The 144,179-nt window shown below is 44.8% G+C and overlaps 2 protein-coding genes, 5 pseudogenes and 5 gene segments (V, D, J or C); 7 read left to right on the top strand and 5 right to left on the bottom strand.

The window, feature by feature from the left end:
* The first annotated feature begins 3,409 nt into the window (after nt 1–3,409).
* LOC119567937 (olfactory receptor 6M1-like) lies at nt 3,410–42,826 on the top strand. 8 transcript variants are annotated; one of them, XM_043527233.1, is made up of 4 exons: nt 3,410–3,609; nt 8,071–8,230; nt 23,464–23,676; nt 27,055–28,207. In XM_043527233.1, exon 4 carries the CDS (start codon nt 27,064–27,066, stop codon nt 28,045–28,047), a length of 984 nt encoding a protein of 327 aa, XP_043383168.1. In that variant the 5' UTR covers nt 3,410–3,609; nt 8,071–8,230; nt 23,464–23,676; nt 27,055–27,063; the 3' UTR covers nt 28,048–28,207. The 8 variants fall into 8 exon arrangements, 6 of the variants coding, with proteins under 6 accessions (XP_043383168.1, XP_037771762.1, XP_043383169.1 ...); XM_037915834.2 differs by having other exon boundaries at nt 23,535–23,676; XM_043527234.1 differs by having other exon boundaries at nt 23,535–23,657.
* LOC102947946 (olfactory receptor 49-like) lies at nt 19,573–20,656 on the top strand. The gene has a single exon (XM_037915825.2). It carries the CDS (start codon nt 19,769–19,771, stop codon nt 20,555–20,557), a length of 789 nt encoding a protein of 262 aa, XP_037771753.1. The 5' UTR covers nt 19,573–19,768; the 3' UTR covers nt 20,558–20,656.
* Nucleotides 42,827–47,821: 4,995 nt separating the features above from the next.
* On the top strand, nt 47,822–49,223 carry LOC102947727 (annotated as a pseudogene).
* A 2,442-nt stretch (nt 49,224–51,665) lies between these two features.
* LOC102946831 lies at nt 51,666–57,243 on the bottom strand. The segment is given in 2 exon segments: nt 51,666–51,991; nt 57,130–57,243. Coding segments are annotated over 2 exon segments (342 nt in total).
* Nucleotides 57,244–68,243: 11,000 nt separating this feature from the next.
* On the bottom strand, nt 68,244–68,838 carry LOC122462762. The segment is given in 2 exon segments: nt 68,244–68,623; nt 68,722–68,838. Coding segments are annotated over 2 exon segments (396 nt in total).
* Nucleotides 68,839–70,724: 1,886 nt separating this feature from the next.
* LOC102946152 lies at nt 70,725–71,679 on the top strand (annotated as a pseudogene).
* Nucleotides 71,680–78,477: 6,798 nt separating this feature from the next.
* On the top strand, nt 78,478–79,365 carry LOC102945925 (annotated as a pseudogene).
* A 5,116-nt stretch (nt 79,366–84,481) lies between these two features.
* On the top strand, nt 84,482–85,990 carry LOC102945696 (annotated as a pseudogene).
* An 11,364-nt stretch (nt 85,991–97,354) lies between these two features.
* Nucleotides 97,355–98,025, bottom strand: LOC119563620. The segment is given in 2 exon segments: nt 97,355–97,698; nt 97,925–98,025. Coding segments are annotated over 2 exon segments (393 nt in total).
* Nucleotides 98,026–106,488: 8,463 nt separating this feature from the next.
* Nucleotides 106,489–107,163, bottom strand: LOC119563619. The segment is given in 2 exon segments: nt 106,489–106,832; nt 107,059–107,163. Coding segments are annotated over 2 exon segments (393 nt in total).
* A 5,809-nt stretch (nt 107,164–112,972) lies between these two features.
* LOC119563618 lies at nt 112,973–114,061 on the bottom strand. The segment is given in 2 exon segments: nt 112,973–113,711; nt 113,894–114,061. Coding segments are annotated over 2 exon segments (411 nt in total).
* Nucleotides 114,062–128,028: 13,967 nt separating this feature from the next.
* LOC122462763 lies at nt 128,029–128,651 on the top strand (annotated as a pseudogene).
* Nucleotides 128,652–144,179: the final 15,528 nt, after the last annotated feature.

The raw sequence follows: 144,179 nt of genomic DNA on the forward strand, positions 1-144,179 counted from the left end.
GAGGTCCCTTCCTGTCATGCGTTCCGGTGAGTTTCCCAAGATCACACAGCCCATTCACGGCAGAAACAAGAATAGACGCCAATTCTCCTGTCTCCTAGTCACGTTTGGAAGTATTAGACTCTATCAGTAAATGTTGATTTCACTGTACACACACAGACCAAAAAAATTTCCATTGATAATAGCTGAAATTTACAGATAGGCAAAGAAAATGCTGCTTGTGAACTGAGTTTGATTTAAGAATATTTACACAGTATATTTTGACATGATGTTGACCATTTGTGTTTAACACTTTAACTTTGAATCTCAATATCTACCAGTATTTAATGTGTCCAATCCCCAACTGTGAACATTTAGATAAAAATAAAAAGAAATCTTAAAAATAAGTATTAATATCTGAAATCAGAGCAAAATAAAAATTGAACTCTGCCAAGCCAACTCATATTCCCGAACCCTATTCACTGGATCAATTTTATGAATGGTAAGAGACTGCTGATGCTTCAGGCTAAGTACATTCATGGGGAGAAAATATCAGGAACTAAAGAGATCTTTTATGTTCTGGATAAAGACATAAGAACCAATGACTGGAATTTAAAGCCAGACGTTCCAACTAGAAATCCAAATTTTTGACAGGAAGGATGATTAACTTTTGCAACAAGCAAATGGCAGACTCTCCATCTCTCAAGGTCTTCAGATCAAGAGAGGATGCCTTTCTGGAAGATACTTTAGTCAAACACAAATACTGGGCTCAATCCAGAGGCAACTGGATGAAATTCTTTGGGCCAGGTTATGGAGATCAGACTGGATGAACTAATGGTTCCTTCTGGCCTGAAAAATCTATGAACATAATGGATCTGAGTCAAGGACCAATGAAGTCAATAGACTCCCATTGACTCAGCGTTCCTTGGGCCGGGCTTACAGCTGAATAATAGAAGCTCCTGCTTCTAATGCTGAGGATGCTGCTGTGGATTGAGTGACATTCGCCTCTGGGTTATTGTACTAGCCTGCGATGCAGTGGGCAGCACAATAATACGTTGCACTGTCATCCGCCTGCAAGTTCCTCATTTCCAAGTGAACCACGTTGTTGGTGTTATCCCTCGTGATACTGAACCGCGGCCGAAGAGACTGCGGCACGTTCGTTGATACCCCATTTGTGCTGACCTCTCCGATCCAGGTCAGTCCAATCTCATGGGCTTGCCGGACCCATTGCATCCAATATTTGGAAACTGAAGCCAGAAAACTTGCAAGGCAGCTTCAGGGACTCTCCCGGCCTTTTAACTTCTGCAATTGGTTGAATCAGGACACTTGGCTCTGGACAAGTAAAGATATAAAGATATGTTTTGTAGGTAGTCAGATACTGCAGAAGCAATGATATTAGCAAGATAGATATTTTAGAAGATTTCAGAGAGAGACTGCAGAAGGATGGATGGATGGATAACTTGTTCATGTGAATATGTGGCTAGAAAAAAGCCAGAAAAAAAGTTTCCTTAAAGAAAATCCAGTAAGGGTCGATCTACACAGCATCTTGGAGTGAGCTTCCCAACCCAGTTCTACAGACTAGGACTAGCCAGGTTCACACTCGCGCTGTAAAAATAGCTATATAAACAGCACTTTGTAGGTGCAGCTTGGGCCGGAGCTGAGTCTTTGAAGCCCATTCCTCCACAGACTGTTTGTCAATCCGGGCTGGAAGGGTTACTCCAAAATGCTGTGTAGACGTACCTTTGAAGACCCTAGTGGAGCTCAAGGTGCTGTCACCACTTGGGTGTTGTAGTTCATAAATCATTTATATCATTCAAATCATTTGCCAGGAAGAGACTTTTCTCTAGGTTCCAGACAACTCTACCTACCTGCAGAGCAGCTCAGCAGTATGGAGAGACAAATGAAGGTACACATGGTGGTGTATATGAACAACAGCAAAATATTTGGCAGAGGGAGAAGGCAATAGAAATGGGTAGCCCTCTTCAGAAAGAAATTGTTCCAGACAGTCTTTAATAGAGAAAAAGGAACTCACATTTGCATTAGGATGACTACAAAATAACTCAGTCAGCCCCATCCCCATGACATTCTGCCGTCTCTCGGTTCATCATATGCTCTAACTCAGCCACAAGTTACGGGTTTGCCTTGGGAATCGCTGGGTGAGGTTCTCTGGCCTGTGCTGACTTTTCAGCTTGGAAAGAGATGACTAAGGGGGGATTTGATAAAGGTCTCTAAAATCATGACTGCTGTGGAGAAAGTAAATAAGGAAGTGTTATTTATTCCTTCTCATAACACAAGAACTAGGGGTCACCCATTAATTAATAATAAGCAGCAGGTTTAAAACTAACAAAAGGCATATTTCTTCACACAACCGCTCCGTCAACCCGTGGAGCTCTGCCAGAGGACGTTGTGAAGGCCAAGACTATAAGAGGGTTCAAAAAAGAACTAGATAAGTTTATGGAGGACAGGTCCATCAATGGCTATTAGCCTGGATGAACAGGAACGGTGTCCCTGTCCTCTGTTTGCCAGAGCTGGGAATGGGTGACAGGGGATGGATCATTTGATGATTCCCTTGTTCTCTTCATTCCCTCTAGGGCACCTGGCATTGGCCACTGTTGGATGACAGGATACTGGGCTAGGTGGACCTTTGGTCTGATCCAGAATGGCTGTTCTTATGTTCTTATGCTATGCAGAAAGTCAGACTAGATTATTTTAAAGGTCCCTTCTGGCTTTGAAATCTAGAAATCTCAGAATTCAGTTTTCAACTGTCCAGGTTGGCTTCAGAGGGTGGCATTTTCAAAGTGCTGGAAGGGATTGAGACACTCAGTATGCAAAGTTAGGCATCTCCCACCCTTAGGCTCCTCTGGAAATTAAAGCTCAAGTTTCCAGGGCTTTATTTCTGGACTAAGTCAAGGGCTGCTGACTTCTCCTCCCTTCCAGAAAGCGAAGAGGCAAGGCACCACCGTGAGAATTGACATAGCCCTCCTGGCATCTTTCACAGCCTTCCTATAGCTCCCAATCCCCCATGGGCTCTCCAAATGTTTCCCACAAATATTTCTATCTTTTCGTCCTCGATAATTCCTGCCCCACTGCTGCCAGATGTGGAATAGCCATCACATTTTTCCGTCTCAGCCCTCTGCTGCCATCATATGGCACTTCACCTGGTCAGAGATTTTTTTAGAAAAAGGCATCTACCTCTGTGACGTTTAAAAATGAGTTGAACTTATTTTTCCCTTTCCAGTGAAAACAGGATTTGTTCTCTGCTCAGTGACTTCTTTTTCCTGCCACAATCCTATCAAAAACCTCTCAGCTTCTTCAGTATTTCTGCTCCACCTCCCTTCCCTTTGCCAAACACATGCTTGATGTGCTCTTGCAAGGACAATAACCTGTTTTTCCTCACTGTGTGTCTGGAACAGTAATACATGGCAGTGTCTTCAGGTTTCAGGCTGTCCGTCTGAAAGAACACCAGGCTGTTGGAATTGTCCCTGGAGATGGTGAACCTCCCAAGAATAGCCGGGGTGGTAGGCTTGGCTGCCATCACTGGTAACTGTGGACACCCACTCCAGTCCCTTCGCAGGAGCCTGGTGGACCCAATTCATCCAGTAGCTGCTGAAGGTGAACCCAGAGGCTTGGCAGGTGAGGCGGAGAGAGTCTCCGGGCTTCTTCACACCCCCTCCAGACTCTGCTAGTTGTACGTCTGCCTTGACCCCTGTAAAGAGAATTATGGTAGTTAATATTATTTTAAAAGTAGCCAAGTTATTCATTTCTGGGGACTGGGCATGTCAAATTTCCAGAGAGTTGGGTGCCCATATCCCATCGAAAATCAACAGGATTTTGGCATCTAACTCCCTTGGGGGTCTCTGGAAATCCTAACTTTGGCCGTAAAGTTAATTTCCAACAGCACTTAAAAGACTCAGAAGCCTAAATCCCATTGGCTTTCATTGGGACTTGTGCATCTAACTCACTTAAGCACTTTTCAAACTTTTTACTCTAGCCTCCTTAAGAACCCGAATATTTAAAGGTCTTTATGGGGCTAAAGATGCAGTTAGAGACCTAGTGGGGTTTCCACCAAGGTGTCTAACTCCCATTGAAATAAGTGAGGGCCAGGGGTTAGGGGCCTAGTGTGATTTTTCAAAGGTGTCTATCTGCACATTTAGGTGCCTAAATAGATTTTAAAATCTGCCCCTAAATTCACATTGGGCATCTAAATAAGCAAATGTCTTCAGAATTGCTTGAGCACAAAACGATTCTTGTGTAAATCCACAGAAGCTGGTGGAGTCAATTATACGTCTAAATGAAGATTTGGCACCTGGATGTTCAAAGTGCTGTAAGGCATTTAGGCACCTAATTCTCACTGACTTTCAGTGGGACTTAGGTGCATAAGTCCCCTAGGCTCCTTTAGAAAAATATCAGCCCTAGGGTGTGATTTTTTCAAAGCTGCATATGGTGATAATTGATCAAGCACCTCTAATTAATTTTAATGGCAATTGTGCTTCCAAATTAAGTCAAAATCTTAATTCTTGGCACCAACATCTGAAGTCCTTGCCAGAATATCCTGGTTTTGCATAAAACTAAACTTAAAAAAAAGGAAGAAAAATGCTGACCTGAAAAGATTTCTGAAAGGGAAAACCAGAGAATAATTGAATTATATTGCAGATTTGGGATATACTCCTTTAACAGCTCAGATACACCTTTGTGGAGAATGATTTGGGTACCAGTTTTCTCAGTGAATATTTCTGTTTGCTTGCCTTTTAATAGGCTGGCTTGTTACTGGATTTGCATAGACCACTTCAATTAAGTATCAAGCACCCTCCGAACTATAAATACAAGCCAGTAAGGACTGTCAGTGTAGGAGTAAAAAGAATCCAGTGAACACGGAAAGTAAGGGGGCGAATGGGATTCATTATCAAACTCTAGGCTTGTGGGGTGGTCAAAAACCCGTTGACTTCAGGAGCGGTCTGTCTGCTGTGGGAAGACTGCAGGGCTAGGAGAGGAAGTGGTCAATGCGAGGGGGTTTCCTTGGTGTGAATTCTGCCGCAGAACAAAAAGCAGGTGTGAATTGTATTGGTGTGAAATAGAGCAGCCCTATCCTCTTTTCTAGTCCTTTGCCTCCCTCTGGTGTCCATTTACAGCCAGCAGAAATGTCAATGGATATGTAAAGGTTCACACATGCTCCTTTCGTATCTCTCTGCTGCAGAGAGGGGGAAAAAAATAGCTTAATAACAAGCTATGTACGGGGATACTGTGATTGAGCTTTGAATTCAGATGAATCCTGTCTTGGTTTGGGATCTACCCTAGGGCTTGGGAGATGGGGAATGTGTTCCCTGTTCAACCCCCAACTCTGTGACCATGGGGCTCTGTGCCGCAGTTTCCCCATTTATAAAATGGGGATAGTAGAATTGCCCTACTTCCCAGGGTGTTGAGAAGCTAAATGCATTAACGGCTGTGCCGTGCTCAGACACTACAGTGATGCAGGACAGATAAATATCCCAGACTGCAAAAGCCCCTTAGAACAGTAACTCTCTATAGTGTCAGGTTTCAGAGCGGTAGCCGTGTTAGTGTGTATCCGCAAAAACAATGAGGAGTCCTTGTGGCACCTTAGAGACTAACACATTTATTTGGGAATAAGCTTTTGTGAGCTAGAACCCACTTCATCAGATGCATGAAGTGAAAAATACAGGAGCAGGTATAAATACATGAAAGGATGGAGGTTGCTTTACCAAGTGTGAGGTCAGTCTAATGAGATAAATCAATTAACAGCAGGATACCAAGGGAGGAAAAATAACTTTTGAAGTGGTAAGAGAGTGGCCCATTACAGAGAGTTGACAAGAAGGTGTGAGTAACAGTAGGGGGAAATTAGTATTGGGGAAATTAAGTTTAGGTTTTGTAATGACCCAACCACTCCCAGTCTTTATTCAGGCCTAATCTGACGGTATCCAGTTTGCAAATTAATTCCAGTTCTGCAGCTTCATGTTGGAGTCTGTTTCTGATTTTTTTGTTGAAGAATTGCTACTTTCAGGTCTGTTATTGAGTGACCAGCAATGCCAGCGATGCCCCTCTGCCATGTACATTGGCCAAACCGGACAGTCTGTACGCAAAAGAAAAATCTGACATCAGGAATCATAACATTCAAAACCATTCAAAAACCAGGAGGAGAACACTTCAATCTCTCTGGTCACTCAATAACAGGTGCTTTAAGGTAGTGCAGTTTGCTCTTTGACTCCCTGACAAATCCCAACCTCTGCACTCCTCTTTCTACTACTTCTAGATCTTCTCCCTTTTGGGCTCTTCCTCTGATGTCACCTACCACCACCAGGCTCCATGGTCCAGGCTCCCCACTTCCTGGCTTCTTGCCCCAGTCTCTTAGCCCAGCCAGTCCCAGTTTACTCCCTGAACCCCAGATTCTCATCAGAGGTGTTTTCCCTCCTCACCGAACACTATCCCCATTCCCCACTGGCTCCCAGTCCCAGACTCTTTGTCCAGTCAGTCCCAGACCCCCACATCCCTATAGTGATAGGAGCCATGCAGAGTAGGAAACTGAGGGACAGAGACATGCAAATAACTTATCACACAGCAAGTCAGGCAGAGCTGAGAAGAGAAACCAGGTATCTTGGTCTCCATTCCATTGGGTCCTACATGCTCACCAGCTCTACCTGTGGTAACTGCGTGGAGATGATAAAGGTCCCATGACAAGGCTTTGAGATGCTGAGATGTTGGGCATTTTTTCCTGTTTCGGACAGAACAAATAGCTACATATGGGAAAACTTTGCTTCTGATTTTGAGAGGCATAGAGAGAGTCAAAACCCCAGAAAGGCTCTTCCATCCCAAACACAAAATCTTTATTGTAAGTGAAGAAAGAAATGAGGCCCCTCTGTTTTTATGGGTTCTGCTGTGCCCTGAACAGCAGGCAGTCTGTGGGCACTGATTGAGGGGCATCTTCAGGTCTATGGGGAAGGGGAAGCACTGGGCTGGGATAGCAAAAGGGGTCAGGAGACAAAGGCTTCGGTAGAGATGTGTGTGATGTGGGAGCCCAGGGCTGCAATGAGAGTGAGGCTTCGGGAGAGAAAAGGTGGATGAGGTCGTATCTTTTATTCCACCAACTTCTGTTGGTGAGAGAGACAAGCTTTCAAGCCATAAGGACCTCTTGTTCAGCTCTCTGGAAGGGTGGTCGTGGGTCTGTAATGAGGGGCATCAGCAGAGCTGGGTTTGTGTGAGGTCAGGATTTGAACAGAAGGGGGCTGCTGATCAGGACTGAGGAGCATCAGGAATTGGGGATGGTGGAGAATCCCTGAGGATTCAACAGAACTGTTTGGTTTGTGAGCCTAGGATTTGACTAGGTGGAGCCTGAGGGGTTGAAGGGTAACAGCGGAGGGGAGGCTGGAGAACGGTGTCCAGCGCTGGAATAGGAAGGGGGCTGTGGTGATGGTTCATGACTGAGAGATATTAACAGAGCTCTGTGTGGGGAAGCAAGTGCTTGTGCCAATGGAGCAGAAAGGCATCTTCAGCTGGGGCAAACTTTACCTGTTTCAAAGACAGTTTACTCTGTTTTTCCTTGAGAGAGCCAAGACCAGACTTCTGCAACCTAAATAGTTTCTGCAAGTTCATCCCAGGTGATATTCTTAAGCTAATTAATTGTGTCCCAAGGGAAAGCAAAGCTTGAAATAAGCAGTGAAGAAATTGTTATGTTTATAATGCAAGAAGAAACATGAAAGGTACAGAAGGAAGGGTGGGGTAGAGGTCTAGAAGTAGCGAATCAGAATTCCTAAATTTAAGTTGTGTGCTTGACTCGAGTCCATAGAAAGAATATTTAAAAAGGTAGATGTTACTATTCCACAAATGCTGGCTGTATCAACATAGAATAGGGAAGTTCAGACTAGAGCTCTGTATATCTATCTTCTTCTGTTTGTACATCTCACATCCTCAACTCTATCTCTCTGTCTCCACCCGGCTTGTCTGCCTTTCTATGCTCATGAAGAAAGTGTTTTGTATTTTCTGCAGAAGTTAATAAGTACTACTTGTTTCTCATCATCAGTTATCAATCAACTTAATATACAAAGTAATGATCTAAATAAACTTCATATTGTTCTTTGTTTGAAGGTAGGTGCCTTATCCGCCTCCGGGCAACTTCAAATTTAGAATTCAAATGTTGGCTCTAACTCAGCGCCCTGATATTTTCAATGAAACCAGCTGGAAAATGGAATTTCTCAGACCTTCTTAAAGAGGAAAAATTGGTGTAATCTCTACATGGATTCACTGTGTGAGTATATCTGACCTGCTATGATTGGTTTTCAGATCTTATGATGGTGTCGCCTGCTTTTGAAATCAAAGGGGATCTATCTAGTGATTCCAATGGAGTCTGCCCACTAATAACTACAGACCTGACATCAGATGTGTCATGAGCTATCCAAATATGAACAATTTCATATTGTGCTCTGTTGGCCTGATTTACTAATGTATCGGTCCAGCTTTCCACTCGTGTGAGCACATTAACATAGAAGGTTGGCATTTATTTTTATCTTTTGGATAAGTTTATTCACACACAAAAAAATGTCAAACAAGTTTTTGTGAATTTGGGTCAAATATCAAAAGTCGTTTGGGACAAAAAAAATTAAAAAATCAAAATGGTTCATTCTGATATTTCCAAAATAAGATGTTTTGACATTTAGTTTGAAATGATGTTTCCTTTTGAAATTAAGCAAGATTTGTTTTCAGCAAATTAAAAAGTGTAAAAAGCACCCAAAAAGTGTCACAAAATGAAATCAAAAGAAGATGATAAAGAAAAATCATTTGGGGTCAAGGAAATTGTTCAACTTGAAAAGATTATTTTTTTTGTGGGAGAAACTCTCCTTGCTCCCTGAATAACACAAACAATTTGGTTCACCCAAAACTTTATTTAACTAAGACTTTTTTGTCTCAGCCAATGAAGTAATAAAATTCAAAATTTGTGGAGGTCTACATTGAAATCAAATTCATATGAATCTGAAAATGGAGCAACTCACTGGTGAATCAGACTTTCCATTTGATTATGTATTTTCTGCTGTTCTATTTCAAGAAGCAGTTTATTTGTAAAGTCCATGTTCTCAAAATGTTACATAATACACTTCACCACCACCAGTAAGAAAACATACATGTAATATATACATCTACATATACATATTGAGAGAGAGAGAGAACCTGCTACTTAAGAGAATTTAAGAAAGAAACTTAAGAGAAACCTGAACCTGCAAATGTTAGTCAGGTGATTTTCATGTATATGCTGCTCAGCTAGTTCTGAGCACCCACACATCTTTCCTGGCCTGTTTTTTGAGTGTTCGTAACAATCCAACATGAAAATATCCCATGGGATGAAACTTCTGAACTGTATTTTTTGTTTAAAAAACTTTTTCATAGGATGTGGGAATTTGAGGAAATTCCATTTTCAAAAGAATTAAGAGTTAAGAAAGCTGGCAGTGATTAAAAAGTCAAGAGCTCAATTCCTAGCTGAGAGGCGGATTTGGTAAATCATTCATTTATTTGTGTGCATGTGAGTAACTAAAAATGTGTTTGTGTGTGGTTGACGTCCACAGATTAAAGACGTCATGAGCTGAAATTGCAGCTAACGAGATTTTGGTTGGACAGGAGGAAACGCTTCCCAATGTTAGGGTAGTTAAGCACTAGAACAAATGACCGAACAAGGCGGTGGAATCTCTGTCTTTGCAGGTGTCTATGAACAGGTTACACAAGCACCTGTCATTGATGATCTGCGTAGCACTTAGTCCCACAGCAGTGCAGGGGACTGGACTAGCTGACCTACTGAGGTCCCTGCCCCGCCTAGATTTCTATCATTCTATATCTTTGTGAAGGTTTTTTCCCTAGATCTTCAATCATTTTTGAGATTTAAAGCTGAGACTTACAAAGCCACATTTCAGATCCAGACAAACAGTTCCATTAATTTTAATTTTATTTATAAAATGAATTTCCCCCTAGACATGTTATTTCAACTACCTGAAATGATTTTCTCTAGGTCCCATCACCTTTCATATCCATCCTCCCACAGGACCTACACTGCTCATGAATCCTCTCAATCAAACTGTGGGGTCAGCGTTCATTCTGCTGGCTTTTCCGGTCACCTCAGAACTGCAGATATTCCTCTTTGTGTCCTGCTGCTGCTTTTCCTGCTCACCCTCGTGGGGAATATGCTCATCATTTCCGTCATGTGGTTCCATCATCGCCTGCACACTGCCATGTATTTCTTCCTCAGCAACTTGTCCTTCCTGGACATCTTGTTCACCATCGGTCATTTCCCCTACAATGCTGGTCAGCCCCCTTTCAGAGAGGAAGATCATCTCCATCACTGCTTGTCTGGCCCAAACCTTCTTCTTCTTCTTCTTCCTGAGCACAGTGGAGTTTGTCCTACTATAGATACAGTATACTAGATAGACCTCTATCATATCCCCCCCTTAGTCTCCTCTTTTCCAAGCTGAAGAGGCTAGGACTTTTCAGCTTGGAAAAGAGGAGACTAAGGGGGGATATGATAGAGGTCTATAAAATCATGAGTGGTGTGAGAAAGTGAATAAGGAAAAGTTATTTACTTGTTCCCATAATATAAGAACTAGGGGCCACCAAATGAAATTAATGGGGAGCAGGTTTAAAACAAATAAAAGGAAGTTCTTCTTCACTCAGTGCACAGTCAACCTGGGGAACTCCTTGTCTGAGGAGGTTGTGAAGGCTAGGCCTATAACGGTTTAAAAGGGATAAATTCATGGAGGTTAAGTCCATTAATGACTATTAGCCAGGATGGGTAAGGAATGGTGTCCCTAGCCTGTGTTTGTCAGAGGGTGGAGACGGATGGCAGGAGAGAAATCATTTGATACCTCTTAGGTTCACTCCCTCTGGGGCACCTGGCATTGGCCACTGTTGGCGGACAGGATACCGGGCTCGATGGACCTTTGGTCTGACCCAGTATAGCCGTTCTTATGTTCTTACTGAAGGTGATGTCCTTCAAAAGATATGTAGCCATCTTCAAGCCCTTATGCTACACAGTCATTATGAATGGCAGGGTGTGCTCCAGGCTTCTCCTTAGCTGTTGGATGGTAGCTTCTCTATCCATGCTTGGTCCAACCATAGTGTACACCAGGCTACCTTTCTGCAGCCAAGAACTAGACCATTTATTTGGTCTTATCAACCCTCTGCGAAAAGCTGCCTGTGTCGACACCAGCTACCCTCGAAATGCTAGACTTCGTTCTCATCCTCCATTGTATCACGGAGCTCCTTAACGTTGACCATAGTGTCCTACACCCACATCATAGCCACTATCCTCAGGATCCCCTCCGTCCAAGGGCGCAAAAAAGCTTTTTTCCACTTGTGTCTCTCACCTCACCATAGTAACCCTTGCCTACGGGAGTTCCGTTTTTGTGCATGTCCGACCGCAGCACAACCAATCCTTGGCTTCTGAAAAAGGAGCTTCTCTGCTCACTGAGGTGGTGATACCCCTGTTGAACCCTTTCATCTACAGCCTCAGGAACGATAGAGTTAAGGAGGTCTTGAGAGATGCTGTAGTGAGGCTTATGGGTTGCTCAAAGAAGGTCAGTCCTTGAAACTATTCATTTTAAAAAGAGATAAAATGGTATATAAAGTCCAGGTAGGTCTGAATTAAATTGCCTTGTTTTCAAGCATGACCCAGGCCCTTGCAAGAAAAGCTACAAAGGAATTTAGGGGCTAGATAACATGAGATTTAGGCACCTAAGTCCAATATTTAGGCCCCAAAGAGCTGCTCAAAACCTCTACTCCACTGCCACCTAAACCTGGACTCACCTGAATTCCCTGGGTGCCTAAATTCCTGATGATGAAGTCTCCACGGTGTTTAAGTTTCCGTCCATGGGCATGTGCAAAACTGCCTACCTTCTGTTGTAGCTACACTGCTCACTGCCTAAACCCCAGTGAGGTTCTCAGGGCGTGTCTACATTACCTGCTGGATCGAGGGGCAGCGATCGATCCAGCAGGGGTCAATTTATCGTGTCTCGTCTAGACAGGATAAATTGACCACCGAGCACTCTCCCGTTGACTCCGATACTCCACCAGGGCGAGAGGCACAGGCGGAGTTGATGGGAGAGCGTCAGCCATCGACTTACCGCAGTGAAGACACTGTGGTGAGTAGATCTAAGTAAGTTGACTTCAGCTATGTTATTCACGTAGCTGAAGTTGCGTAACTTAGATCGATTTCCCCCCCCCCCCCGCCCGAGTGTAGACCTCAAACTAGTTGCCTTTCATAATTCCTCTTCATGCCTTCCTACATCTTCAGGTGCCTAAATACCATTGAAAATCTGGCCCTAAGTCTCCTTTTGCCTCAGTTCCCCATCTGTACAAAGAGAAGAGTCCTTCCTTACTTCATAGTGACCATAAATACATTACACATTGAGAGAGGCTGAGATTCTGCGGTAGTGGGGGGTCAGATAAGTACCTTGGATAGGTTCTCAGCTAGGGACCACCCTATCACCTAATCTGAACTCCTGCATTTCTAGACTTGGCAGAATTGGAATTTTTTAATCTTTTTATAATTTCAGTGGTTTATATCAATGTTCTTGTCACTTTTTAAAACTTTGACTTTTAAAATTTTCACAGTTGGGGGAAATGATAGTGTGGGGGGGGTCAGAGAATATTTTCTTTAAGGATTGTAGACTTTAAGATTCAAAAACTTGAAGCTTGTTAAGCATTAAAGCACAAATTGTCCACATCTCGTGTCAAAATGTACAAAGCAAATATCTTGACATCAAAATCTGTTCTCAAACAGCATTTTTCTTACTGTGCTTATCTGTAATGTGGATTATTAGTGATGGAAATTTTTTTTTCATTTATATAGTGAAATTCACATTCATTTACATTTATCCATAAAACTTAAATCTCTCCAAATCTATGTATATTACAGGCCACCACAACCACCCAGTGCCCATGCACTAAACTCAGCACCCAGAACTAAACCAAAGTAGTACAGATCAGAGGAGGCTGGACTGTTACTTGTCACAGGAAGAGAAAAGGAGAGGCTGAGGTGCACCAATGCTTCTCAAATGGCTGGGGACTGATAAAATGAGACTTACCTCGGTGATCTTGGCAAGTGATCCATACCCCTTGTTGCAAAGGAAGGAGAAAACCCCCACGATCTCTGCCAATCTAATTGGGGTGAACATTCCTTCCCCATGCCGCATACGACTCCACTGTGCCCATAAAGATAGAAAAAAAGCAGGGTCATGGCTGTGAGGGCTGCGTGGAAATAGGTGAATCCTCCTACCTGGCGTGACGTTCCTACCTCCCTTGGAAATCTCACCATTAGCCACCTTTGAAAACGACCCTTATTCACGTCGGTGTCTCGGTTCCACATTTTAAATGCTGGGATAATGATACTTTCCAACCTCAGGGAGATACTGTTAGGACCAGCTCATGGGTTTGGCGCTCTGATACATTGTGATGCAGGCTATAGGAACAGTATTGCCGACACTTGGGCAGGTCCTGTGTTATCTCTGTTTCAGAATGTTTCATTTTGTTATTTTTGCATTTGCAGTTGGTGTGTAAACATCTGGCATTGGGGTTCCTTTGTCTCCTGTCCGGTTGTAGAGCACATTGAGTACGTTGTCAGCACCTTTGTGCTGTACCCGTGGTGTGAGTGCCACTTGAAGAAATCACATGCTTCTCCTGGGAGGCAGGTAATTTCTCACGGGGGTGGCTAAGCTCTGTAGAGTCTATGAACAATCCAGCAATCGCTTTGCAGGTGGTGTGTGGTTTGACCACTGCTTTCCATGATGACCAGATTTGTCTCGTGGTTACCTGGGAAATCAGTCTCCCTCCCGCTTCTCATCCTTAATAAATAAATGATTGTATCATGCTGATCAAAATTGTTTGTGTTACCATCTGCTTCCCCTGTCTGTGAGGACTGGAAGGGACCTCGATAGGCCATCTAGTCCAGTCCCCTGCACTGAAGCAGGACTATACATTATTTAGACACTCCCTGACAAGTGTTTGTCTAATATGTTATTGAAAACCTCCAGTGCCAGAGAATCCACAAGCTCCCAAGGTAACTTGTTCCATTGCTTAACTACCCTGACAGTGAGGAAGATTTTCCTAATGCCCAACCGAAACCTGTCTTTTTAAAATTTAACCACACTACTTCATTTCCTGTCCTCAGTGCTTAAAGAGAAGAATTTAGCACCTTCCTCTTTATAACCTTTTACATACTTGAAGACTATTATCATGTTCCCTCTAAGACTACCCTTCTCCGCACTAAACAAACCCAACTTTTAAAATCTTTCCTCATAGGTCAGGCTTTATAGACTTTTAATGGAATTATAGAACTGGAAGGGACCTCTAGACGTTATCTACTCCAGTTCCCTGCACTCAAGGCGGGACTATGTATTATCTAGATCATTCCTGACAGGTGTTTGTCTAACCTGCTTTTAAAAATCTCCAGTGATGGAGATTCCACAACCTCCCTCGGCAATTTATTCCAGTGCTTAACCACCCTGACAGTTAGGAATTTTTTCCTAATGTGCTACCTAAACTGCCCTTGCTGCAATTTAAGCCCATTGTTTTTTGTCCTATCCTTAGAGGTTAAGAACAATTCTTCTCCCTACTCCTTGTATCAACCTTTTATGTACTTGAAAACTGTTATCATGTCCCCTCTCAGTCTTCTCTTTTCCAGACTAAACAAACCCAGTTTTTTCAATCTTCCCTCCTAGGTCATGTTTTCTAGACCTTTAATCATTTGTGTCACTCTTTTCTGAATTCTCTCCAATTTGTCCACGTCCTTCCTGAAACGTAGCACCCAGAACTGGACACAATACTTTAGTTGAGGCCTAATCAGCACAGAGTAAAGGGGAAAAATTACTTCTCGTCTCTTGCTTACCACACTCCTGCTAATACATCCCAGAAGGAGGTTTGCTTTTTTTGCAACAGCGTTACACTGTTAACTCATATTTAGCTTGTGGTCCACTATGACCCCCAGATCCCTTTCGGCAGTACTCCTTCCTAGGCCATCATTTCCTATTTTGTATGTGTGCAACTGATTGTTCCTTCCTAAGTGGAATACTTTGCATTTGTCTTTATTGAATTTCATCCTATTTACTTCAGTCCATTTCTCCAGTTTGTCCAGATCATTTTGAATTTTAATCCTATCCTCCAAAGCACTTGCAACCCCTCCAGCTTGGTATCGTTCGCAAATTTTACAAGTGTGTTCTCTATGCCATTATCTAAATCATTGATGAAGATATTGACCAGAACCAGACCCTGAACTGATCCCTGCGGGACCCCACCTGTTATGCCCTTCCAGCATGACTGTGAACCACAGATAACTGCTCTCTGGGAACGATTTTCCAACCAGTTTTGCACCCACCTTCTAGTAGCTCCATCTAGGTTGCATTTCCCTAATCTTTTTGTTGTTGTTGCTCTCTTCTGGACTTTCTCCAATTTGTTCACATCTTTCCCAAAGTGCAGTGCCCAGAACTGGACACGCTACGCCACGGGACCTCTGATTTGAGGATCCACTGATTGGTCCAACTACGCCATTTAAGCCAGGAGGAGGAAGAGAAAGTTTGTCCAAGCAATGAGGTGGTTTCCTGTTGTGGTTGCATTGGACCTTGCTGGTGCCTGCACCCAGCCCTGCTCCTGATTCCTGCTCCTCCCTTACCCCCACATTCCTTCCTGTTCCCAGCCTGCTTCTGCTCAGTGCTTGATCCCTGTCTCTCCTCCTGCCCGTACGCCTCGCCTCCATTCCTCGGTGACCAGACCTGGCCTCTGACTTCCGACCCTGTCTCCAGCGTCACCCTTGGCTCTGGCATTGGGCAGCTGACCTCAGCTCTGACCCTCATTTCCATTCCTGATTCTGCATCTATCTTGACCCCTGGTTCAGGTAATTGGCAGTTAACCCTGCTACTGATCCTTGGCTTCATTCCTCACCTTGGATGCCAGCTCTGCCCCCTACACCTGACTCCTGTTTTGACTATGAGGCCAGGCTGCCTACATGCCGGTCCATAACACCTGACTTTTTTGGAATTTAATGGAACTTAAGTGCTTAAGATGCTTAGATGCCTTCATAATCCCACTTGGTGCCTTCGTACATCTTTAGGTGCCTAAATATCTTTAACAATCTGGCACTCAGCTCCCTTGTGCCCCAGCTCCCTGTTTGTAAAATGGGTAGGCGGTATTGTGAGGATAAGAACATTAGCCGTGGCGAGGTGGTCAGATACTGTGGTGCGGGTGAGGGGAGAGAGAAACCCTCTGGACAGACCCTCCACTAGTGTGTACTGATTAACACCTGCAGGAGTTCTGTGCTGTAAATCCCCAGCAAGCGGAGCCCCAGGGAATTACTCAGTGCTTCTACTGAGGCGTCCCAGGGCAAAGAGGCACTGAAAAGGGGATGCCACGCTACTGAGAGTCACTTAGAACTGAGGACAGAGACAGCCACTGAAATTCCAGGTGAGGGAGAGCAATTCTGAGACCGAGACTACAAGTAAACAGTCAGCGTTGACATAGTCCCTGGTTGCAAAAACCCTGGCCTTGCGAACTCTCTCTCTCTTTGATTTAAAGGCAGGAAGAGTCACTGGACATTTCAACACTTCAAGCAAATCCGAAGATCACTCATCCGATGGAGAAGGGATTGTAGAACTGTCTTGAAAGTAGGAAGTTAGCTGTCAGGAGCCGGGAGTAGAAGAGGAGTGAGGTGTAATGTTAGAGAGAGACAGACCTGCCAGGGAGATATCAGTTCATCTGATATTTCGACTGTACCGATTGTCTCAGAATTCCAGACCTGGATTGACAGTGGGTAACTCTCGTGCGTTCCTGTGTCAAAGAGGGAAGAGTTACTAATGCCAGGTCATAACATTTACCTGACAGAACCTTGGCAGTGTGAGTGAATTTGTAACTGTTGTATTTTGTTAGCTCAGTTTATAACTTTACTCTGTTTTATTTAAAACAGTGAATTTATGGATCTGAGTGGAGCTAAATTCACATCAGCTGAGGAAACGACCTGTAGCAATTAATACTCAGATCTATCAAAAGATGATTCAAAAGCATGTGCAAATTCATCCCTCTGTATTTCAAGAGAAGTAAATACCAAAATTACTTACAATGTCTGAAACACTAATAAAGGAAATTCTGATTAGGATCCTATTTAATATCACAAGCAGCCGTGTCGTACAGTCCCACTCATCCATTAAGCCAGCTCTCTCTTAATTAGTTTTAAGACTTTAAGTGTAACTGAGAGAGCAGGACAAATTTATGAGGGGTTTGTATGATGGGGTTGGTTGTGATGGTGGGGGAGCAGGGCTAAGTAGCCCTGTGGGTCCCTTCCCATTTATGTATTGAGTTCATGGTCATGCTTCAGGATTTCAGCTGGTCACTTGTGGGGGGTCAGGAAGGGATTACTCTCCACCTCACCCCACAATGTATTCTGTTTTATGTTTGTTTTTCTTTGATGCCTTGCATACCACAGTTCAGAGAATTTCATATTCTGGCTACTGCAGTGGATGGGAACATTTTTCCCCTCTGATATGTAAGTCAGACCAATTCCTTGAAATACAGCATATCTCTTAGGTAGCATATCTCAGAGGCAGATTTTAAAGGAAGTTAGCCACCTAGTGGGATTTTTGAAAGCAAGACATGCCAAACTGGCACTGATTTCATCTTTTGGTGCCCAAATAGCTTTAACAATCAGACCCTGAGTGTCAATTTAGACATTTCAAGTAATGCCAAATTTGAGTGTTGTAAAAGGTTTAAAAGTGTGTGTGTGTGTGTGTGTAGGATGGTAGGGTTATATAAAGAATAGGGAGCATCAATAAGGGACAGTTGGTTATTTATATTTTCTTTAGCACAGCGGTCAGGATCAATATGTTGACTCAGAACCACAGCTGGAGTAAATTGCAAAAGCTCAGTTGAACTCAGTGGGGCTACACCAATGTACCCCAGATAAGAATCAGGCTAATTACTCGTCTTTTTTTGCTGTGCGTGTGTGGGGCCTATGGGCCTTGCATTCCATATATACCTAAACCTCCCCGGGTGATCTTGGGAAAGTCACTTGGCCTCAGCTGTTCCCATCTGTAAAATTCAGATAATACCTCACACGGGTGCTGTAAGAATCCACCAGTATTTGCAAGGATCTCTGATACAAGAGTAATAAGGCCCATGTGATTCTTATGTAGCAAACGTGGTCAATTTTTTTTGTCAAGGTCAAAGTTCCTTGGTCAAGGTATAGTTAAGGTTCGCATCCCATAGGAAAAAAAAAACCAAAATAACAATAATGATAATCAGTAAATAAAAAGCTTTTGGGGTGCATTCAAGAGTGTCTCGTGGTCTAGATTTGGCCCACAGTCCACCTATTGGCTGTATAGTGTCTAGAAAACAGGGTAACAGTTCTGTAAATAGCTGGTCAGCTCTCTAGTTGTGCTCGCTGTGTTCTAAGAAAGCAGTGGGAGGAAGTGTACGTATATAGCCTGGCTTTGCTTGTTTGGGAATATCAAACCAAGACAATTATTTGGGGACCAGCTCTTTCTTCAGGTTTCATTTGTTATATAATCAGCAATAGACACGTCAAACTAGTTTGGCAGAGAACATGGTTTCCCAGGCTATCTCAGAAATTCTCTATTTCCTTCATTAGCTTGTGAGCTTACAATACCTTGAGTGCACATCTTGTCTGTCTCATAGGCCTCCAGAACATTGTGGTTGAATGTGGTATAACCTGCTGGTTAGGCACTAGCCTAAAATGGGAGGCACCCGGTTAAAATGCTGGCTCCAAGTAAGGCAGAGCAGGGATTTTAATCTTGTCCTCACATGTTCTAGCACTGTACCCTACACACTGGGCTCTAGGTTGGAAAAGAGTGCTCTCTACAACTGCCCAGAAATGCTAGCCTGGACCAGTTCATCTGTTTCACAGTTTCAAGAGAATGATGCAGAATGAAAACAAACATTGAAGCCCTAAAATGAAATTGTTTTCTAGCCGGCATCTCACTTTCTTCCCCTACCCTGGTACCAGATTGCATACGTGTTTCAGACACTATTTTTTACTGCGCCTCCCTCACACACAAATTCCCTGTGTGATCTTCGGAAAGTAACTTCGTCTAAGCTGTTCCCATCTGTAAAATTCAGATAATACCTCACACGGCTGCTGTAAGAATCCACCAATATTTGCGAGGTTCTCCAATACGAGAGTGACAAAGGCCCCATGTAATTCCTGTGGACTTTGTAGAAACAGGGTAAGATCTCTTTAAATAGTTGGTGAGCTCTCTCTACTTGTGCTCGCTATGGTCTGAGATTTAGAAGGCACCAGAAAGCACTGAGAGGAGCTGTATGTGTATAGCCAGGTGTTGCTTGTTTGTGAATACTGAGCAAAGACAATTATTTGGAAACCAGCTCTTTCCTCAGGTTTAATTTGTTATATAAAATACAGTAGACATATCACCTTAGTTATCCTGGGAACTCATGTTCTCTGTCAATCTCACTAATTCTGTCTCCTTCCTTAGTGTGTGATCTCGAGTGTTCAGCTTTTCTGTCTCACAACCCTCCAGAACATTGCTGTTGAATCCATACATGTGATAGATAAAGGTTCATGCTCTTATTTTTTTATTGTTGCTCTTTCTACAGGGGAAACTGAAATCGGAAATGGAGGAAGCAAATGAAACCACAGTGGCTGAATTCAGGCTCTTGGGGTTTTCCGGAGTTCATGACAAACTCCAGATGTTTCTCTTCTTTGTTCTTTTACTGACCTACTTGGTCACACTAACCGGGAACTCATTAATCATTTTCATAGTGTGGGTGGATCACCGACTCCATACCCCCCATGTACTTTTTCATCAGCAATCTGTCCTTCTTGGAGATCTGGTTCACCTCGGTCACAAACCCCAAGATGCTGTTGAACTTTCTCTCAGACAGCAAAACCATCTCATTCCTTGCCTGCATGGCCCAATCCTACTTCTATTTCACCCTGGGAGCTATGGAGTTCATCCTTCTTATGGTCATGTCCTTTGACCGCTATGTTGCCATCTGCCACCTGTTGCGATATGCTGCCATCATGAAACAGAGACTCTGCATTCAACTAGTTTTTGTTTCTTGGGTGGGAGGTTTCCTGGTTATAAGTTTACGGATGGTCCTGGTGTACCAGCTGAGATTCTGTGACCCGAATGTGATCAACCATTTCTTTTGTGACAGCACCCCCCTTTTCCAACTCTCCTGCACCAATACCCAACTAATTAAGAGGGTAGATTCCATTTTGCAGCCATCCATAGTGTTGACTTCATTATGTTTAACCATGATCTCATATGCTTCCATCTTCTACTCTATCCTGAGAATCCCATCTGCCACTGGGAGGCAGAAAGCCTTTGCCACCTGCGCTTCCCCTCTAACTGTTGTAGCGATGGCCTATGGAAGCTGCTTTGTTTTGTATGGCAGGCCCACAGGGTACTTATCTCTGGAAATCAACAAAGGGGTGGCTCTGTTGAACACTGTAGGGTACCCATTCCTCAACTCCTTCATCTGTAGCCTCAGAAGCAAGAGTGTTAAACTTCCCCTAGGAGTTGCTTTCAGTCATAACAGGACAAAGTTGTTCCCCAAGTTGTGTTGTGCTTCTTGATGGAGGCAAGACATGTAATACTAATAATTAGGAAAGCATAAATCAGTGTTGCAACATGTAGCCAAATTCTGTGCAATAGCCTCTTCTACATCTGCTTTTTTTTTAAAAAAAAGTTTGGTCAAGTCTATTGTTTGGGGAATTAATTCAAATTCTTTGTTTCATTCTTTTCAAAAGTGCTGGACTAGGAAACACTGGATACCCAGGTGTGTGGCTCCACAGAACAGACACAACATTGACAGAAGCAAGTTACACCACTAAGGGCCTCATAATCATTGATGGGTTTTATCTTCACAATCTCACCCCCCAGCTTCTATAGATGGGAAAATGAGGCACAGAATAGACTAAGTGCCTTGCCCAAATTTACCCGTGAAATAGTTAATTTGGTCTGCAATTTTCAAATGAGTGTTTATTTTGGATTCAAGGGTAGTGTGGTGCCTTACTCAGGCTTCTTTGAACAGCTCAGCCTAGTTTCTTATCTCTCCATCTTACTTCTGGTCGGAAAGTTTTTAATTAAGGCCCAGATCCTTCTCAATAGTTCTAACACTTAGTGCTATTTTGTCCATTTTGTAGTTGTGCAATTGTTTTTTCCTCCTTCCTAAGTGTACTGACTTGTAATCGTCTCTCTTGAATTTCCTCTTGTTGATTTCAGACCAATCCTCTAATTTGTCAAGACAATTCTGAATTCTAGTACTGTCCTCCAAAGTGTTTGCAACCCCTTGCAGCTCGGTGTCATCCATAAATTGTATAAGCACTTGTGACAGAGTCGGGCCAAATGGCTACAGGAGAGTAATAGAAGGCAGATATATTAGCCCCAGGTTAAGTAGGTCCCTTTTCCCTGGGTAAGGTAACAGGGAAGGTTCCAGAACAATCAGGAAACTTCTAGAGACAATTAAGACAGACAGGCTGATTAGAACACCTGCAACCAATCAAGAAGCTTCTAGAATCAATTAAGGCAGGCTAATCAGGGCACCTGGATTTAAAAAGGAGTTCACTTCAGTTTGTGGTGTGCGTGTGAGGAGCTGGGAGCAAGAGGCACTGGGAGCTGAGGGTGAGAATGCAGACTGTTGGAGGACTGAGGTGTACAAGCATTATTAGACACCAGGAGGAAGGTCCTGTGGTGAGGATAAAGAAGGTGTTGGGAGGAGGCCATGGGGAAATAGCCCCGGGAGTTGTAGCTGTCGCACAGCTGTTCCAGGAGGCACTCTAGACAGCTGCATGCCACAGGGCCATGGGCTGGGACCCGGAGTAGAGGGCGGGCCCGGGTTCCCCCCAAACCTCCCAACTCCTGGTCAGACACAGGAGGAGTTGACCTGGACTGTGGGTTCATGAAAACAGCCAAACTGACGGCTGCTGTGAAGCTCAAAGGTGAGCAAATCCATCAATAAGTGCAAGACCCACCAAGGTAGAGGAGGAACTTTGTCACAAACTCCGTTATCCAAGGCATTAATTAAAATATTGAGTAGTAGTGGACCGAGGACTGATGCCTATGGGACCCCCACTAGATATGAACCATTCATATCTACTCTCTGCGTATGGTCTTTAAACCAGTTTTGTACCCAGCTGATGATAATTTCATCTAGACCACATTTCCCTAGCTTGCATATGAGACTGCCATGTGGGATTGTGTCAAAGGCATTGCAATCTAGATAAATCACCTCTACAGCCTCCCCCCATTCATTAAGCCAGTAACCCTCTCAAAGAAGGCAATTAGGTTGGTTTGGCATGATTTGTTCTTGACAAATTCATGCTGGCTATTCTTTATAATCCTACTGTCCTCTAGGTGCTTACAAATTGATTGTTTAATAATTTGTTCCAGTGTCTTTCCAGGTATTTAAGTTAGGTTCCCTGGGTCCACCTTGTTTCCCTTTATAAAGTTTTTACTATGTTTACCCTTCTCCAGTCCTCCGGCAGACTGCAGAATCAGGAGTCCAGATCTCCATAGTGGCTTGGAAAGTCTCAGCAACAGGGCCCAATATATATACCTGAGATTTCATCACTCAGAGAAAAATTGTAGAACCCTGTAATCTTCCTAGATTATAGCTATTGGTATGTAATGACTGTTCAGGCAAGCATGTCCTGCCGTAAGTCTCTGATGCCATATAAACTTTAATTATTACTGCAATAATACAGTTGTCCTGACTTGGTGTTGCTTATCTTTGGATAGAAGTCTATTCTCTCGTCTTCTTTAGTAGTGGCCTCCAAGATAATACGGCTCTCAATCCTCTACTGGAACAATAATCTAACCTTTCCATTTGATTTGGTAAAGAGAATGTCATTCTGGCCCATCTCAATATCAAGAAATTCACACCGAAACATGGTATAACACACGTACAGATGCTCACCTCTTTTTGACCGAAAATACGGATTTAGCAACACTGACAGGGTCTGGAAGTTTCATGCTGGTTTCACTGAATTGGGTCAGCCACATTTTCACTGCAGCATTTTCCACCTGAAATGTTTCAGTTTTTCTGAGCAAAACAATGTCTCAAAATTTTCTTACTTTTATTTTAAAAAAACAGAAACATTTTCAATGGTCAGAACGGAAACGAGGCGTTTCAGCTCTGTCATGGGGCACGCGAGGATTTGGGGGGGGTTACTTTTGCATTCACCAAAAAAAGAAAAAAAAATTGGTTCAACCTCAAAACACTTTTATTTGTTTTAATTGCAAGTCACATTATTCACTCAGCTACACCCACAAACACACCCTGATTTCCTTAGGATTTTCAAAGATTCCTAAGGGATTTGAGCACCTGAATCCCCTGGGAGCGCTGTGCATAACTTCCTTAGGCTCTTCTGAAAATTGGAGCCATTAAAAAGATGACAATTTTTGTGTTCAATTTGATCACATATCTCAAGGTGTCCTATGAGATTTCTTGCCTCTGGTAATTTCCCACTGGCGCTGCCAGAGCTCAGGTGAAGTCACGGCACTTTCAAAACCTTATTTGAAGAGTGGCTGAAGGCAAAGTTTATTTCCCAGATGGACAGAGGCAACATGCTGGGAAGAGCCACAGAGACGGAGAAAGCAATTCCTCGAAAGAGAGAGAGAGGTGGTTATTTCATTTCTAAATGACAGCATCCGTTCCTCAACCAGTCTGAAAAGGTAAAGAAATGTAACGAAGGTACGCTATTCCTATTTTCTGATGTTCCACAGTTCATAAATTCGTAGATTAGAAGGCCAGAAGGGACCATTTTGATCATCTTGTCTGAAATCCTGTGTAACACAGGCCAAGGACTTCACAGGAAAAACTCCTGGAACAGAACTTTTAGGGAAAAAAAAATCCAATCTTCATTTTAAAATGGTCAGTTATCAAGAATCCACCACAACCCTTGGTAAATTGTTACATGGTTGATTATCCTCACCGTTAAAATTTACACCTTATTTCCAGTTTGAATTTGTCTTGTTTCAACTTCCTTCCAGTGGCTCATGATATGTGTTTCTCTGCTACATAGAAGAGTCCATTTGCTCCTCATGTCCGTACTTTGGACTCTAACCAAGTCACCAGGCTCTTAAACTTCCCTTTGCTAAGCTGAATAGATTGAGTTTCCTTGAGTCTATCACTAGAAGGTCTATATAAGTGGGACTTTAGCTACTGCATTTATGCCACTGCTCTACAAAAGGGGTATAAAAAGAATTTAGCAAAGAATACAGAGTGGTGGAGCAACAGAATATAGTAGTGAAATTCAGTCTATGTTTAGATTATTGAAGAAAAGGTTCAGAGATGACTTTGTGGTGTACAAACGCCTACATGGGGAAAAGATTTCTGATAGTAGAAGATTCCTTAATCTAGCAGAAAAAAATATCCCATGGTTGGAAGCTGAAGTTAGACACATTCAAACAAGAAGTAAGGTGCACATTTTTAAGGGTGAGAGCTATTAAGTATTGGGGCAATTTACCTAGAGATGTGGTGGATATTCCATCACGTGAAGTCTTTACACTGAGTTTGGATGTCTTTCTAGAAGATATCCTCTACTTCAACCACAAGTTGTGGGCTAAATGGTGAAATTATTAGATACAATCAAATGGTTTATGGGATGTTGAGGGCAGATTAGATCTTTGTTTGGCAACTGATGAGTTGTGTGCTCTGGGAGGCAACTGGGGGTAAATTTGAGGCACTGAGTTTTTTATTATAATTCTGATGCAAAGAAAATAAAATTTCCTGATTAAATTAGAGGTCATTAAAAGCTTAAAAGTTTCTGAGCTCAAATGTAGCAGTTGTATTAAACAGGCTTATCATCGTTATCACTGATAAATATTTTACTCTTTACAGTAAATATACTGGGGTTTATAGTAAATATAATAGTGTTGTGAACATTTTTTATTTTAAGAGTTCACCAACTTGAAACGTTAAAAATATTACTCCAGGTCAAGCATAAGTGTGGGGATGGGACTATAATAACTTGAACTTGCATTGTGTGAGATGTTATAGGATAAGTCTTAAGGAAAATCATCTTTGAAAAAGACTCAAGGGTCGTGGTGAAAAATCACCGGAACATGAGCTCCCAGTTTGGACCTGTGACCAAAAAGTCTAATGCCATTCTTGGGTGTAAAATCAGGGGGATACTTAAAAGGAGAAGAGATGTTATTTTTTCTCTGTATTTGGCACTGGTGCGACCACTGGTAGAGTCCTGTGTCCTGTTTTGGAGTGCGCAGTTGAAGAAGGATGTTGACAAAGTGGGGAATGTTCAGAGATGAGCCACAAGAATGACTGCAGCTTTGGGAAAGATTACTTATAGTAACGGACTCAAGGAACTCTAGGTCACTGGATCACAGCCATGGGGGACAAATAGGCCAGTCGAGCAGACAAAAGTAGAAGTAGATCGAATGGCTGAGAGCTGAAGCTCAAAAAATTGAGGCTGCAGCTCGGGTGCACATTTTTTAATCATGAGGGGAATTAACCAGTTGAATAAGTCACGAAGCGTTGTGGCTGATTCTCCATCCCTGGTAACGTTTAAACCAAGACTGGATGGTTTTCCTCGTTTCTAGTTCAGAAGGAATTATTTGGAGAAAGTTCAATGGCAGAAGTTATACAAGAGGTCAGACAAGATGATCATTCGTGATTTTATAGGTCTCTACCTACCCCTCCATAGTCCTCTGTTCCCCAAGATGAAGAGTTCCAGTCTTTTAATCTCTCCTCATTTGGAAACTGTTCCCTACACCTAATTATTTTCATTACCCTTCTTTGTACCTTTCCCATGCCTAATATATATATTTGGGATTTGGGCAAACTATGGATTTATTTGGATTTATATGGTGGCATCATGATTTTACTGTCTTATTATCTGTTCCTAACATTCTGCTAGCTTTTTTGACTGCTGGTGCACAAAGATGGAAAAGTTTGCAGATGAGACAAAGTTACAGAAGATAGTTAAATGCAAAGGAGAGTTACAAAAGGATCTCACAAAACAGGGTGATTGGGAAACAAAAAGGCAGATGAAATTCAATGTTGAGAAATGCAAAGTAATGCACATTGGAAAGCATAATCCCAACTATACATATAAAATGATGGGGTCTAAATTAGCTGTTCCCACTGAAGAAAGAGATCTTGGAGTCAGTGTGGATAGTTCTCTGAAAACATCTACTCAATATGCAGCAGCAGTCAAAAAAGCAAACAATGTTAGGAAACATTAGCAAAAGGATAGATAATACGATAGCAAAAAACATAATGCAACAAAATAAATACATACTATGCCCACACGTAGAACACTGTGGGCAGTTCTGGTCACCCCATATAAGAAAAGATGTATTAGAAATGGAAAAGTTACAGAGAAAGGTAACAAAAATGATGACGTGTATGGAACAACTTCCATATGAGGGGAGATTAATAAGACTGGGACTCTTCAGCTTGGAAAAGAGATGACTATGGGGGGATATGAGAGAGGTCTAGAAAATCATGACTGGTGTGGAGACAGTGAATAAGGAAGTGATATTTACCCCTTCTCAGAACACAAGAACTAAGGGCCACCTGATAAAACTGATAGGCAACAGGTTTAAAACAAACAGAAGGAAATACTTCTTCACACAACGCACAGTCAACCTGTGGAACTCATTGCCAGGGGACGCTGTGAAGGCCAAATGTATAACTGTGTTCAAAAAGAATTAGCTAAGTTCATGGAGGATAGCTCAATCAAGGGTTATTAATGCAGATAGTCAGGGATACAACGCCATGCTTTGGCTGTCTGCGCCTCTGATTGCCAGATGCTGGGAGTGGACAACAGGGGATGGATCACCTGATAATTGCCCTGCTTTGTTCATTTCCTCTGGGGCACCTGGCACTGTCCACTGTCATAAGACAGGATACTGGGCTAGATGGACTATTGGTCTTACCCAGTTAGGCTGTTCTTATGACAACAAGTTAGGGAAGGAATGGAGTTACTAGATAAAATCCTATGTTTTGTGCGAAGTGGGGCTAGAAGATCACCAGGGTTCCATCTGGCTTTAAAATGTATGAATCTGTGAAAATGGCATTCACTTATTTTCACAGTTACTCTTTCCACAGCCAAGGCTGATGTCGGACATGCAGGAAAGGAATGAAACGGCTGGGTCTGTGTTCATCCTACTGGGATTTTCCAGTCTTGGTGAGAAACTGAAGATTTTCCTCTTCCTGGTTCTTCTCCTCATTTACCTGATCACAATAACGGGGAATGTGGTCATCATTTTCATAGTGTGGGTGGATCGCCGACTCCACTCTCCCATGTACTTTTTCATCACCAATTTGTCCTTCTTGGAAATCTGGTTCACCTCGGTCACGAGCCCTAAGCTAATGCTGAACTTTCTGTCAGTCAGCAAAACCATTTCATTCCATGGCTGCATGGCTCAGAACTTCTTCAATTTCGCCTTGGGTGCAACAGAGTTCTGTCTCCTAGTGGTCATGTCCTTTGATCGCTATGTTGCCATCTGCCGCCCTTTGCAATATGCCACCATCATGAAGCAGAGACTTTGCTTCCAACTGGTTCTTGGTTCATGGGTGGGAAGTTTCACGGTTATAAGTTTACGGATGCTCCTGATTTCAAAGCTGAGATTCTGTGGGCCAAATGTGATCAACCATTTCTTCTGTGACAATTCTCCCCTTTTCCAGCTCTCCTGCACTGACACCCGTGTGGTTAAGAGGGTGGACTCCATTTTGATGTCAACTTTAGTACTGACTTTGTTATGTTTAACAATGTTGTCTTACATGAGCATCTTCTTCTCTATTCTACAAATGCCAGTGGCCACAGGCAGACAGAAAGCTTTTGGTACCTGTGGCTCCCATCTCACAGCTTTGACAATTGCCTACGGAAACTGCATTGTGTTGTATGCCAGGCCTTCAGGAAGTTCCTCCTTGGATGTCAAAAAAGGGGTGGCTCTGTTGAACACCGTACTGTACCCTTTCCTCGACCCCTTTATCTACAGCCTCAGAAACAAGACCGTGAAGCTCGCCCTGAGAGAAACCTTTAGTTGTAGTACTGTAATGTTGTTCCCCAATCTGTGCCACAGTTCTGGACAGATATAAGTAAAGCAAAAGAAAAAAAAACTCACCAGAATAATGAAAGAACCAATCTGTTATGATTAGCAAAATTATGTGTAATAGTCCTTTCTCCATCTGCATTTTTTAAAATAAAAGTTTTGTCAATTCTTCTTTACAAGGAAATAATTAGAATTATTCAGTCTCTCTTGAAAGTGCTGATCCGTCACACGCTTGAGAGAAATGGGTGATTATCCACAGATCAGACACATCACTCATAGTAGCAGGTCAAGCTTCTTTCACAAATTTCAGCCAGACACATGCTAAGCACTTATTTATTCTTTCTGCCTCTGGTCTCTGGGCATTCACAGCACCCTGGTGGAAGAGGAAAGCATTGTCCTGGTATTCAACAAATAGAAAACTGAGGCTCTGAGGGTATAAGAAATGAATTGCCCAATATATGACAAAAGGTCTGTGGCTGTGCTTGGATTTGGAGTCTGGCTCCTGAGTACAGGGTCTTACCAATTCAACGGGCCAATAGCCCGTCCCGCACAGGTAAATACTCAGAACCCAGATACAGCCTAGCTCCAGTTTCAGACTCTCGTTATTTCTATCATTACATGTGGAGTGTTAGTCACAGTATGGAGGTTTCTAAAATACAGAATGAATTACTAGGGAGAGGTTCTTCAACTATTGAGCCTGGTGGTTAGGCTACATGCATGGGATGTGAAAGACCAGTTCAACTCCCAGCTTCAAATCAGGCCATCGAGTGATTGGAACCCACATCTCCCGTGTACCAGACGTGACCCAAGCTGTTGGGCAGTAGGGACAGAGCTGAGCTCTCTAGGGTGACCAATATTACCGCACTGGAGGAGAGGAACCGTTTCACACACATGTCAAAACTCTCGGTTTCATTCTGATGCAGAAGGAAAACGCACTTTGAAATCATAAAATGGAATTCAAAAGTTCCGACTAGAATCTCTCTCCTTCCCCCACCTTCCCTTTCATTGCCATGGTACAAGATAAATACCGGAGAGGGAGAGGAATTATTTAAGCTCAGTACCAATGTGGACACAAGAACAAATGGATATAAACTGGTCGTTAGGAAGTTTAGACTTGAAATTAGACGAAGGTTTCTAACCATCAGAGGAGTGAAGTTTTGGAATAGCCTTCCAAGGGAAGCAGTGGGGGCAAAAGACCTATCTGGCTTTAAGATTAAACTCGATAAATTTATGGAGGAGATGGTGTGATGGGATAACATGATTTTGGCAATTAATTGATCTTTAAATATTCATGGTAAATAGGCCCAATGGCCTTTGATGGGATGTTAGATGGGGTGGGATCTGAGTTACTACAGAGAATTCTTTCCTGGGTATCTGGCTGGTGAATCTTGCCCACATGCTCAGGGTTCAGCTGATCGCCATATTTGGGGTCAGGAAGGAATTTTCCTCCAGGGCAGATTGGAAGAGGCCCTGGAGGTTTTTCGCCTTCCTCTGTAGCATGGGGCACGGGTCACTTGCTGGAGGATTCTCTGCTCCTTGAAGTCTTTAAACTATGATTTGAGGACTTCAATAGCTCAGACATAGGTGAGAGGTTTATCGCAGGAGTGGGTGGGTGAGATTCTGTGGCCTGAATTGTGCAGGAGGTCAGACTAGATGATCATAATGGTCCCTTCTGACCTTAATATCTATGAATCTAAGATCAACGAAGCATTCAGACGCACCAGTTTTTACAGTGCTTTTCTGTTTCACCTCTAGTTATAAGTGTTGAAAAAAAAATCACTTGGAAAGATGGAACGCAAATAATTAATCCCAAGAAAGAATGTGCTGAAATAGACTTTGCTTTTACTGTTTAAAACTAAATATCCCCCCCAACCTCCCATTCCCACAGTGTATCAGAAAACATTTTAACTGATTCATCATCCTGAAAACATTTTCTCTGGTGTGGCGAAAAGGCCCCTGCGGCAGCTCAGCACTTCTAGCACCACACGGGGCACTGGCCTCAACCTTGACTCAAAGGAAAGAGCAGCCTGTTCTGAGCCACGCGCACGGCGGCCTGACGCACGTCGTCCCATCGTGATGTCCGTGGGATCGGTGCTGACTCAGAGAGGAAATCCGCCCCCCGTTTCTGGCAGCACAGTGCAACCTAGCACTTTGCCCTAACTTTCCTAGTCCCCCAGAAATGTCGGGCTGTGTAGCCCATAGGGCTAGCTTAGCCTTTATTACCTTCAACTGTAATGCAAGGAACCGACAGGCCTGTATCCGGTAAGACATTAGCTTCAGCAAGTTAGCATCAGTGTAGTGACTTGTAATAGGCCGGTAACCTTTGGCAAAGACCGGTGGTCTGACAGGTACCCTCCGATCGGGGGGGATTTGGGCTAGCTTGCTCAATGGCAGGAGTTGGAACTCAACGGTAGATGGCAACAGCAGGAACATGCAAGTAACAACTGTAAACTGGTGAAACAAGAAGTGACAGGTACCATAATGGGCTAAACTGGCATTAATCTGTATGAATATGTTCACCTGTAGAATAAGTACACCTCAGTGTTATGTGGCTGAGGAAGTTAGTTTTGGGCATAGACGCTTGAGCATTAGCATGAATATTCACAATGGTGCCCAGGCCTTACAATAGGGCAGACCACCGTGGGGAGAGTTCGTTTTCTGGGCATAGCCACCATTTGACCCTTCAGCTCTAGTGTTATCTACCATCAGTCTTCAGCACTGAGGAACCTGGGCCATCGGACTCATTTGGCACGCCAGAGACAGGGCTGGTCCTTCATCTCTCATCACCAAGCATAGGCGTCGACCCCGTGGGTGCTCCGGGGCTGAAGCACCCACCAGCAGCTTCCCGCCCACCCACTCCAGCTCACATCTGCCTTCGCCTCCTCCCCTGAGCATGCCGCGTGCCCGCTTTTCCCCCTAGCTCCCAGCACTTGTGCCGAGAAACAGCTATTTTGCGCGGCAAGCGCTGGGAGGAGGGGGAACGCAGTGCAGTCGGGGAAGAGGCGGGGCCAGGATTTGGGGAAGGGGTGCAATAGCGGCAGGGAAGAGGCAGAGTTGGGGTGGGGACTTTGGGGGAGGGGTTGGAATGGGGGCAGGGCAGGGGTGGGGAAAGGGTGGAGTCGGGGCGGTGCCAGGGGCAGGGGCAGGGTTGCGGGGGCGCGAGCACCCACCGGTGCCGGGGAATGTTGGTGACTATGTGACACCAGGTCCTCAACAAAGGGTGTAAGTAGGCAGATTTAAGAGCTCGTGCCAAGAATGATACCGCAGATATCCCCAATCCGGTGCTACTTCTATCTTTTTATGTGGCTCGGAGCTTTTCTGGCTTTGTTCATTATTCTAATAAAGAGCTATTATCTTTACCATACGCCCCAAGGCTCCCAACAAGATATTGAACTTGTTGGGTTTAATTCTATGTAGCCTGATTCTTGGGACAAGAACCTTATGACCTTCTGATCAACTGCCAAATAATACAAATATGATTAATCTTTAAAAGAGTCAGGCAACAGCTGCAAGGGGCCTAGATAGCTCACCTAATCCAGCCCCCTGTACTGAGGCAGGCCCAAATAAACATCGCCCATCCCTCACCAATGTTTGTCCAACCAGTTCTTAAAATCTCCAGTGGTGGGGGTTCCACATCCCCCCTTGGAAACTATTCTAATGCTTAACTGTCCTTATAGTTCGGTTAGAAATTAGGGAAATCGTTCTAAATCTCCCTTACTGCAGACTGAGCCCATTACTTCTTACCCTACCTTCCGTGGCCACGGAGAACAGATCATTATTCTCTTTATATCAGCCCTTAACACATTTGCAGACTATTAACAGGTCCCCCTTGCTCTTCTGTTCTCAAGACTAAACATGCCCCACTTTTTAACCTTTTCTCATAGGTCAGGTTTTCTAAACCTTGTTTTCATTTTTGTTGCTCTCCTCTGGCCTCTCTCCAATTGGTTTCAGAGTAGCAGCCGTGTTAGTCTGTATTCGCAAAAAGAAAAGGAGGACTTGTGGCACCTTAGAGACTAACCAATTTATTTGAGCATAAGCTTTCGTGAGCTACAGCTCACTTCATCGGATTGAGCTGTAGCTCATGAAAGCTTATGCTCAAATAAATTGGTTAGTCTCTAAGGTGCCACAAGTCCTCCTGTTCTCCAATTTGTGCACCTCTCTCCTAACATGTGGTGGCCAGAACTGTACACAGTGCTCCAGCTGAGGCCTCACCAGTGCCAAAGAGAGTGGGACAAATGTCTCCTGTGTCTTGGGTGCAACACTCCTGCTGTTCCCCCCTCTGAATGATATTAACCTTTTTAGCAACTGCCTCGCAGTGTTGACTCTCCTTCAAATTGTGATCCACTATAACCCCCAGATTCTTGTCAGCAGGACTTCCACCTAGCCTGAGATTCCCCATTTTGTTGTTGTGCATTTGATTTGTCCTTCCTAGGTGTAGTACCTCTGTAATTGTCTTTCTTGAGTTTCATCTTGTCAGTTTCAGATCAATTCTCTTATTTGTCAAGGGTGTTCTGATTACTAATTCTGTCCTCCAAAGTGTTTGCATATCCTCTTAGCTTCGTGTCATCTGCAAATTTTATAAGCACTCCATTAAAGTTATTAATGAAAATATTGGTAGTCCCAAAGCCGATTGACCCCTTCAGGACCGCATGAAATAGACTCTCCTGGTTTGACAGAGAACCATTGGTAACTATTCTTTGAGTATGGGCTTTCACCGGTTGTGCACCCAATTTATGATAATTTAATCTAGACTGCATCTCCCTGGCTTGCTTATGAGAATGTCATGTGAGACTATACCAACAGTCTTAGTGCAATCTAGATATATCCTGTCTACTACTCCCATATCCACAGTAAACATAGAAGAGAAGGACCTTAGGTTGGTTTGGCAACATTTGTTCTTGATAAATCCATGGTGGCTATTCCATGTATCCATGTATTTTTCTCAAGGTGCTTACACATTGATTGTTTAACAATTTGTTCCACTGTGTTCCAGGCATTGAAGTTAGGTTTTGTTGTCTAAAATTCCCTGCCTCCTCTTTCTTTCTCTTTTAAAGATAGGCACTATGATTGCTCTTCTCCAGTCGTCTGGGAGACTGGGGAATTAGGTGCCCAAAGATCTTAAGTAGCTTGGAAAAATCTAAGCCACAGTGTGGATAGGGCCTAATAGATGTACCTAGGATTTCATTACTCAGAACAAAATTGTAGAACCCCGTCATTTTTCCAGATTATTGCTCTGTGTGAGTGATGAATGTTCAGGTAAGCCCATCTCATACCGAAGCTCCTACACCACATCAAATGCAATAAAACCACTACAATAAAATCTACAATAATGCTACTATGTAGCAAAAATGCTACAATAAAATCACTAGTCTTGACTAGTGATGCCTATCTTTGGATGGAAGTCTAGTCTCTGTCCTTCCTTAACCTTGGCCCCTAAAATGATACTGTTAGCAATCTTGTGTTAGAAAACGAGTCTAACTTTCCCATTTCATCTGTTAAGTGGAACATTATTGTGGCACATCTTAACATCAAGGGCGTCTCACCAAAACCTGGTGTAAAACATACAAATGTTCATAAATTGGAGGAAAGGGAAATTTTTCTGTTGAACCTCTTTTTGGTCGAAAATGCTGATCGACAACACTGAAACATTTTGCAAGTTTATGTCGGTTTCGCTGAGTTGTGTCGACCGTTTTTTACAAAAATCAAACCGTTTTACTGCAGCACTTTGACAATGCGAATGCCGTGGGGGCTTTTTAGTGCAAGACAACTTTTTTTGTTTGAAAATTTCCTTTGCTTTTGTTTGTTTGGAAAACCTTTTAAAATGGCCCAACCTGAAACAATTACATGTCAATGTATTCATTTGACCCAACACAAATTTACTGTTTCTGTTTAACTTTTTCATTCGCGGCAAATTCTTTAAAAATTATTTAACCAGAAACAGTGTTCCATTTTTTAAATGGCGAGCTTACTGAAATAGCTTTTATTCACACAGCCCTACTAAGAAAACCCACATTAATTTGCCAATCTGTCGGGTTAAGAACATAATCATTAGCCGTGTTTGGAAAAGGGTCAATAATTTTGGGAATGTTTGAGGGAGATGTTCTTGTTTCTTTTCAGAGCATGATTACAAATTCTGATTAAAAATAATAAAAAAACAAAATTTTGAACATTCAAAAAAAGATGAATTCATCTTCCTATTCTGCCTTAAAATTTTGGGGTAGGATTTTTAAAGATTCCTAAGTGTTTGGCACCAGAATCCCATGGAAAGATAATGGGAGCTCTGCACCTAACTACTGTAGACTTCTTGAAAATCTTAGCCTTAAAGAAGATGACTATTTTAGGGTTCAATTTGATCAGGTAACTCAGGATGTCCTATGAGAGTTCTTGCCTCTGGTAATTTCCTATTGGTGTTGCCATGGCTCAGATTAAATGATTGCACTTTCAAAACCTTATTTAATGAGTGGGTGAAAGCGAGACTTTCCCGCAGATGGACAGAGGAGGAGAGATGGCGAGAGAGCAATGGCTACGGAGAGAGAGATTCAGAGAACAGAGCTGTTTTTTTTATTTTTCTAAATGACAGCAGCCGTTCCTCCACTAGTCTGAAAAGGTAAATATATAAAACTATAATACGGCTATTCATATGCTTTGGTGTTCCATAGTTCATTTATTTGTAGAATAGGAGGGACCATTGTGATAATCTAATATGATTTTCTTCGTAACACCGGCCAGAGGACATCTCAGGAAAAAGTTCCCAGAGTATAGACAAAAGTATAACAAGATCTAATGGCTGGGAGTTGAAGATAGACAAAGTCAGACTGGACGTAGTGTCTATTTTTAACAGTAAGGAGAATTGCCCATTGGAATAACTTAGCAAGGGTGATGTGATGGATTCTCCCATCCCTGGTCATTTTGAAATCAAGATTGGATGTTTTCCTAAAAGGCAGGCTCTCGTTCAAAAGGAATTCTTTTGAGGAAGTTCTGTGGCCGGAGTTAGACAGGAGGTCAGACTAGATGATCACAGTGGTCCCTTCTCACCTTGGAATCTATGAATCTATTATGGTGGGTGTTGTGGGACGAACACCGAAAAGAACATATGCTGCTGGGTGCTCAGAGACAGAAGTTTAGACCCTGGAGGGAGGCTCCACCTAAATGGCTTATTCGGATTTTTTTTTTCAATGAGAATGGTCATCGGTTTTCTCCAGAGAGGAGAGGGAGCAGAACCACAGAGAGGATGTGGGAGCTGGACCCTGACCAGGAATGACGCATGGCCATGCTTTGATAAGATCAGGGTCTCCCTAGAGATGCAGGAAGTGGAAGGGTCACTGAATGCTATATTTATGTTTATGTTTAGCCTGGTTAAATAAAAGTATAATGGTTTTTCAAACCCAGAAATCAGAGGAGTAGTATCGATAGGCTTGGAAGAGACCTGTAAGGTCCTTGAAATAGAGGAAGGAAAACAGCCTGGATCACGGAATATTTACCGGCGAGTGTCTGGAGAGCAATATCAAAGGAGTATAAGGCCAGCAGTACCAAACTTGAGACGCTGGTGTTGAATCAGGGAGGGGCAGCTCATGACAAGTGAGAGGATTCATGGAGGAGTTTCAAGGTAAAATGCTATGATGTCTGTTAGTCAAGAAATCTGACTAGAAAATCAAAAGGGTCTCATCTGAATTTAAAATATATGAATCTGTGAAAATGGCATGCTCTTATTTTCACTGTCTATTTGGGCATAAGCTTTTGTGGGCTATAACACACTTTGTCAGATGCATCTGATGAAATGGGTTATAGCCCATGAAAGTTTATGCCCAAATAGATTTGTTAGTCTCTAAGGTGCCACAAGGACTCCTCATTGGTTTTGCTCATACACACTAGAACGGCGACCACTCTGAAACTTATTTTCACTGTAACTCTTTCCACAGCCAAGGCTGACATTGGACATGGCGGAAAGAAACGAAACAGCTGTGTCTGAGTTCATCCTAGTGGGATTTTCCAGTCTTGGTGAGAAACTGAAGATTTTCCTCTTCCTGGTTCTTCTCCTCATCTACCTGATCACAATAACAGGGAACGTGGTCATCATTTTCGTAGTGTGGGTGAATCCCCGACTCCACTCTGCCATGTACTTTTTCATCGCCAATTTGTCCTTCTTGGAAACGTGGTTCACCTCGGTCACAAGCCCTAAGCTGATGCTGAACTTTCTCTCAATCAGCCGAACCATTTCGTTCCATGGCTGCATGGCCCAGTCCTTCTTCTATTTTGCTTTGGGTGGTACAGAGTTAGCCTTCCTAGTGGTCATGTCCTTTGATCGCTATGTTGCCATCTGCCGCCCTTTGCAATACGCCACCGTCATGGAGCAGAGATTCTGCATCCAGCTAGTTCTTGGTACATGGGTGGGAGGTTTTATGCTTATGAGTTTACGGATGCTCCTGTTTTCGAAGTTGAGTTTCTGTGGGCCGAATGTGATCAACCATTTCTTCTGTGACAACACACCCCTTTTCCTACTGTCCTGCTCTGACACCAGTAGGGTTAGAAGGGTGGATTCTATTTTGATCTCAATTTTAGTGCTGAGCTCATTAGGCCTAACAATGTTGTCATATGTGAGCATCTTATTTTCTATTCTCCGAATCCCAACGGCCACAGGCAGACAGAAAGCTTTTGCTACCTGTGGCTCCCATCTCACCTCTTTGGCAATTGCCTACGGAAGCTGCATTGTGTTGTATGCCAGGCCTTCAGGAAGTTCCTCCTTGGATGTCAACAAAGGGGTGGCTCTGCTGAACACCGTACTGTACCCTTTCCTCAACCCCTTTATCTACAGCCTCAGAAACAAGACTGTGAAACTCGCCCTGAGAGAAATGTTTAGGCTGGGTACTGAAAAGTTGCTCCCCGATCTGTGACATGCTTCCAAATAGATACAAGAAAAGCAACAGAAAGATAATGGAAGGGCATGAATCGATCCACTAATCTGAAGTCCAATTTTGTGTAATACTCCTTCCTTCACATGTATTTTCTATAAATAAATGTTCAGTTAATTCTATTATTCAAGAAAATAATTAGAATAAATAAACCTTCCTTTAAAGTGCTGAACTGTCGCCCACTTGAGATCAATGTGCAATTATCCACAGAACAAACACCGCACGGATAGTAGCAGAGCAAGTTTCCTTCAGGCCACACCACTTTCAATAGGACTTGGGTACCAAATATCTGTTAGGCACTTTTTTCTCTTCATGACTATGGTTTCTGAGGACTTCACAGCACCCTTGCATGGTAGGAAAACATTATCTTTAATTTTTATTGATAGGGAACTTAGCCAATGGTTAGAATAAATGAATTGCCCAAGGTCAGACAAGAAATCTGTGGCTGTGCTAGGATTTAAAGTCAGGTTTCCTGAGTCCAAGATTGCTCAAAAATCCAATGGACTAAGACCACAGGATGTATGGAGAAATATTCAGCAGCCTCATATCTCGAATGTCAGATTTCAGACCTTCATCATTTCTATCAGTAGCTGTAGAAGGTTAGTCACAGTATGGAGGTTTCTTAGATACAGAATGAATTGCCAGAGAGAGATTCTTCAGCTGCAGTTCCTGCTGGTTTGCAGACATTCCTGCGATATGAAAGACACCGGGTCAACTCCCAGCTTCAAATCAGGCCATATAGTGTTTGGAATCTGTATCTCCCATGTTCCAAGACATTATCCAAACCATAGGCCTCTAGGGTCAGAGCTGGTTTGTCTCTAGAATTGACTAATAACACTACCCTGAACAGAGAAACTCTTTCATAATTCATGTCCAAATGTCTAGGATTTATTCTGATGCAGAATGAGAACACATTTCCCACCATCTCCCCTCCCACCTTTTCATTGCCATTGTACCAGATTAACTAAACATTTCAGACTCAAAATTTTACATTGCTTTTCAGATTCACCAGTAGTAATAAATTCTGCTAGAAAAAAATATTTTCACCCTTACATTTGAAAGATAAAACACAAATAATTAATCCCCAAAAAGGAAGCACTGAAATAAAAACACCTTAAGCATTGGCTTGGTTTTGCTGCTTAAAATTAAATGTTCTCCCCTCACTCCTACAGGACACATTTTGGCTGATGAATCTTGTGGAAATCCTTCTTTCTTGTTCGGGGGGAAATGTCCCTCTTCAGCCCCCACTGCCTCCTAGAGTCACACTAGGCATGGGGGTCAGAATTCACTGACAGAAAATAATATCCTCTACTGAGTGAAACACACAGCTCCCTGAAGCAAATTGCCCCCAGTGATGTTCTTGGGATTGGGATCTGTGCTGAATCGGAGAGGGAAGCAACCTGTCCTGAGTCCTCCTCCCTGTTCTTTGCAGCACAGCACAACCTACAACTATCCCCTGACACTTGTACAATCCTAGAAGTGTAGGCCTGGAAGGGACCTTGAGAGGTCGACTAGTCCAGCTCCCAGCGCTGAGGCAGAGCCACATAAACCTAGGCCATCCGTCACAGGCGTTGGTCCAACTGTTCTTTAAAACCTCCAGTGACAGGGATTCCAGACCCACCCTTGGAAGCCAATTCTAGAATTTAACTACCATTGTAATTGAAATGTTTTTCCTAATACCTCACCTGTATCACCCTTTCTGAAAATTAAGCCCATTACTTCTTGTCCTACCTTTAGGAGACATAGAGAAGAATTCATCATAGTCCTTTTCATAACAGCCCTTAACAGATTGGAAGACTGTTATAAGGTGCACCCCACTCTCCTTTTCTCAAGACAAAGCATATCCGTTTTAAAATGTCTCCCCTCATAGGTTAGGATTTCTCAACCTTTTATCACTTTTGTTGCTCTCCTCTGGACTGTTTCCATTTTATCCACCTCTCTCCTAACATGTGGTGGCCAGAACTGGACACAGTACTCCAGCTGAGGCCTCACCAGTGCAAGTAGAGTGGGACAATTACCTCCCATTTCTTAGATACAACATTCCCATTATTACACCCTAGAATGATGATATCCTTTTTAGCAACTGCATCACATTATTGACTCATATCCAGTTTGTGATTCACTATTAGCCCCAGATACTTTTTAACACTTCTATCCCCTAGCCAGTTATTCCCCATTTTGTAATTGTGCATTTGATTTTTCCTTCCTAAAGGAAGTACTTTGCACTAGTCTTCATTGAATTTCATCTTGTTGAATTCAGACCAATTTTCTCATTTGTCAAGGTCATTTTGAATTCTAATCCTGTCCTCCAAAGTACTTGCAAAACATCAAAGCTTGGTGTCATCTGCAAATTTTACAGACACACTTTCTACTCCATTATACAAGTCAGTGAAATTAATTAACTGTGCCAGCCCCAGGGCTGACCCCTTCAGGACTCCCTAGGTACTCCCTCCCTGTCTGTCAGTGAATCATGGATAACTACTCCTTTTTGTATAAGGTCATTCAACCACTTCTGCACGTATCTTACAATAATTTCATCTCGACCCCATTTCCTTAGTTTGCTTATGATAATGTCATATGGGGCTGTGTCAAAAGCCTTACTACAATCTAGAGATTTCCTGTCTACTGCTTCTCCTCTATCTACAGGACCACTAAACCTGTCAGAGAAGGAAATTAAGTTGGTTTGACAAGATATGTTCTTGATAAATCCATGTTGGTTATTTCTTTTCACACTAGTGTCATCTCGGTGTACGCATCAAAGTTAGGCTGACTGGTCTACAATTCTATGGGTTTGCTTCATTCCCTTTTTTAAAGAAATGTGATAGTTGCCCTTTTCCAGTACTCTGGGAGACTGCACCTAACATCCTTAGTCTTTTTGAGCATGTTTGGATGAAAATCTATTCTCTGTTCTTGGCCTCTAAACTAATACTGGTAGCAGTCCTTAATTAGAACAATATTCTAACTTGCCGTTTGATTTGCTAAAGTGTATGTCATTCTGGCCCATCTCAATACCAAGAGAGTCATGCTGGAAATTATGTAACACAAATACAGAAGCTCATAAATAGAAGTGGATGACTTTTGTGGCTGAAACTCTTTTTGGTCTAAAACGGTGATTTAGCAACATGTTCAGGTTTTGCAAATTCATGCTGGTTTCAGTGAAGTGTAATAGCCGTGTAGTTTTTTTTGAAAAAAAGAAACACAAAAGGTTTTATTGCAGCATTTTCCACATGAAATGTTTGTTTTTCAGTGCAAGGCAACCTTTTCCCTTTCAAAATTCCCTTTTCTTTTGTTTAAAAAAAATAGAAAACATTTTAATAGGGTCAATATTAAAAGTTAAACATTTCAATTTTATCATTTCACCCAAAATAAATGTGTGGGGTTTTTATCTTTTGTATTCACCAAACTGTTTATTCATTAGTTTCAAATTGAAACATTTGATTTGATTTTTTTTTCAATTGGCAGCTGTCTGAAAAAGTCATTATTCACACAATTACACTCCCAAATAAACACTACGTTGCCATTCCACCTACACTCTGTTTATTTTAGAACATGATCAATAGAAAGATTTTCAAAAAGGGCAAAGAACTTCACACGTGTTGAAGAGTAATATTTTTCAGTTTCCTTTCACAGCATGATTCCAAACTTTGATGGAAATAATCATGAAAAAAGTGAAAAGCTGGGAAATTCCAAAAAGCTGAATTCATCACCCAGTTCTGCCTTGACAGTTCATAGTATGATTTTCAGAGATTCCTAAGGGACGTGAGCACCTAAATCCCATGGAAAGATCATGGGAGCTCTGCATCTAAGTGCTTTAGTCTTCTTAAAAATCTTAGTGTTAAAGATGACCATTTTTGTGTTCAATTTGATCACGCATGTCAGGTTGTCCTGGGAGATTGCTTGCCTCTGGTAATTTCCCACTGTTGTTGCAAGACCTCAGATGAAAACATCGCACTTTCAAAACCTTATGTATAGAGTGGATGAAGGCAAAGACTTTCTCCAGCTGCACAGAGAAGGAGAGATTCTAAGAGAGCAACAGAGACAGAGAGAGAGATTTTCAGAGAAAGAGAGAGAGGTGTTTTCTTTTGCTTTTCTAAATGACAGCATCCATTGCTCAGCCAGTCTGGAAAGGTAAAGATATGAAACCATGGTATGGCTGTTCCTATGCTTGTCCCATGGTTCGTAAATTCATAGATTAAAGGCTAGAAGAGAACATTGTGATCATCTAGGCTGGTCTCCTTTAGAACACAGGCCATAGAAATTCCTGGTAAAATTCCCTAGAGCAGATATTTTAGATAAACACATTCAATCTTGATTTAAAAATGGTCAGTGATGGAGACTCCACCATAACCCAGGGCCAGAAGAGACCACTGTGATGAGTATGTTGTAAAAAAAAAAAAAATCTCCAAAAGAATCTAAACTGCTGCATGCTCAGACTCAGAGGCTTGGGCTCCTGGTTGCCTGGCTTGGAATTTTTTTGTTTATTTAAAGGGTCATCAGTTGTCTCCAGAGGACAGGGGCAGCTGGATCAAAGAAATTATTCAGGGAGCTGGACCCTGGATCAAGAAGGGAATCTCTGCCAGACGCTGGTAAAATCTGACTTCACTAGTGGTGTGAAAATAGAAGGTGACCGAATTCTATGTCTAGATTTCTGTTTGATCAGGTTAAATACAAGTTTACCAGTTTTTCAAACACAGAACTCAGAGACACAGTTTGTCAGTGGGATTTGAAATGACCTGCAGGGAACTTGAAATGGAATTATGAAAAACCCACATCCTTTATTTACCTGCAAGGGTCAGGAGAGGAACAGCAAGGTGTAAAAGGGCTGTGGTACCAAATCTGGGACGCTGGTGTTGAAAAAGGGTGTTCCCAGGGAGGAGCAGGTTGTGGCAACAAGTTAGGAGATTAACGGAAGAGTTATTAGTCAAAATCCTATGTCATATGCTAGGGACAGAGTCAGAAGATTACAAGCTTCCATCAAGTTTTAATATCCAAGAATCTGTGAAAATGGCATGCTATTATTTTCAGTGTTAGTTTTTCCACAGACAAGGCTGACGCTGGACGTGGAGGAAAGGAATGAAATCGCTGTGTCTGTGTTCATCCTACTGGGATTTTCAGGCCTTGGTGAGAAACTGAAAATTTTCCTCTTCCTGGTTCTTCTCCTCACCTACCTGATCACAGTAATGGGGAACGTGGTCATCATTTTCATAGTGTGGGTGGATCGCTGACTCCGCTCTCCCATGTACTTTTTCATCGCCAATTTGTCCTTCTTGGAAATCTGGTTCACCTCAGTCACGAGCCCTAAGATGATACTGAACCTTCTGTCAGTCAGCAAAACCATTTCATTCCACGGCTGCATGGCCCAGACCTTCTTCTGTTTCGCCTTGGGTGCAACAGAGTTCTGTCTCCTACTGGTCATGTCCTTTTTTTGATCTCAAGCGGAGTCCTGAGTTCATTATGTTTAACCATGCTGTCTTATGTAACCATCTTCTTCTCTATTCCGCGACTCCCAACGGCCACAGACAGACAGAAAGGTTTTGCAACCCGTGCCTCTCATCTCACAGCTTTAGCAGTTGTCTGTGGAAGCTGCATTGTTTTGTACACCCTTCATTCAGGCAATTCCTCTTTGGATCTTAACAAAGGGGTGGCTCTGCTGAACACTGTACTGTGCCCTTTCCTCAACCCCTGCGTCTACAGGCTCAGAAACAAGACCGTGAGGCTCGCCCTGAGAGAAGCCTTTAGTCAGAGATCAGCAAAGTTGTTCCCCAAACTATGACATGCTTCTGGATAGACACAATCAAAGCAACCAAAAGATAATGAATGGGCATGAGTCAATCTGCTAATGTTTAGCCCAATTATGTGTAATGATTCTTTCTCCATCTGTATGCTCTCTAAATAAACGATCAGTGCATTCTGTTTTTCATGGAAATAATTAGAATAATTAAGTCTTTCTTCAAAGTGCTAAGCTGTCTGACAATTGAGATCAATGCACATCATAGCACAAACACATCATTGATAGTAGCAGAGCGAGCTTCCTTCAGGACTCGGGTACCATATCTATGTCAGGCTCGAATGTTGTCTGCGTCACTGTAGTTTCTGAGCCCTTCACAAGATCCTAGAAAAGCATTGTCCATATGTTTTCACACAGCTAGAGAACTGAGGCAAAGGATAGATGTAACAAATGGCCCAAGGTCTGAAAAAAAGCCGGTAGATGAGCTAGGGTTTGCAGTCAGGCTTCCTGAGTCCAAGCCTTGCTCACCAATCCAATACCCCGATCTGTAGAAGAAAACACTCACGAGTCTCCTATCTCAGGTCAGATTTCAGTCTTGCATCATTTCTCTCAGCGGATGTAGAATGTTAGTCAGGAAATGGAGGTTTCTTGGGTACGGAAGAAATCGACAGATTCTTCAACTGCAGATCCTGCTGGTCAGGGACATGCATGGGCCGTGGAAGACTCCAGTTCAACTCCCAGCTTCAAATCAGGCCAAATAGTGATTGGAACCCGCATCTCCCGTGTACCAGGACATGATCCTAACCGTTGGGCTTTTGGGGAAGAGCAAATCTCTCTCTAGAATTGATGAATACTACCCTTGAACAGAGTCACTGTTTCATTCTGATGCGGAAGGAAAACACATTTTCAAACCATGAAATGTAATTCTAGATTTCCAACCAAAGTCTCTCTCTCCCCTCCCCCATTGCCATGGAACCAGATTGTCTAAGCATTTCAGACACTAATTTTTACAGTGCTTTTCTATTTCACCTCTAGCCATAAGTATTGAGAGAGAAAAAAACTTTCCCCCTTACAGAAATAATTAATCCCCCAAAAGCAGGAGATGAAATAAAAGCAAATTGGGTGTAGACTTTGCTTTTGCTGTTTAAAGTGAAATATTCTCTGACCACTCCCCCACCCCCCCGGGTATCAGAAAATGCTTTGAAGGGTGAACCTTCCTGAAGTCATTTTCTCTTGCGAGACGAAGAGGCCCCTGCTGTCCAGCACTTCCCAGCACCACTCAGGGGCATCGAGAGCCGCGTAGACCCAAACAAAATAGCGTCGTCTATTGAGTCAGGCACGCTGCTCCCTGAAGCACAGTGTGTCTTGGGGATGTTCATAGGTACTGGGGCCAGGCTGATTCAGAGAGGAAAGTACCCCGTTCTAGGCCCCGAAACCTGCTTTTTGCAGCACATCACAACCTAGCATTTCACCCTCATGTTAATAAAAACCAAGACATGTGGGGCTTGAAGGAACATCGGGAGGTCATATAATCCAGCTGCCTGTGCTGGGGCACAAAGGAACAGACCATCCCACTTGGTATGTGTCCAACCAGTTATGAAGCCTCTAACGATGGGGATTCCACAACCTTCCTTCAGAAACCTACTTTCATGCGGAACTACACTTGCCGTCAGAATTTTTTCCTAATATCTAACCTAAATCTCCCTCACTGCAGATTAAGCCCATTGCACCTTGTCCTGCTTCTATGAACATGGAGAACAAACTTGCAGGTTTTGAAAATTCATGTTGGTTTCATTTAAGTGTATTAGCCAATATTTTTTGGAAAAAATCAAAAGGTTTCATTGCAGCATTTTCCACATGAAATCTTTCAGGGTTTGAGTGCAAAGCAACAATTCGTTTCAAAATATCCTTTACTCTTATTAAAAAAAAATACAAAACATTTTAACAGTCACAGTTAAAAACTGTACATTTCAAGTTTGTCCTTGAACCAAAAGTAAGCCCGCCTATTTTTGTATTTTGCCTTCACCAAACCTTTTTTCACTCATTTTTGGTTCCACATGAAACTATTTTTCATTTTAAAGTGCTAGCTGACTGAAAGACACAGTTACACTCTCAAACAAACACCACCTTGCCATTCCACCTACAATCTTTATCTTAGAACATGATCAATAGAAAGGTTTGCAAAAGGGGTAAAGAACTTTATGAGTGGTTAAGAGTAATAGTTTCCATTTCCTTTCACAGCATCAATCCAAACTTTGATGGAAACTATAACTGAAAAAAAATCAAAATATGTGAAACTCAAAAAAGCTGAACGAATCATCCAGTTCTGCCTTATCTGTTTATGGTAGGTTTTCAAAGATTCCTCAGAGATTTGAGCACCTAAATCCCATGGAAAGATCATGGGAGCTCTGCACCTCACTCCCTTAAGCTTTTTGAAAAACTTAGCCTTAAAGATGACCATTTTTGTGTTCAGTTTGAGCATGCATCTCACGTTGTCCTAGGAGATTTCTTGCCTCTGGTAATTTCCCATTGGTGTTGTGAGTCTTCAGATGAAATCATAGCACTTTCAAAACCTTATTTATAGAGTGGGTGAAAGCAAAGACTTTTCTTCAGATGCACAGAAAAGGAGAGATGCTGAGAGAGCAACAGAGACAGAGAGAAATTCAGAGAAAGAGAGTCGTATTCTCTGTTTCATTTCTGAATGAGAGCATCCATTGCTCGGCCAGTCTGGAAAGGTAGAGATATGAGAGCATGGTATGGCTATTCCTATGCTTTGTTCCATGGTTCATAAATTCATAGCTTAGAAGGCCAGAAAGTACCATTGTGATTATCTGGTCTGTCCTTCTGTATGATACAGGCCATGGAACTTCCCAGTAAAAATTCCTAGAGCAGACTCCACCACAACCCTCAGTAAGTTCTTCCAACTGTTAATTATCTTCAGTCTTAAAAATTTACACTGTATTTCCAGTCTCAAATTCCTCTAGCTTCTACCTTCATCCAATGGGTCTTGTTATACCTGTCTCTGCTAGGTGGATGAGCCCATTTACTCCCCAAATAGGTGCTTCAGACTGTAACCAAATCATCCCTTAAACGTCTCTTTTTTTAAGCTAGGTAGAATGACCTCCTTGAGTCAACGTTTGTTTCAATCAGTCTTCAGCTACTGCATTTCTCATGTCAGGATGGAAACAAAGGGGTATAAAAGAAGAATTTAGCAAGGTGAACTATAGAATATAGCAGTGAAATTCAATCTATTTAGCTTATTGAAGAAAAGGTTCCGAGATGACTTGATCATGGTTCCATTGCCTACATGGGGAAGAGATTTCTTACAGTTGATGACTTCTTAGCCTAGCAGAAACTGAAGATAGACAAATTCAAACAGGAAGTAAGGTGCACATTTTTAAGGGTGAGAATTATTAACCATTGGGATAATGTACGTAGGGATGTGGTGTATATTCTGTTACATGAAGTCTTTACATTGAGTTTAAAGTTCTTTCTTCAAGATATCCTCTACTTAATCACAAATTGTGGGCTGAATGGAGGAATTACTAGATACAGTTTAGGTTAAAACTTCCCCAAGGCACAAAGTCTTTGCCCTTGGATTAGTTAAACACTGCCACCACCAAGTGATTTAACAAACAATCAGGGAAAGGACCACGTGGAGTTCTTATTTCCCCAAAATTACCCCTCTCCCCAAGCCCTTACACCCCCTTTCCTGGGGAGGCTTGAGAATAAACAAGATGAGCAGAGACCAGCCTTGGATTTTTAAGACCCAAAAAACCCAATCAGATTCTTAAAAAACAGAACTTTATTAGAAGAACAAAAAAAGTTAAGAGAACAACTCTGTAAAATCAGAATGCAAGATAACCTTACAGGGTAATCAGATTAAAAATATAGAGAATCCCTCCAGGCAAAACCTTAAATTACAAAAAGACACAAAAACAGGAATACACATTTCCTCCAGCACAGCGAATTTCACAAGCCAAAACAAAGAAAACCTAACACATTTTCTAGCTAGATTACTTACTAACTTTTCAGGAGTTGGAGGGCTTGCATCCTTGATCTGTTCCCGGCAAAGGTATCACACAGACAGACAAAAGCCTTTCCCTCCCCCTCCAGATTTGAAAGTATCTTGTCCCCTCATTGGTCATTTTGGGTCAGGTGCCAGCCAGGTTACCTGAGCTTCTTAACCCTTTACAGGTAAAAGGACTTTGCCTCTGGCCAGGAGGGATTTTATAGCACTGTATACAGAAAGGTGGTTCCCCTTCCCTTTATATTTATGACACACCTTTTGTGGTTAGGCGAGCACTTAGGATGTTGTAGACTTAAGTTCAAGTCCCTGCACCAATGGCTGTTTAATTTGTTATACAAATTGGAAGAGCTTCAACAGGAAATATTAAAAACACCCTACTCCCATCAGGCAGTACGCCATTGTCCTGTGGTTACCCAGGAAGAGGAAGACTTAAGTTCAAATCTCTCTTCCAAAGCAGATTTTAACATGGGTCTGTTACATCCCAGGTGAGTGCTTCTCCCCTGAGCTAAAGGACACTTAGGGAATCTTACTCTGGTATTTATAATTTGGGCATCTCCTGGTCACCTTATCTAGGCCAAGGTTTCCAAAGCAGCCTAAGAGATTTATGCACACTAACCTCTTTGAATTAAGGTGTTTTACTCCCTTAGGCTTCTTTGAAACATCCAGCCCTAGCAACTAGGTATTTTTCACCAGAAAAAAGCAGTCAGGCTTCAGAGAACCCTCCCCCTCCCTTCCACCTTCCCCCCCCACTGCATTCCAGAAGGCCACTTTCACCTCCTTGTTTCTTATCATGTAAAGCAAAGGGTTCAGGATGGGGCTCAAGACTGAATTTATCCCGGACACCACGTTGTTCACAGGAACACCTTCTTTAGCTGTTGTGAATATCGCCCAAAATGTTTTGCATCTAACAAAATACTTTCTTTGATCCAAACAGGAATTTTTGACAACTTTTTTAATCCTCCACTAATTCCAAAAAGGTTCAGATTTGGTCCAAATCAATTTTTGCCTCCCCTGACCCTCCCTGATTCTTTGGAACCACCACTGAACTGAACCCCCACCTCCAAACGACTGCGCCTTTTGCTGTTCCTGTGAGTCATGACTCAGAAGGAAGGAAACAGAGACCTGATGTGCAAGAAGAATACTACAACAGTGAATGAGTTCATTCTCCAGGGGCTTCCCTGTTGGTCACAGTTTTCACATTGTGTTCTTCTCGGTCATTTTACGCATGTATATCCTGACCATCATAGGAAATGGCCTTATTGTGATGATCGTGAGGACCAGTCACAAGCTGCACACCCCAATGTACTTTTTTCTGAGCAACCTCTCATTCCTGGAGATCTGGTACACCACCACCATGGTGCCCACAATGCTAGAGACCTTTGTAGAAGTCTAGACAAAAATTTGCGTGTACTGCTGCCTCTTTCAGGCTTTCTTCCATTTCTTCATGGGCAGCACGGAGTTCTTCATCCTGGATGTGATGTCCTTAGACCCTATCTGGCCATATGCAAACCCTTGCTATGTGCCACAATCATGACCAGCAGGGTCTGCCTCCAGCTGTCCATAGGGGCTTGGTTCGAGGGCTTTATGGCTATATTATTCCAAATTATTGTGGTCTTCCAGCTGCCCACATATGACTCCAACATTATCAACTATTTCTGCGGTGACATTGGGCTGATCTTAAAAATAGCCTTCACTGATACCTGCCTCATTGAGTTGCTGGGTTTCCTGGCTGCGATCACAGCTATTCTCAGTTCCTTGATGTTCCCCATGGTATCCTACATCTATATAATAACCACCATCGTCTGCATCCCCTCCGCAACAGGGTGCCAGAAGGTATTTTCTACTTGTGCATCCCAGCTGACTGTAGTCTCGATACTCTACAGGGCTGTTATGTTTATGTACCTGAGGCCCAGTGTGCATTCCTCATTCAGTCTCTACAAAGTGGTGTCAGTGCTAAATACTGTCTTCACCCCCTTGCTGAACCCTTTTATTTACACAATAAGGAACGAGAAGGTGAAGGCAGCCTTCTGGAATGCAGTGAGCAAGCAAATGGGTTTCCTGAAGCCTAGCTGCTTTTCTCTGGTGGAAAAAAAAACCCTAGTTGCTAGGAATGGAATTTTCAAAGAAGCCTACGGGAATTAAGCACATTAATTCAAAGGGATTAGCGTGCATAAATCTCTTAGGCTGCTCTGAAAATCCCAGCCTACATGAGGTGATCAAGAGATACCCAAGTTATAAATACCAGAATAAGATTGACTTGCTCTGCAGAGGGCCAGCAAATATTAATCAAACCAATGCATCCCCCTACACAGCCAGTGCTGAGGATTTAAGTGAGACAAAGAACCGTACAGCTCAGAGGGGCAGCACAAGGCCTGTGTATCACAGTCATCAGCAGGAGTTGAACCCGCAACGCTAAAAGCCTGAGCTTTTGCTACTGCCTTACCTAAGAGCTGTTATCGTCTTAGGTTGACTAACCACTAGAATGGGATAAACATGAGAGTTGGTCGGGAATTTTTCAATTAAACATTTTTTTTTATTGGGGAATGCCAGTTCATCAAAACCAAAATATTCTGTGAAAACACATTTGTTCCATTGAAACTTTCCCAGGAAGGTTTCTGACATCAGAAGTTCTCCCAAGCCAATGGCTCACTCATTTAAGGCACATCAGTTTCATAGCTAACAGTACACAGGGGAGTGATGGGGCCAGCGTCATGTCGACCTGCCTTTGAATGCCCTAACCGAATGGATGAGGTACCCTTTTGTAGATGGGTAAACCAGACGTGGCCTTTCACTATGAGATCAAGCGAGACTCAACCCCATGACCTTCAGGAGTGCAGTCAAACAGACTCAGTGCATGTCCAGGCTGGAATTTCTGAAAGCAAGCCCACACTTTTCAGCTTGGAAAAGAAACAACTAAGGAGGGATATGACTGAGGTCTATAAAATCATGACTGGTGTGGAGAAAGTAAATAAGGAAGTGCTATTTACTCCTTCTCATAACACAACAACTAGGGGTCACCAAATTAAATTAATAGGCAGCAGGTGTAAAACAAACAAAAGGAAGTATTTCTTCACACAACGCACAGTCAACCTGTGGAACTCCTTGCCAGAGGATGTTGTGAAGGTCAAGACTATAACAGAGTTCAAAAAAGAACTAGATAAATTCATGGAGGATAGGTCCATCAATGGCTATTAGCCAAGATGGGCAGGGATGGTGTCCCTAGACTCTGTTTCCCAGAGTCTGGAAGTGAGCGGCAGGGGATGGATCACTTGATGATTACCTGTTCTGTTCATTCCCTCTGAGGCACCTGGGATTGGCCACTGTCATACTCGGTTAGAGGGACCTTTGGTCTGACTCAGTATGGCCATTCTTATGTTCTAATGTTCTTACAGAATAGCCATTAGCCTGGTGATTAGGGTACTTACCTGCAATATGGAAGATCTTAATTCGGATCAGGGACTTGAAGCTGGAGTTCCCAAATTCCAGGTGACTGCTAAACCTACCAGACTTTAGAGTCAGTCTTTTTCTCTCTGTCCCAATGAATATTTGATTATTCACACAAAGTGGAGCAGCTCCATCTACCTCAAAGGATTAAGTATTTCATAGACCTTGTGCTGGCCCTATACATCAAGGGGAATTTCATCCTTGGAACTATATTTATGTCAGTAACTTGGGTGTGTTTTTCAGTGAAATCACCAGTGTTATGGTGAGGAAGCTACTGAAACCTTCCTGGTGGCCCCCATTACATTGCTCAGTCACGATTTTTATTTGTTTATTTGTTTTTAATTGGGGGGTGGGGGTAGACACAAGTCCTAGGTTTGCTCGCAGCTTGCTAGACTCAGAAGCCCATTATGCATCTTCTGGTACCTGTGCAGCACTCCGGCTACGCTTCCTGGAGGGAGCAGTTGCGCTTTCATGGTAATGCCCCTCTAGGAAGGTCACTGAGGTTTGAAACAAGGACTATCATCAGCTCTAAAACCAGGCATCTAGTGGGTGGCTGTTTTAGCAGGCAGCTGTCGCAGACGCTCAGGTGACGTCTACACTGAGGGTGGCCCGTGGGGGACAGGCACTGTGTGGGTAGCGACCTGCCGCAGTACAAGGCCGGCTGTGTCTAGATTTGCCACACCACAGTGTCAGGCCCTGGCGGTGGGGAGGCAGGGGGACACTACACTACCAGTCGCAGTGTAGAGGTGGACGGCACTGCCCAGGTGTGGGGAGAGCCTGCGTAGGGTATATGCCCTGGGGGTGAAGGCATGGGGGCACTTTCTTCTTCTCTGCCCGCCAAAGCTGCGCCTCACCATCTACACGGCTGCTTAAACCTCTGCTAGCCGGCCATGAGGTGTGAGTCTGCTGCACGCTGCCGTAAGGGGAGACGTACGCTTCGGCTGCGATTTTCAAAGCTGTGAAAGGGGATTTGGACACCCAATTTCTATTAAATAAATCAAATCTAATCAAATCTATCTATCTATCCACCCCCATGCACCCCCTCTATTTATCTATCTATCCCCATGCACTCCCTCTATCTATCTATCCATCCCCATGCACCCCTCTTTCTCTCTGTTGTATCTGAATTCTTCCCATGTGACTTTAAACAAAATTCTTTCTTTCTCTTCTCTAATTTCCGGAATAACTTCAGATTTTTCACTTTTTCTCTCTTCTCTAAAACTGTCTCTTCCTATACATAGCCATTGATAGAATACAGAGACATAGTCCGTATTACTGTTTGTTAGTCATTGAATACGTGTATAATTGCCTTGTTGGTATTCCCTTGCAATGCTTGTAATCCTAAATTTCTTAATCATTATTCAAAAACAATCAAACGATGGGACCAACCCCTGAATTAATATAAACCCAGCTAAAATGTATCTGTGTCTATGGGATGAGTCTACGCTGCACCCTAGTGGGGATGGAATAGACATGACCCAACTAGATTTTCATATGTCAGATGTATTTGAAGTAGTGCTTCCCTCAGGCTGAGAGTTTTTGCAGGGCTAGAACTAGGTGTCTCTCACTGTGTGTCTAGCACAGTAATACACAGCCGTGTCTTCCGCTCTCAGGCTGCGGAGTTGCAGATACACGGTGCTGATGGAGTTTTCTGTCGAGATGGTGACTCTGTTTTTCATGGAGTCAGCATAGCTAGTAGCACCATCTTCAGGGTCAATTCTTCCAACCCAAACCAGTCCTTTCCCAGGAGTCTGCCTGATCCAATACATATAGTAGTCGGTGAGAGTGAAGCCTGAGGTTTTACAGGATATTTTCACAGACTCTCCGGGCTTCTTCATTTCTGCCCCAGATTGGACCAGCTGAACCTCCGACTGGACACCTGTAGGGAAGGCATATAATGAATATTGGAACAGCAGATTTATCCCCATTATTCCAGCATCCTCTGAATCCCCCATGTTCTCAGATTACCTGGATGAGCTGCCATTAAGCAAAGATAAATTAAAATATGCCTCATATTTATTATCCTCTGCAGCCAAACCAAACACCGATATTCTGAGCAGTAAAAGCAGGTGACAGCCTCGCTGTTTCGATGTGGTTATTCTAGAGGGGGAAAGAGGTTGGCTTTTTAAACAGGAAACTCCCCACAGACTTTGCATAAACACTCATCACCTTCAGAAGCAGAGGGGGATAAAAAGCAGCAAGACACTTGGGCCCAGTTTCTGATCATCGCGCTCACGTGGGGGAGTCGCTCACCCCTTCAGTGGAACCTTTGCGGACAATGAGTTAGGCTTTTATTTTAGGCACAACCCTGAAAGGATCTGCACTAGCCCAGGGCTAACCCTGGGAGGCGTTGTGTCTCAGAGATACGGTTCTGATTCACATCTCTTCCTTTGCTCCCTTCATCGTCCTAGGGTGTAATCCAATTCCTCTTAGCTCAGTTATGGACGGATTCTCATTTACTTCAGTGGGGTTGGATCAGGCCTTTACTGCTGGAAATTACCTGCTCTAAATAACTCCCTGTCCCTAACATCAGCTAAAGTGACCTTTGAGTCGGGGAGTGGAGCCAAGACTCTGCCAATCCCCAGTCCTGCTTTTTCACCTCCTCCTGGGAGAAGGAGTAAGCAGCCGATTAGCCCTGTCTCATATCTCTGCACCCAGATTGGCCCACATGAGATATATTTTCTGTTGCCTAGATTCATCTTTTCCAGGGCCAGGTTGGACCACTGGGATCATCTAGCCTGACCTCCTGTGTAACACAGGCCAGAGAATTTCCTCCAGTTGCTCCTGCATTCGGCCCAGTTCCTTGTCTTTGATTAAAACACATCTTTCAGAAAGGCATCCAGGTGTAACTTGACTTTCAACAGTGGGCTGAGATTTCCAAAACTCCCTTAAGGGTTTGGATCTCCAACTCCTCTGAATGGGAGCAGATCCCTTAGGAATTTTCAATATATCAGTTGTGGATTCTGTTTATGAAAATCATGACAGGTGAGATAGTCTATAGTTTTAAAGCAATATAAACTAGCAACAGCTATCTTTAAATGACTCTAATTTTCTTTTCTTTGATGCTGGATGGACTTTAAGTAAAATATTTTCCTCACATAAAAGAACGTTGTGGGAAAACTTTAAAAGTATGTTAATCTTTCTGTGATATTTCCTCAGTTTCATATTGATTTATCTTTTCATTCTGTCTTTTTCAGTGCACTCAAGGAAAAACGTCTTACTTCTGAGATGTTTTAAAGGTGGAATGATCTTCCAAGGAAAGTGATGGATTCCACATAATTATGAACAAATGAACTGCGTCCTGAACAGATAAGAACAGAATAGACTAGACTAGAACGCCGTAGAGTAGATAACCCTCCACTGCCCTACAGGGGATAAGCAGTAGATGTGTGACCTGGCAAGGCTGTAGCATATGTTCAGGCTACAATATTGTGTTTCCTCTCTACTGAGAGTTTTTGCATGGCTTTAAATAAGCTTCTTCTCAGTGTGTGTCTAGCACAGTAATACACAGCGGTGTCTTCTATTCTCAGGCTGTTGAGTTGGAGATACGCAGTGCTGATGGAATTATCTGTGGTAATGGTGAACCTCCCTTTAAAGGACTCGGAATATTTTGTTTCACTATCTTCAGGGTCAATTCTTCCTACCCAAACAAGACCTTTCCCGGGAGTCTGTCTGACCCACTGCATGTAGACAGAAGTGAAAGTGAACCCTGAGGTTTTACAGGATAGCTTCACAGACTCGCCGGGCTTCTTAATTTCTGCACCAGATTGGACCAGCTGAACCTCCGACTGGGCACCTGTGGAAAAGTATATCATAAATATTGACATTCCAGATTATCTCTAATACCCTAGAATCACATGTATCCTCTAGGTTTTCCATTTACCTGGACAAAGTGCCATCAAGCAAAGATAAATGAAAATATGCCTCATATTTACTGTCCCCTGCAGCCAAACCAAACGCCGATATTCTGAGCTGTAAAAGCAGGTGACAGCCCCGCTGTTTTGACGTGATTATTCCAGAGGGGAAAAGAGGTTGGCTTTTAAACAGGAAGCGTCCCACAGACTTTGCATAAACACTCAACACATTCAGAAGCAGAGGGGGATAAAAGGTAGCAAGACACTTAGGCCCAGATTCTCATCTGCTTGCTCACATGGCAGAGTCTCTAACCCTCCAGCCATACCTTCAGGGCAGTGGGTTGGGTTCTTATTCAAGGTATGACATGGAGCAATACACCTGGAAGGTGTTGTGTCTCAGAGATAGGCCTCTTTATCCACATCCTTCCACTTCTTCCCATGGTGAGGCATAAAGGATTCGATCCATTTCCCATTCGGGTCAAGGGAGAGAATCCATTGACTAGAATGGAATTTGGATTGGGTTTTTACAGATTAAATAATCTAGCGGTAAGCAGCAGATTTTCAAAGGCATTTAGGTGCCAGTAAAATGCACATAAACAGCTAGGGGGATTTTCCAAAGGGCCTAGGGCTGTGATCCTCCAAGGTATTTAGGGACTTAACTCCCATTGACATCAATGGGATTTAGGCACCTAGACCTAGATTTTTTAAGGTATTTAGGAATTGCTGTTTTCAGCATCGCAACACCTAACTGATTGAGGAGCCTAAATCTCACTTTCAAAAGGGATTTAAGCACGTAGGAATCTAACTCCCTAAATCCCTTTTGAAAATGAGACAGGCTCCTAAATCAGTTGGACGTTGTGACACTGAGTGCAGAAACACCTAAATATCTTTTAAAACCTGGCCTTAACTTGCTACTTACCCCAATCTGTTCTTACTCAACTACTCTGACCATTGACTCAAAAGAGGAAAAAGCCAAAGTGATGCCCATTCTATAACCCTCCCTCCCAATCTGCTCCTGACCGAACGTATAAGCAAGTAAATAGTCCCATTTACTCTCATACAGCCAAATCTAACATATATTCAAGATCCCCTTAGGGCTGGCTATTAAGTAGATTTAGACACCTAGTGGAATTTTCAAAAACGTCTAGGTGCCCAACACCCATTGATATCCATGAGTTTTAGGATCCTAGGAACTTTTGAACATTCCACTGGGTGCCTAAATACCTTTCAAAAATCTGGCCCTTTAGCGATTCGGATGCCAGTTCCTATGAAGGGGACATGAAAATCCTTTTGGTCCCTCTGAAAATATCAGGCGTGGATTCTGTTTATGAGATGAAGATAAGCCATTACATAATTTAAAATGAGTGTTTGAACCACAGCCATGCTTTGAATTGCAGCAATTTTCATTTCTTTGATGACAGCCAGACTTTAATTTAAATGCTTTTCTGGCAGAAAGGAAGGTGGTAGAAAACTTTTAAAAATATATTTCTCTGTCTCTGACATTCCTTCAAGTTTTTGCTCTTGTTAAATATGATTAAGGGAATTCTACTTATGAAAATTTTTTAGAGTTTAAATTTCCAAGGGAAGGGGTGGATGCTCCAAAATTAAAGAGACATAAAGCGGGAAAGTTCTGGATCTATCAGAATCTGACTAATTAGAATACAACAGAATTTTGTATAAGCGACAAGCCTACATTGCCCCCAAGTTGATATAGAGTAGACATTGCCAGACAGGTCTATTGCATACAGTCTATGTGTTATACCAATAAAATAAAAACCCGCCAGATCTTATTAAAGGGGAAAAGGCAAAATACCACATTTATTGTGAATACAGAAAGAATCATAGTAAGCAGTGAGTTATAGCTATAACATTCCATTCAATCTCATATTTATTCACACATTCATTCATACACACACACACAGGTTCTGCAAGGTTGTTATCATAGTCACCAGCCTTTAGAGTTGCTCATGCCAAGCCACTGGCCAGGTGGCCTGGACATGAGCAGGGCCTTGTCAGATGCTCATCTGATGCTCCTGGAAGTTGGTTTGCAGAATCAGACCCCAAAGTTCTCACTTTCTAGAGTCCATTTTTATAGGAATTTCTTCCTATGCCAGTCTATGGAAATTGCTGAATTCATCATGCTGTTGCTGAATCAATCAGCAGATGGCACATTCCTGACGGCTCTGTGCTGCCAGATGTCATCTTGTTCTTTGGTTCTCCCATTCTTGAGGCTGTTGGGTGGATTCCAGTCTGCCCTCCGGGGGTCCTCTGGTTATTTCCACTTGACACCTTCTTCAGCCGATGGACACTGCATTCTTAGGCTGGCACCTCCCTGATCATTCAGTTATTATCCACACCAAACATCCATCCACATACATCCTCTATCTCTATTTTAATCACAATTGTTAACAAAGCGAGATGAATACAACAAAAGGGCGGGGAGTCTCTGGATGCTGTTTCTGTTGTTACAGAGTATTGCTTTGAGTCTCTCTCTGTGTGAGTAGTTGTTACAAAGAATTGCTTTGAGAACAGACTCTGTCTTAGAATGTACTAACTCAGTTAGAAGCTTGCAAGTTTCACACATAGAGGGAGAGAAACAGTACCAAAAACCAAGAGACCTCTTAATTAGTAATACCCTGGAATTTAAACTATGGGTAAGCAAACTCATCTGTGATTTTAATACAGAACTTCTTTAATATGATCCAACATATGCTGCCTTCACACTGAGAGTTTTTGGAGGGTTAGAACTAGGTTTCTTCTCACTGTGTGTCTAGCACAGTAATACACAGCCGTGTCTTCCGCTCTCAGGCTGCGGAGTTGCAGATACACGGTGCTGATGGAGTTTTCTGTCGAGATGGTGACTCTGTTTTTCATGGAGTCGACATATCTAGTAGCACCATCTTCAGGGTCAATTCTTCCAACCCAAACCAGTCCTTTCCCAGGAGTCTGCCTGATCCAATGCATATAGTAGTCGGTGAGAGTGAAGCCTGAGGTTTTACAGGATATTTTCACAGACTCTCCGGGCTTCTTCGTTTCTGCCCCAGATTGGACCAGCTGGACCTCCGACTGGACACCTGTAGGAAAGGCATATAATGAATAATGGAACAGCAGATTTATTACCATTATCCTAGCATCCTGCGAATTTCCCATGTTCTCAATTTACCTGGATAAGCTGCCATCAAGCAAAGATAAATTAAAATATGCCTTATATTTATTATCCTCTGTAACCAAACCAAGCACTGATATTCTGAGCTGGAAAAGCAGGTGGCAGCTTTGTCGTTTTGATGTGGTTATTCTAGAGGGGAAAAGAGGCTGGCGTTTTAAACAGGAAGCTCCCCACAGACTTTGCATAAACATTCAATGCCTTCAGAAGCAGAGGGGGATAAAAGCAGCAAGACACTTGGGACCAGTTTCTGATCGGCTTGCTCACGTGGGGGAGTCGCTCACCCCTCCAGTGGTGCCTTTGCGGACAATGAGTTAGGTTTTTATTTTAGGCAGAACCCTGAAAGGATCTGCACTAACCGAGGGCTAACCCTGGGAGGCGTTGTGCCTTGGAGCTACAGTTCTGAGTCACACCTCTTCCTTTGCTCCCTTCATCTTCCCAGGGCATAGTGATACAGGGTCTAATCCAATTCCTCTTCTTACAATTCCAGAAGGATTCTCATTGACTTTAGTGGGTTTGCATCAGGCCTTTACGGCTGGAAATTACCGGCACTAAATAACTCCCTGTCCATAACATCAGCTACAGTGACCTTTGAGTAGGGGAATGGAGGCAGGACTCTGCCAATCCCCAGTCCTGCTTCTCTACCTTTTCCTGGGGGAAGGAGTATGCAGTTGAGTAGCCCTGGCTCCATACCTCTGCACCCAGATCAGCCCACATGAGACATATTTTCTGTTTCATAGATTCACTATGTCCAAGGCCACAGTGGACCACTCTGATCATCTCGTCTGACCTCCTGTGTAACTAGGTAAATGTCGACAAAAGTCAATTTCACCCCCACACATGGAAACCAACCAAAAACATTTCCCTCAATAAAAACTGAAATTTGTAGAAAGGCAAAGTAAGAAAAACACTGCTTATGAACTTCTTAAAGTTTATTTTAAAGATATTTCCTTTGCATACATTGACAATTCGTGTTTTAACAGTTATAAAGCTTTAAGTTTTTGAATCTCGACATCTACTGTCATTCAATAGTGATTCTCACCTTCTCATTAGCTGACGACTCATAATTTCTCACAACTGTGAAAATATAAAGAGATGGAAATCATAAAAAATACTTAAAATCCAAAAATTTTTGCAACTGAAAATTTAAATCTATCTCTATATTTTAAAATGCTTAAAAATAAATATTGATATCTGCCATCATAGAATCATAGAATATCAGGGTTGGAAGGGACCTCAGGAGGTCATCTAGTCCAACCCCCTGCTCAAAGCAGGACCAATCCCCAACTAAATCATCCCAGCCAGGGCTTTGTCAAACCTGACCTTAAAAACTTCCAAGGAAGGAGATTCCACCACCTCCCTAGGTAATGCATTCCAGTGTTTCACCACCCTCCTAGTGAAAAAGTTTTTCCTAATATCCAACCTAAACCTCCCCCACTGCAACTTGAGACCATTACTCCTTGTTCTGTCATCTGCTACCACTGAGAACAGTCCAGATCCATCCTCTTTGGAACCCCCTTTCAGGTAGTTGAAAGCAGCTATCAAATCCCCCCTCATTCTTCTCTTCCGCAGACTAAACAATCCCAGTTCCCTCAGCCTCTCCTCATAAGTCATGTGTTCCAGTCCCCTAATCATTTTTGTTGCCCTCCGCTGGACGTTTTCCAATTTTTCCACATCCTTCTTGTAGTTTGGGGCCCAAAACTGGACACAGTACTCCAGATGAGGCCTCACCAATGTCGAAGAGAGGAGAACGATCACGTCCCTCAATCTGCTGGCAATGCCCCTACTTATACATCCCAAAATGCCACTGGCACACTGTTGACTCATACCCAGCTTCTCGTCCACTGTAACCCCCAGGGCCTTTTCTGCAGAACTGCTGCCGAGCCATTCAGTCCCTAGTCTGTAGCGGTGCATGGGATTCTTCCGTCCTAAGTGCAGGACTCTGCACTTGTCCTTGTTGAACCTCATCAGATTTCGTTTGGCCCAATCCTCTAATTTGTCTAGGGCCCTCTGTATCCTAACCCTACCCTCCAGCGTATCTACCTCTCCTCCCAATTTAGTGTCATCTGCAAACTTGCTGAGGGTGCAATCCACACCATCCTCCAGATCATTTATGAAGATATTGAACAAAACCGGCCCCAGGACCGACCCTTGGGGCACTCCACTTGATACCGGCTGCCAACTAGACATGGAGCCATTGATCACTACCCATTGAGCCTGACAATCTAGCCAGCTTTCTATCCACCTTATAGTCCATTCATCCAGCCCATACTTCTTTAACTTGCTGGCAAGAATACTGTGGGAGACCATGTCAAAAGCTTTGCTAAAGTCAAGGAATAACACATCCACTGCTTTCCCCTCATCCACAGAGCCAGTTATCTCCTCATAGAAGGCAATTAGATTAGTCAGGCATGACTTGCCCTTGGTGAATTCCCTCGATCGCCATGAGTTTTCAAAGATACTGGCCGGTGGCTCTGCAATCACTTCCACCAACTCCTTTAGCACTCTCGGATGCAGCGCATCCGACCGCATGGACTTGTGCTCATCCAGCTTTTCTAAATAGTCCCGAACCACTTCTTTCTCCACAGAGGGCTGGTCACCTCTTCCCCATGCTGTGCTGCCCAGTGCAATAGTCTGGGAGCTGATCTTGTTCGTGAAGACAGAGGCAAAAAAAGCATTGAGTACATTAGCTTTTTCCACATCCTCTGTCACTAGGTTGCCTCCCTCATTCAGTCGGGGCCCACACTTTCCTTGACTTTCTTCTTGTTGCTAACATACCTGAAGAAACCCTTCTTGTTACTCTTAACATCTCATGATAGCTGCAACTCCAGCTGTGATTTGGCCTTCCTGATTTCACTCTTCCCTGGTCGTTTGTTCAGTCTTCCACTTCTTGTAAGCTTCTTTTTTGTGTTTAAGATCAGCAAGGATTTCACTGTTAAGCCAAGCTGGTTGCCTGCCATATTTACTATTCTTTCTACACATCGGGATGGTTTGTCCCTGTAACCACAATAAGGATTCTTTAAAATACAGCCAGCTCTCCTGGACTCCTTTCCCCTCATGTTATTCTCCCAGGGGATCCTGCCCATCAGTTCCCTGAGGGAGTCAAAGTCTGCTTTTCTGAAGTCCAGGGTCCGTATTCTGCTGCTTTCCTTTCTTCCTTGTGTCAGGATCCTGAACTCGACCATCTCATGGTCACTGCCTCCCAGATTCCCATCTACTTTTGCTTCCCCTACTAATTCTTCCTGGTTTGTGAGCAGCAGGTCAAGAAGAGCTCTGCCCCTAGTTGATTCCTCCAGCACTTGCACCAGGAAATTGTCCCCTACACTTTCCAAAAACTTCCTGGATTGTCTGTGCACCGCTGTATTGCTCTCCCAGCAGATATCAGGGTGATTGAAGTCTCCCATGAGAACCAGGGCCTGCGATCTAGTAACTTCCATTAGTTGCCGGAAGAAAGTCTCGTCCACCTCATCCCCCTGGTCCGGTGGTCTATAGCAGACTCCCACCATGACATCACCCTTGTTGCTCACACTTCTAAACTTAACCCAGAGACTCTCAGGTTTTTCTGCAGTTTCATACCAGAGCTCTGAGCAGTCATACTGCTCTCTTACATACAGTGCTACTCCCCCACCTTTTCTGCCCTGCCTGTCCTTCCTGAACAGTTTATATCCATCCATGACAGTACTCCAGTCATGCGAGTTATCCCACCAAGTCTCTGTTATTCCAATCACATCATAATTCCTTGACTGTGCCAGGACTTCCAGTTCTCCCTGGTTGTTTCCCAGGCTTCTTGCATTTGTGTATAGGAACTTGAGATAACTCGCTGATCGTCCCTCTTTCTCAGTATGAGGCAGGAGCCCCTCTCGCGCCCTCCTGCTCGTGCTTCCTCCCGGTATCCCACTTCCCCACTTACCTCAGGGCGTTGCTCTCCTTCCCCCGGTGAACCTAGTTTAAAGCCCTCCTCACTAGGTTAGCCAGCCTGCTTGCGAAAATGCTCTTCCCTCTCTTCATTAGGTGGAGCCCGTCTCTGCCTAGCACTCCTCCTTCTTGGAACACCATCCCATGGTCAAAGAATCCAAAGCCTTCTCTCCGACACCACCTGCGTAGCCATTCGTTGACTTCCACGATTCAACGGTCTCTACCCTGGCATTTTCCTTCCACGGGGAGGATGGACGAGAACACCACTTGTGCCTCAAACTCCTTTATCCTTCTTCCCAGAGCCACGTAGTCTGCAGTGATCCACTCAAGGTCATTCTTGGCAGTATCACTGGTGCCCATGTGGAGAGGCAGGAAGGGGTCGCTATCCGAGGGCTTGATGAGTCTCGGCAGTCTCTCCATCACATCGTGAATCCTAGCTCCTGGCAAGCAGCAGACTTCTCTGTTTTCCGGGTCAGGGCGGCAGATAGATGACTCAGTCCCCCTGAGGAGAGAGTCCCCGACTACCACCACCCGCCTCCTTCTCTTGGGAGCAGTGGTCGTGGAACCCCCAACCCTAGGACAGTGCATCTCATGCCTTCCAATCGGCAGAGTCTCCTTCTGCTCCCTTCCCTCAGACGTATCATCTAGTCCACTCTCCGCCTTAGTACCTGTGGAGAGAACATGAAAATGGTTACTTACCTGTATCTGCGCTGCTGGTACATGGACGCTCCCCTTTCTTCTTCTGGAGGTCACATGCTGCCAAATTTCTTCATCATCCTCCTGTCCCCGCTGCGCAGCCTGCTCTGAATCTTCAGAACATTGTGTCCATAGAAGCATATCCTGATGTCTGTCCAGGAAATCTTCAGTTTCTCTTACGCAACGCAGGGTCGATACCTGTTGCTCCAGACCTTGAACCTTCTCTTCCAATATAGAGACCAATTTGCACTTTGTACAGACAAAGTCGCTTCTGTCCTGTGGAAGAAAGACAAACGTGGCGCATCCAGTGCAGGTCACAACAGCTGAACACCCCCCATCCATATTACCTTCCTTCTACGAGCTTCCTCAGGAGTTGTAGTAACTACTCAGAGAAGCTGGCAAGATGTAAGCCTCAGTGGGCTCTCCCCAGGCGACCTCCCAGGCAACCTCCCTCTGTTAGCCGCTCTGCTGTTCGCCGCTCAGCTGGTTCACAGCTGACTGGCTTTTTATAACAGTCAGGCCCACTCAAGGCTCACCTGGAACAAAGCACTCCCAATTCACACTTTTCAAACAACCAATCAAGCACACAGTCAAACTGTCAAACTGTCCCGACAACAGACACTCAGATACTCACCAACACAGCCTCCCTAATGCAGCCCTTAGCGTACCTCCTCTCAGGGAGATCCCAGGCAAACTCCCTCTGTTAGCCTCTCTGTTTCAATATGATCAAAAAGAAAAAAACTGAACTCTGCCAAGCCTATGTATTATACAGACCACAGAATTTCATCCAGCTGCTCCTGCATTGAGCCCAGTAACCTGTGTTTGATTAAAACACATCTTCCAGAAAGGCATCCAGTCTTATCTTGACTTTCACATGGGTGCCGAGATTTCCAAAACTCACGTAGTGAGCGGACGGCCAATTCCTAAGAAGGGGGGCAGATCCTTCAGGGAAGTTTCAGTTTATCAGTTGTGGATTCTGTTTGAGACTCATGACATGAGTTGATACATAATTTTATATGGGGTAAACCAACGCCTGTCTGCTGCACTGGGACAGTCTTTGTCTCCCCCCTTCTGTGTTTCTTGGGCTGTATTTTCTGGGTAGGTCTAAGGGGTGATCCTCCAACAAACAGAAGGAACTATTTCACTAGACACCAGTACAAAGGGAGATGCCTTCCCCTGCCTCCTCGCTGGGGCGGGGCATCCTCCTGTGGTTTGCCTGGGGGTGTCAGGCCTTCCCCTAGCAGGGGCTCAGGCTTGTCTGTTTCCCCTCTGGGAAGGAGCAGAGCCTCTCCTCCTGGAGACGCTGATGCCACTAGCCTAGTGACAGCTTGTCTCCCTCGCTCTCTCCTCCTTTCTCTCAACAGGGGAGGGGCTTTAAATGGTCTCAGGCAGCATTTAATTGGATTCAGCTGTTCCTAATTGATGACCTGGACTTCGCAGATGATGTCACTCTCCTACCACACACCCAACACCATACGCAAGAAAAAAACATCTCGACTCTGTGCGTTCAGCCCCCAAATTGGACTGAAAATCAACAGCAATAAGACAGCTATCATGACCTTTAATATTGCCTCACCGTCACCAGTACAGATCATGTTCTCACCAATGGAGAAACATTCACATACTTGGGCAGCACCATCAGCCAGGACGGTGGAACAAGCCAGGACATACAGAAGAAAATCAATAAAGCCAGGAACACCTTCAGGAGCTTAAATATAGTCTGGAAATCATCAAAATACAACACAAAAACCAAACTCAAGATTTATCAGAGCTGTGTACTTTCAACACTACTTTATAGTGCAGAATGCTGGGAAATGAGAAAGTATGACATGTCCAAACTGTCTTCATTCCATACAACCCAGAACAATCTCAAACCAAGATCTATGGACAGGCTGGAGATGGATCGGCCATGTGCTTCGGATGGAAACTGGTTCCATCACCACAGTAGCAATAAGATGGACACCTGAAAGCAAGTGAAAACGAGGCCGCCTGAAAACAAGATGGCAAAGAGCTGTGGAAGCTGAGCTGAAAAACCTGGGGCACAGCTGGGGAACCATTGAAAGACTTGCCAGAAACAGACAGGAGTGGAGGAGCTTCGTCACTGCCCTAAACACCAGAGATGTAATAAGAACGTGCATGCTAAAATTGAATGTAGTCATGGCAAAGCAAGAGGCAGGAGGGACTAGCTGCCTCAGATATGTGCCTAGCATTTTGGATAGGTACATACTCAGCATGGTTAGTGCATCCCACGACTCGTCCTGCTCCGTGGCTACACTCTATGATTAGCACAAGAGCTCAGTCAGAACAAGCGAGGATACATCTCCTCTAGCTTGGAATGCAGACGTACAGCTCAAAGTGTGGACATACCTTAAATATTCCTTCAGTTTTTCTTTCATTCATTCATTTAGTTGTGTTCAGTAGAATTTTATAAAATCTTCTTCCTGGTGAGATGTTTCTCTTTGTGCGATGATATGTTGGTATGTTTCTCGAGTGCAAGGATATTTCAGGGGAAGTGGTGCATATCACATAATTAGGAACAAGTAAAATTTAGAGATACGAATTCTTGAACACATACGAATGTGAATAGAACAGAACAGAATAGAAATATGTATAGCAGATATCCCTACAGTGCCCTACAATGGAAATAGAGTAGACGTGGCCTGGAAGGGCTGTACCATAGGTATAATCTGTGATCCAGTGCTGCCCTCGCACTGAGAGTTTTTGCATGGCTATGAACTGGATTCTGCGCAGTGTGTGTCTAGCACAGTAATACACAGCAGTGTCTTCTGTTTTCAGGCTGCTGACTTGCAGATAGGCAGTGCTGATGGAATTATCTGCGGTGATGGAGATTCTGTCTTTAAATGACTGGGAATATCTGGTAGAGCCATCTTCAGGGTCAATTCTTCCTAGCCAAAGCAGGCCTTTCCTGGGAGTCTGTCTGACCCGCTGGGTTTAGACAGAAGTGAAAGTGAACCCTGAGGTTTTACAGGATAGCTTCACAGACTCGCCAGGCTTCTTAATTTCTGCACCAGATTGGACCAGCTGAATTTCCGACTGGACACCTGTAGGGAAGGTAGATAATAAATATTGACATTCGAGATTCATCCCCATTAACACAGTTTTCTATAAATTCCCCATGTTTTCAAATTACCGGCATAAGCTGCCATCAAGCAAAGGTAAATTAAAAAACGCCTCATAATTATCCTCTGCCGTGAAGCCAAGCACGAATATGCTCCACTGTAAAAAGAGGTGGCAGCCCTGGTTTTTCAAAGTGGTTATCGCAGAGCGGACAAGGGCTTGGCTTTTTAAACAGGAAGCTCCCAGCTGACTTTGCATAAACACTCCAGACCTTCAGAAGCAGGTGGGGATAAAAAGTAGCAAGACACTGGCCCGGATTCTGTTTGGCTTGCTCATGGTGTGGATTCACTCATCCCCTCAGCAGCGCCTTTTAAGGCAAAGGGTAGGATCCTTAATTTAGGCAGAGCTTGAAATGGGGCTTCTACCACAGAGGAATAACCCCACGGGTCATTGTGGCTCAGAGACAGGCTTCTTGTTCAAAAATTTTCACATCTGTCCTTCCATTACTTCCAAGGTTGTGGCATATTAAGACTGATCGAACTCCCATTGAGGTCAGTGGAAGGACTCCCTTTGACTTTACTGGGGGTTGGAGTGGGCTTTTTTCTGCTGAAATATTATAGCAGTAAATCATTCCCTCCCCAACCTGAGCTGGCTCAAACTGAGTTCAAGGGGTATGAAATTAAGATTCTTGGAGGCAAGGTCTTGGAAGCACAAATGGAGTTGTAAGTGAGTTCCCACTGCCTCTTACTGAGTGGCGTGCCTGGGGGAGTGGGTTAAGTCAGTGGTTCTCAAATTCGGTCTGCCGCTTGTTCAGGGAAAGCCCCTGGTGGTTTGTTTACCCACCGCGTCCACAGGTTCGGCCGACTGCGGCTCCCACTGGCTGCGATTCTCCGCTCCAGGCCAATGGAGGCTGCGGGAAGCGGCGTGGGCCAAGGGACATGCATTCCCTGAACAAGCAGCAGACCGGCTTTGAGAACCACTGGGTTAACTAACAATCTAGCACAATAGGACAAGTTACGGCATAAGATACACTTCACAGAGTCATGGATTATAAGGCTAGAAGTGATCATCTTGTGACCTCCTCTATAACCCAGGCCAAAGAACCTCACCCAGTAATCTCGGCAGGAAGCCCATAACTTCTTTTTGGTTTAGGGCCGAGTCATTTAGAAAACATCTAGTCCTGACTTCAAGCGATGGCGAATCTACCCCAGGCCGTTGTAGGTGGTTCCAAGGGGTAAGTACTCTCACTGTTACAACTTTGCACCCTAATTCTAACCTGAATTTGTCTAGCTTCACCTGCCACTTGCTGGCACTCATTAGGCCTTTTTCTATTAGATTATCGACCCCAGAAATAGCTTCCCCGTGTTGGCAGTTGTAGCCCATGATGAATTCACCTCTTAACCTTCTCTTGGATAAACTAAATCCCTTGAGCTGCTTCAGTCTCCTAATACAAGGCACGTTTTCCAGACACCAGATCATTCTCGTGGCTCTTTTCTGAACCTTTTCCATTTTTCCAACGTACTCGTTGAGGTGCAGACCCCAGAAGTGGGCACAATCTTGTAGCTGGGGGTCTCAATAACATTCATAGTAATGGCGGCAGAATCAGCCATTTAGAGGTATATGGGCCCCCTGATGGGCCAACCGTTCCTCACATCGGGCAGTACATTGTAACGTTCCCTTACAGAACCACAAGGATTTATTGGAACGATGTGATTGCCAACTCCAGCACACATAGGCAGGACTGAACTTCCTGCTCACGCAGGACCCCCACCGCAACCTCAAATACGACAACATAACCACATACAAGGCAACAGCTCAACACACAAATTGAGTTGCAGCACCATTCACTGGTGGACGTGCTTTCTTGTGCTAAGCACTACAATCTAGCTCTTCACCTCCATGGGAATGTTTGCAGTATAAACTACTACTTAGTCAGTAAAAGTGTGGAAGATTCTGACCCTTGAAGCAAGAATGTGGGTTTTGATGAAGTGGTATTGAAATATTTGGTCTCTCAGCTAACGCAGTTTTAGGGCTATTGGGTTTATGTTTCATTGTTGTTTTTCTCATATTTTACTACATTTGTGGTTTTTAGCTGAGATGTCAAAACTGCCTAATATATTTGAACACCCAACTCCAATTACAATGAGTGGGAATTGGTCAGCCCCATACCCTAGGCTGCTATGAAATTCTTATCTTTGTTGCACTTGGAAAAGAACAGAGTATTTTAAGAATGACACTTGACAAACCAAGGGATAGATTATGATCTTTCTTTGTTTCACTTCAGCGTCCAATGTCCATTGACCTGAAGTGGGTATTCCTTGAAAATCCCAGGTTTAGTATCACTGTACTGCAGTAAGAAAAGGAGGACTTGTGGCACCTTAGAGACGAACCAATTTATTTGAGCATAAGCTTTCGTGAGCTGCAGCTCACTTCATCGGATGCATCCGATGCACGAAAGCTTATGCTCAAATAAATTGGTTAGTCTCTAAGGTGCCACAAGTCCTCCTTTTCTTTTTGCGAATACAGACTAACACGGCTGCTACTCTGAAACCTGTACGGCACTAGCAGTTCTGTTCTCTTTCGCAGACCCACCCATGCAATGAGGTATTGCTCAACCAGAATCGGAGTGTCAGAACCCGCTCCCAACAGTTCTGCACATCGCGTCTCCTTCAGGACTCCCATGCATGTTCTGCTGATGAAAAGTGGGAAACCTGAGGCATTGTGAACATTTTAAAATACTGAAATGCAGGTCAGTTCTTGAACTACACTGATAGCTATTTGTTTAAGCACACACAGGTTGTAATAAAACACAACCTAAAGGAAGGATCATCCAGTGGTTAGGGCCAGGTGCTAGTCTAGGTCTTGGGAAGTAGAAGTACAATTCTCTCTTCCCCCACAGACTTCATGGGCGACATTGGGCATGTCAGTTAGCTTCTCTGCCTGTAAAAGGGGGGTGGCAACACTTCTCCACCTCACAGGAGGGCAGAGAGGTTAAATATATTACACATTGTTTAGTGATTTGAGATCTACAGCTGAAAAGTGCTGTTTACGAGTTAGGGATTCTTATTAAAGATTTTCTTCTTAGGAAGGAAGTTTGTGGCAGCCTTTCACATCATATGGCTTTAGTCTATTATGTTCTCTCCACATATCTGAATTTCTTCTTGCTCACTTCAATTAAAAAAAAAGTCTTCAAGTTACTATTGAGATGTTTTGTAGGGTTACATACTCTCCCAAGAGGAGTGGTGGATATCCCCATAACTGGACATATTTAAAAATGAGGGGACAAAGTCCTGAATGGATCAGTAATGGAAAGGAATAGAATAGAGATTACCAGAGTGGAATAGGACAGACAGGTGTATATGTGATAATCCTGCACTGACCCCTAGTGCTTTTGCTTGAAATGACCTTTTCATTTTGTAGCATAACTAAGGCCTCTGATTCAATGCTACTCTCACACTCAGTTTTTGCATGGCAATGTCTGGGTTGCCTCTCACTGTGTGTCTAGCACAGTAATACAAAGCCGTGTCTTCGGCTCTCAGGCTGCAGAGTTGCAGGTACATGGTGCTGATGGAGTTATCGGTGGTGATGGAGAATCTGTCTTTAAAGGACTGGGAGTAGATGGTAGCACCATCTTCAGGGTCAATTCTTCCAACCCACGCCAGTCCTTTCCCAGGAGTCTGCTGGAGCCAGCTCATGTAATAGCTAGTGAGCGTGAACCCTGAAGTTTTACACGATATCTTGAGAGAATCTCCAGGCTTCTTAATTTCTGCCCCAGACTGGACCAGCTGAACCTGTGACTGGCCACCTAGAGGGAAGGTACAATGAATATTGACATATCTGAACTCATCCCCGTCATCCTGGTAACCCTCAGCCACCTTCCCATCCTCTACATGCTCCCCTTACCTTGGAAAGTGGACATCAAGCAAAGATAAATAAAAAAAAAACCCTCATATTTGTTACTCTCCGCAAGAAAACAGAGCACTAGTATTCTCCGTTGTAAAAGCAGGTGACTGCTGTGCTTTTTGGATGTGACCAATCCAGAGAAGACAAGACATTGACTTTTAAAGAGGAAGCTCCCCCACTGACTTTGCATAAGCACTCAACGCATACAGCAGCAGGGGATATAAAAGTGTGAAGATACTGAGAAAAATATTTGTTCCTTGACTAGCACAATGGGATTCTTACCTAGCTGGGGCTTTTAGGTGCTACACAAATTGTTTTCAACACTGAGTCTCTTCATTGACTTCAGAGAGCTTTGGGTTAGACCTTAAAGGGTGAACATGAGTTTGCAATAACTTTTGTGTTCAGCGGAGATAACAGTAAGAGTGAAATTCTCCCAGATGTAGAGGGTCAGAACAAGATCAATGTACTTCTGACCATAAGAACATAACATACTTCTAAACAATGAGAGAACGGTGGACTTAATTGCTTATGAATGACTAACAATTAAAATGCTGATGTTATTGAAGTACTTCCCAAGGGTAATGCTTTGGGAACTCTAGGAATTGAATCCTGCATAAACTTAAAATCATCAGACAATAATTATTTCTAGTGAGGGAATAATTATGTGGGGCTTGATCCAATGCTTTCTGAAATCTATGGGAGTCTTTTTGTTGACTTCAATTGACTTTGGATCAGGCCCTAAAATAGGATATAATAAGCAAGTCTTAACTTCTACTCCAACTAGTTTCAGATCTATGAAACACATCACTTACTCAGATTGGAGAGATTGGATTTGTTTCAGGATCTTCTCTATCTGCTAATTTTGAGAAAGAAATGATGGCGACATGCAATATCTTTCCATAAAATTTTCTTGCACTTAACACGATTTGAAAAGAAGAATAAAGAATGACAGGGCTCAGAGTGCAAATGGAGTGGATTTCATTAAGAAACTCACCTTGTAAACTTCTAGCAACACAACACAGAAATTAGAAATATTTAATTTAGAAAATACTCCTCTGTATTTTGATCCCTTTCAAACTTACTTCTGTTGATTTGTGGTTAAAGAAAATAATAGCCATTGCACTTGTGACGGCACTGCCAATGAACACCCAAGTATCAGTGTTACTGGGTTGAAATTCCTACCATAATATTCCTACTTCTTAGAAGAAAATAGTTCATATACAGCAGTGATGGGACGTAAAAGAAGGTGGACAGATCAGATTCAGATCTTGTGGGGTTTTCCCCATTTGCTGCAAAAATGTGGAGATACCAGCTTCACCTTATGAATCAGTCACTGGCCATTGGAGGAGGTAAGTCTAAGCTTTAGTGATATTGTAGCAACATGATTATCTATCTCTTTATCCCTCCTTTTGTGGTCCTCACTGTGAAAGCATCAAAATGATAACTATATTTTTCAAATGTATACCATATGACCGAATATTTTTCCTGATCAATGTTGTTCCTGAACGTGTTGGTACAGGAAAAGACAAACATCAGAAGAGATGCAGTTAAATGAAAAATATTATTATACTTCTAACCAGAAAGGAATTCAGCATCATCCTATACAAACTCCAGAAAAAATATAGTGTAAAATATTCTTAATTTTTAGTTAAGTCTAACTGGAGCTTTTGTGGCGATGTTATCCAGTGAATTTATCCCTCCATTCAGACAGATAGATATTGGGTTTTTTCTGTATTCTTTATGGCCATTGCTCTATGTGATCTCTATCTAATTCTAACCCATCCATCTGTATGTCTACATTGAGATAAAAGACCCACAGCACTGAGTCTCAGACCTGGGTCAGCTGACTCTGGCTCCTGGGGCTAGCCTGCAGGGCTCTAAAATTGCTGTGTAGATGGTCAGTCTCAGGCTGGAGCCCAGGCTATGAAACCTGTGAATCAGCTGCGGGTCTCTTAAGCGAGACAAGTAATCAACCTATTTTTCTTAATTCTTATAAACATAGGATGGAGAATGGGTCACCCGTAAGAGAGTTCGTCCTGCTGGGCTTCCCAAGTCTTCAGAGGCGGCATATGGTCTTATTTGTCATCATCTTCTTCATATACCTTCTCACTCTAGCAGGGAATGGCCTCATCATTGTAATCGTGAGGGCTGACCAGCATCTCCAGGCCCTGATGTCTTTCTTCCTGAGCAAAATTTCCTTCCTGGAGATCTGGTACACCACTGCCATTGTACCCAAATGTTGGAGATGTTCCTGGTGGACAGAACGACCATCTGTGTTTATTGCTGCCTGGTGCAGTCATTTTTCCACTTTTTCCTGGCCTCACTGAGTTCCTGATTCTATTAGCCATGTCCTTTGACCGCTATATCACTGTATGCAAACCCCTACACTACAGCACCATCATGACCAAGAAAGTCTGCTTTCTTTTGGCCCTGGGAACCTGGGCATTGGGTTTCTTGGTTATCTTCTCCTAGGCTGCTTTGCTCCTGCAGTTGCCGTTCTGTACCGAGAACATCATCGACCATTTTTACTGTGACATTGGGCCCTTCTTGAAACTGGCCTGTGCAGACACAAGTGTCATTGAGTTCCTTGGCTACCTGGGGTCCATCACCATCATACCAATCAGCCTCCTCTGCAGTGTGGTGTCATACACCTACATCATCACTACCATACTCCACATCCACTCCACCAGTGCACACCAGAATGCGTTTTCCACCTGCACGTCCCATCTCACTGTGGTCTCCATACTGTACAGAGCCGTTATCTTAATGTATTTGAAGCCCATGGCCCACTCCTCCCTCAGTCTCAACAAGGCCGTGCCTGTCCTCAACACTGTCCTAACCCCCTTGCTGAACCCCTTCATATATCCCATAAGGAACAAAGAGGTGAAAACAGCCTTGAGGAAAGCTATGAGCAAGAGAAAGACTAGGTCAGAATGTCTATGGTTTCTGGGAGGGTAAAGAAATTAGATCATTTCCTGGTTTTCCCACAGACTGTTGACCTTCACCACAAACAAGGTGTGTTTCACATTGACATTCATAGTTCCAATGGAGACAAGGTAAATGTAGTTTTTAATCTCATTATTATTAGTTAAGGTAAAAAGCAGGTGGAAGGGAGGGGATTGACTTTGATGAGCTACATCAAGGCTAAACTACCTGTGCCCTGTCTCCACTAGGCTCTTACACCAAGTTATCCTTCCCATTAGGAGAAAACACTTATTTTCACAGTGAAGACAAAGCCATAACAAAGGAGAGATTTTCAAAGGCCAGGACAGGAGTTGGGCAGGCAACTCCCATTGACTTATAATGGGAATTGGTCACTGCAATGCCCTTTATGCTTTTCAAAATCTCCACATAAGGATCTGAGTCCACTGAAGTCCATGATGGTCTCACCATTGATTTCAGAAGATTTTTAGATCCAGCTCTATTGGGAAGAATTGGAAGGAAGGGTCATCTGGTAGGATGTGATACAGAAGAAATGGTTTAAATTTCTAGCTCCATCATGTATTTAGAGATGTCCCTTAAATTGGGATTTTCAAATGAGCATATGGTAATTTACTCTGTGTGTGTACACAGTGCCCAGTATAAAGGCACTGTGATTTCAATACGGTCCTTGAGCTGCTGCTGGACTGCAACTAATAGCAATGAAGGGCTTGAGTCGAGCCTCATTGAAATCAACAGGAGTCTTTCAATGGCACATAATAGCCTAGTCTCCTGTGGGCTGTAATACTCCGGTCTCCTTTTGGTGGTTGGGCTATTGTGTGAGTGCTGAGTGGCTGTGGGGGGTGGTATAGGTGTGAGCTTTATACTCTATCCAAATGGCTTGCCAGTGAGGAAAGCAGCCGGATTTTTAAACATGAAGCTCACCCACAGACTTTGCAATCTGCTTGTCAGGTAACTATAAAGGGTTTAGAAGGGCTGAGAGAAATACACCTGACCCTTTTATAGTGAGGAAAAAGTGTGCATGGATTGGTCTATGTGGAATGTCCCCAGAAGCACTGAGAGAGTCTTTCCTACTGTAAACCTCTGAGCCAGGTTTTCAGCGGGTGCAGATCAGAAAAGGGGCTACGTTGGTTTACAGCAACTGGGGATAACAGTACCGAGCATTTCAGTTGTGGTGTTGGACCCATTCTAAAAGTGGCCTAGGCTGACACCTCCAGAATAGAGTTCATGAATTTTAGAGTAACCGTCATTCTTCAGGGCAACTCATTCACATTGACATCTTACATTGTTAGAGAGACCAGCTGGGTGAAGTAATATCTTTAATTGGACCAACTTTTGTTAGTGAGCAAGACAAGCTTTCGAGCGATACAAAAGCTCTTCCTCAGGTCCCATAAAAGTTAGTCCAAAAATATTTCCTTACCCACCATGTCTCTCTGATATCCTGGGACCAACAAGCCTACAACAACAGTGAATACATCTTTATAATGTCAACTTTCATTCAGATCCCTTCCACAAGTGGCAAAAAACTGGGATTTTCTACTTGTGTCACTCATCAGATGGTGGACAATATATTTCACAGAGCAGTGATCTTTATGTACATGAGATCCTCAACCCAAACCCACCTAATAGCCTTTTAGCCAGGTTAACAAACCTTGTGCATGGGGGGAAGCAACGGACGTGATATATCTTGACTATAGTGAGGCTTTAGATATTCTCTCACATGATCTTCTCATAAACTAGGGAAATATAGCGTCAATAACCCTTCTATATTGTGGGTGCCCAACTGGTCGGGAAACCGTATTCAGAGAGTAGTTATCAGTAGTTCACAGTCAACCTGGAAGAGCATCATATTGAGTGGGGTCCCACAGGGCTCTGTCCTGGGTCCAGTTCTATTCAATGTCTTCATCAATGATTTAGATAATGGCATAGAGAGCACACTTATAACGTTTGTGGATTGCACCAGTCTGGGAGGGGTTGCAAGTGCTTTGGAGGACAGGATTTGAAATCAAAATGATCTTGACAAACTGGAGAAATGGCCTGAAATAAACAGAATGCCATTCAATAAGGACAAATGCAAAGTACTCCACTTAGGAAGGAATAATCAAATGGGAAATGACTACCTAGGAAGGAGTACTACAGAAAAGGATCGGGGGTTTATAATGGATCACAAACTAATTATGACTCAAGAATGTAACAATGTTGTAAAAAAAAAAGTGAACATTATTCTGGGTGTGGCAAGGTGATGACTCACTGGTGTGGCGCCTCCTGCTGGTTGTCCTGGGGAATTAGCTCTTCCAGCCTGGAGTGCCCTCTGCAGGCCAGTGTCTCGCCTGCCGCTGGCCCCCGAGTCCCTCCTGGACCCCGGTGCCCCTTTACGTCAGGATTCTGCCCCCAGCAGTAACCCACAATCTGGGTCTCCCCACCCAGGGGAACCCCCACCCCTCTATCCCCACCTTGCCTCAGTGGCTACTGCCAGTCACCATCTAGCCCCCGCTCACTGGGGCAGACTGCAGTCTGTAAACCACTCATCATCGGCAAGGGGGTAGGACCAGCTGCCTCTGCCAAACCCCAGGCTGCCCCTCTGCAGCCCCAGTACCTTTCCTGGCCTTTAGCAAGGCCTCAGCCTGGGGGTTTCCCAGGCTGGAGCTCCCCAAATCCTCTGGCCTTCCCCCAGCCCTGCTCCACTCTAGGTGCCCTGCTCAGCTCCCAGGCAGGCAGGTCCTTCTCTCTCAGAAGCTAGAGACAGACTCTTTCTGCCTGAGCTCCTGGCTCACAGCCCTTTCATTGGGCCCGCTGTGGCCTGACTGGGGCGTGGCCCCAGCTGTGGCTGCCCTCCCAATCTAGCCTTTTCTCTGAGCCCCAGCCCTCCCCCAAGGCGGGCTTTAACCCTTTCAGGGCCGGAGCGGGTGACCACCCCGCTACACTGGGATGTATTAGCCAAAGTGTTGTAAGCAAGAAATGAGCAGCAATTCTTCCACTCCACCCAGCACTAATGAGGTTTCAACTGGAGAATTGTGTCTGGTTCTGGGCACCACACTTTGGGAAAGATGTGGACAAATTGGAGAAAGACCACTGGAGAGCAGCAAAAATGATTATAGGTCTAGAAAACCTGACCTATGAGGAAAGATTAAAAAAAGTATGGTTTGTTTAGTCTGGAGAAGACTGAGATAGGATATAACAGTCTTCAAGTACATAAAGGGTTATTATAAAGAGGAGGGTGACAAATTGTTCTTGTCCTGTCCTCAGTGGATAAGGAGAAGTAATGGCCTTAAATTGCAGCAAGGGAGATTTAGGTTAGACATTAGGAAAAACTTCCTAACTCTAAGGATAGTTAAGCCCTGAACAAGTTGCCGGGGAGATTGTCTAACCTGCTCTTAAAAGCCTTCCGTGGCAAAGATCCAAGAAACACCTGTCAGGGATGATTTAGATAATCCTTAGCCCTGATTCAGCACCTGGCATGGCCTAGGTGACCAATCAGAGTCCCTTCCAGCCTACATTGCACTGATTCTTCATCGGGGGAAAGAAGGTGCTGTTCCTGCTTAATGCAATGTTAGTTCCGCTTTGAAATTCTTTCATCTGTACCCACAGCAACACAGAGTTCAAAGAAGTGTTGAGAAAAACCATGAGGAGAAAAAGACATCCCTAAACAACTGGGATTCTGTGGACTCCAAAAAACGTGACCAATCCAAGCAGAACAACTAATGTTTGAAAGTGCCTAACTCAGTTGAACTATGCCCGTGTATCCCATTTAAAAATCTGGATCTGTGGATTTTATGGTCCACTAATTGTATGACAGTTTTTTAGCAGTGGTATCTCCCTTGACTTAGAGGCACAGTATTCCATGACCTGAGGATCATACTTGTGACTCAGGACTCAGTTTTGTTTAAAGCTAAGGGACAAACATGCCTGAAGTAGTTAGGTGTCCAATTCAAATTGAAACGCAGTGAGATCTGGATGCCTCGATTCCTTACGTTTCTTTGAAAATCCCATCCTAACTCCTTTGCAGAATCAGGGCCTAAGAACTCACAGAAAAACATACATGGTTGGAGAGAAACTGCATTACATCCACAAGTAGAACTGGTATAGACTTCAGTGAGAAATAAAAATGCAGATGTGAAAAGTTTGTTAAAACTTTTAATTAGCAAGTGAAACTCCAACACTAGTTTGCAACTCCTTGTTAAGAGGAACTGTAGGGAGTTGGAGAAACTGGACTCCCGGTGGGACATAGGCGGAAACAAAACAGTAACTCCCCACAAATGATGTTTGATTTTAGTAAAAAAACAATGCTGGAAACAAATAAAAAAGTTTAGTTTCACCCAAAAATGATTACTTCAAGGAACGGATGATAACAGAAGTATGAAAGGTTGAAATCTCTGAACCTTTACTTTTGATATGAATATAATACTAATTCTAAAGGTTAGTAGAAAAGAGAGGTGAACATCCTTGTGCTCAGTGATCTATAGATTGGCATGGTTAAATTCACTGAACCTTGTAAAACATTGAGTTTTTTGAAGGATAGAGAAGTTGAGTTTCAGTGGAATAAAGTTCTACTTCTACAGAACTGAGCACTGCAGTTTTGAAAATGTTTTTATATTATATCAGGTGACATTCTTCACCAACTTCTGTTCCCTTCTGCAAGACAAAGGATAGTTTTTGGAATTTCCGATGTTTATCCCAGTTCCTGGAATGTGTTGGTACATATCTTCCTGGTGATAACTCATGAATGGTTTTGTTCTGTAGCGTGTGTGAGATTGTCAAAGGCAGCCAGGGAAACTGGGCACCGGTTAAAAGTCAAAGGCAGCTGGGCAATGAATATAGGGGATGAGGATGCTGTCTGCTGTAGGGGATATTTCCATCACTCTCTTACAGCGGAGATGTAGCTCTGCTATATTTATGGTTGAGATTTGCTTACTGTTAAATAACCCTTTGTCCAGAGTGCTCAGAATTCCAATTGCCTACTCAGATTCTGCTGAGAATTGCCATGTCCTGGGTAGGGTTAATGGTCCATATTTGGCAGTAATTTATGTGCGGGTTTCCCCAGTCAATGGGCCCCCAGAATATACCATGTGACATCAAAACTCTACTGTTGTCGTAACTCTGTTGCTCACATCTTGGGCTCAGATTATGGCTCTGATCTGCCACAGACAATACCAACGCACTCAGGGCTGATCTCTGCTGGTGTCCAGAGAAAGTAACCTTATTGGGAGTAGGCTGACAAGCAGGAGAACATGGGCATCGGGACTAGGACATCTTTGCTTACCCGAGACTTTTCAGACAGCCTTGCATCAGTGTAACTGGCTGGCTCCAAGAGACAGATCGTTGCAGTTTAACCCCGTGTTTTCTGTCTTTGGGTTCAGACCGCAGCAGCATTCTGAGAATGCAGCTTGTGCTTGCTGCCTACTTCAGCTCAGGTCCTCTTTTTGTAAGATTTGGCATATGACCAAAGCTTCTGGTTTAAGGGCCAATCCTTCACAGTGATCTAAAGTGCATATAAATAGTCAGATTGCTTTGCAAACTGCAACATTTAATGTGGTCCAGGGTTAGTGTATGTCGACTGAGGTCATTTAGGCCGAGAGTCCGTCAGATACAGACCCCAAATTAGGAGCTGACTTTAATATTCCAATCGCTCCAAAACCCATGTGCATAGGGATAATGGCTTGAAAATTGGGATGCCACTAGGCCATCTGGTGTAGAGTTTGTGATGCAAATTAAGGGTCGCTTGATTAAGGGGTTCCACAACACTCCCACTGTAAAATGATCTGCCTCTATCGCTTTTAGATGGGAATAACCCTTTTTGTTGCTGAAATGGGAAATCTAAGATCTGATCTACATAAAACTGACATCACTTATCTGCCCCTTGGTCCCAAGCTGAACTAAGGGGCAGTTTACAAATCGTTCAAAACTTATTGCACTCTAAAAGCTTTAGCACCTCTGCTTAGACACAGCTCGCATCTCTGAGCTCTATTTTTCCTCAGGCACTCCTTGACAAGTGACAGTAATATACTCGGAGTCTTATACTCGTGTGGGAAGTCAGCGGAACAGGCATGGCTCCCTTGAATACGAGGGCCAAAACGCAGGTTCCTGAGATGCCGTCAGACCTGCATGCTGACAAACAGTTGGTATATATGGGGCAGTTTACCTGGGTTCTTTTCTAAAAGTGGGAGAGTTGCAAGATTCCACCCAAGATGTGAAAGAGTAAGGGTCTGTCTACTCAGCAACTAGACACCTGTGGCTGGTGCATGCCAACCGACGTGGGCTCGCGGGGCTCGGCTGCGGGGCTGTTTCATTGCTATGTTGCCTTCCGGGCTTGGGCCGCAGCCCAAACTCTAGGATCCTCCCACCTCGTGGGGTCCTAGAGCCCGGGGTCCAGTCCGAGCCTGGAAGTGTAACGATATGGGTGACAGCAGGGTGAAGCCCTTGTTCATTTACTTATTTGATATTTCTTTTCCTGATGAGGATTTTTCTTTCTCCAAAGAACAACAAAATACCAAAATATTTCTTGTAGGAATTGAAGGCTGCCCTCTTCAAGGAACAAATTAGGGTACAAGTTAATTTCTCACTTATTCTGGTGCACCTGCATTGAAAATTAGTGGAATTATCACAAGTTTGAATGGATCTAGTAGACTACATTTATTTATCCTTACAACTGTACCAAAAAGAAAAGTTGGGATATCCCTAGGAATTCATCAGAGAAGATTAGCAAAGAATATTATGAAATAACTAAATTGAGACTAATACTTTGTAGTAAAATCTAAAATGCTTCTTAATTTCTTATTCCCATTAGAGAGAGAGAGAGAGAGAGAGAGAATATGGGCAATGGTACAACGATCAGAGTTCATTCTCTTGGGATTTCCCAATCTTCATGGAATGCAGATGGTGTTCTTTGGTGTCATTTTATTCATGTATCTCTTACCTCTTGTGGGGAACAGCCTCATCATCACAGTTGTGAGGGTTGATCAAAAACTTCACACTCTGATGTATTTCTTCCTCTGTAAGCTCTCCTTGTTGGAGATCTGGAGCACGACCCTTGTGGTCCCAAAGATGCTGGCCAACCTACTCTCGGACAGAACCACCATCTGTTTTTCTCCATTTCTCCCTGGGCAAAAGGGAGTAGGTCATCCTGACGTCCATGTCTTTCGACCACTATTTGGCCATATGCCGACAATTGCATCATGCCACCATCGTGACTAGCAGAGTCTGTCTCCATTTGGCATTGCTGGTTTGGCTTGGAGGAATTGTGCTCATCTTCTTCCATCCACTGCCAATGTGGATCCTGCCGTTCTTCAGGGACAATCGAGTTGACCATTTCTATTTTGACCTTGGGCCACTTCTGAAACTGGCTCGTGTTGACACATCCATCATAGACTTCACAGGTTTTATAACAACTGTCATACTGCAGGGCAGTGCATTTCTTTTTACGTTGACATCATAAATACATCTTTATCATATCCACTATCATCCAGATCCCTTCCTCCACTGACCAAAAAAAAGGCTTTTTCTACTTGTGCTGCTCATCTGGCAGTGGTTAATATATTTTATGGGGCACTAATATTTATGTATATGAGACCTTCAACTCATTCTTCCTTTAGGATAAACAAGGTGGTCTCCTTATTCAACACAGTCCTACTTCCAGTTTTAGACCCTTTCATCTATACCTTCCAAAACACAGAGTTCAAAGAGTCCCTGAGCAAAATGATAAACTGAAAAAAGAAATTTCTACACATGTAGGATTCTCTGGGCTGTGAGAACTAAAATTTAACCCAAACACAATAAGCGAGGTTTCCCTATTGTTCTGAGCGAGGCTAAGGATGAGATGAAGGTGGAATTTTAATTTATACCTTCTGAAGATTTGGATCTGTGGATTGTGTTCACCATGATAATATCTTGCAGATTTTAGCAGTGTTTTTAATCCATTGATTTGGATTTTCATTTTATATACCTGAAGGGATATACTTGTGACTTTGGCCTCAAATAAATTCAGAGCTTCTAGTATCATTATTTTTAAAAAAATGATAAAAATGCATTTTGGATCTAAAATGTCAAAGACTGGGGTAATGTATTTGTAGATAGAAATTAGAATATGTACAAAGTTGGTATATAAAACATGACATTTTTAGTGTGCTCCCTGCGTGTATTTTTACAGCTGCATTTACTAAGTTTATGAACAATTATTCTTTTTCACTTCTTTTACCCCGTAGTCTTTGTAATATTTTTCAGCATGTCCTGAAGGTGATAAAAACACAACATGAACAAAAGTTGAGGTTTCTAAACTGCCTAAGGGGGATAGACATGCACATCCCTTTGAAGGGTACTTGGGCTTTGGTGCCTAACTCCCTTAGGCTTACCTGAAAATCCAAACTTTAGTGATTTATATATCTGTATTAAATATTATATAAACCAATGTTTTGTACTCTTCATATTACTATATTGTTAAGGTTGGAATATTAGAAATAAGACTATAAGTAATTCCTTTATTTCTTGGTCTTGTTCTATACATTTTAAAACATTGTTGTCTTTAAATTTCCACAAAAAAAATTACATATTACTCTAGGCACATTTGAGTTAGGTTGATTTAAAAAAAATAGTTCTCTCATTGCAATGAAAAAGCATGATTTTTATCGGCACACAATTCAGGTTAAACTGTGTTAAATTACCATTCATATTCCATTGTGCTATTTGAGTTTGGAAGTTTTCAGGTTTTCAATACCCAAGAAACTTAAAAAAAATTGCTGCAGGAAATTTCAAAACATGCAGAATCAGTCCATTTTCAAACTGCAAAGTCGTGTTTCAAATTTTGACAAAACATTCGTTTTTTCCAGCCATTGCTGGTAGTTCTTAATGGATTTGTGTGAATTTAGTCATTAATGACAGATTTCATAATAGGAACGTAAGTGCAGTCACTATATTATACAATGTTAGAATTTACAAATTGTCTTGTATAGCATAATTAGTGCTGTTAGTTTGAGATTTTGAACCCCACCCCAAAGCAGATTTGAACATGCAATCACCAGATTTTAAATTCTCGGGCTGAGTGTCAGTCAGGTAAAATCTAAAGCAGAAAACTCCTGTAAACACTTGTATATGTGAGTGACTTGATGGCTGTGCTTCTCCTAGTCCTTTCACTGGGACTACTTATGTGCTCAAAGCACTCCTCTGCACAAGGGTTTACACAACTGGGAACTGCATTCTATGATTTCTGTAGATGATTGTCTTGTTTTGTCTAAATAATTATGTAAATGCATTTTGGGGAGTTTTGACTAATACCAAGTGCTATTCACCAAGAATTGAGAATGGGATTTTCCAGTGACCTTAAGGGAGATAAATAGGGTCAGATTTCTAAAGCTAAGGGCCTAAAATGCAGCTCGGCACCTAGTGGGGTTTTAAAAAGTGCTTAGATGCTGAACTCTCCTCGATTTAAATGATGTTAGGTGCCAGATTCACAAAAATTGGCACCGATGTCCAACTTTTAGGCATCATGGGTGTGACGGTGCCCACCATAAGGCTTTATGGAAATATGCTTATGAATGTAAATATGACATAACTGGAATATGTTCTATGATACATAAGCCATGTAACATATCTCTGTAAAGGTTATGATCTACTGAATCTATTCATCCTATTTGTATGCAAGTACCATTTTTGTATTCGAAGTTATGAATATTGGCTGGGTATTGGCTTGATTTTTAAGTAACCTTTGTAAAGCATTTGGTCAGCTTCTTGAGAAAGGAATGTGCAAATCAAGAAGGACTTAAACTACAATGGATCTTGGAAGGCTCCAATCCATGTAAGAAGTCTACTTGAGGACGTTCAAGATAGCATGTGACCCATGGCTGCTACCTGGTAAGAAACTGTGACTCATGCATGGACATGTGACTTGCCCAGGTGACTCCAGAACTCCATCTTGGAGCTGGACTTTGCATAGGCGAGAGGAGGGGTCTCCACCCACAAGAGAAAGTCTATTTAAGCCCGTGGGAGACCCCTCCATTTTGTCTTCAGCTGGCTAAGGAGATAGCCTCTCCACCCTCAAGGATACCTGAAAGAAACTGGAACAAAGGACAGTAACTACAGGGGGTGTGAGTGCTTGCTGGACCCAGACTAGAAGGAGGCTAGTCTGTAAAAGAGAGCTTACTAGAACTGGTGAGGTTTTTATCTGTGTTTAGTTTGATTAGACATAGGCTTGTGTGTTTTATTTTATTTTGCTTGGTAATTCACTTTGTTCTGTCTGTTACTACTTGGAACCACTGAAATCCTACTTTCTGTATTTAATAAAATTGCTTTTTACTTATTAATTAACCCAGAATATGTATTAATACTTGGGGGGGGGGGGGAGCAAACAGCTGTGCATATCTCTCTATCAGTGTTCTAGTGGGCGAACAATTTATGAGTTTACTCTGTATACGCTTTATATAGGGTAAAACAGATTTATTTAGGGTTTGGACCCCATTGGGAGTTGGGCATCTGAGTGGCTAGTGGCTAGCGGCTCTGGCTCAAACCAGGCAGGGCACTGAAATCCTAAGCTGCCAGGGCAGGAAAGCAGGGGCAGAAGTAGTCTTGGCACATCGGGTGGCAGCTCCCAGGGGGTTTCTGTGATCCAAACCCAGACCCAGGTCTGAACCATGTCCCCTAACATCTGTAGGCTTAACTGAAAGCAGCTTACAGTATTCCTGTCCTTGATACTCAGATGGCCAACTCCCAATGGGGTCCAAACCCTAAATAAATCTGTTTTACCCTGTATAAAGCTGATAAAGGGTAAACTCATAAATTGTTCACCCTCTAGAACGCTGATAGAGTTCCACTGGTGGACATGCAAAAATACCTGCTGCAGTTCCGACAAAGCTAGGTTCCTCAGTGCCCCCATTTACACCCAAGGACTGGAGGAATTCCCTAACTAGGCACCCCATCATCTATCTCACCTGTGGGCCCCCGATCCAGTGGGCATAGTTAGTATACTTCCCTGGGAGACCCAAGTTCCAATCCCTCCTTTGCTGGATTTGGGGCGGGAACTTGAAACCAGGTCTCCCACACTCTAGGTAAATGACCCAAAGAAAAGCCCATTGGGTATTCTGGATTGATGCTGTTTCAATCTCTTGTTGAAGCTTTTCCACTTTGTGTAAACAATTAAATATTCATTGGGTAGGGACCTGAACTTGTATTTCCCTCATACAAGATGGTTCTTCCTCACATGTTCAGCGTCTAACTGGTCGCCATATGTGTGAAATTTCCCCCCTAGTCAGTCTGGCAGTGATCTATTCACCTTCCTCGGAAGCATGTGAGTGCACCACAGTCCCTCCTAGTCTCTGCCCGTGGCATATGATAGTGTAGTCGCCTTTGGTCTAATTTTGGCTGTTGGGTTTAGGGTGCGGGTCCCTCTCACAGGTGCCTAACTCTCCCACTGCAATGCACGGGGAGTCAAGCAAGTAAATCTCTTTAGGGCCCTGATATCTCCACGTCCTATTAATGTCAATGGGATTTAGGCATCTAATACATTTGAGGATCTGGGGCTGGGTGTCTAATACAGAGCTGTAAATTCCATGGGTAACAGGGTGCCTAGGAGTTAGCCATGCCTACATCCCCTTTGAGAATCTAGGCCTAGGTGCTCTTGAAAAGCCCACCTTTTGGGATCCTGCAGAGCTGGGAACCCTGGGAGTCCTGGCTCAAGCTTGGGCTCTCAGGACTTCTAGGTTCCCTCCTTCATGGCAGGGAACCTGGCAGCCCACAAACCCCTATCTTGAATCAGGGATGTCAGGGCCTCCAGGCGTCTGGCTTCTCACCAGCCGACCAGCCAGAGCTCTGGGCAGCTCGGGCAGTCTTGTCAATTCCATTTAGAAAAAATTGTTCTGATATTTAAAAGTGAACATTTCGGACTCTCTTCCCTCCCCCCACCATCTTTCATCACCTTTCTTTTTGCCCCTGAGTCTGCATTTACCAATTAATGTATTAACATTTGGTCCCACTGGTGTTTGACTATTGCTGGGATTGTGGACTATAGACTTGGAATTCATGACCCAAGTTATAATAAAAGCAGTTGTGTCACACTCTGAGGCTGGAGACGCTGATGAAAAAAACAGTAGTCAAGCTTCTGTAAGTAAGAAAGGAAATAACTGTGTGAAATCTATGTTATTGTCTTTGCCATCATATTACACTTCTTCTATATATAAACTGGAGTATCAATAGGACTTTACCCAGAGAATATCTTTAGTAATGGAGAATGCCTTATATAGTATGGTGACAGGTTTCGGAGGGGTAGCCATGTTCGTCTGTATCAGTAAAAACAAGAAGGAGTCTTTGTGGCACCTTAGAAACTAACAAATTTATTTGGGCATAAGGTTTGTGGGCTAAGACCCACTTCATCAGATGCATGGAGTGGAAAATACAGTAGGCAGGTTTAAATATACAGGACATGAAAAGATAGGAGTTGCCTTACCAAGGTGGGGGGCAGTGCTAACGAGGCCAATTCAATCAAGGTGGATGTGGCCCATTCCCAGCAGTTGACAAGAAGGTCTGAGTATCAACAGAGGGAAAATTATTTTTTGTAGTGACCCAGCCACTCCCAGTCTTTATTCAGGCCTAATTTGGTGGTGTCAAGTTTGCAAATTAATTCCGGTTCTGCAGTTTCTCATTGAAGTCTGTTTTTGAAGTTTTTTTTTTGTTGAAGAATGGCCACTTTTAAGCCTCTTTTCAACTTTCCCTTATGGTACTTGTTGACTGTCGGTCTCGTGCCAGTATTTAGCCTTAGATGGAGTTTACCACCAGCTTTGGACTGCATTCCCAAGCAACCAGACTCCAAGAAGACCCAGTCCCGGCATGCTGGGGGCCGCTACCGGCCTCACACCATCCACGGGTGTGCGGATCCCCCCCATTTACCTCTTAATGGTTTCACGCCCTCTTGACTGGGGTCTTCTTTCTATATGTTGTAGAGGGCTATATTACTCTTGGCCAAATAACAGGCTCATTTGGAATTATTTCATCAAAGATTATTAATCCATCTCAGATCATTATTACATTAAGAAAAGCAACACCAAAGAAAGTAAGCACACAAATCCCACTGAATTTCAGGGAGAGTTGGACAACTCCCTTTTACTGCTTTATAATTGAAATGGGATTTTTTCAAATAAGAAGTTGTGATGATTGTATCTTCCTTCTCTTCTTTATGCAGCTGAGTGAGAAATGAAGCCATAGATACTGAGAACCAAACCAGAGTGAAGGAATTCATCATAGTAGGATTTCCAGGCAATTCCAGATTGAAAATTCTGGTCTTCCTACTTCTTCTGGTGATCTACACGCTGACGCTTATGGGGACCATTGGGATCATAGCCTTGGTGTGGAGCGATTACTGCCTCCACACTCCAATGTACTGGTTTCTCTGCAACTTGTCCATCTCAGAGATATGGTTCACCATGGTCATCCTTCCCAAAACAATGATGAATCTTATGGCGGCACATCAAGCTATTTCTTTCAATGGGTGTTTCACCCAAACCTAATTCTATTTCTTCCTTAGGACCTCAGAGTATATCCTGGTAGCCGTGATGTCCTTTGATAGATACATAGCTATTTGTAAGCTGTTGCATTACCCCATCATCATGAATGGAAAGTTGACTCTCCAGTTGATTATTGGCACTTGGTTGGCAGCCTTTATATCAGTTCTCTGCCCAACCATTCTGGTGTCCCGCTTGCCATTCTGTGGCCTCAATGACATTAACCATTTCTTCTGTGACATAAGACCCATTTTGAAACTGGCTTGTACAGACACACACCTCATTGAATGGGTGAGCTCCCTATACACTTCCACTGTGGTGCTTAGCTCTTTGCTCTTAACAACAGTGACCTACGTGTGTATCATCACCACCATCTTACACATCCCATCCACCACCGGTCAGCAAAAGGCATTTTCCACCTGCGCAGCTCACATTGCAGTGACGTCCATCTTCTACAGCTCTTCCATTTTCATGTATTTATTACCCCAAAAGACCCACTCGTCAGGGTTGTACAAAGCAGCAGCCATTCTTCACACAGTGGTCACCCCTTTGCTAAACCCATTCGTATATCACCTCAGGAATGAGAAAGTAAGAGATGTCTTCAAAGACATGCTAAGGCAGGGATGGGTGGTTCGCTTCAAAAGAGTCTGAAAAACTTTACATTGTGATTCATAATTTGCAAAGATCAAGGAATGAAATGGAGGTCAAAGAAGGAGTCATGGGCAAAATATGCAGATGCATCAAAATGACTTAGGATCCTAAGTTCCATTTTTAAAGTGATTTAGGGCCAGATTTTTAAATAAATATGGCATCTGAAGATGCATATACATGCCTGGTGGGACTTTCAAAAGGATTTCAATGTGAAAATCCCATTAGGTGCCTATCTGCACCTTTATGCACACAAATACTTGAAAAAAATCTGTCCATTTAGACAATTAGGAGCCTAACTTTAATTGGAAAAAAATAGAATTGAAGGTTTCAAATGCCCAAGTCACGTTTGAAAATGGGACTTAAGCACCCAATTGCCTTTAAAAATATGGCCTAAGTCCCATAAGGAGTTGAAATCAATGGGAGTTAGCAGCAGATTTTTAAAGGTATTTAGCCACCTAAGGATCTCAAATGATTTAGGTGCTTTTAAAACTTTTGCACTGCTCCCATTTTCCAAAGCAATTTAGGGAATCTTAGTCCCACTGACTCAGTGTGACCCTGGGAGAGGGGTTCACATGATCTCTGCTGTAATAATAATAACAATATTATCACCCAGGCACGATTTAGTCCTAGCAGCCACGGATTCCGTGACTTTGCCAGGCCTCCGTGACTTCTAGGGTTTCAGGAAGCAGAGGTGGGACTGTGCACCCTGCAACTGGGGCTGGCTGGAACCAGGACCCTGCAGCCCCAGCCCCGTCGCTGCACTCCCACGGTGGCTTCCCAGGGGTATGCAACCCCCTCTCCCCTGCCAGGTCCGGATTAGTCTTTTGTGGGCCCCCATGGAGGCAGTGGAGCCTGGCATGGGGAGGTCAGTCCCAAGAATGAGGGGCCAGCCAGGGGCAATGGGCCATGTCATGGCAGGGGTGGCCCCGCTCCACCCAGCCCAGTGCGAGGCCACTATTTACAAACCAGCAGTTACCAGATGCACAGTGGCCTGCCCAGCCCTGTGCTACCAGCATGCCCCTTCTCCCCGGGGGGGGGGTGGGCGCATGCCACGCCACACAGCCCCCCTCCAGCCCAACACCCCCAATGGCCAGAGCCCCGCTGGAGCCACTATTCCCAGTGCCCTCCCAGACCCCTCCAAAAATGCACAGCACCCTGCACAACACCACCCCTGCCCACAGCCCCACCACCCCTGCCCAGCACCCCCCACAGAACCCCCACTCCCTGGTGCCCTTACACACACACATTCTCCCTGCCCCCCTCACAGCCCAGCACCCCCCCAGGCTTCCCAGAGACCCAGTCCCCCAAGCCCTGCCTCCCGGCCGCACGCACCGGCCCTGCTGGGAGGCGACTGTGTCTGCCGGGCAGAGCCGGCAGCGCAGCCAGGGCTGGTCCCAGGACCGGGAATCGCTCTGGCCCCTCGGGAGTGGTGCGATCAGCCAGGCCAGGACCTGCCCTGGCCGGGGTCCCTCAAGACGCACTTGCCTGGAGGGGCCCAGCCAAGCCCTCTACACTGTTCTCCCCAACACACATCTGGCTGAGACTGGCCAGGCTTCTGCCCCAGTCCCAGGCGGCTCGGCTCCGGGGAGACAGGCGGGACCCACAGGTGGTGGGAAGCAGAGACAGCCCGGAGCCCGAGGTGCCCTGGGGTCCGGCCAGGGGTCAGAGAGGAGCAGGTGTAAGGGGACTGTTACCCCCTTACTAACATTCAGTGGGGGTGTTTTGGTTGGCTAGCTCCCAGCACTAAAAGGGAAAGGGTTGATGGGAAACCAGGACCCTGAGACTGATAGACCCCAGGAACAATGGGGACAGGCCAATGCTCCAGGTCAGCCTGAATGCCAGGGCGAGCAGGCTAATCAGGGAGTCAGGAGGCCAGGGGCGTCCCGTCCTCCGTGTGAGCTGGAATTGCCTGGGTCAGACCGAGTGGGGCTGAACTAAGGAGAAAGCAGGGGCCCAAGCTGAGCTGGGGAGCAGAGCTGGGCTAGCCAGAGGGACCAGAAAAGCAGCCCAGAGAGAGCAGATCCTGTCCTGGGAGGAGAGCTGCAGCAACCAGAGCCAGAGAGGCCAGAAAAGCAGCCCAGGAAGCAGGTCAGTGCCGGGAGCAGAGTCACAGAAGCAGGCTGCAGAGCAGACCTGTCCTGGGAGCGGAGCTGCAGCAACCAGAGCCAGGGGGGCCAGAGAAGCAGCCCAGGGAGCTGGAGGCAGAGCAGCAGCCGTGCAGAGACCGAGTGGTGGGGCTGGGGCTGGAGCAGTCCGGAGCTGGGTGCGGTGAGCAGCGGGGAGAGCGAGGGGGACCCTGGGCAGCGGGCTCAGCACAGGGAGACGCCTCAGCCAAGGGGCTCTGCAGGCCAGGCTTGGATCGTAACCCTGACAGGGCGGGGGCGACACTGGGACAGACGGTCCTGCCACTTAGAGCCTGAGAGCGTGTGGCCACCACCAGAGCGAGTGTCCAACCCGCAGCATCCCCGCAGCACAGCCAGGGCCGGAGCAGGGGCCTGGGACTTACAAGGAGCAGACTGTGAATTGCCCGGATGTTCCAGAGACGCTGTTTGTGATGTTCCCTGCCACAGAGCGGGGTGATGTGTTTCCTTTAACCTTTCCCATTTTTCCTTATTCTTTTTAAAATTAATTGTTGATTAAATAACTTGCATTTGCTTTAACTTGTATGTAGTGGTCAGTGGGTCAGAGAAGTGCCCAGTGCAGAGAGAGCACCCCGGAGTGGGGACACCCTAGCCCCTGTCCTAGGTGACCACAGCAGGGTTGGGGGTCGAGTCCCCCAGGAATCCTGGGCCCAGCCTTGTTGGGGTTACGAGGATTCTGCCAGCCAGGAGAGGGGAAGGGGAGTCCTCAAGGGCAGGGAAGGGTAAAGGAAGTGGGAGTGAGGACTCAGATCCTTTCACTAGCCCATTTCACCGGGGTAGTGCAGGAGCCAGGAAAGTTCCCCACAAGAGCGGGACTATTCCCGCGCTTACACAGGGAGTGGAAGGGCCAGGGGGCGGAGAGGAGATCTCGGCCAGCTGGCGGGCAGGCCAAGAGGAGCAAGGGATGGGCAGGGGGAGCCAGTGGGGTCTCGGGGCGCAGTGCAAGCGGAGCAGCCCGGGGCCCCTTCTCAGCATGGGCCCGGCTCCATGGCACCACTGGTGCCATTGTAAACCTTGGCAAGGGCTGCAGCTGTGGCCAGCTCTGTAGCAGGGGCTGTGTGCTCTCCGTGGCTGCACCCCCCACTGGGGTCCCTGGAGCCGGGGCTATGCCCCCTGCCATGGCAGGGAAGCTCAGCCTCTCAGTCACCCCCCCATGGAACTCCATTCCTTCCCCCTACCTATCGCTGCCCCCCGGTTATCTTTTAGTAAAGTCACAGACAGGTCACGAGCTCCATGAATTTTTGTTTATTTCCTGTGACCTGTCTGTGACTTTACTAAAAATAACCATGACAAAATCTTAATATTTATAGGTAAGGCTAACTGATGGTCAGAAAAGCAGAGGTAACTGAGGCTTTAGTGAGAGAGGTTTAAATGTCAAAAAATGCACAATTAAGGTTGCCTGGTGATAGTCGTGCCCTTCCAGAACATCAAGTTCAGCAAAACTTCAAAGCTATTAATTGCAAGACAGTTTTATGTCGATAGTCTTTCATTCAAACTTTTATCCCTTAAAAGTTTCACACAGTAGGACAATCAGACAGTCACTATTGAAGTCCCTCTCTCATATGGCCTGGTTCGTTAAGAAGGCAGCAGGCAGTGGGGAAACCACAGACTTTCAGCTGGAATTTAAAATGAAAGAGAAAAGCCGTGTGGTTTTCACAGAAGACCACGGCTGCAGCTGGAACTAAAAACTGCTCGAACGCTGTCCTTCAAAAACTCTGCTACCGTGACTTGCCCAGTAGCAGGTATAGCAGCTTCTGTCTCATTCCCCTACCTGCGTTACCAACTCCTGGTCATTGTCCAGGGCACCGCATGCTCGCACTTCCTGACCCTTTCCTGCTTCCGTGTGGTCACTACACAATAGACGTGTCTGTCTCCTTCCCCAGGTTCTGCTGCCCTCTGGGGACCACTGCACCAAGGGATTCCTGTTCCCTCTCGGCCATTGCAAATTGGTGGCACATTAGGATTAGAATCCAGATCACCTCCCTCCCTGTCCAGCATTGTCACCGATATTAGATAGATATACTGTAGCTCAAATGATACACTGTGGCTCCAACAAAAATGGTCCTTTCTGCCATTCAAATCCACAGGCCATTATTATTGGCATTTCCATAACACCTTAAGGATGTGAACACACAGGGTTCCAGCGTGCAAGGTGCTGCCCATACACACCACAGGAGACAGGCCTTGCACTCAAGAGGTTTCACTTTAGACAGAGAAGCCCGACAAAGGAATCAGAGACCGGGGTAGTCACTGGCTTGACTTCACATTGTAGATCAATGTCACAACCAAGAACAGAACCAAAATTTCCTGATTCCCCCTGCAGTGGCCTGATCAGCAGACCATGCTGCTTCCCGATCCTGATTCCATTTGAAGAACAGACATTAAAATTGCAGAGACCAAAGCCCTAAATCTCTCAGGGTAAAATCCAACCCTTTGGAGAGGCAGCAGAGCAAGGCCTGTCCCCCAGGGGACCCACACTCTGAGGACTGATGTGGGACTCCAGTGACGCATGGGCCTTTTATTGTCCTTAAGACCCGGAGAGAAGTTCATGCAAGACAGAGATGGGCTAAGTGAGCGGAGGCCAGTTCCACAAGGGAGATTGTCGGGGAGGAAGCCAGGCAGCGACCTCTGTGCATCTGTGGTAGTAAGTAGCGGTGTCTGCAGCTGTGAGACGGTCTGTCTTTAGCCTGGCAGTGGAGCTGTCGGTGGAGGGGGTAACTCGTCCTTTGAACTCATCTGTGATGTAGGCTCTATAACCTGTTCTGAAGGCTGCTAGCCAGACCAGACTTTTCCCCTGGGGCAGGCGGAACTGTTGCCTATGTCGGTCATTGATATTATACCCAGAGACGACACAGTCCAGGGTAAGGGAACTGCCTGGCTCTGCCTGGGCAGAACTTGGCCTGGTTAAAGTGAGCTCTGCCACGCAGCCTGGAAAAGAAAGAGAACAGAGATATTGGTACACTGCACCAGAGCAGGAGTCTCTGTAATCTCCAAAATACATGACGGAGGAAGGTGCAAGACCCCCTCCCATGGTCAGTTACAAAATGACCTGCCCAGACAAAACTGATTTTTCCCCTCACCCCAGAGTCACAGACTGGGTTAAGTATCAGAGCCATGATCCAGTGCCGTCATTAGTTCCTTAGAGGCATGAAAAAACCTAACACCTGACAAGAGGCCACATCTCCCTGCTCACCTGGCAAGCTGCACCACGAGATAAGGCAAAGACAGTGTAACGGCAGCATGACTGCCGACGAGCTATCGCCCTAAGCACTTAAACCCTCCAAGGAAGGCAAGCGATTTTGCATTTCAGAAGCTTTGCGTATCCCTTCTGTCTTTCCCCGCCTACTCTCCACCCACCCATTGACTAGTGGAGTGGGACTTAGGAGATCTGTGTTCAGGCTGAAGTTAGCTACCCAACTCCCTTTGAACCTCATTGGGAGCCATGTGCCTAATTCCCTTAGGCCCCCTTGAATAGCTCTGCTTCTATTACCAGCATTGCCACATACTCACTGTGTGGTGGGAACAGAGGAATTGCTCCAACGGATCAGTCCTGCCCATCAAGCTCAGTTCTTCAACAGAAGCCAATACCAAACGCTTGAGAAGAAGGTGCAAGATTGACTCTAGTAGCAACCTAAGGGATGCCTTAGCCGTAGGGGAATTTTCTTTCCAACCACATTCAGTTAAAGGCTGCCGTGCTTGCTCAAAACAACAGAGACCTTGGACCACCCACTCAGTCTTGCTTTAACTTCATTCCCCATCAAATAACAATGGCTTCCTACCATTCATGGCTGTCGTAGGGATAAATACATTCTTGTTTGTGAGGGGCTCAGATCCTACTGAGGTGGGACCCATGGAAGGTCCTAAACTGAAGGTTATTTTTGATGTTGGTCAAGCTTTGGCTAGAAATACAAATGTTTCACTGGTTCACTTTAAAGGATGAGGACTTCTGAACACTGAGTAGGCACTTATTCTGTGAATAGTAACAATGGAGTCATTGGGGCAGAGCCCCCCCCCCCCCGCACCTCAGTGTAAAGTAGAAGTGATTTCACTGTAGTCAAAGGCACTGATTTTCTTAATCAGTCTGGTGTAAAGCAGAAGTAAGTTCATTGTCCTCAATAAGACTGGATCTCATCTCATTCACCATGGTGTTGGCAGGACTAACTCCACTGGTGTCATGGGGCTGATTCTTCTTTCACATACTCCTGTGTAAATTAGGAGAGACTCCAGTCTTCAGCCACTGTTACCGAGAGGAGAATCCGGAGCAATGGCGCTACTCACAGAGTAAAATACTACTGGACATGAGGAATGGGAACAGAATCTCACCCCGTGCTAGCATTGCCCTCTTTTGAAATATAAAAAAAAATGTAAAGATTTAGAGCTGGATCAGGAGGTAGTGTGTCTGTGTGCAGTGCTAATGAAGTCAGCATGGCTATGCTGAAATACACCACCTGAGAATCTGCCTCTTTCCAGTTTTCTCGGAAAGGGATTGGGCTAGATTTTAAACAGTCTTTAGGAACACGATGATGCAAAGTAGGCGCCTACTGGGATTTTCAAAATAGCATAAGAAGGTTTGGCACCTAACCTACGTTTTTGGTATCTAAAAATACCTTTAAAAATAGGACCAGTTTTCTTGAAAGTCAGGCATAAGTAGGATGAAAACCCCTCAGGCTCAGCAAGACACTTCAAAGCTATTAATTGCAAGACAGTTTCATTTTGGTAGGGTATTTCATGCAAATCTCACCCCTTAAAATTGTACACCGTACGGCAGTGGGAGAGTAGCTCTTAAAATCTTTTCCTGTCTGGTGCTGTTCGATAAGAAAGCAGCAGGCAGTGGGGAAACCACAGACTTTCAGCTGGAATTTAAAATGAAAGAGATACTCCTTGTGGTTTTCACAGATGACCACAGCTGCAGCTGGAACTAAAAGCTGCTAGATCTCTGTCCTTCAAAAACTCTGCTACCGTGACTTGCCCAGTAGCGGGTATAGTAACTTCTATCTCATTCCCCTACCTGCGTAACCAACTCCCGGTCATTGTCCAGGGCACTGCATGCTCGCACTTCCTGACCATCTGCTGCTTCCGCGTGGTCACTACGCAATAGATGTCTCTGTCTCCTTCCCCAGGTTCTGCTGCCCTCTGGGGACCACTGCACCAAGGGATTCCTGTTCCCTCTCCGTCATTGCAAATTGGTGGCAGATTAGGATTAGAATCCAGATCACCTCCCTCCCTGTCCAGCACTGTCAACAATATCAGATAGATATACTGTAGCTCAATTTATACGCTGTGGCTCCAACCAAAGTCATGGGTTTGTTACAGAAATGACTGGGGTGGGGTTTTCTGCTGTGTGTCACGCAGAGGGGCACAATGGCCTCAGAACTCTCTGACTCTGTCCTGCATATTCCCTACGAGTGCTCCAGTTCAACATTTCGGCTGGATGCAGGACCCACTGCGTGGGACGGTCACACATAATGGTCCTTTCTGCCATTTAAATCCATGGGTAATTATTGTTGCCATTTTAGTAACACCTGAAGGGTCCCAACCAAGATCAGCGTTCCAGTCGGTCAGGTGCTGCCCATACACACCACAGGAGACAGGCTTTGCACTGAAGAGGTTTCCATGTAAACAGAAAAGTCAGATAAAGGAACCAGAGACAGGGGAAGTCACTTGCTTCACTTCACATTGGTTCTGTTCTAGGCTGTGACACTGATCTACAAATTCTCCTGATTCCCACTGTGGTGGCCAAACCAGCAGACCATGCTGCTTCCTGATCACCATTTGATTTGAAGAACAGACATTGAAATTGCAGAGGCCAAAGCCCTAAATCTCTCAGGGTAAAATCCTACCCATTGGAGAGGCAGCAGAGCAAGGCCTGTTCCCCAAGGAACTCACACTCTGAGGACTGAGGAGGGACACCAGTGATACTGGGCCCCTCTACTGTCCTTATGGCAGGGGTGAAGTTCATGCAAAGAGAAAAATCGGTTAAGTGAGAGGAGGCCAGTTCCACGAGGGATATTGTTGGGGAGGAAGCCAGGCAGCGACCACTGTGCATTTCTGGCACAGTAGTAAGTAGCGGTGTCTGCAGTTGTGAGACGGTCTATCTTTAGCTTGGCAGTGGAGCCGCTGGTGGAGGGGGTCACCCGTCCTTTGAACTCATCCGCGATGTAGGTCGTGTAACCTGTTCTGAAGGCTGCTAGCCAGACCAGACTTTTCCCAGGGGCTTGTCGGATCCAGCTCAAATGATGGTCATTGATATTATACCCAGAGACAACACAGTCCAGAGTAATAGAACTCCCTGGCTTTGCCTGGGCAGAGCTTGGCTGGGTAAAAGTGACAGTGCCCATGCAACCTGTCAAAGAACCAGAACAGAGATATTGTTATATCACATCCGACGATGCAATAGACATTTCAGAGGCAACTGCAGTGGGCAATTACAAAATAACCAGCCGATATGAAAAGCTTTTCCTAACCCTGCTCTTTTACAAATTGCTTCGGTTCTTAAACCAACGACTCAGTGATGTCATCAGTTCTTGGTTTATAAGAAAAAAACCCAAGACCTTACATGAGGCTGTATCTCGCGCTCACCTGAGAAGATGCACCACAAGATAATGCAAAGACAATGAAACAACAGCATGACTGCTGATGACCTTTGCTTTAGCGCAGTGGGTTGGCGCCAGTGATTTCCTCCAAAGCTACAAGACAGTTATCTCCCCAAGTGCTTATATCCTCCGAGGCAGGCAAATGATTTTGCATTTCAGAAATTTCCCTTCTCCCGTCGGTCTGTCCTCTCTCCCCTCCACCCGCCCTTTTGTGTGTGGTTCGAGCAGTGGAGTGGGACACTGGGGATCTGTCTTCAGGCTGGGATTTTTCAAAGCTGCCTAAGGAAGGGAGGTCCCCAACTCCCTATGAAATTCAATGGGAACTGGGTGCCTAACTCCCATAGGTTCCTTTGAAAACCTCTATTACCAGCGCCCCCACATACTCAGGCTGTGTCTGGAATAAAGGGAGTACTCTAATGAATCAGACCTGTCGATCTATCCAACAGTGGCCAATACAAAAGGCTTGGAAGGAAAGTGCAAGACAGACCCTAGTAGTCGGTTATGGAAAAACCTATCCATGGGGTAATTTTCTTCTAAACCCTGGTGAATAAGAGGGTGGCTTGTTCACACAGGACAGCAGAGACCATGCACAATTCACTCATTCTTAATTTAACTCCCTATTCCAGCTGCAAATCACAGTAATGCAATGGCTTCCTACCACTCATGGCTGCTGTGCCTATAAATTCATTAAATACTCGTGAAGTGATCAGATACTACTGTGATGGAGGCCATGGGAGATTCTAAACAGAAGGTTCACTTCGGACTTAATGTCCATACTTTTAATTTGGAAAATCTATGGTATAACTAACCAAAAAAGGTTCACCATAAAAGTATTCTAAGTTATGAGGATTTCTTATACACTGAATAGTGACTTAACTCCATTAAGACTAAGCAAAGTGTAACAGGCCCAATTCTTCTCATTCACTCACAAGAATGGCCACATTGGCTCAGACCAAAGGTCCAGCTAGCCCAGTATACTGTCTTCTGACAGTGGCCAATGCCAGGTGCCCCAGAGGAAATGAACAGAACAGGTGATCATCAAGTGACCCATCCCCTGTCGCCCATTCCCAGCTTCTGGCAAACAGAGGATAGGTGCGAGTCAGGAGTAAATCCCTGGTGTAACTTGGGCTACTTCTCTCATCCTGTTGCAAATCAGGAGTATGATGCATATTTTTAAGAGGTATATAGATGCCTAGTGGGATTTTCAGAAGCATCTGAGCAACTAAAACTCAATAATTTCGTCGGGCGTTAGGCAATGTGGCATTTCCAAATGCATTCAGAATTGCCTGAATCCATTTAGAAATAGAGCCCCAAATACTTTGGAATCAAGGTGAGTTATTCTTTTCTTACTCACCTCAGTGTAAAGCAGGAGTAACTCCATTGAGGGTCAATGGGACTGAGTCTCAGTGGAAACTCCATTGACTCATCAGGGCTAATTCTCCAGTCACACATTCTAGTGTAAATCTGGAGTAGTTCTTTTGGAATCAGTTAGGCTGATTCTCCTCTCACTCATCCAGGCGTAAAGCAGGAGAAATTCTAGAGTAAAGCAATATAAGTGTGAGGGGGGCCAATGGACCTACTCATGCAGTAAAGCACGACTTTGACACGAGTAACGGGAACATAATCTCACCCTACGCTAGCATTGTTTTAATTTGAAAGGTAAAACCAAAACATTAATACAGGCTATTTGAACTTGTAGATCTAAATATTAGAGTAGTTCCAGGGAAGCCTATGGCATTACACCAATTTAACATCTGACCCTTTAACTTCAAATACTCTTATCAGAATAATTTCTCTTTAACCGAAACTCGGTATAGCGGGAAGGCCTCACGCTGAGCCAAAAACTACGCAATGCGCTAAAGCGTTATTTCGTAAGGCTTTTTATTCATCCTCCCAAAATGTTACAGTACAAAAATAGAATAATATTTGTGAAAATCTCTTCTTCTGGACCGTGCTGGTTATGAAGATGGTAGTTAATGGGGAGAGTTCAGAATTTCAGCTGTGACTTGGGATGAAATGGAAAGGCCATGTGGTTTGCAGCGATGAGAGCCCTTGAAATCTCAGAAGTCCATTCCTGAGAACTTCTCTGCCACTGTGTGCTCATTAATGACTATACAGGAAAGGCATATAGCTGTCTGTGCCAACATATAATTGAACAGGACAGCCACACGGGTGAAGTCCTTTGGCCTGTGCTCTACAGGTGGTCAGACTCAATGGTCCCTTTTGGCCTTAAAATCCATTCGTCACCTTCCACGCGCTCTAACATCAGCGCAGTCGCTCAGCCGCAAGCTGTGGTGCTGGACGCAGGAGTAGCTGGGCTGCGTTCTCGGGCCTGCGTTACGCAGGGGACTAGAGCAGATGATTCTAATGATCGGGCCTTAAAATACATGAATCTACTAATTACTATTTTTGCTTGTGGTAAAACCGGCATGGCCCATAAGCGCAGCGAGCCACAGGCCGGGCTCAGAAGAGCTTATCATTTAAAACCGACAAGAGGCCCTGAGGGTGGGAAAGGGAAGGGGCGGGTAGGTAGACAGGAATTACCTCAGGCCACGCCACAGAGCAATGGGTCGGAACTCAGCTAGCCTGACCCCTAGCACAGAGCTCTAGCCAATAGATCACGGTGCCTCCTGAGGCTGTATGTTCCGGTAAGGCCACAAGATTCATTTTTCGAGGGTGAAGTTCACCCTTGTGCAGGGGGCTCATCCCATGGCCTGTTTAACCCCAGGGTCTTATTCTGAGGGCTGCACTGGGACTCTTGTAATGTGCAGGCTTTGGCAGAGGGCTGAATTTCCTGCAGAGAGAGATGGCTCAGTGAGAGGAGCCCCTTGCCCTAGAGGTTACTGTAGGAGAGGAAGCTGGGAAGCCAGCACTGTGTTTCTCGTGCACAGTAGTAGGTGGCCGTGTCTGCAGCTGTCAGTCGGTCTATCTTTAGCCTGGCAGTGGACCCACTGGTGGATGGGGTGACCCGTCCTTTGAATTCATAAGCGGTGATGGTGGCGTAACCTGTTCTGAAGGCTGTAACCCAGACCAGACGTTTCCCAGGAGCCTGACGGACCCAGTGGAGATGGTGGTCATTGATGTTATACCCAGACACGACACAGTCCAGGGTGATGGAACTTCCTGGCTTTGCACGGACAGAACTTGGCTGGGTTAAAGTGATCGCGGCCTCGGAACCTGTTAAAGAAACACAGAGGAATGATCCTATCCCATCACACCAGTGAGCCAGCTAATCTCCGACAGACCTTTCAGAGGAAGGTGCAAGACACCTTGGAAGTGGGCTGTTACAAAGTAAACCTGCCAGAGATTGGCGTAAGAACAAAAGGATCGACCCACTGATGTCATCAGCCCCTGGAGACATGAAAAATCCCAACCTTACAAGAGGTTGCACCTCGCTGCTCACCTGACAAGATGCACCAGGCCACAACGCAAAGACAACGTAGCCAGAGCATGACTGCTGCTGACCTCTGCTTTAGCACAATGGGTTGGTGTCAGATATTCCCGCTGACTAACAAGGCAGGTATCACCCCATGTTCTTATATCCCCCGAGGCAGGCAAATGATTTTGCATTTCAGAAATTTCCCTTCTCCCGTCTGTCTGTCCCCACCCCCTCTCCCTCCACCCAGTTTCTTGTGGTGACTCCGCATCTGGAGATTTGACTTCAGGCAGGAACTTTGAAAAGTGTTTAATGGACAGATGCCCAAACCCTACTGAAATTCAATCACAGCTGGGTATCTAAAATCCCCTTATACTACTTTGAAACCTCCAGCCTCTATTGCCACATACTCGGGTGTGACAGGAACAGAGGAGTTGCCCTAAGGCCTAAGATCAGTCCCTGCAGGACAATATAAAAAAGATTCAAAGAAAAGTTGAAGCTAGACCCTAATTGTAACTCAAGGAACAGCCCCGCTGTAGGTGAATTTTCTTCCCAATCCCGGTCAGTTAGCGTTCGGCTTGTTTCCACAGAACAGCAGAGACCCTGGACTGTTGACTCAGTCTGTCTTAGTTTTCCGTCTAGGAAATGGAGACAGCCATAATGTCCTGCCACCCATGGGAGTTGTGAAGATAAATTCATTAATGTTTCTGAGGTGCTGAGATACTGCAGTGATGGACAGCATGGATGTTCCAAAACAGCAGGTTATCTTTGAGGTCTGTCAAACCAGGCTTGTTTCCAGTGAAAGCTTTGGTCATTAATTAATGTAAACCTTTTTTGTAGCTAAGCTTTTTCTTTTATTATGAAGACTTCTAATATACTGAGTGTAACTTACATTTTGAGACTACTAAGAAGGGAGTTAATCGGCCTGATTTTCCTCATTGACTTGGGTAAATCAGGAGTAATTCCACTCGTGAGATTTTTGCTTAATCTTCTCCCACTTACCACACTCCCAATTGCCAATAACTCCACTGGAGTCAATCTGAATGAGTCTCATTTTATTCAGCCCAGTTTGAACTAGGAGTAATTCCACGGGTGCCAAAGGATCAGAGTCTCATTTCATCCTGCTGTAAATCAAGAGTAGCTCTATTGGACTCATTAAGGCTAATTCTCCTGTCACTCATTCTCGTGTAAATCAGGAGTGTCTTTTGGAATCAATGAAGCTGATTCTCCTCTCAGCCACGAGGAGTAAGTGAGAAGAGAATCTGGACCAATGGATCTACTCATGGAGTAAAGTACTATTTGATATGAGTAACGGTAAACAGAATCTCACCCCATGTTAGCACTGTCACCATTTGAAATGTAAAATCAACATGCACATTTAAGTCCAGAATTTCTACCCGCCTGGAGTAGAAATGTAGTTGTACTGAAGTCAATGGCACTACACCCATTTACTCCAAGTGAGGATCTGCTCCCTTAACTTTCCTCTTCGATTCCTCTGAAACAAGAATTTCCCTTTTAACCTTGGTGACAAGCGAGGAAAGGGGTCCCCATGCTGAGCCAGACTCTTCAAAGCTGTGCAATGCCCTCGAGTTCTATTTTGGAGGGGTTTTCATTCAAACTCTCCAGTCCCAAAATTGTTTTCAGCACAAAAACAGTATAGTGCCTGCAAAAACCTCTCCCCATCTGACACTCCGTGAGGAAGTAGGCAGGAAATGGGGGAAGACAGGCCTTCAACTGTGTCTTTCTCTGAAATCGAAAGTCCGTGTGGTTTTCAGACATGACCGCATCTGCGGAGGAAAATGAGAACAGCCACTAAAAGACACACAGAGCTCGGCTGCCATCATGTGCTCATTCATGGATGTTGCTGTTTCTGTCTCATTCTTCTGCGCCCGCTAATGAATCACGAGTGGCCATTGTAGAGAACAGCCTCGGGCTGGCCAGTCCTACCCCTGGGCTGAATGCATGTGAGGCATTACACCCTATCGTCTCCCTGTCTCATGCCATGCAGCAGCCATTGTACAGAAGGGCCGTACGTTACTCGTTCTTGGCACTTGGAAAAGGAGGGAGGCCCAAGCGGTTCTGCATTTTCAGAAGTTTTGCATCTCTCTCTGTCTTTCTCCACCTACTCTCCACCCACCCATTGACTAGTGGAGTGGGTCTCAGGAGATCTGTGTTCAGGCTGAAGTTAGCTACCCAACTCCCTTTGAACCTCATTGGGAGCCATGTGCTAATTCCCTTAGGCCCCCTTGAATAGCTCTGCTTCTATTACCAGCACTGCCACGTGCTCAGTGTGTGATGGGAACAGAGGAATTGCTCCAACGGATCAGTCCTGTCCATCCAGCTCAGTTCTTCAACAGAAGCCAATACCAAACGCTTGAGAAGAAGGTGTAGGATCGGTTGCTACTGGAGTCAATGGGATACCCTAGCCACAGGGGAATTTTCTTCCCAACCGCATTCAGTTAAAGCAAAGCTGAATGGCTTGTCCAAGGTCTCCGCTGTTTTGAGCAAGCACATCAGCCTTTAACTTCATTCCCCATCAAATAACAATGGCTTCCTACCATTCATGGCTGTCGTAGGGATAAATACATTCTTGTTTGTGAGGGGCTCAGATCCTACCAGGTGGGAGCCATGGAAGATACTAAACCAAAGGTTATTTTTGATGTTGGTCAAGCTTTGGCTAGAAATACAAATGTTTCACTGGTTCACTTTAAAGGATGAGGACTTCTAAACACTGAGGATGGCACTTATTCTGTGAATAGTAACAATGGAGTCATTGGGGCAGAGCCCCACCCCTGCACCTCAGTGTAAAGTAGAAGTGATTTCACTGTAGTCAAAGGCACTGATTTTCTTAATCAGTCTGGTGTAAAGCAGAAGTAAGTTCATTGTCCTCAATAAGACTGGATCTCATCTCATACACCATGGTGTTGGCAGGACTAACTCCACTGGTGTCATGGGGCTGATTCTTCTTTCACATACTCCTGTGTAAATTAGGAGAGACTCCAGTCTTCAGCCACAGTTACCTAGAGGAGAATCCAGAGCAATGGAGCTAAAATACTACTGGACATGAGGAATGGGAACAGAATCTCACCCCATGCTAGCATTGCCCTCTTTTGAAATATAAAAAAAAATGTAAAGATTTAGAGCTGGATCACGAGGTAGTGTGTCTGTGTGCAGTGCTAATGAAGTCAGCATGGCTATGCTGAATTACACCACCTGAGAATCTGCCTCTTTCCAGTTTTCTCTTTCTAAGAAAGGGATTGGGCTAGATTTTAAATAGTCTTTAGGAACACGATGATGCAAAGTAGGCGCCTACTGGGATTTTCAAAATAGCATAAGAAGGTTTGGCACCTAACCTACTTTTTTGGTATCTAAAAATACCTTTAAAAATAGGACCAGTTTTCTTGAAAGTCAGGCATAAGTAGGATGAAAACCCCTCAGGCTCAGCAAGACACTTCAAAGCTATTAATTGCAAGACAGTTTCATTTTGGTAGGGTCTTTCATGCCAAATCTCATCCCTTAAAATTCTACACCATACGGCAATGGGATAGTAGCTCTTAAAATCTTTTCCTGTCTGGTGCTGTTCGATAAGAAAGCAGCAGGCAGTGGGGAAACCACAGACTTTCAGCTGGAATTTAAAATGAAAGAGATACTCCTTGTGGTTTTCACAGATGACCACAGCTGCAGCTGGAACTAAGAGCTGCTAGATCTCTGTCCTTCAAAAACTCTGCTACCGTGACTTGCCCAGTAGCGGGTATAGTAACTTCTATCTCACTCCCCTACCTGCGTAACCAACTCCCGGTCATTGTCCAGGGCACCGCATGCTCGCACTTCCTGACCATCTGCTGCTTCTGCGTGGTCACTACGCGATAGACCTCTCTGTCTCCTTCCCCAGGTTCTGCTGCCCTCTGGGGACCACTGCACCAAGGGATTCCTGTTCCCTCTCGGTCATTGCAAATTGGTGGCAGATTAGGATTAGAATCCAGATCACCTCCCTCCCTGTCCAGCACTGTCACTGATATCAGATAGATATACTGTAGCTCAAATGATACGCCGTGACTCCAACCAAAGTCATGGGTTTGTTACAGAAATGACTGGGGTGGGGTTCTCTGCTGTGTGTCACGCAGAGGGGCACAATGGTCTCAGAATGGTTTTCCTGGCCTCAGAACTCTCTGACTCTGTCCTCCATTTTCCTTAAAACACGAGTGCTCCAGTTCAACATTTTGGCTGCATGCAGGACCCCCTGGGAAGGATTGCCTCACATAATGGTCCTTTCTGCCCTTGAAATCCGTGGGTCATTATTATTGGCATTTTAGTACCACCGGAAGGGTCCCAACCAAGATCAGGGTTCCAGTGTGTCAGGTGCTGCCCATACACACACCAGGAGCGAGGCCTTGTGTTGAAGAGATTTCAGTCTAAACCAACAAACCCAACAAAGGAATCAGAGACAGGGGAAGTCACTTGATTCTCTTCACATTGGGGCAAAGCCTGGAGCAGAACCAAAATTTCCTGATTTCCGCTGCAGTGGCCTGACCAGGAGACCATGCTGCTTTCCGATCACAATCTGATTTGAAGAACACAAGTTAAAATTGCAGAGACCAAAGCCCCAAATCTCTCAGGGTAAAATCCAACCCTTTGGAGAGGCAGCAGAGGAAGGCCTGTTCCCCAAGGAACCCACGCTCTGAGGACGGAGGTGGGACTCCGTGGAAGCTGAGGGCCTTTTACTGTCCTTATGCCCCAGGATAAAGTTCATGCAGGACAGAGATGGGAGGCCAGTTCCAGGGGGATAGCGTAGGAGAGGAAGCCAGGCAGCGGTCACTGTGTATTTCTGGAACAGCGGTACGTCGCCGTGTCTGCAGCTGTGAGACTGTTTATCTTGAGCCTGGCAGTGGACAGGGCCGGATTAACCTTTTGTGAGCCCGGCGCCAACCATATCTGTGGGCCCCATGGAGGCAGTGGAGCCTGGCGCAGGGAGGTCGGTCCCTGGAACGAGGGGCCAGCCAGGGGCAATGGGGCATGGCATGGCAGGGGCGGCCCCGCTCCACCCAGCCCAGTGCGAGGCCACTATTCACAAACCGGAAGTTGCCAGACGCACAGTGACCTGCCCGGCCCTGTGCTACCAGCTTGCCCCTTCCCCTCGGGGGCGGGCCCATGCTGCGCCACACAGACCCCCCAGCCCAACCTCCCCCAACTCACTGTGCCCAGCACCCCCCCAGACCCACCCATAAATGCCCAGCACCCTTCACAACACTACCCCTGCCCAGCTCCCTCCTGCCCACAACCCCACCACAACTGATCAGCACCCCCCACAGAAGCCCCACTCCCTAGTGACCAAGCACACATGTCTTCCCCGCCCCCTCACAGCTCAGCACCCCCCAGGCTCCCCAGAGACCCAGTCCCCCAAGCCCTGCCTCCCGGCCGCACTCACCGGCCCTGCTGGGAGGCGACTGTGTCTGCCGGGCTGAGCCGGCAGCGCAGCCAGGGCTGGTCCCAGGGCCGGGAATCGCTCCGGCCCCTCGGGAGGGGCAGGATCAGCCAGGCCAGGACCTGGCCCGGCCGGGGTCCCTCAAGACGCACTTGCCTGGAGGGGCCCAGCCAAGCCCTCCGCATTGTTCCCCCTCCACCTGAGACTGGCCAGGCTTCTGCACCAGTGCCAGGAGGCTCAGCTCTGGGGAGACAGGCGGGGCCCCACAGGCCTGGAGCCAGAGGTGCCCTGGGGTCTGGCCAGGGGGAAGAGAGAGCAGGAGGTGGGGCCAGGGGGCGTAGAGGAGCCCTCGGCCAGCCGGCGGGCAGGCCAAGAGGAGCAAGCGGTGGGCGTGGGGAGCCAGCCGGGTCGTGGGGCTCAGTGCAAGCGGAGCAGGCTGGGGCCCCTTCTCAGCATGGGCCCGGCTCCATGGCGCCATTGTGAACCCGGCACTGCCGCTGGTGGAGGGGTGACCCGTCCTTTGAACTCATCCACGATGGAGATGGTGTCGCCTGTTCAGAAGGCTGCTAGCCAGACCAGAATTTTCCCAGGGCCTTGTCGGATCCAGCTCAAATGGTGGGCAGTGATATTATACCCAGAGACGACACAGTCCAGGGTAAGGGAACTACCTGGCTCTGCCTGGGCAGAACTTGGCCTGGTTAAAGTGACTGTGGCCACGCAACCTGTCAAAGAACCAGAACAGAGATATTGTTATATCGCATCCGACCAGGGAATTCACCTTATTTGCAATACACATTTCAGAGGACACTGCAAGACGCTGCCACTCTGCAATGGGCAGTTACAAAATAATCAGCCTACATGAGAAGCTTTTCCTAACCCTGCTCATTGACAGATTGGTTTGGTGCTTAACCCAATGGCTCAGTGATGTCATCAGTTCCTGGTATATAATAAAAACCCCAAGACCTTACATGAGGCTGTATCTCGCTGCTCACCTGAGAAGATGCATCACAAGATAATGCAAAGACAATGAAACAACAGCGTGACTGATGATGACCTTTGCTTTAGCGCAGTGGGTTGGTGCCAGTGATTTCCTCCAAAGTTACAAGACAGTATCACCCCAAGCGCTTATATCCTCCGAGGCAGGCAAATGATTTTGCATTTCAGAAATTTCCCTTCTCCCGTCGGTCTGTCCTCTCTCCCCTCCACCCGCCCTTTTGTGTGTGGTTCGAGCAGTGGAGTGGGACACTGGGGATCTGTCTTCAGGCTGGGAGTTTCCAAAGCTGCCTAAAGAAGGGAGGTCCCCAACTCCCTATGAAATTCAATGGGAACTGGGTGCCTAACTCCCTTGAGATCCTTTGTAAATCTCTATTACCAGCGCCACCACATACTCAAGGTGTGACTGGAACAGAGGGAGTACTCTAATGAATCCGACCCGTCCATCTAGCCAGCACTGGCCAATGCAAAATTATTGGAAGGAAAGTGCACGACAGACCCTAGTAGTCAGTTACGGAAAAACCTATCAACGGGGTAATTTTTTTCTAAACCCTGGAGCATAAGAGGGTGGCTTGTTCACACAGAACAGCAGAGACCATGCCCAATTCACTCATTCTTAACTTAACTCCCTATTCCAGCCGCAAACCACAGCCAGCTATGGCTCGTGAAGTGACCAGATACTACTGTGATGGAAGCCATGGAAGCTTCTAAACAGAAGGTTCACTTTGGACTTAGTTTACAAATTAACAAATTAATTCACAAAAAAGTTTCACCATAAAAGTGTTGTAAATTATAAGGATTTCATATACACTGAGTAGTGAGTAGTGACTTCACTCCATTAAGACTACGCAAAGTGTAACAGGCCCAATTCTTCTCATTCACTCACAAGAATGGCCACATTGGCTCAGACCAAAGGTCCAGCTAGCCCAGTATCCTGTCTTCTGACAGTGGCCAATGCCAGGTGCCCCAGAAGGAAAGAACAGAACAGGTAATCATCAAGTGATCCATCCCCTGTCACCCATTCTCAGCTTCTGGCAAACAGAGGCTAGGTGTGAGTCAGGAATAAGTCCCCTGGGGTAACTTGGACTTCTCCTCTCATCCTGTTGCAAATCAGGAGTAAGATCCAGATTTCCAGAAGATATATAGATGCCTAGTGGGATTTTCAGAAGCATCTGAGCAACTAAAACTCGAGGGGTTAGGCAGCATGGCATTTCCAAATGCTTTCAAAGTTGCCTGAATCCCTTTAAAAATAGAGCCCTAAATACTTTGGAATCAAGGTGAGTTATTCTTTTCTGTGGAAAGGAGTACTTGTGGCACCTTAGAGACTAACCAATTTATTTGAGCATGAGCTTTCGTGAGCTGCAGCTCACTTCTTGGGATGAATGGTTAGTTTCTAAGGTGCCACAAGTACTCCTTTTCTTTTTGTGAATACAGACTAACACGGCTGCTACTCTGAAACCTGTCTTTTCTATGGGTATGTCTACACTACCCACCAGATTGGCGGGCAGCGAACGGGTGAAGTCCTTTGGCCTGTGCTCTACAGGTGGTCAGACTCGATGGTCCCTTTTGGCCTTAAAATCCATTCGTCACCGTCCACGCGCTCTAACATCAGCGCAGTCGCTCAGCCGCAAGCTGTGGTGCTGGACGCAGGAGTAGCTGGGCTGCGTTCTCGGGCCTGCGTTACGCAGGGGACTAGAGCAGATGATTCTAATGATCGGGCCTTAAAATACATGAATCTACTAATTACTATTTTTGCTTGTGGTAAAACCGGCATGGCCCATAAGCGCAGTGAGCCACAGGCCGGGCTCAGAAGAGCTTATCATTTAAAACCGACAAGAGGCCCTGAGGGTGGGAAAGGGAAGGGGCGGGTAGGTAGACGGGAATTACCTCAGGCCACGCCACAGAGCAATGGGTCAGAACTCAGCTAGCCTGACCCCTAGCACAGAGCTCTAGCCAATAGATCACGGTGCCTCCTGAGGCTGTATGCTACGGTAAGGCCACAAGATTCATTTTTCGAGGGTGAAGTTCACCCTTGTGCAGGGGGCTCATCCCATGGCCTATTTAATCCCAGGGTCTTATTCTGAGGGCTGCACTGGGACTCTTGTAAAGTGCAGGCTTTGGCAGAGGGCTGAATTTCCTGCAGAGAGAGATGGCTCAGTGAGAGGAGCCCCTTGCTCTAGAGGTTACTGTAGGAGAGGAAGCTGGGAAGCCAGCACTGTGTTTCTGGTGCACAGTAGTAGGTGGCCGTGTCTGCAGCTGTCAGTCGGTCTATCTTTAGCCTGGCAGTGGACCCGCTGGTGGATGGGGTGACCCGTCCTTTGAATTCATTAGCGGTGATGGTGGCGTAACCTGTTCTGAAGCCTGTAACCCAGACCAGACGTTTCCCAGGAGCCTGACGGACCCAGTGGAGATGGTGGTCATTGATGTTATACCCAGACACGACACAGTCCAGGGTGATGGAACTTCCTGGCTTTGCACGGACAGAACTTGGCTGGGTTAAAGTGATCGCGGCCTCGGAACCTGTTAAAGAAACACAGAGGAATGATCCTATCCCATCACACCAGTGAGCCAGCTAATCTCCGACAGACCTTTCAGAGGAAGGTGCAAGACACCTTGGAAGTGGGCTGTTACAAAGTAAACCTGCCAGAGATTGGCGTAAGAACAAAAGGATCGACCCACTGATGTCATCAGCCCCTGGAGACATGAAAAATCCCAACCTTACAAGAGGTTGCACCTCGCTGCTCACCTGACAAGATGCACCAGGCCACAACGCAAAGACAACGTAGCCAGAGCATGACTGCTGCTGACCTCTGCTTTAGCACAACGGGTTGGTGTCAGATATTCCCGCTGACTAACAAGGCAGGTATCACCCCATGTTCTTATATCCCCCGAGGCAGGCAAATGATTTTGCATTTCAGAAATTTCCCTTCTCCCGTCTGTCTGTCCCCACCCCCTCCCCCTCCACCCAGTTTCTTGTGGTGACTCCGCATCTGGAGATTTGACTTCAGGCAGAAACTTTGAAAAGTGTTTAATGGACAGATGCCCAAACCCTACTGAAATTCAATCACAGCTGGGTATCTAAAATCCCCTTATACTACTTTGAAACCTCCAGCCCTTACATAAGAACATATATAAGAACGGCCACACTGGGTCAGTCAGACTAAAGGTCCATCTAGCCCAGTATCCTGTCTCCCAACAGTGGCCAATGCCAGGTGCCCCAGAGGGAGGGAACAGAACAGGGAATCACCAAGTGACCCATCCCCTGTTGCGCATTCCCAGCTTCTGGGAAACAGAGGCTAGGGACACCATTCCTGCCCATCCTGGCTCATAGCCGCTGAGAACCTGTCCTCCATGAATTTATCTAGTTCTTTGTTTAACCCTATTCTAGTCTTGGCCTTCACAACATCCTCGGGTAGAGAGTTCCACAGGTTGACTGTTCATTGTATGAAAAAAATACTCCCTTTTGTTTTAAACCTGCTGCCTGTTAATTTCATTGGGTGGCCCCTAGTTCTTGTGTTATGAGAAGGAGTAAACAACACTTCCTTATCTACTTTCTCCACACCACTCACGATTTTATACACCTCTATCATATCCCCCCTTAGTCATCTCTTTTCCAAGCTGAAAAGTCCCAGTCTTATTAGTCTTTCCTCATACGGAAGCCGTTCCATACCCATAATCATTTTTGTTGCCCTTTTCTGAACCTTTTCCAATTCCAGTATATCTTTTTTGAGATGGGGCAACCACATCTGCACGCAGTATTCAAGATGTGGGCTTACCATGGATTTATATAGAGGCAATATGATATTTTCTGTCTTACTATCTACCCCTTTCTGAATGATTCCCAACCTTCTGTTAGCAACATACTCTGAGTGTGACAGGAACAGAGGAATTGCCCAATGCGTTAGATCAGTCCATCTAGGCCAATGTAAAAAAAAGATTCCAAGAAAGGTTGAAGCTAGACCCTAGTTTTCATTTGGGGAACAGCCCTGCTGTAGTTGAATTTTCTTCCAGACCCTGGTCAGTTAGTGTTTGGCTTGTTTCCACCAAATAGTGGAGACCATGGACAATTCACTCAGTCTGTCTTAAATTTCCATCTCCGAAATGGAGACCACCATAGTTTCCTACCACCCATGGGAGTTGTAAAGATAAATTCATTAACGTTTGTGAGGTGCCGAGATACTACAATGGTGGAGAGCGTGGACGTTCCAAAACAGCAGGTTATCTCTGAGGTCTGTGAAACCAGGGAAAGGTTGGGTTATGTGATACAGCACGGCCAGAGGGCCACAGGAGGGTGATCGAGGGGAGATATGTAAGCCCCAGGATGATGACAGCCTTATTCCCTGTAGAGGGAAAAGAGGTTGCTATAGATTAATTAGAGCACCTGAAGCCAATTAGAGCACCTGAAGCCAGTCACCTGATAACCCGCCCCGCTTCCATCAGACAGTCGGAGGAGTTGAAGCAGGGTGGTTTGGTGTTGGAGCAGAGAGCAGTTTGAAGGAGAGCAGTTTGGAGGGAAGCAGAGGAGAGCTTGGAGAAGTGCTGTGGCGGGCCAGAAGACCAAGACCCTAGGTAAAGAAAAAGCTGGCTTGTGCAGAGCAGAGGGACTCAGTCAGCCTCACCTCAGTCCCTGGAAAAATCATGGAGCAGGTCCTCAAAGAATCAATCCTGAAGCACTTAGAGGAGAGGAAAGTGATCAGGAACAGTCAGCATGGATTCACCAAGGGAAGGTCATGCCTGACTAATCTAATCGCCTTTTATGATGAGATTACTGGTTCTGTGGATGAAGGGAAAGCAGTGGATGTATTGTTTCTTGACTTTAGCAAAGCTTTTGACACGGTCTCCCACAGCATTCTTGTCAGCAAGTTAAGGAAGTATGGGCTGGATGAATGCACTATAAGGTGGGTAGAAAGCTGGCTAGATTGTCGGGCTCAACGGGTAGTGATCAATGGCTCCATGTCTAGTTGGCAGCCGGTGTCAAGTGGAGTGCCCCAGGGGTCGGTCCTGGGGCCCGTTTTGTTCAATATCTTCATAAATGATCTGGAGGATGGTGTGGATTGCACTCTCAGCAAATTTGCGGATGATACTAAACTGGGAGGAGTGGTAGATACGCTGGAGGGGAGGGATAGGATACAGAAGGACCTAGACAAATTGGAGGATTGGGCCAAAAGAAATCTGATGAGGTTCAATAAGGATAAGTGCAGGGTCCTGCACTTAGGATGGAAGAATCCAATGCACCGCTACAGACTAGGGACCGAATGGCTAGGCAGCAGTTCTGCGGAAAAGGACCTAGGGGTGACAGTAGACGAGAAGCTGGATATGAGTCAGCAGTGTGCCCTTGTTGCCAAGAAGGCCAATGGCATTTTGGGATGTATAAGTAGGGGCATAGCGAGCAGATCGAGGGACGTGATCGTTCCCCTCTATTCGACACTGGTGAGGCCTCATCTGGAGTACTGTGTCCAGTTTTGGGCCCCACACTACAAGAAGGATGTGGATAAATTGGAAAGAGTCCAGCGAAGGGCAACAAAAATGATTAGGGGTCTAGAGCACATGACTTATGAGGAGAGGCTGAGGGAGCTGGGATTGTTTAGTCTGCAGAAGAGAAGAATGAGGGGGGATTTGATAGCTGCTTTCAACTACCTGAAAGGGGGTTCCAAAGAGGATGGCTCTAGACTGTTCTCAATGGTAGCAGATGACAGAACGAGGAGTAATGGTCTCAAGTTGCAATGGGGGAGGTTTAGATTGGATATTAGGAAAAACTTTTTCACTAAGAGGGTGGTGAAACACTGGAATGCGTTACCTAGGGAGGTGGTAGAATCTCCTTCCTTAGAGGTTTTTAAGGTCAGGCTTGACAAAGCCCTGGCTGGGATGATTTAACTGGGACTTGGTCCTGCTTTGAGCAGGGGGTTGGACTAGATGACCTTCTGGGGTCCCTTCCAACCCTGATATTCTATGATTCTATGATTCTATGACTCCACAGACACAAGGGGTTGGGAGGAACCTGGCCCAAGCAGACAGAGGGCAGGAAGCCCCACAAGCTGAAGGGCAGGAGAGGGAAGTAGCCCAGGGAAGGAATCGCTAGTTCAAGTTGTTTGCTGCTATCCCTAGGGCCCCTGGGCTGGGACCCGGAGTAGAGGGCGGATCTGGGTCCCTCCCGCTCCACTCCCCTCCTCTGAGATACTAGTGGGACAGTTGATACCGCAGGTCAGGGGTGAGAAATGGTGCCCTGAGCCCCCTCACCCCCCACCCCCACAAGAAGAGAAAGCGTGGGACCCATCATAGTAGTGCTGGCAATTTGCCACAGTAATTAATGAAAGAAAAAGGTTAGCTACAGAAAAAGTATATTAGAAGTCTTCATAATTTAGAGCTGAGTGGTAACTTACAACTCCTCATTTTACTCAGCCCAGTTTGAACCAGGAGTAACTCCACAGGTGTCAGAGGATCAGAGTCTCATTTCAGCCCAGTGTAAATCTACTCATGGAGTAAAGTACTATTTGATATGAGTAACGGTAAACAGAATCTCACCCCATGTTAGCACTGTCACCATTTGAAATGTAAAATCAACACGAACATTTAAGTCCAGAATTTCTACCCGCCCGGAGTAGAAATGTAGTTGTACTGAAGTCAACGGCACTACACCCATTTACTCCGAGTGAGGATCTGCTCCCTTAACTTTCCCCTTCAATTCCTCTGAAACAAGAATTTCCCTTTTAACCTTGGTGACAAGCAAGGAAAGGGGTCCCCATGCTGAGCCAGACTCTTCAAAGCTGTGCAATGCCCTCGAGTTCTATTTTGGAGGGGTTTTCATTCAAACTCTCCAGTCCCAAAATTGTTTTCAGCACAAAGACAGCACAGTGCCTGCAAAAACCTCTCCCCATCTGACACTCCGTGAGGAAATAGGCAGGAAATGGGGGAAGACAGGCCTTCAACTGTGTCTTTCTCTGAAATCGAAAGTCCGTGTGGTTTTCAGATATGACCGCAGCTGCGGAGGAAAATGAGAACAGCCACTAAAAGACACACAGAGCTCGGCTGCCATCATGTGCTCATTCATGGATGTTGCTGTTTCTGTCTCATTCCTCTGCGCCCGCTAACGAATCACGAGTGGCCATTGTAGAGAACAGCCTCGGGCTGGCCAGTCCTACCCCTGGGCTGAGAGCATGTGAGGCATTACACCCTATCGTCTCCCTGTCTCATGCCATGCAGCAGCCATTGTACAGAAGGGCCGTACGTTACTCGTTCTTGGCGCTTGCACAATGAGGGTAGAATGGGGATTGAACCCCAAATTCCTCACTCCTAGTCTAGCAGCGTTACCAGTATCAGACGCACATGCCATAGCTCGAAAGATACCCCGTCGTTCTAAGAGAGCACACGGCCTTGATGCAGAAATTACTGGGTTAGGTTCTCTGAAGTGTGTTATGCAAGAGGTCAGACTACAGATATTGTGAATGGTTTTTCCTGGCCTCAAAATCGATGCCTATCCTCCAGGTGCTTTGACTTGAGTGCTGTAGGGAATTCCCTAAGGCTGCCCCATGGCTTGAGGGAAGGCTTGTGAGTTCCAATGAAGCAGAGAGCTACAAGGGCAGGAGTTTCTCTCCTGCTAGGGCCATCCCAGCTGGACAGGTCAAAGAGCAGTCCGTTCTCAGGGAAGACCAGACGCCTTATCCCTGGGAGAGAGCTGGTCTAGGAGAAGACAGGCTCTGTATTCAAACCAGGGCTGGCTGGCTCGCTAGCCACTCCTGGTCCACAGGCTTCGCGGGAGCAGCCGGTTTCTGCTCCAGGCTGCGGCGGCGTTGGCAAGCCAGAGCCAGCACTGGGCTGCGGGCGCTTCGGCCTTCAGTGGGCTCCTCATGCAACTGTGGGTCAGCCCAACCGCCGAACCTCCTGCAGCGCTGGGCAAAGTGGCCAGCAAGGCCGAGAGCTCGTGCCTAGCCCTGCACGGCTTTAAACATCTCCTTGTGCCGGTCTACAGGCCTCGCCACCCGCCACCCTCCTCTGATCACTGGGCTGGCGGCAGGAGGCCAGGCTCGATGCGCATAATGGTCCTCTCGACAATTAACCCCCCGGGTCATTATTATTTGGGTCTCAGCAACAATTGGAGGCTGCAACACAAGTCTGTGCTCTCCAGAGCCAGAGGCTACACACACAGTGCTTGATTAGCCACAGGGCCAACGGGGCCCGTGCCCAGGGGCCCAACCAACTGGGGGGCCCTGGCAGCAGAAGCCCAGAGTCCCAGCTGCCAGGCAGGGGGGGCAGACCCCTGCGCCCCGACCCTGTTCCCCAGGAGGCAGGAGAAGCACCAGCGCCCCGACCCTGGTCCCCTGCAGAAGCAGGGGAAGCCCCAGCATCCAGACCCCACTGGGGCCCTGGGACTGGAGGGGATTTCACCCCCCATTGCACCCTGGGGCTGTAGTGTGGGGACAGAGCTTCTCTGGTCTTGGTGCTGCAGTGCGGCGGGGGCGGGGGGGGTGGGGGGAGAAGGATCAAAAGGGGTTGCGGGGCTGTAGGTGGGTGGGTGGAATGGGGGGACCCTGGATGGAACAGGGGTGAGGGACAGAATGAGGGAGGCTGTGGGGGGCACTGGGCAGAAAAGGCGGAACTGGGGCAGAAGGGGGTGTGGTGAGGGGCCTCCCACTGGTTCTGGCCCAGGGCCCCAGGAAGCCTTAATCTGCCTCTAGTCCTCTGTGTGTGTACAAACAGACAGTCCTGCCTTCGAGGAGTCAAAACAAACAGGACAGAGAAAGGAAACTGAGGCAGCTGAGATCAAGGACACACTCTGGCTCAGTGGACGAGCCTGGAACAGAAACCAAGTGTCCTGATTTGCCAGGCAACAACTCAGCCAGGAGGTCACGCTGCCTCCAGGCTTGCACCAGTTGGAAAAATTGGAGGTGAAAATTGCCGTCCCTGAGCCTGAAACGAAGCCCTGTGCCAAAACAGCAGGGCGGCCAGGAACCACGGACGATGTATTTGGAATCCAGTGGTGCACGGAGCTTTTGCTGCACCTTCCGCCCCGGGGGTGAATTCCCTGCAGAGAGAGATGTGCTCAGTGAGACTGAGGCCAGTTCCAGGGGGATATTGTAAGAGAGGAAGTTGGGCGGCGATCACTGTGTCTGGAACAGTAGTAAGTAGCCGTGTCTGCAGCTGTGAGCCCGTCTATCCTTAGCCTGGCAGTGGAGCCGCTGGTGGAGGGGGTGACGCGGCCTTTGAAGTCATTAGAAATGTAAGTGGTGTCCCCTGTTTTGAAGGCGGCTATCCACACCAGGCCTTTTCCCTGGGTCTGGCGGCTCCAGTGCATGTGGTCGTCATTGATCGCGTACCCAGAGGCGACACAGTCCAGAGTGACGGAGCTGCCTGGCTTCGCAAGTGCAGAACTCGGCTGGGTCAAACTTATGGCAGCCACAGAGCCTGTTAAACAAAGTCCAGAAAATTATAAAGGGAATTGCCACATCAGATAACCCAATGGGGGCTTCCCAGTCCAGCTCTCTGACAAGTCTCAGCGCTCAGCTCTTCAGGGGATGCTCCTCAATTCAGTCAAGGTACTAAAAAAAAACCCCACACTGTACCCAGTGCTGGCCACTGCTCCTTACCTGGCAAGGAGCACCACACAAGAATGCAAACACAGCGTAACAGCATCATGCCTGCCGAAGGAGCTAAGCTAGGACAAGTCACGTATACTTGGTCAGCTCTCCCCCAAGGTGATCCATGGCATTTTTAAATAATCAACGGCAGGCAAATTAATTTGCATTTACATAGCATCCCGATGCAATTTTTCACTGTGGAGGAGAGAGAGCGAAAATAAGCCTCTCGTGGGCAATGCTATTCAGTGCATGTGTGGAAAGCACTTTGATATTCTAATGGTGTGGCCTCTATCAAAACCTGAATAGAATAAGATTCCAAAGCCAGAAGGACAGTGATCGTCTGGTCTGACTTCCTGTATTACACAGGCCAGAGAACTGCCCCCAAATAATTCCTTTTGAACTGGAGCATATCTTTAAACAAAACCCAACCTTGATTTTTAAATTGCCAGTGATTGAGAATCCACCACTGCCCTTGGTAAATTGTTCCAGTCGAATTACATGATATAAGAACATAGGAATTGCCAGAATGGATCAGAATGCTAGCTCAGTCTCCCGTTACCTACACGAGTGACTTCTGGACACTTCAGAGCTAGAGCTGGGTGGAAAATGGTCAGCGAGAACTGGAGAGTTCAGACCCTTAATAATAATAATAGTAATAAAAGTACTGTAACAGATCTAACGCGGGATGGTCAAAATCACTCTCCCCCTTGCCCCCAGTGAATCTTGTCACAGAAAAACATGGCCTTTGATTTGTTTTTTGTTTTTCAGTAACCCAAAAAGTGAACTGCAAATCATTCTTCTACAAAAACAAATCAGTTTTTGCTTTCTATTTTTCATTAAGAAAACTATGTTATGGACGTTGAGAAAATGGATATATCCTTTTTTAAAATGTCACAAGCTGAAACAATTAATAGATTTCAAGGCAAGAAGGGAGCATTGTGATCATCTGGGTTGACCTCTAGCATAACAGACCTGATCTCTCACTTTTAATTTCTTTATTAAAATACTCCATTATACCAGTCTGACACAGCATATATTTTAGGAAGCTACGCAGTCTTGATTAATAATGTTCAACTGCAAGAATTCACTACGTCCCTGAACATGTTAATATTTCCAAGTCTCTCCCTTGTTTTAAGCTGTGGCCAGACTTGGCCATTCCTTGCACTACATCGCATTTGTATTGCACGTGTCCCATTAAATAACTCGAGGTAAGGGGGAAAGAACACAGAAATTAGCATCACTGCATTTACTAACACAGTCTTTCTTTCAAAACTGTAGCTTTTTACTACAGCTTCCAGAGAGATTGGTCTTTAAACAAAGGTGAATGTGAAGATCGCTCGGGCCGACGGTCAGTCATGAAATACAAGAAAATAAAACTTTATTTTTGTAGAGTGCTTTCCTTCAAAATTGTTTACATGACGAGAAAAGTAACGTAGTAGCTGAGATAAAATTTCTCTCTCCTCCTGACACGGTAATATTCATTTATATTACCACAGCAGCGAGGAGACCCAGTCATGGACCAGAACCCCACTGTACTAGGGTGTTGTACGAATATAGAACAAGCCAGTGGTTCCTCACAATCCAAGATAAGAGACAACATATGGATGCATGCGACCGACAGGGCTGTGCAAAGAAATGAGTTGGAAAGGATACACTTTTAGTGGTGAAAGTGAGATTGGAAGTCCCCGTGCTTTTCACAGCTGACAAGATCTACAGAAGTAAATGGTAGTTCTCTCTCTCCTCTGTACCTTTGCTGCCATCAAGTGGCCGGTATAAACTTCTTCTGTCTCACAATATAGTAACAACTAGTGGTCAGAGAGAGAAGGGCCTCATTAAACCCTGCTGTCCTGTTCTGCCACCACGTAGCCCTTGCACAGTGCACCCTTTAAGTCATTCTGCATTCCCGTTCGTCAGCCTCCACAACCAGATTCCTCTTTAAACCTTGGCGGCTATTTCCTTCTGAATTTGAGACAGCTGTCCAGGAGATGAGAGATAACAGATGGCTACAGACGACATTAACACAGGACAGATATTTTAGCCTTGTCTGCAAATGTTAGCATTCGTTTCTACAGCGTTTGACATGTGCCCTGTACCACAGTGTAGGAAATTAGTGCAAAAAATATTTAAAAATGTCGCAAGGGAAGAAGCTCAAGGAGGGCTCCTCTAACTGCTTGATGCACAGTGTGTTGCATCTTCTCCTGAATCACTGATAGTGACTCTGTTGAAGGCATGAGACTGAACTACATGGTCAAGCCTGACCCAGTGTGGCAATGTTTATGTTCCTAAATACATCACTTCACGTGGCTGCATATCAAAGTTCTCCAGGTCATTTCTTTCAGTCTTAACTTTTCCAAGCACCTTTGGAAACCCCATTCCTATTAGTTATTCTGGTCCCATTTGTGGACCAGGATCCCACCGTGCCAGGTGCTGTACAGACACAGGAGAAAAAGATGGTCACTTCCCATGACTATGAATCCAAATGGGATGCTCTTGCGAACAAGGCAAATTCCATTCTGGGGTGTGTTCACAGGAGTGTCGTATGTAAGACAGGAGGTAATTGTCCCTCTCTACTTCATATAGAGGAAGCCTCAATTGGAGTAGTGTGTCCAGTCCTGGGTACCACACTTTAAAAGAGAGACGTGTGGATAAACTGGAGGGAGTCCAAAGGAGAGCAACAACTTGTTCTCCAGGTCCACCAAGGGAAGGACAAGTGGTCATGGGCTTAATCTGCAGCAAGGGAGATTTAGGTGCTTGGGAATCCGAGGAGTATGAATTCAGTCACCCTTGTGCAATTGGACACAGACATGCCCAGTCACTCCCAAGCCCAGAACTGCAAAACTAAAAGAAGGAAGGAGGTTAATTGTTGTCTCAGAAGGCTTCTCTGCTGTTAAGGGCTTATTCCTTCACCCGCTCACTTCCCTGGTCCTTCTTGCATGAACAGAGAGCAACAAAACCCAAAGTCCAAAGGTGCAAAACAATTCGATGTTTATTGGGGTGAACTTCCAGCAAGCATGATTCCAGTTTCCTTCCTTAGTGTGCCCCTTCCCAGCTCTCACACCACAGAGCCTTACCTGTGTCCCTGTTCCCATTCCCCACCTTAGCAAAACTTGATTTCAATTTCCCCACCTCCATTCCCTGTTCCCATTTCCCCCCCCCCTTACTTCCTGATTGACTGCAGACTATATAGTAAAACTTGAGTTCTGCTTAGCTATACCTTAACCAATCATTTTCCTGAAATTTAACTAACCAATCCTAACATATTGTAACACGATTATTTAACCAATTATATCCCACCACCTTAATTAGTTTATACCCAGCAAAATTCATTACACAGCAGACAGAAACAATCACAGAACCAGACAGAGATTATACAGACAAACAATAGGGAAATGGGGACTACAATGACAGAACAACACAGAAATGAGGATTTCACATCCCAGCTATTGATAGGTGAGTTCTTGCCAGACAGGATGCTATCAAACTAAGTTTCCTTTTACATCTTCTAGGCACTTCCCTTTCTCTGGAGGCGATAGGCATTATCAGGACAGGATTGTATCCTAACAGCCCAGTAGCACCTTCATTCAATGTGACTAGTTTGGGATGTGAGGATCTGACCATTCGCTTCCCAGCTTATGGCTGCCTCTGCTGCTTAGCCAAAGGCCTTAGCCTAAGAACAGGGCCTCAGACTGTCACAGTGAGAAAAGGCCCTTACACCGGCAGACAGTGATTTTGATTCTTTCTTTTATACCTCTAGAACTAGCTAAGTGATAAGAATTCGCCTAAATTCTTAGAGTACAGGCCTTTACAGACAGGCCTGAATATCTATATCCTAACATCTGCTTTGTTAGTGGAGTGTATTCTAGTCTAAAATAGAATAGACTACAATAGGCTAATTTAGTCTCCAGAAGACCATGGCAATTGCCAGAGCAGATAAGATGCCCATCCATTCCTATCTCCTATCTCTGAAAGTGTCCTTGGTGAGGCGTCTGTTACTGATGTTACAAGGCGACCTCTGATTATGGAAGAACCTTCCCATACTTCCCAACTCTGTCTGGGGTTTTCAAAGGAGTCTATGTGAATTAGGAGTCAAATTCACACACACAGAAACTCTAGGAGAAAGTGAATCACATTTGCCTTTAGCTTAAAGGATCCAGAAAAAAAAATGTCCTACCACCTTATACTTTATAGCGCAGAAATGAACAGAACTGGACCGTGGCTAAGTAGTGGAAAGCATACTTCACACCACAAGTGAGCCACCCTCACTCCACAATTTGATAACCTAGCCTAGCAAATAATTTGTGTCACGCTTTAAAAGGAAGACTTCCTATCTATTATTATATTCCAAGGGCCTTGGAAATGTATGTTAAGTGTCTGAAAGTCTCTCTCTCTGCCAGTTAATTGTTATTCTCCTTCTGCAACATCTAGTCTGTCTAAACAAATGCTAGAGAACCTGGAGCCATCGGTCCCGAGAGAAAATGCAATGTCTGGGAGTTGCAGAAGCTAAGGATTCCATACGTATGTTTTGAATCACTTGACGCTGCCACAGAAGTTGTTTGCTTTGATGCACCCTATTTCAGGTACTGCAATCAGCTTAGCACATAAGACCATAAGAACGGCCAGACTGGGTCAGACCAAAGGTCCATCTAGCCCAGTGTCCTGTCCGACAGTGGCCAATGCCAGGTGCCCCAGAAGGAATGAACAGAACAGGGAGCCATCAAGTGATCCGTCCCCGGTTGCCCATTCCCAGCTTCTGGCAAACAGAGGCTAGGGACACCATCCCTACCCATCATGGCTAATAGCCATGGGTGGACCTATCCTCCATGAATGTATCTAGTTCTTTTTTGAACCCTGTTATAGTCTTGGTCTTCACAATATCCTCTGTCAAGGAGTTCCACATAGAATCATAGAATATCAGGGTTGGAAGGGACCTCAGGAGGTCATCTAGTCCAACCCCCTGCTGACCAATCCCCAACTAAATCATCCCAGCCAGGGCTTGGTCAAGCCTGACCTTAAACACCTCAAAGGAAGGAGATTCCACCACCTTCCTAGGGAACCCATTCCAGTGCTTCACCACCCTCTCAGTGAAAAAATTATTCCTAATATCCAACCTAAACCTCCCCCACTGCAACTTGAGACCATTACTCCTTGTTCTGTCATCTGCTACCACTGAGAACAGTCTAGAGCCATCCTCTTTGGAACCCCCTTTCAGGTAGTTGAAAGCAGCTATCAAATCCCCTCTCATTCTTCTCTTCTGCAGACTAAATAATCCCAGTCGCCTAAGCCTCTCCTCATAAATCATGTGCTCCAGCCCCCTAATCATTTTTGTTGCCCTCCGCTGGACTCTTTCCAACTTTTCCACATCATTCTTGTAGTGTGGGGCCCAAAACTGGACACAGTACTCCAGATAAGGCCTCACCAATGTCAGATAGAGGGGAACGATCACATCCCTCGATCTGCTGGCAATGCCCCTACTTATACATCCCAAAATGCCATTGGCCTCCTTGGCAACAAGGGCAGACTGTTGACTCATATGCAGCTTCTCGTCCACTGTAACCCGTAGGTCCTTTTCTGCAGAACTGCTGCCTAGCCACTCAGTCCCTAGTCTGTAGAGGTGCATTGGATTCTTCCGTCCTAAGTGCAGGACTCTGCACTTGTCCTTGTTGAACCTCCTCAGATTTCTTTTGGCCTAATCCTCTAATTTGTCTGGGTCCCTCTGTATCCTATCCCTACCCTCCAGTGTATCTACCACTTCTCCCAGTTTAGTGTCATCTTCAAACTTGCTGAGGGTGCAATCCACACCATCCTCCAGATCATTAATGAAGATATTGAACAAAACCGGCCCCAGGTCCAACCCTTGGGGTACTCCGCTTGATACCGGCTGCGAACTAGACATGGAGCCATTGATCACTACCCGTTGAGCCCGAAGATCTAGCCAGCTTTCTATCCACCTTATAGTCCATTCATTCAGCCCATACTTCTTTAACTTGCTGGCAAGAATACTGTGGGAGACCATATCAAAACTTTGCTAAAGTCAAGGAATAACACGTCCACTGCTTTCCCCTCATCCACAGAGCCATTTATCTCATCATAGAAGGCAATTAGGTTGGTCGGGCATGACTTGCCCTTGGTGAATCCATACTGACTGTCCCTGATTACTTTCCTCTCCTCGAAGTGCTTCAAAATTGATTCCTTGAGGACCTGCTCCAGGATTTTTCCAGGGACTGCACAGGTTGATTGCACGTTGTGTGAAAAAAATACTTCCTTTTTTTTTGTTTTAAACCTGATGCCTATTAATTTTATTTAGTGACCCCTGGTTCTTGTGTTATGAGAAGGAGTAAATAACACTTCCTTATCTACTTTCTCCACACCAGTCATGATTGTATAGACCTCTGTCATATCCCCCCTTGGTCGTCTTTTTTTCCAAGCTGAAAAGTCCCAGTCTTATTAATCTCTCCTCATATGGCAGACGCTCCATTCCCCTAATCATTTTTGTTGCCCTTTTCTGACCCTTTTCCAAGTCCAATATATCTTTTTTGAGAAGGGGCGACCATATCTGCACATGGTATTCAAGCTGTGGGTGTACCATGGATTGATATAGAGGCAACATGATATTTTCTTTCTTATTATCGATCCCTTTCTTGATGATTCCCAACATTCTGTTCATTTTTTTGGCTGCCGCTGCACACTGAATGGATGTTTTCAGAGAACTATCCACAATGACTCCAAGATCTCTTTCTTGAGTGGTAACAGCTCATTTAGATCCCATCATTTTATACATATAGTTGGGATTATGTTTTCCAATGTACATTACTTTGCATTTGCCAGTCACCCAGTTTTCAGAGAACCTTTTGTAGCTCTTTGCAGTCTGCCTGGGACTTAACTATCTTGAGTAGTTTTGTATTATCTGCAAATGTTGCCACCTCACTGTTTATCCCTTTTTTCCAAATCATTTATGAATATGTTGAATAGGACTGGGCCCAGTACAGACCCCTGGGGAACACCACTATTTACCTCTCTCCATTCTGAAAACTGACCATTTATTCCTGCCCTTTGTTTCCTATCTTTTAACCAGTTACCAATACACGAGAGGACCTTCCTTCTTATCCCATGACAGCTTACTTTGCTTTATAGCCTTTGGTGAAGGACCTTGTCAAAGGCTTTCTGAAAATCTAAGTACACTATATCCACTGGATCTCCCTTTTCCACATGCTTGTTGATCCCCTCAGAGAATTCTAGTAGATTGGTGAGGCATGATTTCCCTTTACAAAAACCATGTTGATTTTTCCCCAACAAATTATGTTCATCTATATGTCTGACAATATTGTTCTTTACTATAGTTTCAACCAGTTTGCCTGGTACTGAAGTCAGGCTTACAGGCCTGTCATTGCCATGCTTGTTATGCTTGTTAGTGGTTGTGAGAGGATTTAATCCCAAGCTTTCTTCTAAGTTTTCGCCTCAAGCTTTTTAGGGGACTGACTGGCTAAGCATCAGTTCTACAGAAAAGGACCTGGGGATTACAGAGGATGAGAAGCTGGGTATGAGTCAGCAGTGTGCCCTTGTTGCCAAGGAGGCTAATGACATATTGGGCTGTACTAGTAGGAGCATTGCCAGCAGATCGAGGGAAGTGATTATTCCACTCTATTTTGCACTGGTGAGGCCACATCTGGAATATTGTGTCCAGTTTTGGTCCCCCTACTGCAGAAGGGATGTGGAAAAATTGGAGAGAGTCCAGTGAAGGGCAACGAAAATTATTAGGGGGCTGGGACACATGACTTACGAGGAGAGGCTGAGGGAACTGGCCTTATTTAGTCTGCAGAAGAGAAGAGCGAGGGGGGATTAGATAGCAGCCTTCAACTACCTGAAGGGGGGTTCCAAAGAGGATGGAGATCGGCTGTTCTCAGTGCTGGCAGATGACAGAACAAGGAGCAATGGTCTCAAGTTGCAGTGGGAGAGGTCTAGGCTGGATGTCAGGAAAAACTATTTCACTAGGAAGGTTGTGAAGCACTGGAATGTGTTACCTAGGGAGGTGGTGGAATCTCCTTTCTTAGAGGTTTTTAAGGTCAGGCTTGACAAAGCCCTGGCTGGGATGATTTAGTTGGGGATTGGTCCTGCTTTGAGCAGGGGGTTGGACTAGATGACCTCCTAAGGTCTCTTCTAACACTAATCCTCTATTATTCTATGATTCTAAAGCCATGGGATTCTTCCTCTAATGAATTTCATAGTGATTTCCTTGTTACAACTCTATTGATCCAAATGGCTTTATTCTTTATTTATGCCAGGGTGAGTGACAGAGGGTAAGAAATGCACATTTCATTCCTGCTACAACCACATTTGAGAGACTTGGGAAAGATTTAGGTACCTAACTCCCATAGGGGACCTATATGAGTTAACTGTGACTGAGACAGGAATTGAACCTGTCTTTCCTAAATCCCAGTCAAGTCTCGTATCCCTTAGGCCATAGTGCGCCGAGCCCTCCTCATGGACCAGCACTCCCTTGTGCTAAGCACTGTACAAAACACCTTTGAATGTAAGTAGGCTGCCCAGCTTTGAAAATCTCAGCCGTAAAGCAACGATTCTGCCCTGAAAAGGGAGTCAGCAAAAACAGCAGCTGAAGTTTTGCCATGTCAGTAACCAGGGGGCCGCACGCTTTGTTGCTCTTGTCATTGCCATGCTCTGTTTGCTACTCCACTTTCTCCCAGTTAAAAAACAGGCCTGGCTGGGGAGAGTTGGCTGGAGTTGGGGTGAGGGCCTGGGGGAAGAGCATACAGCTAGCCCTGCATGAGTAATGAAAGCGTGCAACCCTCGAGGAAGCTGCTGCCAGCGAGATCTGAGGGCAGCAGAGGGCGTCAGAGAGCTTTCTCGGCCTGCAGAGCCAAACGGGCACTCTCTGTCTGGCTGGTTTTAATGGCAATCTGGGTTTTCTGGGTTTCACCTAGCTCAGAAGGGTGCTGTGCATTGAGGCCTAGGATGCACCCTGAAATCGTGGAATTGGTCCGAGGCAGTTTGCAGAAGTTATCAGGTGACACACAGCTCTTGGCATTTCCCGGGAAGCCAGGGCTTGCAGTCAGTGCAGCCGGCACTGGGGGTTATGCTACGTGAGGGTGAGGAGGCAGGGAACAGGCACTGAGGTGCATATGTGGCCGAGCAAATGGGAAGGGTGCTGTTCTGAACACAATCACTCTTTTCACATTTGTTCCACACTGGAGCGAAGTCTGAGAACCCCGGCCCTGAGCTTATCCTAATAGAGGAAATGGCCTAGGGATCAGAGCCTCGGTCAGGGGCAGTAGTAAATGGTGTCAGTTAGTCTAACTTTAAGCTGCCTGTGGAACCACTGTGTGGCAGGTGTGACCCTGTCCTCGGAAATCATGGGAGATGGAAGTATTGTAGCTGGTTCTGCATGCTCATATTGACACCAGACTTCTCCTTCCAGAACCAGTACAAGTCAAGATCACTTCTATCCAGACCAGACTCCACGTTCTAGCAGGATAGACCCTTCTATGACAGCTTCTTCTGATGGTGTCTGAGTGGAAGTAACGGCTGCCAGGCTGCAACCTACTAAAGACATTGATTTCTGGAAGAGCATATTGGGGAATGCAAAGCAGCTGTGAACATAGGAAGCACCAAACTGGAGAAGACAACTGGTCCATCTGGTCCAGTATCCTGTCTCTAACCATGAGCAGATATGTCTTAAGAAAATAAAATTCCTTGCTAGTTTGCAACAATTAGAGAATGGTTGATGAGGGATTAAATCCCTTCCAAACTTTTGGAGATTTTTTCCAAAGTCCTTGCGATTTTTAAACCACCCAGTTAAAACCATGTTGATGGCTGCTTTTCCATCACCGGTGTGGTTGAAAGCAATTGAGGCATAATACTGGATCTCAGCCACTGCCATGTAAAGCCACACATTTACACAGTAAGTCAAAGGAAAAAAATGTGAACGTATTTTATCCACACATGGCTGCCGATCAAGTCTTGTGTCTCTATCTGTATATGATCCCATGCAGATAAAAGTCAAACCGAATCCAAGGTCCTAAATTCATTTTAAATAAAGCTGGAGGTGCAAAGTTGGTTGCATCTTTCCCAAATAAATAAAAGACGGGTTCCTCTACCCACCTTCAGACGGGTCACATGATCTTACGTTCCAATGAAAAGTTTTTGCTTTAATAATGACGTTTCGTTCCAGCTCTTGGCCTTGATTCATAGCTCTGGTTCTCCAGTTCCATGCTCGTTTAAGCCTTTTGATTTCAATGGAGTTAAACCAAAATGCACTGCAATAACACAGTGGTGAATAAAGCCCTTGCTACTTAGTATGGTTTGTTATATCTAAAAACCCTTCCATTCTCGGAGTGTACAATTGTATACCAAACACATGATGTATTTCCTTGGCATTTTGATAAACTGTTCCTTGTTCTTCCATTAACAAGATATGTCTGGACAAGACGCCCCAGAGCCTTGTGAGAGCAGATATCCATTCCTGAGCCCCTGCTTCTCCCTAGTGCCTATTATATGTATAGCCCCCTACTGGATATTGCAGGTGTATATTTCTCACCCTCTGCCCCCTAGTGGCTATATAATATACATCACTTAAATTGGATTAACTGGTGCCCAAAATGTCTGATGCCTCTCTGAACATAGGTCTTAAGTTTTTTGTTCAGCATCTTTTCACCAACATCCTGATTATATCCCCAAATAGTTGAATAAAATACAGCCTACAATAACCTGCTCTCTTTCTTATGACCCTGCCATAACAGAGGCAAAACCTGCAGACATCTCTCTGCTGTAACGATGGTCAATATCCTCCCGTAACGCACCTTTCAAGGGCCTTCACATGCCTATCACAACATGTGGTGTACTTCATCCAGTGAACTAAATGCCCCCAGCAAGAGCTACGAGGGTGAAAGGAGACAGTCACTACACTCTCTAATGAATTTACACGGAAAAGTGATAGATTAAAAATATCACATCGCCCCTGGGAAAAACAGTTTTCCCACAAATCACTCCTCTCAGTCCTCGTCCTCAAAGGAACCCTGCACAACACGAGCCTGGGAGCTTAATCCATAATTTTGCTTGACACTAAAAATCATGGACTTGGTAAAGATGCTGCCGTAATGAGCCATAAATCCAATCTGTAACCCACTAACCCCTTTTTCTCCTACAACTGCAGTGGTGTTAACTGTCTGCTTCACCTTGACTGGTCTCTTGTAACATGTGTTAACTCCTTATGCTAAACAATCTGTTCCACCTGGTATTTAGCTGGGACACTCTGTTTTTTGGTGTAGACATACCCAAACAAAGATAAACCAAGGCAGTGAGTCTCAGAGCCAGGGTGAACTGACTTGGGCTTGCAGGGCTCAACAGGTGACTAATTTTAGCCCCACAGTGACATTCAAACTCAGGCTGGTGCCCAGGTTCCAAGACCCTCCCCATTTGCCAGGTTTCAGAGCCTCGATTCCAGCCCAGACCTGAATGACTAGACTGCTATTTTCAGCCCTGCAGGACAAGCCCCAAAAGTAAGTGACCTGGCCTCAGACTCACTGCTATGGGGAGTTTTTGCTGTGTAGAAGTACCCTAAGAAGACGAGCCCTGTGTAACCTCGAAAGCTTATCTCTTTCACCAAGAGATGTTGGTCAAATAAAAGATATTACCCCATGTCACCATGTCTCCATGGGTCACAACTGAGAATACCAAATTCGGGACAAACTGCTGAGAAATAGGGCAGATACACCCCAAACTGGTGGTTATTCTCCCATAAGGTATACCAAACCAGAAACAAAAATAAACTGTTTCACCACACTGGCTAACAAGAAGTCATAAAAGCAGTCTCTCTAGGCATTCCAGTCCTTGTATCATGCCCAAAACACTGGATTAAAGATGAATGGTTCTTTACAATCAGTCTCATCAAACAAAAAGGTTCTTCTGGTCCCAAAGGACCAGCCACACACCCAGGACAATATATAACTTAGATCTTACCCCAAAATCACAATGATGCCAATCACTTAGTATCTAAAATCTGAAGGTGTATTCATAACAAGAAAGAAAGAAAGGTGAAAGTTAAAATTGGTTAAAGGAATCAGTTGCATCCAGTAATAGCAAAGTTCTTGGTTCAGGCTTGTAGCAGTGATGGAATAAACTGCTGGCTTAAGGCAAGTCTCTGGCTGCTTCCAAATCATTGGAAGGTCCTCGGTCCCTTGGTTAGAATGCTCCCATTAGTGTAAGTTCACAGTCCAGAGGTTTGAGCAGGAAAGAGTCAAAATGGAGGCATTTCCATGGTCTTTTATATCTTCTGCCATGTGGAGAGAATCCCATTGTTCTCACTGTGGAAAATTACAGGGAACAAGATGGCGTTTGGGGTCACATGGGCAAGTCACATGTCCATGCATGATTTCGCTTAGTCACAGCAGAAGCCATTGCCTATGCCCCAGATGGAACATTCACAGGAAAGTCCATTCAGTGATACATGCATCCAGATAGCATAATCATAACCAGCAAATCATAACTTTTCCATAGACACCTTACTTGACATACTTTGTATAAGATTTATTGCAATTATATAACAGCTGTAACAACAATGATCTACATGGTCATATTTTAATCAGATAACATCACACCCAACCCACCTTTTCTCCTCTTCCTTTGTGTCTTTAGACAAGCTCTGGGGCATGGAGAGTCTATTGCTCGGTGTATGGTCAGTGCCTAGTACGATATGGTCCTGATATGGGTTGCCATCTGTAGGCACGGATATTATATTAATAATGATCATGCTCTGGAATCTCTAATGTAATCCCCTCTCTGCCCTTTGAGCTTTGGTCAGCTTCACTCAAGTTCTTTCAGTCTCCAAAATGAAATAGACTTTTTCTTCCATGATTTCATGAAGGAGTCCTCAGCTATTACTTCCCTTCCTTGGAAACCATGACACTGACTTGCCAACTCTAGTTCTGAGTCAGCAGGAATTTGCTGAGTATAAAGTCCTGGATTCCCAGTCAAGGATTATGACTGGTTTAACCTAGTGCTAGATGATATCCTTGAGAAGACAAGAGCAGTTCCTCTAAGCTTTGCAACTATGTGCCGAAGGTAAGGTCTAAATATTATGGTGATGTGCACCCATGTACAAATCTAGAGAGAGAATATATATTGTTTGGGTTTGCTGCTGTCATTTTCTGACTTTGCAAGGTGCAGGGGATGGGCTGTGACAAGAATTCTCCAAATCCCCTCTCTCCTGTATTACTCTGGGGTGATTTTCTTGTATGGTATCACAGAGATTAGAGAAAAGAAAAACTTCTTCCTGATCATCTACCTTGTCTCCTTGCCATTGCAGGCTCTCTTGTCTCCCTAGTAGACATTGACATAACTGGTTTATTATTCCAGTAGTGCCCAAAATGTACAGACATGTAGGATAGTGCAACTGCAGGGAACATAGTTTCAGTTGGTTCCTGCTAACTACCATCTTCTGCTTACGAGTTTCATCACACTCATACATGTTCATGTCTGTAACATGCTTAAACATTATATTAAGGTTCCATTTATAAATGGTTTATAGAGTGTTTCCTGATTAATAATGGGTGAGGTGGACAGTTGATTTACTTCTGGGTGGCAGGATGTTAAACACAGGCCTGGCTGTTAATATGGTTCCAAATTTGGTGTTTCTCCAGACATTTCTGGCTTAGTCACATCCTTTAATTATGTGAATGAATGCAATTATTTCACAAATTCCTAATGTTCATTTTTAAATATATATATTTAAATATATATATATAAATATATAAATATATATATATAAATATATAAATATATATATATAAATATATATTTAAATATATATATAGTTGCACTGTATTTGCAATTTCTTCAGATTAAACTGCAGCAGCAGGTGGCTCACATGGATAACTGGAGCACAGTTGCAGAGTTCATCTTGAAAGGCTTCCCCCACAGCTGGCAAACAGATCATCCTCTTCCTCATGTTTTACCTGGGCACCCTCTTGGGCAACCTGGTCACCACCACCATCCCTGTGGCAGACCACCAGCTCCACACCCCCATGTACTTCTATCTGTGCAACTTCTCCTTCATGGAGATCTGGTTCACCTGTTGAAGTGCCCAAGCTCCTGGCTGACTTGCTGTGCCAGAGAAAGTGTTCTTCACTGGCTGCATGGCACAAGGCTTTGTCTATTTCTTCCTGGGTGTGACCAAATTTCTCTTTGCTGTCATGGCGTTTGACCACTACACTGCTATCTGAAACCCGCTGAGATACATGGTCATCATGAGCAACCGTTTCTGCCTACAGCTGGTCTTGGTTGCTTGGATTTGGTCATTTTTGTCCATTTTCTCCCCAAACATCTTATACCAATTGCCATTCTGTGGCCAAATGTGGTGAACCATTTTTTTTTGTGATAGCACACCACTGGTGAAGCTGGCTTGCATGGATACCAGCAACCTGGAGCTGGTGAACTTCATCATGACATCTCTGCTCATTCTCAGCTCCATGGTGGTCACCATGGTCTCTTATGTGCATATTGTCATCAGTGCTCAAGACAGGCAAAAGGCCTTCTCCACCTGCACCAATCACATCACCATGGCCAGCATTGTCTACAGGAGTCACATCTCCATGCATGTCCAGCCCACTCAGAAAGCTCCTTGGAGAACAAAGTGGTGGCCTTGTTGACCTCTGTGTTCACACCATCCCTCAACTCCTTCATCTACACCCTCAGGAACAAGATGGTTAAGCAGGCCCTGAGGGAGGCCAAAGTGTGGAACAAGCTCTCTCTCTTCTAAAGGCAAAAGTAGTCCTAGAGCGTGAGTGGGCATGTTACTGAATATTCAAGGACTATTGCATTAACTTTATTAATGTTGTGTGTATCTTTATGGACTGGCTAGTGATGGCATTCTGGACTAAATAGATAAGATGAAGCGTGTTTCCTGCAGGAAGCAAAGTCAATGGGGGTAATTAATGCAAATCTCCCATGCTGAAGACAATGCAGGTAACAATTATGATCATCTAATCCAGGGGTTCTCAAACTTTGGGTCAGGACCCCAAAGTGTGCCACAACCCCATTTTAATGGGGTCGCCAAGGCTGGTGTTGGCCCTGGGCCACAGCAAGTCTGAAGTCCAAGCCCAAGCCCCACCACTCAGGGCTAAGGTTACATGCCTCCCGCCCAGGGTAGAAGCCCTTGGGCTTCAGCTTTGCCACCCACCCACCCACACACACACACACACCTGGGGCGGCAGGGCTCTGGCAGGCTCAGTCTTCGGTCCCCACTCCTGGGGTCATGTAGTACTTTTTGTTGTCAGAAGGGGGTCATGATGCAATGAAGTTTGAGAACTGCTGATCTAGTCTGATCTCCTGTTTAACACAACACACTGACTGTCTCCTAGTCTAGCAGCTAGGACACTAAGTTGGGGTTCAGGTGTCCTGAGTCCTGTTCCCAGCTCTTCAGCTGAGCTGTTGTTGGACCTTAGACATGTCACAGTGCCAGTCTTTCCAATTTTCCTTGGTCTACTGAGACTGCAAGCTCTTTGGGGGCAGGAATGGTCTCTGTGGGCTTGTACAGCCCTTGGTACAAATGGGCCTTGATCATATTTTAAACTTCTAAGCACTGTTGTAAAAATGAACAGCAGTAATGCCTGAATTTGACAATGGACATCCAACCTTGATGTAAAGACTCCAAGTGATGTATCTTGTGGTTAATTATTCTTATCTCTATCTATCCATCCCTTACTTCCCATCTGATTTTTTTTCTAGCTTCCACTCCCAGACATTGTTTCTTCTTATGCCTTTTTTTCTACTAAATTAAAGAACACTATTGTACCAACGGTCCTGAGCTCCCCTACTCCACCTTCTCTCCTTGCACAGCTGTCTGTGGCTGACTCATTGTTTTTTAGTTTCTTGCTTCCTTTCACATTCCCAGTTTAGCTCTGCTAAGACAAACTGAAACCTGAAATCTAGAATCCATCAGATCTGAAAGGAACAGCTGTGCTTTTTGGCATGGGGGAATTTCTCACCCATTTCTGCTTGTGCAAACTGGACTCCCAATTTAAGTTTACCCATAGAAAATATTGAATAAGAGGGGACATGATGGATTAAAAAATGGGTAATATATTCATAGATAACCATTGATAGTGGTCCCTTCTGACCTTAGACTATTGGCATTCTTTATACACAGGCCATAGATTCCCTCCCCAAGAACCTAGGGGGTCCAAGCTACGGAGCTTGGGAAGCTGTTTCCTGGGAAGCTGTTTCAATATTTAATTTTACTTACTGCGAGGAAACGACATCTTACTTCAATGTTGAATTTGTCTAACTTCGAGTTCCAGCCCCTAGATATCTTAACGCCTTTGCCAGCAAGATTGAAGAGCCACCGCAATCAGGTATCTTTGGCATGGGTAAGCAACAATACACAATGATCAAGTCACCTCCCAAACATCTCTCTGGTAAACTCAAGAGATTCAGCTTCTTCAGAGAAGGAAGGACAGGAGCCTCTGTTCACCTTGTCCCGCTACAGAAGAACCAGGGGACATTGATAAAACCGAAAAGCAGTGACTGTAAAACTAATAAAACATGCATGAAGCCATGCAACATACAATGCATCTGTGGGACTCATTGCCACAAGATATCATAGGGCCTAAACCTGAGATTTTTGAAGATGTTTGATGGATTTGGCAGCCATTTCCCAATATGTTAATTAGAGCTGGTTGTTCAACCCCTGCTATGTAGCTTGGGGGGAAAAAACAGCAAATAATCTTAGAAAGTTTCAAAGACAGGACTGGACTTCTGAATGAACAATGAAAGCTACAAGATCTAAAAAACCCAAGCGATTTGGAAGGGGTATACATTCTGTTGCTTCGTGGCATACAAAAAAGTCAAAGTCAGAGAGGTTAGGAAGAAAATTTATTTAAAAGATAATTTTCATAATTATCCACTAAGGAATTTATTGCAGCTTCCTCAGAGGCAGTTGGTAGCCTCCATTGTCAGAGACGGGCGAGTAGAGTGGGCGGACCAGCATGCATTTTCCTCTGAGCCCAGATGCCTTGTGAAATTGTGAAGATAAAGGCTGAAATGTCCAAAGGATTCTAAAAGGGAGCGAGGTGCTAAATTCCCATTGAAATGAATGGAGTACCAAACTCCCTTAAGCTCCTTTGAAAGTCTGTCCCAGGATCCACATATTGAGGCAGACGGACACTGAAATGGGTTTTAAAAGGCCATAAAAATATAGCAATTGCCCAACTGGATCAGATCCAGGCTCTAGTCCAGAATCCTGCTTCCAACAGAGGCAGGAATATAATTTTAGAGGGAGGTGCAAGAAACCCAGAGGAGGCAGATGTGGGATACTGTGCAGCCACATAGGTCTCAACTTTGTCTCTAATGAGATTGGCTCCAAATCCCAAAGCAGGAGATTTAGTACCCCTTCCATTTGTTGTTGTTTTTATAGTTTAATTCTGATAACTCTGGCTATCCTGACAGTGACAAGGTGGGGGAGGTAATATCTTTCACTGGAGGAACTTCTGCGGGTGAAAGAGACATGCCTGTGAGCTACATGGGCCAGGTAGATGTGCCCTTCTGGCCCTATCTCCTATTTTCCTAATCTGCTCTGCATGGACATTAAAAATTGTGAGCCAGGTGTGTATGGGACAGATTTAAGAGGTTTAGGTGCCTAGTGGGATTTGCAAAAACAACCCGTTTGATTTAGGTTACCAAAGGCCCATTGAGTTCCAGTGGGTTGTAGGTAGATAACCCAGCTGGGCGCAGAAACCAGACAACTTCAAACGAGAAATTTAGGCTCAAACTGTAAAAATGAGGGGTGATTGACCATTGAAATCAACTACCAAGGGAAGTGGTGGATTCTCCATCTCTTGTCATCTTCAGATCAAGACTGGAGCTTTCTGGAAAGTGCTTTAGTCAAACCCAAGTACGGAGTTAGCTGCGTGAAAGTTAATAGCCTGTGATGTACATGGTCTCTTTTGGCCTTAAACTCTATGAATCCATAAAAATCTACTTAGGTGCTTTGGTAATGCCCACAAGGTACATAAATATCTTTCAAAATCTCACTGTGAGCCTTTCTGTGCCTCAGGCCCCATCTATAAAATGGTAAGAATAGTATTTCCTTACCTCCCAGGGGTTTTGTTCAGGATAAATATAATGACCATGGAAATGTTTGGATACTACGATAATGAAGGGCATATAAAATACGAGAGAGAGAGAGAGAGAGAGAGAGAGAGAGAGAAACTCCTACTGAATGACAAAGGGACCTGGGTCTTTAACTCTTAGACCACTTTGAAAACCCCATCCAACAGGCCTCAAGGGGAGGCAAAGAGTCATCACCAGCTATGAAGGTTGGTCTTCTGGTGAAGGCACTGTCCTGGAACTTGGAAAATGTGGCTTTACGTCTAAGCTCTTCCACCTACTCATGTGACCTTGGGCAAGTTGCTTAGACTGTGATCTTCAAAAAGACCCAAGAGATTTGGTGTTCAAATCCCATTGAATTTCAGTGGCATGTTGGATGCCTATCTAAAGTATTTCCAAAGTGCCTATGGAAATCCCAGCCTAGATTTTCAAAAGCTTCAACTGCACTTAAATGCATCAGTTCCTATTGAAAGTCACTGGAAGTTAGATTTCTAAGTGCCGTGTGTACCTGTGAACACTTACCCTGTAATCTTTTAATATCCCTCCTCTGTATAATGAGGATAATCTGGGTTGCAAGGAATATGTAAGAGTTTGTGAAAAATATGGAGGAAATTTCATTATCAAATTTTGACATTGAAATGAAAAATTAAATTGCAATTTCAAACTTTCATGATATTTTGCCACTGTTATTCAGACATTATGGTGATTGGGCCACCTAATAATCTAGATAAAAATAAAAATGCAATACCTAGACCCTGGAGAGGAACGTAAACATTAAACCCAATCTGAAGTCTTATTCATTTAACGGACAGGAAGATAAATTCTGTGACATCTAAAGTTATTGGGCACTATCCTGACCTACTGTAAACTGAAGTGTTGTTAACTGAACATTGGGGCTCTTATTAAAAAATAAAAATGGATTGTGACAAGAGCAGAGTGAATATTATTCACTGAAATTCAGTTTTGGGTTGACCAAAATTTAGTGAATTCAGCCAGCATTCAGCCAATAGCTTTGAGGTGGGTGGGAGGAGGGGGAATTCCAAAACTTTAAATTTCAAAATGTTTCATGTTGATATTTTCAATTAGATTTAACTCAAAACACACCAAAGTTAAACAAAATGTTTTGTTTTGGGTCAAACAAAATGCTTAATGTTACCTGAAATGAAGTGTTTTAGTATTTTGTTAGAGTGACCAAAAAAAAAAATATAAAAAACAATTGTCATTTCAGATTCACCTGAAATTCCCCACCCCCTCTCAGATATTTCATATTGACCACCAAACCAAAAAACCCAACAATTATTCACCCAGCTCTAGTTATGAATACTTTAAAACAATAATCTTGTTTGATCAAAGTCTTCCTCTGATTAAGGTACAATTATTCAAGGGAAGACTCAGTAAGGGCCTCCTATGAGAAGCACAGCTGTTGAAAACTTATTCCTGTCCCTTGTCAGTTGGTGTCAAAGAAATCTGATGTCTTTCCCCCAAGCCACCTTAATTCAAATGTCTGCTTTCTCAGAACTCCAATATAGCAACAATGCCATCCTGGGTCTTTCAAAGGACGCACATCTTCCATTCTTGAAACTTGCAGGTGTCTTCATTCTGAGAAAGACAGACTGAAATATCTCAAACTCATTCTCTGAAACCAACTGTCAACCACTGCCCTTTTGACTAGAACGGCTTTTTAGGGATTATTCTAACTGTCATTTGTAAGCATCTAAAAATATAAAGGGACAATTTATTTTGCTTATGGTGTTAAGGTGATATCCTGGATTGATGTGAGTTATCAAAGCTCTGCTAAAGTCAGTAGACTTATGGTCAACATAATATCTGAGAATCTGGTCTCTTTTTTTAAGAAAAAGGAGAAGGAAGAGTATGGTGAATAGAATAAACAAGGAGTCCTTGTGGAACCTTAGAGACTAACAAATGTATTTGGGCAAAAGCTTTCATGGGCTAAAACCCACTTCATCAGATGCATGGAGTGAAAAATACAGTAAGCAGAACATATATTATAGCACATGAAAAGATGGGAGTTGCCTTTCCAAGTGGAGGGTCAGTGCTAACGAGGCCAATTCAATTAAGGTGGAAGTCGCCTATTCTCAACAGTTGACAAGAACGGGTGAATATCAAAGAAGGGAAAATTACTTTTGTAGTGCTAACGAGGCCAAGGCAATCAAGGTGGATGTCGCCCATTTCCAACAGTTGACAAGAAGGTGTGAGTGTCAGCAGAGGGAAAATAGAATGTGCATCAGTCCCTAAACAAGAAAAGTTTATTATAGACACGATGAAAAAGAAGAAGCCTACATAACATGAAAAATATCCATAGTGGCCCAGATCTCCAGCTGCTGAAAAATCAGCCCTAGTTCCAGCGAAGTCAGTGGGTCAGATCTCCCGCTGGCGTACACTGAGCGAGCTCCATCGGAGTCTATGGTTCAGACTCAGCTAGCGTAAGTCAGTGTAGCTTCGCTGAAGTCAATGAGCCAGATCTCCAGTTAGTGTAAATCAACCGTGGAGTGAATAGACCAGATCCCCAGTGGGTGCAAATCAGTGTCGCTCCATTGGAGTCAATGGAGCCAGGGCAGTTTATCCCAGCTGAGCTTACGGCCTATGGGTGAAATTCATCTCTGCCGAATGGCAGCATAAAGCCTAAATAACATTTAAGTCTCACATAAGTTCTATATTGAGGCATTCAGGGGCCATAAGTGGTGCACGGGGCTTGCGTGGTTCCTCCGAATAGCAAATTTCCCCCTATATTAAGAAAAGGGGGATTATTTCCTTCCCCCCCACCCCACCCATCCTCACAACATGTGTCAGGAATACCTGGGAACTCTTGTCAAATTATGAGCCAAAAGGAAGGCGTTGAGACAGTCCAAGGGCAAGATTGTTCATTCTAACTCATCTTGAGTAGCATTTTACTCCATGAGTAGGTGCACTGAATTCATTGGAATGGCTTGTGGAGTAAGGTGCTACCCAAGGTAGAACTGGCAGAATCTGATCCATAAGGTACTCCAGTATCTAGACAAGCTAGACCAATTCAGACTAGAAATAAGGTGTAATTACCCTCCATCTGCAACCTATCGAGTTGTTCATAGTCCATCACTTGAAGTCTTTAAATCAGGACTCTCTAAAAAGACAGTTTCAACAAAATTTGTTAGTCTCTAAGGTGCCACAAGTACTCCTGTTCTTTCAACAACATATGAGCTTGAGGCAAGAGTCAGTGGGTGACATTTTCTAGCCTGTGTTATACAAAAGGTCAGACTAGAAGATCATATTGGTCCCTCCTGGCCTTAACACCCTTTGATCTAAAAGGTGAAACATGATTAAGAAGGGCAAAGGGGAAGTCCACATTTTTAACTCTTCATGTTAGGTAGCAATGAGATCTGTTGGACTGGAATGGTGACCTGAAGAAAATGGAAGGACAGCCATCACTTGGGTCACCTAAAATGAAGCCAGACAAATAACTGAACAGCACACTGAATGAAGTTAAACCCTGCTTAAATCTTAAAAAAACAAACAAACAAACAAAAAAAACGTGCCTTAAGTGACACACAGGCCTTGTGCTGGCCTTATAGCAGAGAAATGCTTCATCCCATAAAAAATAATCTCGCACTGGCTGGGAAATGGATTAGGTGGGTGAGATTCTGATTCCATTACTCATAGAATTATAGAAATGTATGACTGGAAGGGACCTCAGTAGGTCATCTACTCCAGCCCCCTGCACTGAGGAAGGACTAAATATTATCTAGACCATCTCTGACAGATGTTTGTCTAACCTGCTCTTAAAAACCTCCAGTGATGGAGATTCCACAACTCTCCTAGGTAACTTGCTCTAATTCTTAGCTACCTTTACAGTTAGGAAGCTTTTCCTAATGTCTAACCCAAGTCTCCCTTGCTGCAATTTAAGCTCATTACTTCTTGTCCTGTCCTCAGTGGATAAGGACAATGTATCACCCTCGTCTTTATAACAACCCGCTACATACTTGAAGATTGTTATTGTCCCTCCAGTCTTCTCTTCTCCAGATTAAAACACACCCATTTTTTTTTCCAATCTTTCCTCACAGGTCATGTTTTATAGACCTTTAATCATTTTTGTTGCTTTCTCTGGACTTTTTCCAATTTGTCTTTCCCAAAGTGTGGTGATCACAACTGGACACAATACTTCAGGTGAGGCCTTATCAGCGCTGAGTAGAGTGGAAGAATTGCTTCTTGTGTCTTGATTACAACACTGCTGCTAATACATCCCAGAGTGATGTTCACTGTTTTTGCAACAGTATTAAGCTGTTGACTCATATTTAGCTCATGATCCACTATAACCCCCAGATCCTTTTCTACCGTACTCTTTCCTAGGCGCTCATTTCCCATTTTGTATTTGTGCAACTGAATATTTCTCCTTAAGTGTAGTACTTTGCATTTTCTTCTTGCATTTTGTGCTATATCAGCCCATGTCTCCAGATCATTCAGAATTCTAATTCTGTCCTCTACAGCACTTGCAACCCCTCCCAGCTTGCTACCCTCCGCGAACTTTAGAGGTGTACTCTCTATGCCTTTATCCACATCATTGATGAAGGTATTGAATAGACCCAAGCCCACGGCAGATCCCTGGGGGACCCCACTCGATGTACTCTTCCTGTTTGATTGTGAACCACTGATAAACTACACTGAGTACTCTTTTCCAGGCAGGTGTGCACTCACCGTATAGTTGGCTCTTCTAGGCTATTTTTCTCTAGTTTGTTTATGACAATGTAGTGTGAGATAGTATCAAAAGACTTGCTAAAGTTGAGATATATCTCATCTACTGCTTCCCCCCATCCACATTATTTGTTACCCTGTCAAAGAAGGATATTGGATTGGTTTGACATGATTTGATGAGAAGTAACTGTCAACATAGAAGAAAATAAGGTGATAAACCCAAGTGCTTACAAATTGATTATTAGCTCCATTATCTTTCCGGATACCAGAATATAGAACAGAATATCAGGGTTGGAAGGCATCTCAGGAGATCATCTACTCCAACCCCCTGCTCAGAGCAGGACCAATCCCCATTTTTTGCCCCAGATCAACTTACCAGCCCCCTCAAGGATTAAACTCACAACCCTCGGTTTAGCAGGCCAATGCTCAGACTACTGACCTATCCCACCCCCCAACTTAACCTAAATAAATCCCAAAGTTAAGCTGACTGGTCTATAATTCCCTGGGGTGTCCTTATACCCCTTTTTATAGATAGGTACTATATTTGCCCTTTTCCAGTCCTTCGGTCTCTCCCCTATCCTCCAGGAGTTCTCAAAGATAATTGCTAATTATCTCAGGAAGTCTCAGAGATTTCTGGCTAGTTCCTTAAGTACTCTAGGGTGTATTGCATCATGCCCCGCTGACTTGAAGACATCTAATTTGTCTAAGGCCTTGTCTACACTGCCACTTACAGGACCTTCTTTGCTCAGGAAGGTGAAAAGCCACCCCCCGGAGCGATGCAAGTTTCAGCGCTGTGACGTGACAGTGCCCCAGTGCTGGGAGTTGCGCCCCCCGTGGGGGTGGTTTTCCCCCTGCCCTGGAGCCGCGACGACACAGCCACGTTAACGTGCTGCCCCAGCAGTGCTGTTCTTCTCCTACGCCAGCCCCAGAGCCTGTCCCCGGCACCCAGATGGCCAGTGTCAGTTGTCCGATCACGGTTAACTTTTTTGGTGAAAGCCGACACTAAAAAAAGCATTTAACACTTTGGCCACTGCTGCGTTTTCTGCTATTGTCTTTCACTCTGCTGAGTACTGGGCCAACCCTGTCCTTTGTCTTCCTCTAGCTTCTCATGTATTTGTAAAATGCTTTCTTATGACCCTTTATATGCCTAGCTGGTGTAATCTCATTTTGTGCCTTGGCTTTTCTAGTTTTGTCCCTCCATTCTTATGTATTTTTAAAGAAAATATGCATCCTTTGTAATTTGACCTAGTTTCCACTTCTTGTATGACTAAATTTCAGCTCTGCCACATTGAAGATTTCCTGTTTAAGAAGCTCCATGTTAAGAAGTTGTGTATTCCAGAAAAAAAAAAAAAAAAACCTTACTAAAATAAGTGGACTAAGGTGTTATTCATTGCAAGCAGGGTAGCAAAAATTTTGCACCAACAACCAGATTTTTAAAGGATTTATTTTTAGGTATTGCAACTCTGAGTGGAGCAATGCCTACCTGATTTAGGAGCCTGATGGTATTTAGGTTCCTAAAGATGTAGACAGGTGCTTAATGCACATTGATTTAAATGGGTGATGGGCAAATAAGTACTTTTGAAAATCCCAGCAGGTGCCTAAATACTGTTAAAAATCTAACCCTGAGTGACTAAGGCCTAGTCTACACTTGAAAGCTTTACCTACATCGCTATGCCGCTTAGAGGTGCAATTTCTTTTAAAAGGAACCCAGCTATGCCAGTAAAAGCTCGAATGGAGACACAGTTGTACCAGTATAAAGACCAGCCTGGTACCAGGAAAGGTACCAGCCCGGCCGGTCCAACTGCGATGCACCTGGCCTGAGATTTCTACCCTCTTCAAGCACCAGTGCACCTCAGCAAGTATTTGCTGTGACAGCAGGCAGCGTTTTCAAAACAGTCAGGTTTGTTAGCCAACTGGAACACAGTGTCTGGGAGCCCTGAGTTAAGCGCAGAGAAACAGAAGTTAAGATACAGTCTATGGTGGCCAAGCCAGCACTTCGTTTCCTGCTCTTTCCCTCTGTCTTTGTCAGTCCCAGTTGAGAGCTGCTCAATTCAACCAAAAGCCAGCTCTTAGCCTCCCTCCCATGCTGAGTTCACATGTTCCATCTGCCGGAGATTCCCCGTGGATAGGTGTCAACCGGTCAGTCACTGTGGCTCCCATGGTCTTTCTAGATCCTCCATTGATATGGGTTAGTTTTCAGCCAGTCCTTTAATGACCCAGACACGCTGCCCTGGACAGTTAGGTGAGACAACACCTTATGTCTCCTGCTCTGTCCCAAGAGCAGGTTAGTAACCCTTTTGCCGCACCCACTAGCTAGCAATGCAACATAGAGGGAAACTGAGGCACCATAGGAATCAAAAGCACTACAGAACATTCCCACTTCATCTAGGGTGACCAGACAGCAAATATGAAAAATCGGTACAGGGGGTGGGGGGTAATAGGCGCCTATATAAGAGAAAGCCCTGAATATTGGAACTCTCCCTATGAAATCGGGACATCTGGTCACCCTAACTTCATTGCAGCTGGGGTACAGCTTATTTTGCTTCCCCGAACCAGAGAAGAACTTTTATAAGTAGAACGGCTCTGAAATTTTCCAATGGAATGTTTGTCCATTAGAAAATTCTGATCACTTGGAAGGGAAATGTTTTGCAGGTGTGTTTTCTTTCCAAAAAAGCTTTTGGCAAAAGCATCACTTTAAAGACAAAATATTTGGATAAAGTCAAAACATTGTTTCATCCTTTTCAGAAGGAAACATTTCAAATTTCCATTCTGAAATGGCTCTTCATTTCAATTTTATATTATATTCATCGATAATAGAGCAAGAAGGGACCATTATAATCACCTCACCTAAATTCCTGCATAACACAGGCTTGAATTAATTCCTATTTGAACTAAAGCAGATCTTTTTAGGAAAAATCCAACCTTGCTTTAAAAATTGCCATGGATGGAGAAAACACCATTCTGCCAATTGTTAATTAGCCTCACTGTTAAATGTGCAACTTGTTTCCAGTCTGAATTTGTCTAGCTTCAACTTCCAGCCATTGGATCATGTTTGCCCTTTCTCTGCTACAGTGAAGAGCCCTGTGTGTTATCAAATGTTTATTCCCCATACAGGTACTTCTAGACTGTTATCAAGTGATCTCATAACCTTCTGTTTGATAAGCTAAAAAGATTAAGCTCTGAGTCAATCACTAGAAGGCATCTTTTCCAATCCTTGCATCGGTCTCATTAATCACAATTTATGACGATTATTGTTGCAACTTTGGATATTCTTTGATTTTAAGGCCAGAAGAAGCCATTAGGTCATCTAGTCTGACTGCCTGTATAACACAGGCCCAACAGGAGTAACCGGATAAAACTGTTTCAAACTCAAGCTTTTCTCTTGGCCTCAAGAGCATCTTGTGGTAATGAGAACAGGAGGACTTGTGGCACCTTAGAGACTAACAAATTTATTTGAGCATGCTCGGGGGTCGCATAACTAGCATGCTCAAATAAATTGGTTAGTCTCTAAGGTGCCACAAGTCCTCCTGTTCTTTTTGCGAATACAGACTAACATGGCTGCTACTGTGAAACTTGTGGTAATGAGTTCAGCAGACCAATATTCCATTTGCAATTATTATGTTTTAATGATTCCCCCCCCCACACATCTTAGCCAGGGCACTGAAATATTTAGTGTCTAGCTAGTTTATTTTAATCACACTTTGCCGCACTGGTTTCCCCTACAACACTGTCAAAGGCTTTTTTTTAGTGGTAGATCCCAAGCAAGTTTATATCCCCATATATCAATAATAAAGAAAGCCTAAAGATTACAGCAGTGATCACTGTGGGGCCCCTTTCCAGTAAAAAAGTAAGATCATAGTATTGATTTCCATTCAAGGGGTCACCAAAAAGATAACCTTGGGCTAATAATACCACCTTCCAGTAGCTGAAGTCACTCACTCTTGCAGTTCAGAGCAGAAATCAACTCACATGATCCATCTGTTTCCTATCTGCTCCGAGCACCTGCTCGTTTCCTCACCTTCTGAAAGCACAAACTGAGACGCTACGGAGTAATTTTAGCTGCTGCTTGCAAATTAGTTTGAAGCAAGCAGAGTGCAGTGGCTGAGGTTCTGATCTCCAATGACCAGGGTGTTTTATTATTTTTATTGTTGTTATTTGCTGCAGCACCTAGAGGCCCTGCATGATACCAGACCCCCGTTGTCCTATGTATTGCACACACACACACACACAAAGACATAGGCCCGACCTGAGTGGGAATTCAATCTGTGGGTTGCCCCATGGTTACAATGTTAGCTTAGAACTCAGGAATCTTGGATTTGATACTGTTCTTTGCTACAGTCACCTTGAGAGAGATCTTTATCTTTCAAATGTGGTTCAGAGCCTCCAAAGCATTTAGGAGCCAAACTACCATTGAAATCAATGAGCATTAGGCACCTAACTACCTCTGAAGAATTGAACCTCAGTTCCACCCTAAGTACCCTGGACTAATAATATTTCCATCCTCATAGGAGAGCCATGAGGTTTAAATGCAGTGAAGACTGCGAAGTGCTCAGATAAAATGGAGTTAGGGGTATAGAAGTATCTTATGTGATATGGCGGGTCTGTGCCTTTAAGGGTTGAGCTTCCCAGACAGAGAATCATTGACTGGTTGGGCTCTTCTGCACCTCACACCTAGGGTTCTCCAAAGGAGACCAGAGGAATTAGAGGCTAAACTGCCCCTGAATTTCAATGGAATTTGGATCCCTCTTAGGGCTTTTCTATCCAGAGGAGTATGCACTTTAGGTAGACCCTGAGCCCTAGAGAGTTCAACCTGCCCAATATCAATACCTAAGCCAGGATTTGCACACGGACCCCCTGAGTCCTAACCTACTGCCCTCACCCCCAAATCACCCCTCCTTTTAGATATCAGCACACTATTTCTAGAGGATCTCTCTTGGTTTACATTCATCCAGTCATCTATACAAATGTCTACTCCATTTGTGCAATCCTGCTAAGCTTTCATACGCCACAATACACTGTGTCGATGAGCTCCCCTGGCATCTGGATGGGACAGAGCTAGTGGGATGCTGTAGCTAACTAACAAAATGTTGTGGTTTGATGGTACATCCCTTGTGGAGAAAGGTATTTTCGAGGCAAAGGGCTCAATTTGCCACTGTTACCCCGTTGTGGATATGTATATATCGCCCATTCCAGTAAATGAACTAGCATCGAAGCTGGATTTCCATTCAGGGGCTCACCGAAAGGGCTAAAACAATTACCTCTGTCTATACTGCATGTCATGGGGTGCGACTGCAACTTGCCTAGGCACACCTGAGCTAGCTTTAATCTTTGTGGCCCTGAGTCGTGAATCTGTGGTACCGCGTGCTAGATGCTGGTTGTACAAGCCCACCCGGGACACAGCGGCCAGCACCCAAGCTAGCTAGCTTAAAGCAAGCTCAGGAATGTCTACTCGAGGCGAGATACTGCAGTCGTGAGCTGGGGAGACACACCCCAAGTGACCTGCCCACGGCCAGGCGGGGAGGCTGCAGGACAGCAAGAGCTAGGCCTCGGCTTCTGAGTCTTAGGGTCCCTCTCGAAGCAGCTCCTCTGCATGCCCGTGGCTCTCTGGTTAAACCAAGTCGGTACCAAACAAACCTGCATTTCCATCAAACCGGTTCTTGCTTCCCCCCTCCCCCCCAAATGCTGCCCTTTAAAAAATGAAGCAGTATTTGGGGGTGGGGGGTTGCTGCTGAAATTGTGGAAATATTCAGTTTGGGGAGTTTGTTTTGCTGACAACCTCCTCCCCACCCCCCCGCCCCCCAATTTTAACCAAAACCAGATTTGTGTGTGTGTGTGAAAAGCTCCCTTTTGTCAAGAAGCCGTTTTCAACAGGAGAAATCTTTCCATGAAGGTTTTCAAGCAGCTTCAGCAGCCAGCACTGAGTCTGCTGCCAAACACGCTGAGCGTCTCCTTCTTTCCTTGCACCCCCCACCCCCCTCCCATCGGGGTGTCTTTATCCACCTGCTGGCTCTTGTCTTTTACTTAGATCAGTGGTTTTCAACCTTTTCTCATTTGCGGACCCCTACAAAATTTCCAGTAGAGATGTGGCAAATCTCAGGGATAGTCTGCAGACCCCCAGGCAGCCGCAGGCCACCGGCTGGAAACCATTCACTTAGATTGTAAGCTAACGGGCAGGGACATTTTTTCGTTCTGTGTTCGTACAGCCTCTAGCACAATCGGGTCCTGGGCCGTGCTTGGGACTCCTTGTGCTACCACTGGACATCTGATAAGTTACAGTAACAGCGTCTCATGTGGTTTGCCACACAGAATAGCTGAACTGGTTCAACTTACTGGGTTAGAAGGGACCACAAGGGGCATCTAGTCCAGTGTCTCCTCAACCTTTCTGATACCAGGGACCGGCTTGCGGCCTTCCTAAACTGCACCAGGGCTCGGCATCAGTCCACGGACCGGTCATTGAGAAATGCTGACCTAACCCCCTGCCAAGATGCAGGATTTGATACATCTCAACCAGCCAAAACAGATGGCTGCCAAGCCTCGTTTTGCGAACTTCCAGGGAACAAGATTCCACGACTTCCCTAGGCAGTTTGTTCCATTGTCCTCCTGTTCCAGAACGTCTACGCTAAGTCACAGCTCTGATTGCAGTGGAGACGTTCCCCCAGCAGCAGGCCCATGGTCACCTGCGACGTCTGTAGCAAAGCAAGGATTAGGCCGGGGCTTGTGAGTCTTAAATTCCCTCCCTAAACCCTTCCGCTGCCTTCTTCTCCTCTGCACAGTTAAACAGACACACAAATGCCTTTTCATCAGAACGTTTCTCCCATTAGTTTCAGGTCATCAAAAAAAGTAAAAACGGAAAATTCTTCAGTAAAACAATGAAGCCGTTTGGGTTTTCTGCTGCTGAACTTGTGGAAATCTTCCATGTGGTGAGTTTCTGGTTTTCTGACACCTCCACCCATGCACACACAATTTTAAACAAAACCAGATTGGTGTTTTCCAGACACACATTTCGTCAAGAAGCCATTTTCAAGAAATCTTTCCATGACCCTTCACACAGCTTCAGCGGCCAGCTCTGAGTCTGCTGCCGAACACGCTGACGAGCTTGTCTCACTGTTCCTTGCACTCCCCACCGGGGTGTCTTTATCCGCCTGCTGGCTCTTGTCTTTTACTTAGATCAGTGGTTTTCAACCTTTTCTCATTTACAGACCCCCTAAAAGATTTCAGCTGGAGGTGCAGCCAGCCCCCTTCAGAAATTTTAGACATGACCCAGAGGTCCACAGCTCTGGTGTAACCCCTGCCATGAGGCAGGATTCATTGGCTAAGACACCCAAGACAGATGGCTCTTTTTGAAATCCTCCAGGGAAGGCGCTTCCATGATTTCCCTACGGAGGTTGTTCCATTGTCCTGCTGTTCTTAGTTCGGAAGCTTTTCCTGAGATTTAATCTAAAGCTGCTTTGCTGTAGCTTGAACCCGTTATAACTATCTAACATTTTTCACCCCT

The sequence above is a fragment of the Chelonia mydas genome, chromosome 13, assembly GCF_015237465.2.
Source record: "Chelonia mydas isolate rCheMyd1 chromosome 13, rCheMyd1.pri.v2, whole genome shotgun sequence".
Classification (NCBI taxonomy): Eukaryota; Metazoa; Chordata; order Testudines; family Cheloniidae; genus Chelonia; species Chelonia mydas.

Coding starts and splice junctions, on each gene's coding strand:
- LOC102947946 (XM_037915825.2), top strand. CDS start 19,769: ATGTACTTTTTCATCAGCAATCTGTCCTTCTTGGAGATCTGGTTCACC.
- LOC119567937 (XM_043527233.1), top strand. CDS start 27,064: ATGTCGGACATGCAGGAAAGGAATGAAACGGCTGGGTCTGTGTTCATC.